The sequence below is a fragment of the Lontra canadensis genome, unplaced genomic scaffold (genome assembly GCF_010015895.1).
Source record: "Lontra canadensis isolate GAN:19392208 unplaced genomic scaffold, GSC_riverotter_1.0 scaffold99, whole genome shotgun sequence".
In the NCBI taxonomy this organism is placed as follows: Eukaryota; Metazoa; Chordata; class Mammalia; order Carnivora; family Mustelidae; genus Lontra; species Lontra canadensis.
Window position 1 is genome coordinate 7418761 of NW_022631093.1, and position 144179 is coordinate 7562939.

The following is a 144179-nucleotide window of genomic DNA, read 5'->3' on the forward strand; positions in this document are numbered from 1 at the left end:
CCAGGTCTGGGAGAACAAAGAAGCTTACTTAGCTTCTGCTGTTCAAATCTGGACCATCCCAAGGTAACCAGATGTAGAAAAAGGAGTAACTTTGGAATTAGGCCTGGGGTAAAATCTGGCTTCACCACTGCAGGCCTGTTTCATCAGTTGTAGAATGGGCACACCATCTACCTCCATGAAATCTCAAGTTACATGGGATAACATACTTGAAAGAGCTTTTTAAAGAAGAGGCAGGTTTTCCTTTGGTGCACTTATGAATCAGGGAAGCTACAAACTAGATTTGCCCCAGCACCTCCTTCTGATGTTAACTTTGGGATCATGACCCCAGGCATCTTTTGTATATACCTTTCCATAGGCAAACGTAACAGAGAAAACTAAAATCTAAGGCTTGAAAAGTTATTAACTATTACTACGCCTTGGAGAGCTCACTTATATCTCTGTGGCTCAGACCTCGCCAGGGAACAATCCTAAAGAATCTCAGGCACACAAAGTGTATTCTTAAATATGGTTTAATACTCTTCTCCATTTCTGTACATCACAACACCAAGATTTCGCTGCTTAGGATCTCTCTGTAGAGGCTATAGAGAATGCAAAGGCTACGGTTTTCACCCCCTCTTATTTACGTGTTTGTATGTGTAAGTGTAATACATATCAGTATATATTGATACACACATCAATATATAATGCAATATATATCACCAAAGAGAACACATTGATTAAAGAAATACAAAAATTTGGCATCATTTCCAAACTTAAATAGTAAAAATAAAAACTACAAAAGGAGCTGCATACCCTAAATGTATCATGTGAAACAACAAGCATATTCAAAAATGTAAATTTACATCCAATTTCTCTGGCCTTGTCATATCACATTAGACCCATTTACAATGGCAAAACCCTACGGTACTGCTGTGAAGAGAGCATGTTTGCTCGCTCTTGGGTGTTCTGCAAACAAACAGCAGAGCCCAAAGCAAAAGCCTGTTCCGGTGAAGCCTCCCACGTTGGTGAATACCAAAGAATTGACTCTTCTCATTGGGGGTTGAGACATCAGGTTATACATTGAAAGACAGTCATTTGGACCTCAGAGTACAGTGTGAGAACCAGAAGCTTTACAGTTAAGACATACTCCCTTCATTCAAGTGAAACAGGATTATTGGAACGATAGGCAGGTCTGCAACCTGGGAACAAGGAGCTGGTTCAGACCAATAAAGCTACGAGTGACTGAGTCAAGTCAGTGAAGAACAGCAGTCAGGCACTAAAGTGTTAAAAGTACCCAATTTGAAAACCAAATGCACCCCACTACCCTATCAGTGTGGGAATGATACCAATTGACTTTTAAAACCTTTGGTCCTTCAAAGTCCATTTGGTATGCTTTTTTTCATTGCTACCACTGGGCACGTCCTATACACTTTATTCACTGTCACCACCTCGGGCACGCCATGACCTTGCATATCAGCTGAGGTCAAGTCCCACTTAGAGCCCAGCTGTGAAGCGTAAGCTTCAGGTTTTCAGGCCCACTTTTAGATCCACCATAGTTAAGTCCTTGGTGCCAGAAGTTGTGTCCCATCCCGTCCCACCCCTGCCCTCCCCACACCCTCCCATAATTTCTCTTATGAGAGGTGCCTGTTAAGTCCCATATTTGAAACAGATGCTCCAACCCCACCAGGAGGTCAGGGGTTTATAATTACATGCACAGTCATACATGTCTTGTCAGTCGTTCCTGTGAAAAACCTTACAGTTCATTTGTAAAAAATCAAAACATTCACATAATCTCATGCCATCCAACACAAGGAAAACACAACCACCTCCCTTTTACCAAGGACAGACCCAAGCAAAATAAAATATTCTTTAAATTTCTTTGCGTCCACTTAAATTGCATGTTTTATTTCTCCCAATCCCAGCAATAGCACAGAAGCCCCATAATACCCATCCGAAATTGGTTTCTAGTAGGCTATTATGGGAACCCTTGTCAATGCAACTGATGCTAAGGGTTCCCAAACCCCAGGCACAAATGCGCCTGCAACACAGGTGGAAGGAAACAGTGCACTTGGCCCAAATGCTTCATATGTCAGTTTGACTTTGCAATGCAGTTTGCATCCTTGAAACTGACAGTCTGGAGGGGGGGGGAAGAGTAGTGTGAGGGAGTGAAGTTCAAATTGCCTCCTATTAGCTCACCCTTTCAACATTAAACAGAGACCAAGAGAGTATGGTTCCAACATTTCACCGCGTGTATTTCTTCTTATGCAGTCTAAGCTGAGAATGCCATGTAAATGGGTCACTGCGAAATGCAGCAATTTAATTTTTCTCCAATCAAAATAAGAAACAAACCAGTATGATCTCATTTCTATTAACTTTTGAAGGTTTACAGCAGTTAAAGTATTTTGATTCTATGTATGAAGGTTAAAAAAATCATTTTTTTTCCCATAAAATACAAGAGCAACCAATTTCACCATCGAGTAAAAGTAAAAACTGGGATTCTTTTTTAAATTAGTCCAAAGTGGCATTTTAGGAACTTAGTTGTAGGCTGCTGCGCTGACACCATGACAAATCAAAGTGTAGGGTTGGGTCTGGTTTTGTTTCGGTTTTCAATATCCAATGCTCATGGATTAAGTTCTGGAAATGTTCCAATTGTAAGGCAGGGATCTGTTTGGATTCCACCACGGGTATGCTCCTTGGGTTGGATGCTGGAGGGTGAGGCACGTTTTGCCGGACCCATGTCGACTACCTAGTAGTCATCAAGGTCAAAAAATTCATCATCTCCTCCTTGGTATTCCATTCCCTGGAAATCTACTCGGTACCGCAAGATACCTGGGGAAGCAAATCAAAGAGTAAATCACCTATGTTTACAGGATGGTGAAGGTTCACTTCAATAAGCAATTTGTAGGGGCACCTAGGTGGCTCAGTTGGTTAAGTGACAGCCTTTGGCTCTGGTCATGATCCTGGAGTCCCAGGAGTCTGCTTCTCCCTCTGACTTTACCCCCTCTTGTGCTCTTTCTCTCCCTCTCAAATAAATAAAATCGTAAAAAAAAAAAAAAAAAAAAAAAAAAAAAAAGAATTTGTAGAATTACAGGAAACAGATGATGATAAAAAATGGTCCTAACCATGGGGTGCCTGGGTGGTGGCACTGTTGGCTGGGTGTTTTGATTCTTGGTTTAGGCTCTGTGATGTCCAGGTGGTGGATCAAGCCCTATGTCAGGCGCGCGCTCAGCACAGAGTCTGCTTGGGTTTGTGTTTCCATTTCCCCGTCCCTCCTCACCATGCACATATACTCTCCTCTCTCTCAAATCTTTAAAAAAGGGTCCCAACCAAGGAACATGCAACCATGTGTTGCCTCAATCTCCTGCCATGGTCAATGATAAGCCACTCTGCCTGAAGTAACTTGACTTTTCGATAGCCAGGAAAGCTTTTGCTTGAGACCCTGGCCTTAAGTTTATTTTCCTTACTTGCTACTCACCTCCAATTCCACCAAATCCTTTCACAAACTGGGATCCTTCTTGTGACTTATCTGTGACAATTTCCAACGTAGCTCCAAATTTTTTATAGTTGTTAGCAAACCATTCCAGCAGGGGCATGCTCTCAATCAGCTCATGTTCTTGTCCTGTCTATAAGGGTGACCATGAGATACCAAAAAAATGGATCAGGCTATACCAAGACTTAGCGGCCCTATCCTCCCCATCCATCATTATTATCATTCTTCCTCTCATTAAGTGGGTATACAACTCTCTCTGAACTGTGGTTTCTACTGACATAATTCTAATAGCACAGAAGTTCTATTTTAAATAACATTCTATTTTAAATAACATTCCTCCTCAGGCTCTGTTTCACTGATGAAATGTCAACACACACTTCTGGTGGTTCCTGTTGTTACTTCTAAAGTCAGGCTGTCGTAAAGTGTCTCCAGGCAGCATTCATTTAACAACCAAGAAGAGATGCAACAGAACTGGTTTAGGAGTAGCCTTGTCAAAAAACAAAGTCCTTTAACTCCCAATTTGAGGAAGCTACTATCCTTAAGGGATCTGAGCCAGGCAGGGGACACTTTACTACAGTGATGCATTTAGACTAAACCTGCAGAAGGTATTTCAGTGTAAGAGCTGAGCAAGTAAGTGAAGAAAGCAATACAGATTCACAGTGCAGAAAAGGCACTAGTTGGTCAAATCTTCTCTACTCTTTCAAGAATGAGAATGCTTAACTATTCTAAAAATAATGAACCACCATAACCATGCCATGGCCTCCTTCCTTGGGAGTCAGAGTGGTGTGGAACAGATAAGAGGTGATCACCTCCTGCTGCCCCCAAACCCCAAGTGCCAACAGCATGGAATTTGGTTTCCCAAGGTGGATACTCTTATGTTGCCAGTGCGCTAACATGGATTTATGTTTCCTTGCATGTACCAGCAAACTAGGAAAACAACCACATACCTCTTTGTCTGTGAAATGAGATTTATCCTTCTCTTGTTCTGGAGTTAGATAGAGAATTTTCTCCTCTGCAGTATTAGGAAAAAATGTGTTAACCTGGTTTTCATATACTAACAGATGTAAGTCTCATGAGATAAGTGAAGCTAGATAAAAGGGTTTCTGAACTCCTATCAACCTTCTTTTCATAAACATACTAGTCTGCATGCACTGTGTGTCTACCAAGTACAATACTCTTACCATACATAAACACCAAAGACTTCAAGATGCAGTTCTTTTCCTCAGGAAATTTAACAGTCTTAAGCAGACATTTATCAGTTAAAGCAAAACAATTTATGAAGACTAAAGCCACCTTCCCCAAATCTCCACCTCAAGTTCCAGAACAAAGAGCTCACTAACAAAAAGCAATCTTACTTTATTTTCTAATTCTCATACCTTCTGTGCCTTGGCAATGAAGAACGTATCTCATGATATCCAGATTTTCATAGACTATTAGAATCTCTACAGCTCCCATTTCTAAAGCCTTTAGTGTATCTTCAACTCCAAAACAGTACTTGCCCGTGTCCTGGCTGATTTCATCAAAGTATCGTCCTGTGATTAGGAATAGGTCAGTAAGTACATATATTAAAATTTCCTTTGTAGATAGACTTTCTTGCTCAAAATCCGAGAGAAAAAAAAAATCAACTAAAAAATGAGTTACGTGCCAGAAGTCAGTGAAAAATGATTACCACTCTAGTTGAGGCTCCAGAATTCCACTCAAGAGGTTAAGGGCTGGGCCGAATACACAGCCATTTGGAAAAGTATGTGTGCTCCGTTAAATCAGAAACAAAGCCAAATAATGGCTAGATTAATCTCTATTTGGGCTCTCTATTCATCACTCTATTACAAAGGAAAATACGCAAAATAAGACTGAAGTTTGGCTCCTATTGCCAAAGGGTAAATAAAAGACTATAAGCACATTTGTTAGAATTCACAACTAAAGGAAGATTAATGATTACACGAGGAAGTTTTTTAATACAACTGCTAAATCTTCCTCTTTTACCTTCTCAGCATCTTGTTACATACATATATCATGTACATACAAACAGACCCACAAAAACATTTCAGAAAGTAAGTAAATAAATTGCATTTCACTGATACCTATTAATTTCTTCTCTTGAATGAATTTCACGTTGGAGAGGACTTCAGTAGATAACTCAATAGCTTGGTTGAATCCATTTTCGCCACCATAGGAAATATCAACTAATTTTAAAACTTTTGATTGCAACCTCTGACATACACACACACATTTAAAAAAAATCGTTAGTACTTGAAAACACCTTTACTGAGACCACTACTTCTTAATGGCATGCAAAGCTCAGCATTATGAACACTGAAGTCTAAGGGGAAGAACACAGGGAAAGAACCCAATTTATTCACAAGCAGGTCTCAGTGAGCAACACTGTCAAGGTTAACTTCCCCAACTAATTATATCACCATTCAATTAGACCTTAAGAGGCCAACTCATTAATCACCAGTAAGAAGGAAACGGGGGACTATTAGTCCCTGCCATACTAAATTTGTAGAGTACAATACCACTTCTTTGGTTGAGACTTCTACCGTAATGCTACTCCCTCTCCAGTAGAGCACCTTGGGAATAGTGTTATGTCAGAGCCAAGTTATAAACCAAAAGATCTTTCTGGATTAAATGCTTCAGGCTAATCAGCTCTGTCACACTGCTGAGTTTCACTGCTTTATTTACCTCCAGGCATAAATCAGAAAAAGAGCAGAAAAACTTTTATCCCTCAGTTTCTTTGACATCACACTCCATTTGGAAGCCAATTATGGCAATCCACTAAACTAGGAGCTGGCATAGGACCAGAATGATTCTAAAATGATTGGTTTGGGGCACATCTCCATTGGTTAAGAGTCTGCCTTCAGCTCAGGGCATGATCCTGGGGTCCCAGAACTGAGCCTTGTATGAGGCTCCCTGCTCGGTGGGGAGTCTGCTTCTCCCTCTGAACCTTACCCTGCTCTTGTGCTTGCTCTCAAATAAATAAAATCCTTTAAAAAAAAGAAATAAAAATGGTCGGTTTTGAAAGATAGAAAAGACCCAGGAAAGTATGGGGGAATCTTTCTTTCTTTAAAAAAAAAAAAAAAAAAAAAAAAAAGAACTCTAGGATCATGAACTGAGTTGAAGGCAGACACTTAACCCACTAAGCCACCCAGGTACCCCTGGGGGAATGTTTTTTAAACCACCTGGAATTCTGCCTGTTCTGAGGTAGGTTATTTTCTGTTTGTTTTTTAGAGCTAGGTTTGTTTTTTTTTTAAAGACTTTATTTATTTGGCAGAGAGAGAGAGAGATCACAAGTAGGCAGAGAGGCAGGCAGAGAGGGGGGAAGCAGACTCCCCACCAAGCAGAGAGGCCAATGCAGGGCTCAATCCCAGGAGCCACCCAGGCACCCCTTTAGAGCTAGGTTTTTAAACATGAAATACATCACTTGAAAATCAAAACAGATGTACAAATCCCAGTACTCAGTGGACACACTTATTCCGACCCAACAACATAACTGACAGAGCATTAACTTCTCACTTACCTGATCAAACATATCAGATTGACTTAGTTCAGTTTTAAAGTCAGCTGATCCAGCTAAAACAAGACCAGCCACATTCACTTTGTCCCCAGAAATAAACAGCTGTACAGCAGTCTCAGCTACTTTCCGAACATAGTTATGTCGCTTTTCCATTCTTAAACGAGCAAAACGCAAGGCTGATTGACCTCCTCTACCTTTGACATAAAAGGGGGGGGGAGGGGCCATCATTAAAAAAGTACAAAATAATTTGCTAATTAAAAACTAAATAATCATGTCATTACCCAACAAATGAACAAACAAAAATCACTACTTCCTTAACTAAATGTTTGGCATAAACTGACATTTTTAGAGAGTAACTACTAATTATTTTATCAAAAGAGAAGCCACAGGCACCAAGGAGTCATGAGTCATTTCATGATGCTTCTCCCATCCTCTGGATTTATTCCCCTCCATTATACAGTCGACCCCTCTTTAAAAGAAAAAGGTTTTATTTTTTAAAGCAATCTCTACTCCCAAAGGTGGGCCTTGAACTTATAACCCAGAGATCAAGAGTTGCATGCTCCGCCAAATGAGCCAGTCACCAGCCCCCACAGTTGACCCTTAAATAATAAAGGTTTGAATTGTATGGGTCCACTTATACATGATTTTTTTTGGATAAATACCAAATAGTTCTGTATTATGTATTTTCTCTTCCAAATGATTTTAGTTAACATTTTCTTTTCTCTAACTTTAAGAATACAGTACAAAATACAACATAACATACTAACATGTTAATCAACTGTTAACGTTAATGCTAAGGCTTCCCAGGAACAGGTTATTAGTAGCTAAGTTTTGGGGGAGTCAAAAGTTAAATATGCATATATTCAATAAAAGTTATGTGCAGCTGGGTTGGTGCCGTTAACCCCAACACTTTTAAAGGGTCAACTGTAGTATTCATTTCCTTATTGCTAGACACAAGGAAAGTGGGCTCATGTTCTCTTCCTGTGTTACCATGTTTCTTTGGGAGATCCACAGTGAATTTGTGCAGGACTTCTCTTGTGTTTCCTTGGAGTGTGCCAAAAAGTGCACCACTACCATCTATTACAATGAAGCCAAACTTGCTGTCATCTGAAAGTAGTGCTGTAAGAGCCTGGAAAGCAAACATAAGTACCATACAATAAATCCCAAAGCTTTTCTAGGGTCAAGACAAAGTCTAAAAGGACATATGCAAGCACTTTCACCCCATCCAAGATGGTATGAATACTTAGAAAAGCCATTTTATGGAATAAGTTAGGCTTCAGTTATAACTAACCCATATGTACAATTTTTAACCAGATGCAGGAAAAAAAGCAACAGAGATCTAGGGTTCAGATTTATTTTAGTCCTTGATTTGATTTAGAGTGATGGCAATCCATGGAACATCACGTTCAAATTTAAAGTCTAACCTCAAAAAACCAAACCAACAACAACAACAAAAACCAACCTCCAAAAGCTACTTTCTGTACAACCCCAGCATCAACAGGCAGTATTCATTATAGCAAAGAGTATCCTATAAATCAACTCTACAGAGTAGGGCTCCAGGAGTAAAAAAATACCAGGAAAAAAGTCTATAAAAAGATCCAGTTTTGAGATGTTTCACTTAACTCCTATGTCTTGAGCATCCTTAATGATATCAGGATATAAAAATCTTATTTTAAAGGTATTTCTATAGCTAAATGATTTGGTCTTTGTGGGGGAAACCCCTCCTTCTGGGTTAGCATGTAATTACATCCCTGTAGTTCTGCCTCTTGAAAGAGCAAATATTTAAACAGTCCTGGGAACCCATATGGATGGGCAAGTTTTCATGATGAGAGTCTGTGCACCTGCTAAATGACTAACTGCTAGGGGCCAGGCTTTTTTGGAGCTAAGAAATACCCATTCCATTTTAACTAGGGAAGAAAATTTCTTTTAAGAATTGACCAGAAAGCAGATTAATCATTAAGAATCAATCTTTAACCATACCATGTCTGATAATTAGCATTAAGACATGAATGTTATGCACATTACATCACAATCTGTTAAGTAGCTTGATTGAGTTTAGGTTTTCAGTAATTCTGCTCATCAGGGAATACTTATCCTTTGTAAGAACGTGTAATTATCCTGATTAAACAGGACATAAATTGTGTGGTGCAATATATCACATTCATATCTAGTTATCAACATATCAATTAAAAGCCAAAATAAACAAAGCTAGCAAGATTAAACAGTACCTTGGAAGAGTTAAGCTTTAGAAATACCAACGAAGCTAGCTTAATAAGTAAGTTTAAAGCTGGATAACACGAGTAGCAGGTGCTATTTAAATTAATAAGACTCAGAATCTAGAGAGTTTACTAGATACAGGTAAGTAGGACCGGGTAAGACCTTCCCAATGAAGCTTCTGCCAGAGGAGGTTGGCAAGACAGCCAAGAGAAAGTCTCAACCATCAATGCAACAAACCAAGATCCAACTGGAATTGGACTTCCTGTCAAGTTAGCAAAAATCATCCACTATAAACTGTGTTGACAAATGTCAGTTCTAATTCCACTGTAGAGGTTTTTCCCTAGGTCGATGAAAAGCAAAAGACTGAACTAGGAGCCAGCTGTGAATTCCTGATTGTTCTACTGTTGACTGATTTAGGTCACTCTAATGAGGCTTCCTTTCCACCCTTTAATTTTATCTTATGGCAGCTCTGTCACTCAAAAGTTTCATGGGGGTGAAAAAAGCTCTTATAGGCCTCAAGATTTGTAATTTGTGAGCTGAAAACTAAGGGTGCTAGAATACCCAGATATCATGGGTATATAGGAAGAGACAGAGATCAGGTTAGGCAATTACATCTTCACCTCTAACTAGTTCTCTAAACTCAGTTTAGCACTTTCCTCAAACATGCTGAATGATTATGTCACTGTGTCATGATAAATGTAAAGTCTTTTTATTTTTTTGAAACAGCTGGCCTTGTGATACAATGACCTAGCAAACAGTCTGGCAATTCTTCAAAAGGTTAAACAGTTACCAAATTATCCAGAAATTCCATTCCTAAGCATATAGCCGCCTCTCCCCCATGAAAACATTTTGTCATCCAAAAATCCATACATGTATGTTCAGAGCAGCATTATTCCTAATAGCCAAACATAAATGCCCATCAACTGATGAACAGAAAAATAAAATGGGGCCAAGTATCATTTGGTGATCAATAGGGATGAAGTACTGATGTACTTAAAGAAACCAGTTGCAAAAAGCTACCCACTATACGAAATGCCCAACATAAGCAAATCTAGAGAGACAGTAAAGATCAGTCATGGCCCAGAGCAGAGAGATCTTGGGGGGGTGGGAATGAGGCAAGGATCAGTAATAACTGCTAATGGGTATGCGGTTTCTTTCTGGAATGATGACAGTATTCTGTGCTTGAACTTCTTACCTCTGTATGGAATTTGTTGTCACACAAATACAATGACGTATTAATTGGTTTGAAAGGTTCAAAGTCAATGTTGACTTTCTTTTCCTTTCCTTCTTCTGTTACAATTGTACCACAGTAAACAACCAGGCCATTTGGAGGTACTGCAAAAAACACAATTTCTCTACTTAAATCCACAGCTAATTTTCCTCAAGTAATAGAAAATATTCCAACAGTCTACTGTCCCTGCTCCCTTATTCTGAATTCTTTTTTAAAGATTTTATTTTTCAGTAATCCCTATACACAGCATGGGGCTCAAACTTACAACCTGGAAATCAACAGTGACGTGCTCTACCAGCTGAGCCAGCCAGGTGCCTCATGTCCCTGGTTCCTTTAAATCTTAATTTAAATAAAGCAGAAATGTTTGTAAATCTCTCCTGGAGAGTTCTCTCCATAATTTCAAAAATTATTAAGATGTTTTAAAAGGGAGGATTTAGGTCTTTAAGTAACTGCTACTTTAAAGAATGTTACTTAAAAAAAAAAAAAAAAAAAAAAGGGTGTAAATTCCAACCAAAGGCACACTGCTGATAGATATCTGAAAAAAATCCATTAGTGACCCAAGAGCATCAGGGGATCAAAATGGACAATATAACCAAGACAAAGTAGAGGAGGAAAATGATCAAGCTCTAGATTACCTTTGTTATAAAGTTTGAGTCTTTGTTGTACAGATGTAATGGCTCCCAGGACCGAAAGGCGGTTTACTCGTGACTTAATATTAGATGCAGTTCCAAACTCATCTGCTAACATTTTTGCCACTCGTGAAATCTGGTCTTTGGGAGGAATGATCAATGATATCATGCTTGTGCCATTGCTGTGGGAGAAAGAAAAACATCAGAGGTTCAAGTACCACGTAAGTGAAGAGTGAGGAGTTTAAATTCATGCTTATCATTAGTAAGGTGAGCTAATGATAGTCCCTTAAAATAGAAACCAGTCACTCCCTAGTGACCAGGAAGGCAGAACTACAGTGTGATCAAAGTATGCTAGGTTAGGAAGAGTGTTCTGAGTATGGTAGGTACTCAATTATTTTTTATTTTTTATTTCTTATTTTTGTGTTTTTTTTTTAAGATTTTATTTGACAGAGAAAGAGACTGCAAATAGGCAGGCAGAGGGGGTAGGGGAGCAGGCTCCCTGGTGAGCAGAGAGCTCATGTGGGGCTGGATCCCAGGACCCTGAGATCATGACCTGAGCCGAAGGCAGAGGCTTAACCCACTGAGCCACTCAGGTGCCCCAATTATTTGTTTTTAATTTAAAGGTTTTATTTATTTATTTGAGAGAGAGAGCACAAGCAGGGGGAGAAAGATAAACAGATGCCCCAGTGAGTGGGGAACCTGATGCTGGATTCAATCCCAGGACCCTGAGATAATGACTTGAGCCGACCTCAGACACTTAACCAACTGAGCCACCCAGGCGCTCCAGTACTCAATTATATGAATAAATCTTAGGTATGTAAAGAAAAGGCAGCACTTTAAAGGGATGCTCAGGAACTCCTCATTCTTCAAGGGCAAAGAGAGAAGTTTTCGTAAGGAGGTTGACAACAGGCTGGAATTTGACAGAGTCCATGGCAAAGGCCTGGAATCTGATGGTTCTTTCAGTGGGAGATTCCGTCACAGGATGATGCAACAAGTCTTTACAAAGTCTACATGAAATAACAACTGAATATCATCCTGTCTGCCCCTTCCCCCTTTAAATTCCAGGCTCACCATGAAAATTTATAATCATTAATTTAGCACCCTAAGTAATGTGATAATGGGAAAGGAGAGTCTTGGAATTCACACAAATATCCCAGTTAGGAAATCACACACTCCCTCTAGGTGTATCCCTAAATGTACTTTACATATTCATCACTGTTGATTTTGAGAGGATTTATACACCACACACAGCATACACTGAGGACCTGGTTAATTCTGGGTGCTCAAACAAATTCCAGCTTCCAGAACTAAAAAACGAGGACCAAATTCTGGACTATGGAGGGCACTACTACCAAGGCCTTGCCAATATGGGAAAGCTCTTTTGAGCAGCCACCAACCTCTATCTATGATGCCAACATCATCTTTTTAACTACATTATCTGAACATACTTATTAACAACATCTCATTTCAGTATTTCTAGTTCTACCTGAAGCACACACAAAACTACATTACCAAAACATATCAACTCATCACTAATCATTAGGAAAATGCAAATCAAAACACAAAACCACTTCACAGCCACTAAAATAGTTACTATCAAGAAACAAAACATGTTGGCAAAGATGTGGAGATATGAGAACCCAATGCCTTGCTGGTAGTAATGTTAAATCATATAGCCATTATGGGTAACAGCATGGCAGTTGTTCACATAATTAAACATAGAATCACCATATGATCTAGCAATTCCACTTACGGGTCTATCTTCCAAAGAGTGAAAGCTGGGAACCAAAGATATACTTGTGCACTAATGCTTATAGCAGCAACATTCACAACAACCAAAAGACAGAACTCATGTCCACCTATCCATCTTTTGCACGAAGAGTAACACAAAAAGTGCCACAGAGATAGAGTGGAATATTATTGTCTTTTTTTTTTTTTTAAAGATTTTATTTATTTATTTGACATAGATCACAAGTAGGCAGAGAGGCAGGCAGAGCAGGGGCTCCCCACGGAGCAGAGAGCCCCATGCGAGCCTTGATCCCAGGACCCCGAGATCATGACCTGAGCCGAAGGCAGAGGCTTAACCCACTGAGCCATCCAAGCACCCAGAATATCATTCAGTCGTAAAGGAAATTCTGATACATGCTACAATATGTATTAGCCTTGAACAATTTATGCTAAGGGAAATAAGCCAGATACAAAACCATACAATATAATTCCACTTATATGAGGTATCCAGAATAGTCAAATTCACAAAGACGGAACAGTGGTTGCTGGGGGAAGGGGAAATAGGGTGTCTGTTGTTTAGTGTGGTTTCAGTTTTACAAGATAAAGAGTTCTGGAGACTGGCTGCATAACAGTGTGAATGTATTTTTGACACTACTAAACTGTATGCTTAAAATGGCCAAGATGGTTAAATTTTATACTGTGTACTCTGCCACAATACAAAAGTTGAAAAAAAAGTTCATTTATGATAAAAAAAATTTAAAGCACACATTTGTCTCCTTGACATAGCAGTTCTCAACCTGGCTACGTATTAAAATCAAGGGAGGGAGAGTTCACTCTAGGTAGCCCCTTCTCAAAAACGGTTCCTGGAAGTTCCTTAAGATGCTACTCTCATCTCTCAAGTTTAGGAAATGCCAGTATAATCAACTCTCAATACCCAAACAGGATGGAAAAGTTACTATTTAAAATATTAGATTATCGGGATGCCTGGGTGACTGAGTTAACTGTCTGCCTTCGGCTCAGGCTGTGATCCTGGGGACCTGCAATGGAGTCCCACATCAGGCTCCTTGCTTGGCCTTGCTTTGGGTGTGTGTGTGTGTGTGTGTGTGTGTGTGTTGGGGCCTGCTTCTTCCTCTGCCTGCTGCTCCCCCTGCTTGTGTACGCTCTATAACATTAAATAAAATCTTTAAAATAATAGATTATCTAGATCACATGGAGTTCATCAAAATTAAAAACTTTTGTGCTTCAAAGGACACCATCAAGAAAATAAAAAGGCAACTTACAGAAAGGGCAAAAGTATTTGCTATTCATCTAAGGTTCAACAGTTAACACATGATCTGGCCAATCCATCCATAGCATACCATTCTAGGTAATGCTCAAGAGAAATGAAAAGATATGTACACACAAAACTCATGTTTACGAGGCATTAGTAACAGTAGTCAAGAAGAAAAAAAAAATCCTATGTCCAACTACTGAACGTGTAACAAAACATGGTATATTCATATAATGGAATATTATTCAGCAATAAAAAGGAACGGAGTATGGATATTTTACCCTATACCAAGTAAATGCAGTCACAAACCCCACACATTTTATAGTTTCATTTATATGAAATGTGCAGAACAGGCAACCTGGAGGCAGAAATAGCAGAGTGACTGCCAAGGTAGAATGGGGAGTGACTAGTAATGCGTATGGGGGAGGGAAGGGGGAAGCGTCTTTCTGGTTTAATAAAAATGTTCTAAAATTATAGTGGTGATTGTTGAACTCTCAAAAAACCAGTATTCTGTGTCCTTTAAAAAGGGGGCAATTAAGAGGGTAACTGGCTGGCTCAGGAGAGCATGCAACTCTTAATATTGGGGTTGTGGGTTCAAGCCCCATGTTGGGTATAGAAATTACTTAAATATAATTCTTCAAAACAGCAGCAGCAGCAAAACCCAAACCTGCCCCCAAGTGAGAGGGGGCATAATTGGGGGTGCCTGGCTAGGCTCAGTTGGTGGAGCATATGATTCTTGATCTCAAGAGTTCTGAGTCTGGGCTCCATGTTGGGCATAGAGCTTACTTGAAAAATAGATAAAGAGGGGCTCCTGGGTGGCTAAGTTGGTTAAGTCTCTGCCTTCATAGCTCAGGTCAGTCATGATCCTGGAGTCTGGGGATCAAGGCCCACATTGGGCTCCTTGCTCAGCAGGGAGTCTGCTTCTCCCTCTAACCTTACCCCCTCTAAATAAATAAAATCTTAAAAATAAATAAAAATGGGTTGGTGGGGTTATGGACATTGGGGAGGGTATGTGCTATGGTGAGTGCTGTAAAGTATATAAACCTGGCGATTCACAGACCTGTACCCCTGGGGCTAATAATACATTATATGTTTATAAAAAATAAATTATTAAAAAAATAAAAATGAATAATTTTACAGTATATAAAACTGTGTATCTATAAAGCTATTACTAAAAAAAAAGTCTATGGAAAAGACTCATGATACTCCTTTTAGTATATGTGCTGCCGAAGCAAGCACCATGATACTCCTTTTAAAATCTCTTCATCTTTTAACCTGATAGCTTACTAGAAAAGCCAAACGTTTTTTCTGAGAAATGTTCTAACAATTGTTAATTTTATGCTAAAAAAAAAAAAAACAAACAACCTTATAAGGAGAACGAGTGGCAATATGAACAGACTCAAATCTATAAACACACATATATAGGAAATTAATAGTCTCAAATCTAATAGCTTCTGTATAAACGGAACCAATATATCATATCATATATTTATAATTTATAGTAATATTAATTTCACAAATTTGTTTTTCTGCAGTATTAGTGGTAGAAAGGGACCTCATTTACACAAGACCCTGCCCTTTCAAAGTTTTCTCCTAGTGGTAAATCCCACAGGTTCTCTCGTCAGACACGTTTTCTCTATAAGCAGACAAGCTGCCTATATTCATTCAGCCCTTCCAACTATCAAAATGCTTACTCTCAGGTTATTGGCTTATTTTCTATCTCTGAAACTGGCATTGTTTCTGTTGGGGTTTCTATTAAAAACACAGAAGGCCAGTTCATAACTTTTGTGATACTCTACTCAATAAAGGTTGATCAATGACAGACAGTACATGGTAAAGGATGGATACTATGTGCTCTGCTGCCACCCCAAGTAGGGGAACAAGTATTCTAGCCAAACCAGAGAATCAAGCCAACTTAAGAAGAGCAGCTTCACTTGGCATTACAAGCACAATCAAAATGACCACAAAGCAAAGCTGCTTCAAAACGATCCCTTGCTCATGCACACACACACACACACACATTAAGTCAGGCATACCACTCTCTAAAATGCTTTTCATTTTAATGTTCAGTGTAACTACAAAAAGAACTTTTCTAAATTAGGACAAGGTGTCTAGAAATCCAAAATTCTACATACTATTCTACCTGTGGCCATGTTCCAGTTTCTGAACTAGATGGAAAAAGAATTCCCAAATGAAACAAACTGGTATCTTCTATTACAAAAAAAGAAAAATGCTCTTTACAGTCAGTGAGTTCATTGGATCCTATTTTTATGCAACCAATTGTAACAAACTGCTATTCTTTCAATAATTTATCTTGCTAGGCTCCTAAAAAGGAATTTCCAAAGAACTATTCTGATAATTTTATATGCAGTTATGTCAAACTCCACAGGTCAAGGAGGAGAAGAGGAGTTTGCTGTGGGAGGGACTGGAAACATTAGGCAAGTCATTTTAACTTTAAACATGGACTCTATTGTAGCTGCCACCTACCTGTCTCTACACAGGGGCTGTCAATTTATGCACATGCACAATATGAAAATACAGAAGATGGGGGAAAAAAGACAACATATATTTTAATACCCACTTTACTATCTTGTGCTTATTTTCAGATTAACAGTTCTCAAGAGCACACATTTCTCTACCCTATGGGATCCTGGAATCTTTGGGGACCAAAGGAATTATTTCTCAAAAGGGTTCAGTTTTTAAAAGCTGACATGCCCTGATTTACAGAGTAGTTTCCTAGGAGATGGAACTAGCAAAGAGGCAATCACTAGGGAATGGAATGAGAAGGGGCTCCAAGGATAGCAGGGGTGAAGCACACTTAGCTCAGGAAGCAGACACCAAACCCCAAAGGATGGAAGTTTGAGGATAACAAGGATGTTGGGACAAATTCACTCAGTAAACCCAAAATGCCTGAAGGAAAGCCTTAAAGCAAGATAATCATGCAGAGGACAAAGCAATGACCTTAAGATAAGTAGCTACTTATTTCCACTGCAGATAGGTTAAGCTGATAAGTATTCATTAAGCAACTTTGCTGTATAGCACCAAAGGGGGACAATCAACCCTACACTTTCATCCATGTAACACTCTAGACAGTGCCTAGTAAAGACACCTGAGAATAATATCTTGCCACAGGTTTCTACTTAAGCAATTCAGAAATGTAGACCTGCCCCCCCAAAAGTGATAGATAAACTGCTAATATAAACACTACTGAAAAGCTAGTTTTAGCCTCTTACTCCTTCTGAATTTTGATTAATACTTAAAAAAGTACCTTTCACTAGTTTGCCTTTATGCCTCTTTTTATTCCATGTGGGATGGTGGTGGTGGAAACAACCTTAAGTTTTTAAATTCATCGTTATTAAGTGGATGGCCTCCACCTTAAAAATTTAAAGGCTATTTTATAATACCTGATTTTTAAAGATTTTTTAAAAATTTTTTAAAAATCTTTAAAATTTATTGACAGAGATCACAGTAGGGAGAGGGGCAGGCAGAGAGAGAGGAAGGGAAGCAGGCTCCCTGCCAAGCAGAGAGCCCAGATGCGGGGCTCGACCTGAGCTGAAGGCAGAGGCTTTAACCACACTGAGCTACCTAGGCTCCCGGGTTTTTTTTGTTGTTTTTTTTGTTTTTTTTTTGGTATGTTGGGTTTAATAGTAGCAGATTAAAGTTTTTCCAGGAAAGTTTCCAAACAAAATAAATGCTCATTTATCCCCAAGATAAGCCAATCAAGGTTGTTAAACCAGTTTTTGTAAACACCAAAATAAAATCAAGGAAGCTGAGTATTTCATTTGAAAGTAAACAAAACAACCCACAGGAAGAAGTGAAGTAAAGCTTTCACCAAGGAGTTGCTCGACACATATGCAAACTACATTCTTTTTAAAATTTAACATTTTTCATCTACTGTTCTGCTTTGTCCCTATGTCTTTTTTCTAAATCGAAAGATTCTCAAAGTTAGTGAATTGTGAGGTACAGCAATGATTCATACGCAGGTTGTAAAAACTGGGCAAAGCCAGACAAAGCATACAACAATGTGGCACAAAAGGCTTCCCAGGGCCTCCGCTCTCGGATTCCTTCTTGTTATCACCATATCTGGGGTACTTTCCCTTATCAAACAAGGTTCATCAATGCTTCTGATGAAACTTCTGATGAAACTAACTTCTGGGCAACAAAACAGTGGGAGACAGAAGGAAGTAGTTGTAAATAGATTAAATGCGGAAAGTAAGTAAAACTAGACAAAATTCAGGAAGGAAGGGAATTTTAAATAAAGAGCTAACAGCTTTTCCTTCCTTCAGTCTCAAATAAACTTTGAAGAAAAGTTTCTCTACCTAACATGGGAGGTTATGACTGCACCACCAGTTATTCATCCAAGGTTTCATGTACCCTGAGCATTATGGACAGGGAAACATGTATAAGGTCACCTGAAGTGTCAGGACTGAAATGCCTTAAGATAGAAAATGCACGGTATTCAGAGCAAAGCCTGGACTATGGGGTGTGTGTAACTTTAGGTCTCACATAGTTGCAGCCTTTAGATTCAAAGTGCCTTCTGACCAATAACAAGCAAAGAAAATCTAGGCACTCTTTGACTTGTAAAGATTTTATCAAGGTTCATCATCAGTAATGCTCAAGAACAGTTTAGAAAGGTAGCTGGAAAAAACCAACATGGTCCACACAAGGTTGTCCACTAATAACCACTATATGCGTGAGAACCCTGAATCCTTGAGGGACTTTCTAAAAGAGCAAAACAAAAAATAAATGCTCATATACAAAAAGATCTCCCCTTCCTCTATTCTGATTCAGTTGCTCTTGAATAGGGACAGTGAAGGTAGTGGTGATTAGAAGAGGGAGCCTCAATTTTCAGAAAGATTGATTCAAATACAAGTCTATCAATTCTGATGTGTAACTAGGGCTGAGAATCACTGGGTCTGGCTTGCTTTCTGTGACTTTAAGCAGGATCTCTTGGCCAGCTGAAGCCAGAGATTCCATGAATTCATCCCAACTTACAGAAAACAAACCGAGCCCACCTGCTGTAGGTAAGCTGCTGTCATTTACCCTAGCAGCAATACAACCACAATGAATTGTCCGACTTTTCCAGGACAGAACAGCCACTGCACACCAAATGCTTGCCACAGATTTCATCACCCCTACTTAACAGAATTACTTTCAGTTTAGGACCAGGAGGAAGTAGACTGCCGACTACACTCTTTGTTGGGATTTAGAGGGTATGCTCCCCAAGCTTTCATCCCAATGTTTGACAACTGGGGTTGTGCCTAGGATATGGGTGGCCAAGGATTCCCACCATCCCCTTTCCAAGCTCAAAAATTTCAACTTAAGGGGCGCCTGGGTGGCTCAGTGGGTTAAGCCTCTGCCTTCAGCTCAGGTCATGGTCTCAGGGTCCTGGGATCGAGCCCCACATCGGGCTCTCTGCTCAGCAGGGAGCCTGCTTCCCTTCCTGTCTCTCTGCCTACTTGTGATCTCTCTCTGTCAAATAAATAAATAAAATCTTAAAAAAATTTTTTTTTTTCAACTTAAATCTCAGTCAAATCATTTCTGGGAATTGTTAAGCTAGCCACATTATATGGATCACCAGCTGTAAATTAATGAGTTCCTCACCAATTTCTACTGCCTTTGTCCATGTACATTTTTAATGATTTTAATTTACATGAAAGAGGGAGAGGGAAAGAGTGCGAGTGCAAGCACATGAGCGGGAGGGAGGTGCAGAGGGAGAGAAGAGGAATCCGTAGACTCCCCAATGAGCATAGAGCCGTGAGATCATGACCCATGCAGAAGTCATGCTTTTTTATTCACAGTGGGGTTTCTATTTTTCTTTTACCAAACATGCAAAACTAAGTTTAAAGTTTGAGACTATAGCAATCTTTCTGATATGGGTTTAATATGGGAACAGTGTAGGAGGTTGGTTAGGAGCACAGAATTTTATTTTTTAAAATAAGATTTTTAAAATTTAATTTTAATTTTTAAAAAGATTTTATTTACTTATTTGACAGACAGAGATCACAAGTAGGCAGAGAGGCAGGCAGAGAGAGAGGAGAGAAGCAGGCTCCCTGCCGAGCAGAGAGCCCTATGTGGGGCTCAATCCCAGGACCCTAAGATCATGACCTGAGCTGAGGGCAGAGAGGCTCAACCCACTGAGCCACCCAGGCACCCCAAGATTTTTTATTTTTAAGTAATCTCTATGCCCAACGTGGGGCTTGAACCCATGATCCTGACATCAAGAGTAACATGCTCTTTTGACTGAGCCATCTAGGCACCCCAGGAGCACAGATTTATTTAAGAGATTTGGGTTTATGTCATGTCTTATCTGTATAGCCTACAGCAACTTACATAAATGAATCTCTTTGGGCCTCAGTTTCTGCTTTACAAGGTCATGAGAATTCTGTAATATATGTCACGTGCCTAGCATGGATAGCAAATATTAAGGGCTCACTAAAAGGTAACAAGATGGAACTCTACCTCGTTGTACCCTACCCCTCTGCTCTTTAATAGTACCTTCAGAAACATCACAGCACAGCTAGAAGGGAGAAGGGAAGCAATTTAGAAGGTGGTAAGTCTTATTAGAATCCGAGTAAGTCCAGGGGCGCCTGAGTGGCTCAGCGGGTTAAGTCTCTGCCTTTGGCTTAGGTCATGATCTCAGGGTCCTGGGATCAAGCCCTGCATTGGGCTCTCTGCTCAGTGGGGTGCCTCCTTCCCCTTCTCTCTCTCTGCCTGCCTCTCTGTCCACTTGTGATCTCTGTCTGTCAAAGAAATAAAATCTTTATTAATCCATTACCCTCTGAAACTTTAAAAAATTTTATTATATAAAAGCTTGAATAGCTTCATCCTACAGCTATGGTATGGGTTCACATTATTTTGATATAACCCATAGTCAGTCACTACTTCTGTCTGGTTATCAGTCACTTCAAAGATCTGACCCCATTTTCTCTTCCACCAAGTATCGAAAACTGAAATAACATGCTGCTTACACTGTCTATATAAGCTTAAGGGCACAAATCATTACAGTACATGAATTTGATAAATAAACAAATGGTTAATTCCCAATGTGAGAAATAAGATCTTCCCTATATAGTCTCTTCTATACCAACACCAGAGATTTATTCTAAACTACCATACAAAATACCAATGAAAGATTTGCTAGTTTTGGAGAGGAGCTAACACTTGCATAGAAATGACTGACTACCCAGCTTTAGCTTTGCCAAAACCCCAAAACCACAGTCTTTAATAAAATAAAACCAATACTTCCAAAGAGTCTTCTTTTGCTACCCTTAATTTTGTTCATCCTCAACTTGACGCCCTGCTGCTCCCCCCTCCCCAGCCCCCATCATCTCTGATACTGGTTAGAGGCAGATGGGGCTGCCTTTTATAAAGAGCTTGCAGAATATCAGAGGAGGAGGGAGGATTCTGTTACTGTTCAGAAGGCTAGACAGAGTTACTTGAAATTGGTTTATCCAACTGACCTCAGGGTCAGATGCCATTACCAGAGGGGACAAAGCCCAAGATCTGAACATACCAAGACACTAAAGCAGCTTCTATCATAGAGAATAGAATAACTCACCTTTCCAGCAGAAAGTTTACGAAGGTTCATTTTAGTATTTTAAGCTTAACAGCACTACTATTACTTAGTCATCCAAAACAAAAATGCATGTATCTGGTGTATTTTTCTACAGTTACAGGCATTTATTTTGTCTTGAAAAGAAAAATTATAGTGGCGCCTGGGTGGCTCAGTTGGTACAGCGTCCAACTCTTGTTTTCAGCTCAATTCATAACCTCAGGATTGTGAGATCAAGCCCTGCATTGGACTCCATCGTGGGTGTGGAGCCTGCCCAAGATTCTCTCTCTCCCTCTGACCCCTGCTCTAAAAAAAAAAAAAAAAAAAAAAGTATTTTTTAAAAATTTAACAACTTCACAAAAGCTAACCTAGTAGAATGTTCGACCAAGGACCAGCAGAAGCTGGAAACTTTCTCTAGTATTCATACATCAAGGCAAAGCCTTGATTATCAATCACAACCAGCTTTAGGGGCCAGTGTTCTACCCGGGATCCTATAAATGAGACAGTTCACCTAATGTTTCTTTACCACAATACAAGTATTTTTCAAATAAAACAAAAGCCACTGCCCTCCTGTTACTGTTCTAATACACAAAATGAACTTCTGGGGAAGGATTTAAAAGCAAGTTATTTCCCTCACCAGCGATGCTCATTAAGAGTAAGTTATGTTTGGTTCCCAAGTTCTTCCTTGGGCAGATATGCAAAAAAGCATGCCTGTTTTCCTTTTATCTTTGCTCCTACATCCAGCACACCTGCTCCCTCCAGTAAAAGGCAAACCTCCTTGGACAAGAGTCCTTTCAAAAGGGAATGGAAGATGTTTCTACTTAGCAAAAGAAATTTCAAAGAGCAAGGCAGGGGGCGCCTGGGTGGCTCAGTGGGTTAAAGCCTCTGCCTTCGGCTCAGGTCATGATCCTAGGGTCCTGGGATCGAGCCCCGCATCGGGCTCTCTGCTCGGCGGGGAGCCTGCTTTTCTCCTCTCTCTCTCTGCCTGCCTCTCTGCCTACTTGTGATCTGTCTGTCAAATAAACAAATAAAATCTTAAAAAAAAAAAAAAAAAAGAGCAAGGCAGTGTGGTATAATAGGATCACAGGCTCTGAAACCAGAAAAGTGGGAACAGAAAATCTAGTACTGCCCCTTACTAGGTTGTGGTAAGACGCAAGCTACCTAACCTTTCTGTGTTTCAATTTCTTCATCCATTAAACGGTTGTAGTAGTTTCCTCACAGAGCTGTTGTGAGGAGTCAAAACGTATGCTATTCAATTCATCTTCAGAAAACTAGTTTTATTACTTTACTAAAACATACGTCAGTCATGAACCTCTAACCCTGTCCTTCCTGAGGCTCCTCCTTGCTTAAGTGGAAGGCCAGAAGATGCCAGAAAATGCGAGTAGCCAAGAAAGGAAGAAAACTGTTTTTTAGTAAAAAGCTAAAAATATCCAGAAGTATTAAGGAATTCATGTTTGGGGATCAGCACATTTTCACTACTTGCAAACTAAGGTTTATTTAGGTTGAAAGGCAAACTGTTGGGACTGTCTTCAGCTCTGTCATGCCAACTTTACGAACAAGGCACACATGCACAAATGCTCTGTGCTATTTCAATACCCTGACAGCTCACCAACCATCAACCAACACAAAGCTCTTGGATCTAATTTTAGACTAACTGGCTTTCAATCAGGAATGAATGTCAATTACAGTTTCAAAGCTGCAGATCAGTTACAGCTCCACTCTACTACTGTATCAAAGATACTGTATCAGCCAAATAATACTACTGCCCTAGGTAACATTCTATGACAATTGCCTCCCCTAGGAAATTTGCTGGAGCAGTTACACAGTCTCTCTTTTGGTTTCTGACAATGTCCAACACCTCATTCAAGACCCTAATCACCTGTTTACACTATGCCCGCTTCAACATGTACTGTGTTATTCTCTAGTCCTGGAAATGGTTCATATCATCAGTCCACGGTTGTGTGTCAGACCATGCTCCCATTGTATTACACATTTCTTCCAAATGTCCAGTGTCTAACTTACAGCAGATATTTGATGAAGCTTGTAAGTTGACTGGTTAGTAGTAAAAATGCATTTGTGGGCTTCATTTTTCATATACCTAGAAGTGAGTTTGGGGGAAAATCTCATCTGAAGGCCCCAAACATGGTAGGGAAAAGACAATCTTTTGTTTTGACTAGGATCACTCTTCTAAAGGAGACCTTAGAGGATCAAATGAAAATATGAAAACAGAAGAGCATGGACCCAATATCCCCAAGTTATCTGCACGACAAGAGGCAGTTGTTAGGTATCTGAAAATGTCAAGTCCTCTGAAATGGACAGGAAGGATGGTGACAAGAGACAAAGCATAGGCTGGATGAAAACTCTGGATCTGAAAATTGCTGTTAAAGATACAGAACTTGGGAGGCTTAAAAAAAAAAAAAAAAGGCAAACACATGAATACTTATATGCACCCATGAATACAAATTAAGTAGATGAAAGAGAAAGGGCTGTATTAAATCACAGTAAATGTGATCAATGTATAATGTTTAAGAGTCAAATATGTTTTCATCTTTGTATCATGAATGATAATGAAATTATGGCTCTTAAACTCAATGATGTTTAGGGGGAGGTGAGAAAAAAGCAAAAAATAAAATTACTTAATTTTCATTCACTTATATTCAAAGGAAAAAAAGGTTTAAAAGTAAGAAAAAAAGGGAAGTTTCCATCTTTAAAACTTAAAAAAAATTTTTATTTATTTATTTGACAGAGAGAGACAGCAAGAGTGGGAGAGGGAGAAGCAGGCTTCCTGCTGAGCAGGGAGCCCGATGTGGGGCTCAATCCCAGGACCCTGGGATCATGACCCAAGCCAAAGGCAGACACGACTGAGCCACCCAGGCACCCAGGAAGTTTCCAACTTAACAGACAGCAGAAAAGGGTTTAAACTGTGTCCATCCGGTGGCTTGAGATAAATTTGTTACCAAAGGGAGCCTTCATGTTCTTTGAGGAAAGTGCCCACAAGAAACCTAATTTCCAATATGTTGGAAAGAAGAACCCTGAACCCCTCTAATCCCTTCTTGCTCTCATTAAGGTAAGAGACTGCTGAAGAATTAAGAAATACCTATAGAATGTATCCTATGAAAGGGTTCTGTTCTGAGATCCCTAGAAAATTCACGGGACTCTGAAGAAATTTCTGCTCTCCATGTTCTCAGTTGGGACAGTTCCAGCTGTGGGTCTACGAAAAAGATAACGAATTTTTCCTTCTGAATCTTCAAGTAGGATCTAAGACCATTCAACCCTGACACCAAACCTATTTTAAGTTTTCTCACAACAGAACATCCAGCACAAGGGGCCATAATGGGCACACTCTTAACCCTAGGTCTAAGAAAAAGGGCCCTCTACTAATGCTAAAAGGGTCCAACTGGTCAGCGGAGGAGGGGTAAGACAGACACACCTATAACCCAAAGGGCATTTGGCCTTAAATGTTACTCTAATTAGGTACTGTGCTTACCTAGGAGTATGTCCACTGTAAGCCTTCCTTTCCTGGAAGGGTATCTGCTATTACAATGAGAAGTCTGTCAAGAGTTGAAATTCAAAGACAGTAATTGTTCATTAGGTTCACAGTGCATAGAACACTATTCCTGAATACAACAACTGTTAGAACTAGTTCTGGGTTGAGGAAAGCAACCTATGACACTCGGGAGTTGCCTCAAGGATACTACCATACCCTATAAAATATACTCTCTCCTTCTTTCCCCTATCTTTTTCTTCTCATGGCTCAGAGCTGTTAGTGGCATCTGTATCATGACCTCTTCATGAGAGGCCACGAAGACCTCTGTCTATAGTTGTACTCTGGTCTACATTCATCTCTTCCCAAGAAATTAAAAACATTCTAATTCTTGACTTTTCTTGGGGGTGGTAGGTTTTGCGCAGAAGAGAATGGGAGGATTAAAAAAAAAAAACAAAAAAAACCCACCTCTCTAAAAGCCTGAATATTCTGGTATCACTTTAGTTATAAGCAGCCCTTTAAGGTATGGAGAACTTAAGTAAAAATTAAAGTACCTAAAACTCATGGCTTTGAGAACATTCCATGTATCATTTAGGTAAATGTTCTATTAAGCAACAATTTTTACTTGAGGAAGGTATTCAAACACATTTGATATACTTTAATCGATCCAAATCATATCAATAGTCCATCCATATTATTTGTCTATAAGGTTAAAAAAAAGCCTAGTCTACAATCTCACAAAATTATTTTTCTTTTTAAGAAGGCTCCATACTGGGGCATGGAGCCCTACACAGGGTTTCTTTTTTTTTTTTTTTAAAGATTTTATTAATTTATTTGACAGACAAATCACAAGTAGGCAGAGAGAAAGGAGGAAGCAGGCTCCCCGCTGAGCAGAGAGCCGGATGTGGGGCTTGATCCCAGGACCCTGGGATCGTGACCCGAACCATAGGCAGAGGCTTAACCCACTGAGCCACCCAGGTGCCCCCCTACACAGGGTTTCAGTTCATAACCCTGAGATCGAGAGTCAGACACTTAACCAACTGAGCCACCCAGGCAACCCTCACAAAACTACTTTTAATTCAACATGTGAGGAATTTAGTGGAGATGTTAAAAAATGGTTATGTGGTGTAAGAAATATATTTGGTCATTGTCCATGGCTTTTGACAGAGCTTCTAAAGCCCTTAGAATTTCCTGGGTGATGGGTTTTGTTATTCCTAAGGAATTTCTGTGGAGTACACCTCAGTTTATAATAAAGTGACTTAGGGTAGGGCCACTGGGGTCACCTGAAAGATGAGTAACTAAGGTTTGGAATTTTCAGCTCCATCCACAGCCCTCTGGGAAAGGTTTGTGGTGTGAAAGGAGTCTGCAGTTTAAGTTCTATGAGGCCTTGAACAAGATTTAATGAACCTCTGGGTTGGTAAGCCCAGGAAATACCCCCCAGTTCCACAGTAATAGAAGCTCCTGTACTCAGATGCTTCTGGACCTCACCCTATGTACTCTTCATTTATATATATACTTATAAAAAAGGACAGTGGACATAAATGAAGTGCTTCCCTAAGTTCTGTGGGCCACTCTAGCAAATTATTAAATCCCCAATTTAAAGGCTATAGGTCAGAAACAGGAGAGGCCCAGACTTAACACAAATGGGGACAGTATTGTAGGACTGAGCACTTTACTTATGGGATCAGATACTAACTTTATGTAGTGCCAGAATCAGATTAAATTGTAGGACACCCTCAGCTGCTGTCCGCTAAGAACTACAGAACTGCTTGGTGTGGGGGACCACCCCTGCCATCAGGTATCAGAACTCCTTAGAGTAGAGGAGAAAAGAAGCTGAATATTTCAGAGAGGGAAAGGCAATCATGTTAACTAGGATATTTCTATTTTCTTCAAAGTCAAAATATCTACAAGTTCTTTTAAACTAAACAGTAAGATTTAAAAATGCCCCAAAATGCCCCTAAGACTCAAAGTTTACAAACTGTGCAGATCTTCAGATGGGTTATCTGACTAAGCCTTCATTATTTTTGAAATATACAAGGTTCCCTGGTCAAGGTAAGTCGAAAAATATTCTAATACCCACAGATGCAACTTAACCCAAATTATCCTGGTCTGTTTGTCACATTTACCACCGTCCTTGGCCAGAACAGGCTCTGGCAATGATTTTAATCCCTGAAAACTATAAATCTTCCAGCCTTGTATCTGGAGCTACTTCTTGCTGGGTCAGAAAACATTAGTAGGAAAAACCAAAATTTCCCACTCACCTTTCTTGTAAAACATATTTACCTGCTTTAGTTCCTTATCCTAACTATCCACAACCACAGTTCCATTCACATGGCCCTAGTTCCAGTTCTGGCTTATGTACACATTTGTCCTCATTAAGCCAATGGTGGAGAATGTACCAGGAGCAATCATAAACCAGGAAGAACTTCCACTAACTTCAAGTGGGACTTAGTATATCAAAAGAAGTGGCAGGTTATTTTATTAACACACAAAGAAACTAACATTCAACCAGACTTTTATGAAACGAAATAAGTATATTCCATAAACTTAAATTTAAGATCTATGTGTAACACTTCTTTCAACTCAGAAAATTAAGTACGATGTGGACTACAAAAAGACACCAAGTTCCCTCTTTTAGCCATTTTGGCTCTTACAAATGCTCTTCCACAGAAATGACAACATTAAGATAGCCTGTTATAGGGGCACCTGTGTGGCTCAGTTGGTTGAGCATGTGACTCTTGGTTTCAGCTCAGGTCATGATCTCAGGGTTGTGAGATTTAGCCGAGCCTCATATTGGGCTCTGTGCACAGTGGTGAGTTTGCTTCTCTCTCTCAATAAATAAGTTAAAAAAAAATTTTTTTTTAAAGATTTTATTTATTCATTTGACAGACAGAGATGACAAGTAGGCAGAGAGAGGCAGGCAGAGAGAGAGAGAGGAGAAAGCAGGCTCCCCGCGGAGCAGAGAGCCGGATGTGGGGCTCAATCCCAGGACACTGGGATCATGACCTGAGCCGAAGGCAGAGGCTTTAACCCACTGAGCCACCCAGGCGCCCCAATAAGTAAAATTTTTAAAATAAAATAGTTTGTTGTAGCTTAGATTACAATCTGAGTCATTCTGGTCTTGTATTTTCAGAAAACATAATATACATTCATTGCATAGGATAACATATTGACTCAAGGCCTGGGCTCTGCTACACTTCAGATATCAAGTTATTTAACCTCTCACCTCAGGTGCCTTAGCTATCAAAAGGTGGCAGTACTTCTTTTGAGGATTAAATCAAATAGTGTATTACTTAACACAGTGTCTATAATATACTAAGCACCCAATAATTATTGTGCTTAGAAACCTCACTTTGTTCAGATGTACTTAATTACTGAGTCCATTTTCCAATGGTTCCCTTTTTAAGCTACATTTAAGTGATATTATCAAGAGATAATCATAAACTGACTCTCAATTTCAAAATTACTCTTTTGGTTAACTATAAGCGTACCTTAGAGTTACTATTAAAAACAAACTAATATGATTTTCGTGCCCAGAATTCTACAATGCTAAGAGGGTTAAAAAACAAACCAAACAAGAAAAACCCCAAACAAAAAAATCAAAACAACCCAAACAAAAAAACATTCCAAAAACTATTCTATTAAGCCACCACTAAGTTTCACTTAGTGCTAATAACCATGCTTGAACACATCAGTTTTCTCCTTAAAACCAAAGACTACCCCCAAACACCAGCACACAAAGATTCATTCTGTCATCCAGTCTGTCTTTAAAGATCATTACATTTCTCCTTAAAATATTTTAGCATTAGACAGAATATTTCTTACCGTATACTATAATAATCTGAGCCTGACTTTAATACAATTCAGCCAAGAACAGGAATCCTCCTATTCCCTAAAAGAAGTTGGTATGCACAGGGAAACTTCTGAGCCAAACTGAATACAGTTGTGGCTCCTTACCAATACCCAGAGATGGCAAAAGATTTAAAATTTTCATGGGATCAACAAGCAACCAAATCCTAAATAAAAGCAAAGTAGGACATGATTATCAACCATATTATTTGTTTAAATGAAGACCACTTCCAGCTATTTTAGACAGCTTAATCCTTGTCTAAAATGTCCAAGCTAACCCCATCACTTAGAAGTAAAGTTGTGCATGAGAACCTCATTTTTGATGTGCTTTAAACTTAACTGAACTTTGCTAATAAAAGAGATAAAGCCTCTAAAAGCTTTAAAGGGTAGCTGAAGAGTTTCAAGTAGCTAGGTAACATGGCTCTGATCAAATCAGAGAATAAGCTTCCTTCATCATGCACTAGAAGGGAATGCTGTTACTACACAGAACGTTATTTTTAATGTTACTACACTCAGACAACAGTCAAATTACAGTCATAAATTCACATTTTAGAGTTTTTCAGAGAATGTAATGTATGCAGATTCTAATGTGTGACACTGTCCCCAACGTAAAGACATACGAGAACAAATCTACAGGTCACATCAAACTTTAAACACTGCAACAAAAATCCATAAAAGCCATACTCAATTAAAAGTAATGCAACAGAAGATCCTAGTGAAACTAATCTAATTCCTGATAGTACATCATACATAAGGGATCATGACCTGTACTATCCCTCCTGTATAATATGTTCACACTCGGGAGAATAATTATTCATTCTACCATGAGGCAAAAAAAAAATCTGTGTTCAAGTTCCTGTAAGATTATTAAAAAGATCTATTTTATTACATTCAAAGAAACAAACTTAAAAAAATTAAAAATAAGCTGCCACCTTCAATTTGTACTAAGTAAAGAGTTAGCAAAAGCCCAAGTAACTGAATGGATAGCCAAACTTTCAGAAGCTTCATTTCAAGCAGAACTGTCACTAATTTAATAAGAAAACACAGCAGCAAAACCAATCTAACAACTCCAGGCCCTCCATGTAACTAAGCGCACTTTATTTCATGTAGTAACAATTAAAAGCTTGATTAATTCTATCACTGCAAATCAAGCAATCGATGACAAACCTGGGCTGGAAACCAGAATGTCCAATTCCTGTGTTCAAAACAAATTTTCAACATGGCCTGGGGCAAGGCACTCTGCTATTCTAAGAATGCTCAGACATACAAATATGTAATGTTCCAAACGCTTTTTTTTGAGCCACTTCCTGTAAGCAAAAAGTTCCTATAACTGGGAAAAGAACAAAATAAACAAACTAAGAAAATGGGAATACTTGACACACCTTCTCCAAACGAGTAATTTTAACTTAAAAAAAAGAAAAAAAAAAGGCATATACAGCCAGTTTCTATCTAACCTTCCCATAGTACACACCCACAAAATTTACAAAAGGAGACCCAAAGCCCACCTAATTCAGTTCTAAACTTCAGCAAGCATTAGTACATTAGGCACTTCTATCCCTGAAAGTTCTATAGCGAGGCCAAAAAGGACCCCGTAGTTAACAGTTCACATTAACGGCCCCATTACCCTGTTTCTCATGTATATACAGATGCGGATTCGTACACTAAAATCTCCTCTCTACTCCAGCCCCCACACGTTGGTATTTTCATTTCATAGGTGGGTACTTCAACAGCTAACACCAGGAACCTCCGGGGTAATTGAAGGACTTGGGGGAAGTCATCTTGGAAGAGGTGGAAAACCCAGAGATATCAAGGAAAGTCAGAAAGAGGTTGTCCCTGGCCACCTCTCCTCCTTCCCGTCCCAACCAAACTTCACCGACCCGGTTCAGAAGACCAGGAGGGGGAGGCCATTTTAATGAGACCTGGCTGAGAAACATGAAGAGAGGAAATCAGGGAACGACGTTCAGAAAGGAAGGCCGGGCTCTTTCCCCCAACAGCACCCAAGTAGGGTGGCAGCAACTGGAGCTCGAACACGGAGGTGCTTGATTCAAGGGCCAGAGAGAGATTCAAAAGTAGCAATGGCCTTCCACGAGGGGGTCAAGGGGTCCGAACCCCGGGAGCGGGGCCCCTTACCCCGAAGCAGGAGAAGGACCCCTTCCCCGGCCAACCGCGAAGACCCTTGCCCCTGAGTCGGGGGCTACTACCCAGAGATCCAGAAGGCGGGAGTTGACTAGTGCCTGGTTCTCCTCATCCGGCCATGCGGCGCGGGGGCGGCCATCCTGAGGGGTCCGGGAACCAAGAGAGCACGGGGGGGCCGGACGCGGCGCTCACCCGCGGGCCGCCTCCAAGCTCTTGATGAGCTTCTTGATCTTCCAGATCTCCACGTTCCTGTCGGCAGCACTGGGGTCGTCCGCCATCTTCTCGCCTCCTCCTCCCTAGAGCGGCCCGGCGGGGCCCGGAGACACCAAGACCACAGAGTTAGCGCCGCCGCTGGGGCAGAGCGGCCCCCTTCCTAGCCACCCCCAAGAGGCCCTCTTCTTCCCGCCTCGCGCGGCCAGCCGCGGCGGTCGCTGGCCTCTCCCTCCCTCGGCTTACCTAAGGGCCCAGTCCTGGGCGGCAGCGGCTGCTCCTCCCCGGCGGCGGCTCCGCGGCGGCGGCTCTGACGTAGGACACCGGCTCCCTCTCTCCAGGCAGCTGCATGTGTTGCAATCCGCTCACATGGGGCCTGTGACATCACTTCCTCCGCCAGAGGCGGAGTGGAAGTCGGCGGGCGGAAGGGAGGGGGCCGGTGCGGAAGAGAGGAAGCTCTGCGCGCGCCGCGACTTGCCATTGGCTGTCCGCGCCGCGGCCTACAATGAGGTTGCTGATTGGTCGCAGATGGGGCCGCGCGGCCTTGTGAGGTAGGGCCGGGGGCGGGGAAGTACAGCCTTCCTTCCGGTCCGGCTAGCCCGGTGCAGGAAGCGGGCGGAAGTCGGGGGCTCTCGCGAGGATTTATTTAGCGACCCGCCAGCCTCCAATGGGGGTGTTTTCTAAAGGTCGAGACGGAGAACGTCTTTTCCGTCCCTCTTTGATGGATGGAATGGGCATCTGAAAATCTACGACGCGCGGCTAGACGATCGGGCCGGGACTCGCGATTTGAATTGCGCCTGAGGAGTCTTAAAGAAACGCCTCAAGCTTCGTGGCTTCGTACCTGGCAAAGTGCTCTTCGGCCGACGTGCGTCACTGTTGCGCGGACGAGTTAGTGTTTAGGCTCCCAGCCCGGGTGTCTGGATTAGAAAATTTTCCCCGGGTGGTCCGGGACGCGCCACCCGCAAAGGCAAAAGAAGCGCGTTGCGTCTCGCTTACTGCTCACACGGGTTCATTTTGAACCTGGAACTTTGTGGGGACGGGAGGGGAAAGCAGGGGCTATGGGAGATTGGAAACCGTGAGGTATCTGAGGCCACGAATCGTTTGGTGTGAGGTTTTGAGAGTGGAGGTGGGGAGAGTTTGAAGCAAAATGGGCAGCTATGTAAGTTAGAAGTTTATCTTTTTGAGTTATAATTTTTAGTTGACTGTGTCTCTCTTCACCTCAGTTGGATTTGTTCAAATATTTGGGCCCAAACTGTGCTAGAGTCAGTTTTCCTGAGGATGCTGAGGTGTACTGGATATAACCGTGCTTACCTTAGTGGAGCTTTCAGTTTCGTTGGGTTTATAACCATTTGTGATTGTATACTTTTGTATCATAAAATAATTGCATAAATACCCGGAAATGTTGTAAGAGTGTAATAAAAGGGCCTGATTTTGGAATGAGACCCAAAGAATGAGTAGGGGTTTGTCAGAAAGCATAACACATTAAAAAAAAAAAAAATGTATGTGCTTAAAAAGCCAGTATGCTGGAACAGGTTCAGGAATGGGTAAAGTAGCTTGAGGTGGAGACAGGACAGATAATGTAGGGTCTTCAAAGCCAGGTTTAGGAGTTTGGCCTCTTCTCTTAAGAACAATGGACATCTTAAAGGATTTATAGAGGTAGGGAAATGACATGTATGGACAGTTATGTTTTTAAGGAGATGGTTCTGTGGATTGGTGAGAGCAGAAGTAGAAGCTTAGAGATCGTTTTGGCTGCTGCAGTCATTCATGTGAGAGATAATTGTAGCTTAGACTTAGGGTGATGATAGTACAGATAGAAGTCAGTGATATAAAGGGGGTTAGAATGGATAGGACTGGATGATGGATTGGATCTGGAGAAAGGAAGAATGTTCCCAGAGTGTGGAAATGGTTACACTTACTGAGTTGGGAAATATGAAGAGCAGGTTTTGAGGGATGATTGAAAATTTCCTCTTGGGTGAGGTTTTGAGACATGCAAGTGGAGATGTCAGGCAGTTGCATTTATGTTTGCTTTGAGTCCTTTTTCATGTTATCTCAACTTTGCTCACACCTTTGAGATGGGGGTATTATCCCCATTTCATAGATAGGGAAACTGAGGCAAAGAAAGGCGAAAGGGACTTGCTCAGAATCACATAGCTAGTTTATGACTTCCAGACTCCATGTTCAGTGCCCAGTGCATTTTATCATGCAGCAACTCCATTACCTCTGTTGCCATAGGGTGAGGACACTTTTCCTGCAGGAAATGTTTCTCCCCCAGCAAATGAATTCCCAGGGTAGTATCTCTTCTTTAGGTACCATTTTGTAATTCATGGCATATGTTCATTCATTACATAGTATTTATTTTACTTCTGTGTGTCATTCACTGTGCTTAGTAATGCACCTTCTAAAGTAAATAATAATAAACACTGTTACTGACTGGATGTGTACCATGTCCCAAGCTTTTCCCTACTTCATTTCCCTTACCCCAATTCCTACTTTTTTCACTTGGTTCCCTTGATCTACATCTCTTTCATTTTTATGTTTACGGCATTGCTTCAGGTCAATGTTTCATGGCTTTATAGGCTTTCTAGACCACCTCACAGGCTTGCTTTTATAGGTGATTATCCTGAAATAAGATGGTGACATGTCAGAATTACTGTTTGTCAGCGTTTGAATTGTTCAAATTTCATAATTACTGAGATATGTAACTTGTTTCTTAGAATGTTCTAATTCCAGATAGTTTATATGTAGCTCCGAAAGCTTACTTGCTTCATTGCTGTAAATTCACCATCTCTGCATTTGGAATTGAAAACCAGTGTCTTAGTGGCAAATACTGGCATTGATTTCTAGCAGAAGAGATTTGAAAGGAATAGAACAGGGATGCTATTTCCTTCAGCAAGGAGGAGGCTTTATGAATGCAGCCATGACTATCAGTGTTCAGGAAGAACCTCTTGTGACATAAGACTGATACAGATTTTTTCAAAATGACATACGATGAGGGTAGAATATATAGCCTCTCTTGGCACAGGTTGTCCTTTTCTGAAAAATGAAGGATTTGTTACTTGACCTCAGAATTTCTTCTCTAGGTCTAATGTTAAATAATAAAGTTAAATACTGGGGTGTAGATAACATTCCTAGTTATGGGTGGAGATGAGGAAGGGAAGGAGGATTGTTTTGATGATGTTGAAAGTACCAGTAGCAACTTGAGAACACAGTGTTGTTAGGTACAGAATGAAATTACTGGTTGCTAATGTGCAGGCCAGTTTTAAGAGCCAAGGTGAAGAAAGCAGGGGAGAAATGGTTGTGGGAAGATTTCCTAAGGGCTGTAACCTATGACTCTTAGGGAAGTCAGTGGGATTGTTAAAGGAAAGATCTCTGGAGCTAGGCAGCCTTAGGGTTGAACCCTGACTTTGCTCCTTATGTTGCAGAATTTGTGTTTATCTATAAAATGGGGATACTGCCTTTTTTGTGGGACTACTGGATTAAATAAGTTGTGTAAAGTGTCTAGTACCATTTACAGCACCTGTGTCAATAGTGAATGCTAGTTCTGTTTTTAGTTTCTCCTGATTTGTTCTGTCCTCTTCCATTGTTTTCAGTACCTATCTGTTGACCTGATATACTACTTCTAGCAGAAAATTGAAGTTGAGAGCCTAAAGTTAGAGCAGACCCAAATTACAATTCCTAGGGATTTTTTTTTTTCCTGGTGGAAAGAGGGAACCAGTAAAATGGTCTGTGGGATCTTTACCCTGTTTCAGTGACTGGTGTGTTAATAATTGTTAGAAATTTGGAACTTTTCACAGCTGGAGTTTAAAAGATTGGGTATTTATGTGGGGAGAGTTTTGTGGGTGCCAAGAAGCAATTGTGGTTTAGACCTAGAAATTGGGCCTTGGGCTGATCAGTATCTAATAGTCATTGATAATACCTGCCTTTACTGTCATTGTGGCCATGAGATCAGTTACAGGGGTTTTGTTGCTTTGTGGCGGGACTTTTATGTGATTTTTTTTTTTTTTTTCCAAATGGAAACTATTCCTGGGCTGCACTAAATGCTTTGAAGCTTTGGCAGTGTATTTGTATTAGCTATCACAAGGGTGTCCAACTAGATATACTCGTCCATGTTTGTTCTTTCTCCCTGTTACCATTCAACATTCTTGTCAATTTGCCCAGCTTGGAGTTGTCTCTTACATACTAAGGTCCCATGGTTATAGGTAGAAGAGCAGGAATCTCTTAATGATGTTTATGTTAATAGCTTAAGGAGAAGGTCTTTTTTGCTACTGCCTAGGTAAGCAAAGCACAGGCATCATTTCTGTGTTTGTGGGTATCCTGGTCAGGTAAGGTTGGGACTTCAGTAAGATTCCCCTTGGGATATCCTTAATGTTTATTAGCTTCTAACTGGTATTGTAAGTGTAATACTAGAATTTGGAGATCTCAGTTCTATGTTCATGGTGTCTTTTTTTTTTTTTTTAAGATTTTATTTATTTATTTGACAGAGAGACAGCGAGAGAGGGAACACAGGCAGGAGGAGTGGGAGAGGGAGAAGGAGGCTTCCCGCTGGGCAGGGAGCCGGATGCGGGGTTCAATCCCAAGACCCTGAGATCACGACCTGAGCTGAAAGCAAACGCTTAAACATTGAGGCACCCACACGCGCCCCCCCCATAAGATTTTATTTAAAACAAAACAAAAAACAAAACCAATGTGCCTAAAAATAGTTACAAATAATCTGGGGGTTAGACTATCTGTGAAGTGGGGCATCTAGGTGGCTCAGTCAGGGTTAAGCATCTGACTTTTTAAATTTCAGCTCAGGTCATGATCTCAGGGTTGTGAGATTGAGTCCCATGTTGGGCTCCACTCTTAGCGGGGAGTCTGCTCGTCCCTCTCCCTTTGCTCCTCCCTCCCCCGTTTGCCTGCACACATGTTCCCTCCCTCTCTATCCCCACCCTCCGCCAAGTAAGAAAAAAACTATGAAGTGCTTACCATTTCATGACGTAGGTGAAGATCAGTAAAGGAATGTCTGGTCTGCCCTCAAGTTCCTGGATGTACTTAAGCATAATAAATTTGAAGAATGAAGTTCCATAGATTCCATCCTTAAATACATGAAGAAATCTTACAGTCAGTAAAAGCCAATGAAGAAGACCTAAGCTATAGTGGTGTAGTGTAAAACTCAAAGATTTGTGTAAGTTGACATAAGACAAGGTTGCTTAACTGTAGTACAGTGTGTGAAAGTGACTTGAAATGGTAAAGTACCGTTTATTCCCCTGTGGACACAGGGAGTATAGTATAACCCTTTAGTGGGAGGGGGAACTATAAGGAATTACAGCAGTTTCTTCTCTAAATGATCAAACATCTGTACATGAATTTGGAATCTTGTTAAATTAAGCAGATACCATTATATGCTTTACCCTATAATGATTTCCAACTATAAGAAAAAAAAATGCACATAGAGAACACTCATTCTTTCTGTTCTAGAATTTTTTTTTCTTTTTTTAGAATCCCTGTTACAAGGAGCACTCACCAGCTGATGTACCTCTTCCCATAACATGAAAGAATAATTAGCAAGGTGAGACTGACCCATGCCCTTGGATCATTTGGGGAGGGGAGTAAGTGCTTTTTGTTTCCAGTGGTGCTTTTTTTTGACTCAGTAGACAATTTTAGAACAGTGAGACAGAGTATAATTTTTTAGTTCAATTTCATAAATACTTACTGGATACCAGTTTTCTCTCTAATACTGAGATATGTGCTGAAACACTTTAGATATGATGCAGTTGTTAAATTTGCAGTCTTTTTTAAGGGGAAAAAGAACAAAGGAATGTTAGATAGATAACCATATAAAAAGAGAAGTAGCTGTTTATAGGACTGAGGCAGATATGAACAAGACGAGCCTGGAACACCTTTTTATATAAGAAAGGAAATTAACAAAGACTATGGGGGTCTTTTTTTTTCCTTGTGTAAGTACTTACAACAGCCTAATAGACTTTTCTTTATTGAGATATAATTGACATATAACATTATATTATTTCCAGATATAACAATATAATGATTGAATATTTGTATATATTGTGAAATGATCACCATAGTAAGTCTAGTTAATATCTGTCAATGTATGTAGTTTCCAGTTTTTTTTCTTGTGATGAGCACTTTAAGATTTACTCTTAGCAACTTTCAGATATGCAATAATTATTAATTAGAGTTACCATGCTGTACATTTCATCCCTAATACTTTATAATTGGAAGCTCGTAACTTTTGACCTCCATCACCTATTTCACCCACCCCCAACCTTCCCATTCCCCCCATTTCCTCCCCTGCCTCTGGCAACCAGCAGTCTGTCCTCTGTCTGTGTAAGCTTGGGATTTTTTGTTGTTGTTGTTGTTGTTTTTTAAAAGTTTTTTTTTATTTGTCAGAGAGAGAGCACAAGCAGGGGGAGCAGCAGACAGAGGGAGAAACAGGCTTCCTGCTGAGCAAGGAGCCCAATATGGGACTTGATCCCAGAGGGGCTTTGGGATCATGACCTGAGCCACACAGGTGTCCCTGTTGGTTTTTTTTTTTTTAAAGATTCCCTGTCTAAATGAGATCGTATAGCATTTGCCTTTCTCTGACTTATTTCCCATAGCATAATGCCTTCAGGGTCTATCCATGTTATCACAGAGGGCAAGATTTCATTCTTTTCTGTGACCTTAGAGTAGTATTTTTTTAAAGAAGTTATTTATTTGAGAGAAAGAGCCAGAGAGAGAGACAGAGCACAAGCAGGGGTAGCAGCAGAGGAAGAGGGAGAAGCAGGCTCCCTAAATAGGGAACGAATTGTGGGACTAAATCTCAGGACCCTGGGATCACGACCTGTGCTGAAGGCAGACGCTTTAACGCACTGAGCCACCCAGGCGTCCCTAGAGTGTTCTATTATATACAAGTGCGCTCACACGTGCTCATGTATCACTTCTTTATCTGTTCATCCATCATTGGATGCCTAGATTGTTTCCATATCTTGGCTATTGTAGCTAATGCTGCAGTGAACATGGGGATTCACATTCCTTTTGTTTTTAAATGAGAGTGTGTGTGCAAATGCTGGGTAGGGGATGGGGCAGAGGGGGCGAGAGAATCTTAAGCAGGCTTCACACCCAGTGCAGAGCCAATTCAGGCTCATGACACTGAGATCATGACCTGAGTGAAAACAAGAGTTGGATGCCTAAGTGACTGAGCCACCCAGGCTCTCCTGCATTTATCTTTTTGAATTAGTGGTTTCATTTTCTTTGGGTAAATACGCAGAAGTGGAATTGCTGGATTGTATGATAGTTTTGTTTTTTAATTTATTGAGGAGTCCCCCATACTGTTTTCTATAGTGGCTGCACCAATTTACATTCCCATCAACAGTGCACAAATGTTTGCATTTCTCCGTATCTTTGCCAACACTTGCTATTATCTTGTCTTTTTTTTTTTTTTTTTTTTTTTTTTTAACGAGAGGGAGAAACTTAAGCAGGCTGCACACCTGTTACGGAGCCTGATGCCAGGCTCCATCTCACAACCTTGAGATCATGACCTGAGTGGAAACAGAGTCAGATGATTAACTGACTGAGCCACCGAGGCAGCCCTCCTGTTCTTTCGGTATTAGCCATTCTGACAAGTATAAGGTTAATAGCCCATTGTTTTTAGTTTGCATTTCCCTGGTGATGAGTGATACTGAACACCTTCTTATGTACCTGTTGGTCATCTCTTTGTCATTGGAAAAGTGTCTATTCAGATCCTCTGTCCATTTTTTTATTGGATTGGATCGGGTTTTTTTGCTATTGAGTTGTATGAATTAATACATTTTGAATATTAAACCCTTTTCAGATACATTATTTAGAAATATTTTATATCATTCACTATCTTGTATTTTCATTTTATTTATTTCCTTCGCTGTGCATAAGCTTTTCGGTTTAATGTAGTCCCACTTTTTTTTTTTTTTTTTCCTTTTGTTGACTTTCTTTTTGGTGTCAGATCCAAAAATCATCACCAAGACTGATGTCAAGGAAATTAAGGCCTTTATTTTCTTTGGGGAATTTTATAGTTTTAAAAGTTTTTCATCCATTTTGTGTATGGTGTAGGAGAGTGGCACAATTTCATTCTTTTGCATATGGCTGTCCAGTTTTCCCAACACCATTTATTGAAGAGACTGTTCTTGGGGTCCTATCAAAAGAACTAAAGAGCCAATAGGAAGAGTTTCCACAGGCCAAAAATACAACACTTTGAGCATCATTAAGAACTACAGTGAATTGAAGCATATAAAATGAGTTAAAATCTCTGAGCTCACAGTGACTCCTGAGAAACCTCATTAGTCTCACCTTTGAATACTACTACAAAATCAACTCATTCTTAAATCCTTTTCTGTATGAACTGTACCTCAGGGTAACTAGGTACTTAAGAGGGGAAGTTTCTCACTGCAGAGGTATTCCAACTAAAAAGTGAAGATAGGATAGTATCACTTTTTTTTTTTTTTTTTTAGATTTTATTTATTTAGGAGAGAGAGCCCCTGCATGAGAGCTGGGGGAAGGGCAGAGAGAAGGGGAGAGAATCCCAAGCACACTTCTCGCTAACCATGGAGCCCAAAGCAGGGCTTGGTCAGTCGCTTAACCAACTGGGCCACATAGGTGCTTTGGGATAGTACTACTTTTAATGAAGTCAGAGATTTAGGTAATGATCATCAGTAGCTGCTAACATCACCTAAGAGCCAACCAGAATTATGTACCCTCTGATGGAAGTACACACCACCTATTCTTGTCAAGAAACTGAAGTTCAGATCAGTTGGGGATGGAAGAACATGTTAAATGACATCACAGGAATGCAGTCCTATGAGACATAGTGAAATGTAGTATGTAGGACATAATAGGACTGGTGGACCAGTTTCTTTAACAAATTGCAGGGTGCCTGGGTGGCTCAGTTGGTTACATGTCTGACTCTTGATTTTGGCTCAGGTCATGATTTGGGGGTCATGGGATTGAGCCCCATGTTAAGACTCTGCACTCAGTGGGGAAAGCTGCCTGAGATTCTCTCTCCCTCTGCCCCTTTCCCCAACATTCTAAAATAATATCTTTATAGATAGATGGGTAGTAAAGTGCGGGGAAAAGGAAGCAGAGTCTTAGTGAACATATGAAGCAGTATAGGATGTGGACTTTATTTGGTTCCTGGCTCTTTTAACAATTGAGAAAGTTGTGAAATGGGTACCTGGTTGGTTTAGTCAGTAGAGTTTTTGAGTCTGGATCTCGGGGGTGTAAGGTCAAGCCCAACATTGGATGTAGACATTACTTAAATACTATCTTAAAGTTGTGAAATGGGTAAATTTGGACTTTTGTTTGCTATTAAGGAGTTGCTCTTGTCTTGTGTGTGTTCATGATAGTTGTATTTTATAGAATAATCCTTTTTAAAATAATTTATGTTAGAGTAAAATTAGTGAAACAGCCAGTGTAGTTAAGGTGTCATGGAGAGTGTTGACCAAGGATACTTAGGAAACACAAAGGTAAAACCGAGCTGGCACATGGCAAGGGGGCAGGGATCCGGAGGGTTTGAACTGAATGTAAGCTATACCAGTAGAGTGAGTTTTCATTTAGGAAAGCTATGGTTTCAACCCTTTCTTGGTCACAGATTCAAGAAGTTCATAAAAGCAGTGGACCATTTCTTCAGAAAAATTAATACCGTCTTACATTATGTCATTAGTGTTTTATGGACCCCCTGAAGTCAATCATGTGGACTCCTTGTTCTCCTAACTCCAAATCTCTACCTGCTAGGTCAGGGGCTGCAAGAATCTTTTTAAGAGCCTGTGATTTAGGTCAAACTTTAGGGCCCAAACTCATGACCCCCAGATTGAGAGCTGTATGTTTTACCACTGAGACAGCCTGATGTCCCTACGTAGAATGTATTACTTTCCTGTTTCCTATCTCAGACTTGAAACTCATAGTTATTAAAGGCTGATTCAGCTGCAGTGTTCTCTTTAGGGTTAAGATATCTTCTTACCGGGGCACCTGAGTGGCCTAGTCCATTAGAAGTGTAACACTGATTGTGGCTCAGGTCATGATCTCAGTGTGAGATGTAGTCCAGTGTTAGGCTCTGTGCTAGATGTGGAACCTGCTAAGATTCTCTCCCCTTCCCCATGTCCCTCCCCCAAATTTCTGCTTTGTGACCTGCTGCAGCAGAAATGGGTTTGATAGTGAGGCATTGTATTAGGTTTAAGCATTTATCAAATTGCCGATAATTGTTTTTAACCTGTGGAAATGGCTTTCAGTGGTTCTTTCTGTAATTGCTAAATTGCCTCCATGCTGTACAGATTGAGTAATGTAGGTCACCCTATAGTTCCTTTATTTAAAGCTTTCATCCATTTCATTGTTGCGATACTAGAGGAAAGGAGACAGCTCTTACAAAGCAGCCTTAGAACTGCAAAATGGAGTCACAGTGGTATCTGAAATAGTGAACAGCCTTTGCTTGAAGTAGTTTATTTTCAAGGTCTGGGTTGTCTCTCACTTTTAATCTTATGTACCTTCTGTAAGAATTTGCTTTTATCTTTACTGTTTCTTCTTGCTATAGCATTTCTAATGTAAATGTTATACTTAAAATTAAGCCACCTTGATAGATTACTTACTAAAAGTATCTTCAAAATGAAATACGGAGCAGAGCATCTTATTCTTCCTGGTAATTGATAGCTTGACAAAACACCTATGTACAGGACTCTGAACTCAAGGAAACCATCAGGTGACAAGGGCCATTCTGTAAACTAAATGGCCTGTACTCTTCAAGTCAGTATTCTATGCCTGGGTAGCTCATTTGGCTAAGTGTCTGCCTTGGCTCAGGTCATGATCCCAGGGTCACATAAGGCTCCCTGCTCAGCAGGGAGCCTGCTTCACCCTCTGCCTGCTGCTTCTCCCGCTTGTGCTTGCTTTCTCTGACAAAATCGTAAAGGAACCATTCTTACCGAAAAGGACACAAATACCCCCATGTGATTGTTTTCAAAGATTTGAAGGGGGGGGGTTATGTGCGTGCCTAAGACCAGGGAGTGGGTAGACAGAGGGAGAGATCTGAAGCCGACTCCTCACTTAGCGCAGAGCGTGCCAGATTTGGGCCTCAATCCCACAACTCTTGAGGTCATGACCTGAGCCTAAAATCAAGAGTCAGACGTTTAACTGAGCCACCCAGGCACCCTGAAATGCCACTTGTGATTTCTGGTTGCTGACTTTTATGGGAAATGACCAGAGTAGCAAGGGTGTGCTTTTAAGTGGGGGAAAACTACTTGGAAGAACGCAAGAAGTAAATTATACTCATTGGTAGGAGTGAAGAAGGTAGTTCTGGATATACGTTGACAGTGGCTAAAATTTATTGACTTTTTTTGTTTAGGCAAGTCTAAGCAGCATATTTATTCTAACTGGAAAGACTACTTAGGAAGGGAAACCATCAGTTCCTTTTGGGCCCTGTCAGGGCAGTTGTCACCACAAAAGGGAGACTATATCTCAGGAAAGAAGACCTTTGCCTTTCAAGGTTGTTTGTACCATTTAGCATTTTTACTGTTAGGTACCTGAAATGCTGCTCTGTTTGCTACACATGGTGTAGCTTGAGATAGTATCTCTGAGTGCCTTTCCAAGCAGCTCTTTTACCTGATGCCAAAGATGGACCTTTAATAAAAAACTACTAGTTCTTACCTGGGGTGCTTTAGAAGTCCTTGACGGGCTTATTATCACAAAGATTGGGAAACTCTAGAGACATTCAGTGGGCAAACACTGACCAGAGATGCTAAATAAGTATCTTCCAACATGCCACAAGATAATTTTTCACAAAGAATTACTGCACATCCCACAAGGTTCCCAAGTGTTCACATAGCTGAAAACTTGAGCCTAGAATTTATTTTTCATATGAATCTCCAGAAATGTTTACATGGGTGTTAAGGAACACTTAATTTTTCAGGAATGTAATACTTGTGTAAACAATCTCCTTCACATTAGAGCACTATATTGACTTAATTATACATCAATTTCAGATCTCACAGAATGAAAGGAGGGATTACATCTGATGGGGTCTAAGGCCATGTTCTTGACTGACAGATTCCTTTGGGCATGGTATGTGACAGTAATTCATGAAAGTGGGGGGGGGGGAGTCTATTGGAAAACTTTTGGTAAATAATTCTTCACACTTAATACAGCAAAGATAGTCACCCTTCTGCTTCTGAAGGTGTCAGCATTTAACTAGAACTGTATCAGAGAATATGGGACAAGGCAACTCATTCAGGATTAAACAGGAGAAATGTAGAAAGAGTCAAATCCTGATGGCGTGTCCTTGATAGTAATATTTCATCATACCAGCCCTTCCAAATCCTGAATTTTGGCCAGTGTTAGAAACCTGAGTGACTTGTTAGGTCAGGGAATTGGGAAGTAGGATTCATGTCCTATTCCTGAAGCTAAATCTCAAGAGCATCACTCCTCAAAAACAAGAGATCAAGATGCTTCTCGTATTTATTTAAAAAAAAAGAAACCCAGAATGGATCAAAAAAAAAAAAAAAATCAACAAGGACACAAGTGTCAGACACAAACAGAAGACAGCTAGAAAAATATGCCTAAGGGAAGTTAGGGAGCCCTATTTTAAAGCTGTATATTACAGCTATTTTTCCACTGATCTAGCTACTCCTGCCCTACCTCCCAATGTGACACAGCTGGGTTGCCTTACAAGGCCTCAGTTAAAAAATACCTTGTACATACGTAACAGGCTGGTATAGTAGTTCTCAGTTAACTAGAAGGATCCCATCCCCCATATGATCTCATTCCAGGTCTATGGCTGACTACCTTCATTATTATGTTTCGAGGTAGTTTCACCTCTTGAAGATATGGGTACTAATGCACAAAACATTGTTTCAATAATCATCCATAAATCGTCCCCCCTCCCTACCCTTTACATGCTGCTGAAAAATGACAGAGTACTATGAACTTTGTATGGTTGAAATTCTCATTAGCTAATGCTCACTAAATTTACATATTAAGGAAATTATATATAGAATACTGCAAAAACACAGTAAAAGACTGAACTTTGCCCATTTCTGCTCAGGAAATCCCTTCACTCCCAAGCGTCATATTTTGACTCCGAAGTTTATTGTTATTACTGTTTTTCCTCCTTTTGATCTTCCTTTTGTTCCCCAGTGCCAGAACTTCCAGAGCCTTCTCGCTCAGATGCCATCTGTTAAAATATTTGAGAGCAACTCATTCAGTATTAAGTCTGACAGTTTGTACTTTGATAAACTAAAAAAATGGAGGCGGCATATCTAGCCTGTTCCACTCTCCCTCCCTCCTTGTACATTATTGGTGCGTTTCTGTGCAGCCCTCCCTCTGCTATCACCCTCCCTCCCAATGCAGAGTCAAGAATGCAGTAAGAGTATTTCCAACTCCAGTACTCCCAGTTCTATATAAATGGCCATGTAGACTGCCATCAGTGACAACAGTAATCAACAGTTCTATTAAGATCAAGTTAGGGATGTGCCCTTCAGCCCTTGTACCTTTTTGTATGCCATTTCGAAGAGCTTCAGTGATGCCTGCTGAAGGGAAGATGCCGCCTGCCTTATGTTTTCTCCTGTTTCGCTGTCTTTCCGAGCCAGAAGTTCCCTCATTTTGGAAATCTCTTCTTTTAGCTTATTGCACTTAAAAACAAAACCAAACTCTTTTTCTGGGTTTCTTATGCCATTTTATGTAGCAGTAATAGAAACATTAAGAAATTCCTATCACCGGGACGCCTGGGTGGCTCAATTGGTTAAGCAGCTGCCTTCGGCTCAGGTCATGATCCCAGCGTCCTGGGATCGAGTCCCACATCGGGCTCCGTGCTTGGCGGGGAGCCTGCTTCTCCCTCTGCCTCTGCCTGCCATTCTGTCTGCCTGTGCTCACTCTCTCTCCCTCTCTCTCTGACAAATAAATAAATAAAATCTTAAAAAAAAAAAAAAAATTCCTATCACCAATAGAGGACTCATCTTTAGGGTTTTTTTAAACTCATCTTTAGAATTGTATCTCCATTTCCTTATTTATAAAATGGTCCCAAATCAAAGTTTTTGTGAAAAATGGGAATAAAAAGCCTTGAGAAACAAAAAATACCACTGAATTCCTATCAAGACTCACGGAGAAAAACTTAAAAGGGTGCTTGGTTGTTTAAGCATCTGCCTTTGGCTGTTACAGTCCCACGGTCCTCAGAATGAGCCACACATTGGGCTCCTTGCTCATCAGGGAGTCTGCTTCTTCCTTTCCCTCTGCTCTTACCCCCTGCTTGTGCTTGCTCTCTCTCAAATACACAGAATCTTAAAAAAAACCAAAAAAACCCACTTCACTGCCATTGGTGACAATGCCTAACTTCATTAACTATTTTAAAAGAGGACTCACTTCATCAGCAGGCAATTGGTCCTTGAATTCTTCCATTTTTGTTTCCGTGTCATGAATAATTCCTTCAGCCATATTAACAGCTTCAACTCGTTCCTAAGAAAAATCAGAAATTTAGTATGAAGACTTCCTAATCAAGGAGTTGGTTAAATGTCCCCACCAAGCTAGACAACATGCTTAAATGATACATATAGTTACAGAGTAAAAAAAAGAAAACCAAGTTATTGTGGTCTGAAAGAGTCTAGGATGTCTGTAAGTGAATACAGCTGGACTGGAGAACATAAGAATTCTGATACCGAAAGACTGAGCATAAGAAAGGGATTCTACACAAAAGTTATGAGCAAAGAGAGAGGAAAAATAGATTCATGTATCCATATTCCCACTTTCACTTCCCAACTGCAAGAGCAGAAAGTAGTTACCTTCTTTCGCCGGTCTTCTTCCGCATACTTTTCTGCATTTTTAACCATATTTTCAATATCATCTTTGCTTAACCCACCAGAAGACTGGATCACAACTATAGTGAGAAAAAAAGGCATCTTATTATTATTATTTAGGTACAAATATCTGCTGCTTATTTTATTAAGAAAAAGAATACACCTGTACAGAGTAACCAGTTTTGATGTGTAATAAAAAGAATACTCTTGTCCTTATAATATAAAAAGGAGGGGCACCTGGGTGGCTCAGTGGGGTAAGCCTCTGCCTTTGGCTCAGGTCATGATCTCAGGGTCCTGGGATCAAGCCCCACATCGGGCTCTCTGCTCAGCAGGGAGCCTGCTTCTCCCTCCCTGTGCCTGCCTCTGACTACTTGTGATCTGTGTCTGTCAAATAAATAAAATCTTAAAAAAAAAAAAAAAAAAAAAGGAAACCAAGGGTCTTGAAATACATAGATTAACCGACCTGCCTGCCTCCCCAAGACTTCACTGATCCAGAAGCCCAGTGCCTGCCCATTTGGGGTAATAAACGCCATACCTGTTTAACCCACTGAGCCACCCAGGCGCCCCTATGCCATACCTGTTTAATGTGAATCTGCCAACCAAGGAGAAAAGGAACAAAGAGGATTCATCCTCCACTAAGGGTGGGGGTAAAGCTATGTACAACATAGAAGATCTGTTTCTCAAACAAAGCAACTTCAAGGTCCCTCGCCTTACTCTTACAGTTGGATAAATAAAAACACTTACTCTGCTGCTCACGTCCTGTACCCTTATCTTTTGCTGAAACATGTACAATCCCATTGGCATCAATGTCAAATGTAACTTCAATCTGAGGGACTCCACGAGGGGCTGGGGGAATTCCAATCTAAAATAAATAAATATACGGAGTTAAGCTCCTCTCATGAGAGGTCCAGTGTTCTATTTCCAAATCTATATAGTCTTCTGGGTAAACAAGTAAACTTGTTCCTAGGAAGAACAAATAAAATGTCTAAAAAACACAAATTATAATAAGGGTGGTAATTTCATTGCTACCTGAAATAGCTTTGTGACAGCAAGTAGCCATCATGGCTTTATGTACCCGAGGACCAGTGAATGAGAGGAAAAATCTCCATCACTGTTCATCTCACCAAGAACCAATAACAATGCTGAATAGAGCCAATATCAAAGGTCTTTAAATAGTAATTGGAGATTTTTCCTAACTTTGTTATATTTTGCTGGCTCTTGTGTTCATCAATTTCTTAATGAAGTTCCTAAGACATCAGATAACAAGCAAGGCTTTCAGGTAAAAATCGAAGTCAAGGTAACACAGACTAGGTCCCCATGTGTTTTTAGCAGTTTTTTGTGGTATCATTAAGGATTAAAATGTAGTCTAACTGTATGGAAAAAGAATGACGAGTTCAGTATCCAGGATTCGTGATACCTACCAAAGTAAACTGTCCAAGAAGTTTGTTGTCTCCAGCCATCTCTCTCTCACCCTGACACACTTTAATCTCCACTTGAGTCTGACCATCAGCAGCTGTAGAAAACACCTAGGAAGAAAAAAACTCCCTGGGTTGGCAATCTGATTGGGTTGCTTCCCTTATATAAAGTGCAAACCAAAGAAAGAAATTCACATCTCAACACTTCAGAATCCCAATCCACACAATGTTCAGAATAAAGACTTATTTATGTTTTTGCAGGGAACTGTAGTAGGAGTAGCACAAAGAGTGTACAACAGCTATTGTTTCAGCTAAGCAAATACACTACACAAAGATGCATTAGTAAACGGCCTCAAAAGGAGCTAATTAAGTGAGATGCTGAAACATGCTCATCTGAAGAAACAGGTAACAAACATTTTATTTATGCTCAGTCACGCAAAGTCACCATAGTTCTCTTCCGTGATGTGTTGGCAATACATCACTAAACAAAGAGCAATATCCATTTAGTATTAACAGCTTTTCAGAAAAACATCAAAACTGGGAAAGGCGGGAAATAATTCTTAATCTAAGCTTGAGCGAGCACTGTCCAAGTAGCCCTGCTTGCTATCTAAGGAACCCCATCATTCACCTACAAAACAAGTACATTCTCTTAATCTTGGCCATGTCCTCCTTTTTACTGCCTTTCAGAACAGAGGAGTACAGGGAATTTAGTCCCAAATGATGAGGCTCCTTTTTGCAAAGGTACTTTAATCCCCTGAAGAAGATTGATACGCTCCCTCTAATCAGTGCTGGCGGACACGTAAAGAAAATTTTTTCAGGAACAACAACAAAAGAGAACAGAACACAAGATTCTTAGCACCCACATTCAACTAGTATGGACTCCCAAGACAAAAAGAAGTTTTCTAGGAAAAGCTCACAAAAGGGGGGTGCAGTCACATCCCTCACAGACCCTCGTATCTCTGGGACAATGGAGGAGTAGGTGATCCTTACCTGGCTTTTCTTGGTTGGGATAGTGGTGTTTCTGTTGATAAGTTTGGTAAAAACACCTCCCAGAGTCTCAATACCCAGAGACAGGGGAGTGACATCCAGGAGCAGCACATCTGTGACATCACCAGCTAATACACCTCCCTGAATGGCAGCTCCGATGGCCACAGCCTCATCAGGGTTTACAGCTTTGCTTGGGGCTCGGCCAAAGAGATCCTGTACGGTCTGCTGAACCTAAGCCGTCAAAAAAAATAAAAAAAATAAAAAATAAAAGAACCTGTCACTAACTACTAAGGGCAACTACCCAAGAAGGGAAGAGTGTGTCCCAAAATCACAGCAAATCTCAGGAAGAGCTGCTTCAGATCAAAGAGTATTTACTCAAGTTACTATTTCATATGAGTTTTTCTTAATGACCTCAATGTATCAAGTGGGTAATACTCAAATACTTTACTTGACTACCATTCCTAAGCCTTTTAAGATACGGGAAGAATCGGTGTGCCTGAGTGGCTCAGTGGGTTAAAGCCTCTGCCTTTCTGCCCAGGTCATGATCCTAGGGTCCTGGGATCCAGCCCCGCGTCACGCTCTCTGCTCAGTGGGGGGAGCCTGCTTCCTCCTCTCTCTCTCTCTGCCTACTGTGATCTCTGTCTGTCAAATAAATTAAAAGAAAAAAAATCTTGGAAAAAAGATACGAGAAAAATCTAAGTTTTGTTACTAGGTTTCCCATACAACACATTAAATTAGAAAGAGGGTAAAGGGGTGCCTGGATGGCACAGTCGGTTGAGCATCAAACTCTTGATTTCCTCAGACTCTTGGTTTTGGTTCAGGTCATGACCTTAGGGTTCTGGGATCAGCTGCATTGGGCTCCGCATTTGGTGCAGAGTCTGCTTGTCCCTCTCCCTATGTTCCTCCCAAAGCTCATGTGCTCATTCTCTCAAACAATAAAATCTTAAAAAGAAAAAAAAAAGCAACAGAGGGTGCATGGGGTGACTGGGTGGCTCAACTGGTTAAGTGTCCAACTCTTGATCTCAGCACAGGTCTTGATCTCAGGATCATGAGTTCCAGTCCAGTGTTGAGCTCCATGCTAAGCATGGAATTTACTTAAAAAACACCAACCACCAGAAAAAAGAAGAAACAGAGGGTGTAAGACACCAGGATTTAGTTATAGTCTAATTCCTCTTCTACAGATCAACTTAAAAGCAGTAGTGGTTAATTCAGTAATTCAACACTGGTGCTAATGTGAGGCATGTTCTTCCTGCTTCTTTTATTAATGCTCAGAAAAAGTGCTACTTAAATAGCATCTGGGATAATTTGTTAACCTAAAGATCTCTTCCTGATTCAAAGCTGCTTCTACTTTTTTTTTTTTTTTAAGATTTTATTTATTTATTTGACAGACAGAGATCACAAATAGGCAGAGAGGAGGCAGGCAGAGAGAGAGGAAGGGAAGCAGGCTCCCTGGCGAGCAGAGAGCCCGATGTGGGGCTCGATCCCAGGACCCTGGGATCATGACCTGAGCCGAAGGCAGAGGCTTTAACCCACTGAGCCACCTAGGCGCCCCTCAAAGCTTCTTTTTCTCCAAATTTATTCTGTTTCTCCAAATTTATTCTGTGCATATTCTCCTAAGCCCAGGAACAACAAAGGAAAATTTCTATCAAGGCCCATGAAAATTCTAATCAAGCTATACAGCCAAGAACTGCATCGTCAACAGGTTCTGTGCTCAGTCATTTGTTTTCCACACCTGTCTTATCAGAATGATGTGTTGATAAAATGCATCACTGCACAAATCCTTGTTGAAGAGATGCAGCCAGAAGCCTAAACACCATGGTGCGAAGACATTCCTGTCCAAAACTGCCCCTAGAGCTAGACAGTACCAAGGTTTTAAGCTATCTCTGATGTCAAACTTTGTTTCATTTCTAAAAATACTCCCCAAAATGAAGTTCAGGTGTTTCATTTCTAAAACTACTCCCCAAAATGAAGTTCAGGATCCTCCATGCTACCACCCCAAAGACATCCCATCCTTCCCAATCCTTTTCCTGATACCTTTAATTAAAAAAGAGGCTGGGGTGCCTGGGTGTTAAGTGTCTGCCTTTGATTCAGGTCATGATCCTAGGGTCCTGGGACTGAACCCCACATAGGGCTCCCTGCTCAGCAGGAAGCCTTCTTCTCCCTTTCCCTGCTTGTGTTCCCTCTCTCTCTGTCCAAAAGAGTCTAAAAAAGAACTCTAGTGAGAGAACAAACTCACTGTTGCCCTTTCAGGTCACTGTGGCAGGAATGCCACATATTCATGTCCGTACACAAACGATTTGTCCAGAGAAGACATTATGTGCTTGCCCTGTCTGCTTTTCCAGGCCAAAGATTCCATGGATCCATACCTTGGGCATCCTAGTCATGCCACCAACAAGAATCACTTCTCCGATGTCACTCTTGCTGACCTCTGCATCTTGCATGGCTTTTTGGCATGGGGCAATGGTTCTCCTGATTAGATCAGTGACAATCCCTTCGAACTGAGCACGAGTCAGCTTCATATTCAAATGCTTGGGTCCAGAAGCATCCATCGTAAGATATGGCAAATTAATGTCAGTCTGCAAAGAAAGCAAGGAGAGCAATAGTGGTGATGTTTCTTTATATATTTCAATTAAAATAAGACCATACTCCCACTTATGAAGACTTCCAAAGTTACAGGGAGAGTGAGACCCAGTTTAAATGAATGGCTACCAAAGACAATGACTCCTTAAGATTCAAGCTCTTCTCTTCCAGAGGCAAAAAATGTAGAATCTATAATGAACAAAGAAGAATGTAGGGATGCCTGGGTGGCTCAATTAGTGAAGTGTCTGCCTTCAGCTCAGGTCAGGATCCCAGAATTTTGGGATCTTGCTCAGCAGGGAGCACGCTTCTTCTCTGCCTGCCGCTCCCCCTGCTTATACTCTCGCGCTCTCTGTTGCAAATAAATAAAATCTTAAACAAAAAAAACCAAAAAAACAGTGAAGAACGTAAGAGCAGGGAAAATCCCCACGTAGAAAATGAAGAAATGTCCTCCCACTAAACATACATTAGGAGTCACACTACTGTTTTCAGTCACCAAGTTTTCTAAAACTCAATGTATGCATACACAAAAAATTCAAAGGCATGCTTTGAACCAAATAACCTGCCCCAAGCCAGGGGTTTCTAAGTTTCAGGAAGATGGTACAAAAGCTACACAAAAATGCTAAAGGTAACTCTGAAGACTGACTTGACTGCCATCACCTTCATGGTAAGCAGCAAACACTGCTACAACCATAGCAGGTAATAGCTATTATTTAATAAACCCCAAATCCTAAGAAGGCCTGCATTCAGAATATTTAGACTAACAAAACTTACTAATCATGCTGAAACACATGTCCTACGGTAGACCCTCAGGAACAAAATTACTTTCCACCCCCTTCCAATTTCACATCAAAGAAACGCCAACAGGAAAAAGACTAAGAGAGAACAAATCCTTAACTATCATCATCAGGTAAACTACCCTAGGCATTTAAATGCTTAATAGCCAGACTTAAAACATACATCCCTTCTATAGAAGAGTGATACTGAGTACAGCTAAAGAACACCATGGACAATTTCCTTCTTTGCAAAATTTTGATAAACCAAATCAGAAAATAGAAATTAATGATCTAAACAAATCCAACAGAACTTTCTGCGGCAATACTCTGTATTTGTGCTGTTTAATTCAGCAGCCACTAGTCACACATGGCTCAGCACTTGAAATACAGGCAGTACAACTGACAAATGGAATTCTAAAATTTAATTTAAAAAATCCTCACATGGACATTATTAATGTAGTTCTCTCTCTGCTATATGTTGACAATTTGAACTCCAGGACTCTCAACCCTCTAAAACCAGTCTGTGACCAAGTTTTGTCCCTTGTCTCTCAAAAATTCAAGTTTCTCACACTCTAGTCCAGGTCCACATTAGCTTCCCAAGGTTCTCCCACTCAAGCTGCCTCTGCCACAGGATGTCTCCTAACCCAGAACAATTCTCCACTCCACTTCTGCCAGTGCACTTGTCATAAGCCACATCTGACATTACTGCTCCTAGATTTTCACAGGGGTGCCTGACTGGCTCAGGGGGCAGTGTGTGTGATTCTTGATCTCATGAGTTTAAGCCCCATGTTGGATGTAGCGATCACTCAAAAAAAGTTTTCACTGGTTTATACTCACTCTTGTCAGGACAGACCCAAATCCCAAACCTATAAAAAAGCCTCTATTCTCACATTCTACTTTCTCAGCATGCCTGCTCTCAAACTACTAGCCCTTTCTCAGGTCTTTACCCCAGAGCCTCGTTATTTACTTGACCCTTTGTCCTGCTCTTACGAACATCTTTCAGAAACTCCCCTTGTTAGGTCAAACACCTTTTTCAGGTTTCTCTTACAATTATAAATCTAACTTTGCTTTTTTACCACATTAACTTTTTTATTTAAAAATTTCGAGACAGAGAGAAAGTGCACGTGTACACACAAGCAGGGGGAGAGGGAGAAGCAAGCTCCCTACTAAGCAGGGAGCCCAATGTGGGGCTTGATCCCAGAAGCCTGGTCTCATGATCTGAGCCGAAGGCAGACGCTTAACTGACTGAGCCACCCATGTGCCCCAATAACTTAATTCAGACTACTACTTAAGACACGTCCTAACCATGTATCAATTTAGGAATCCTCATAACTCTAAGGGAGAAAGCACTATTGTCCTCATTTTAGAGATAAGAGAACAGAAATGTTAAATAATTTATTAAGGCCACACAGCTATTAAGTAATGAAAAAGGACTTGAATCCCACCATTCTGTCCACAGGGCCACGCTTGTTTTTTTTTTTAAGATTTAAAAAAAAATTATTTATTTGACAGAGATATCACAAGTAGGCAGAGAGGCAGGCAGAGAGAGAGAGAGAGAGAGAGAGGGAGAAGCAGGCTCCCTACCGAGCAGAGAGCCCAATGTGGGGCTCGATCCCAGGACCCTGAGATCATGACCCGAGCGGAAGGCAGAGGCTTAACCCACTGAGCCACCCAGGCACCCCTACAGGGCCACTCTTAAATCACATTAATTCTGGCTTGACTAGTTATTAATATGATGTCCTAATTTATATCTTTGGGGTGCCTGGATGGCTCAGTTGGTTGTGCATCTGACTCTTGATTTTGGCTCGTAATCTCAGTCCTGGAATGGAGCCCTGCACTGAGCTTCGTACTCAGCGGGCAATCTGCGTGGGTGGGATTTGCTCTCTCCCCCTACCCCACAACGTGCTCTCTAAATAAATCTTAAAAAAACAAAACAAAACAAAAAACCTCTATAACACACTGTAAACCTCATGAAGGTGATGCTTCTAGGAATTCGTTCTACTAATCTCTAAGTAAACATGCACAAACATTAATGTGCAAAAATGCTCAACACACTCTGCTTTACCAGCAAAATGCTAGAATCCAAATGCTTATCAGTAAGAATCACACTAAAAACCAACCTCTACCTCCAAAGAAGTGTCATGTATTCCAACTCTAATCCTAACCATCACATTGCAAAATTCTGCCACTCTGTATGACAGCAGGGACAAAGCAACACCGTAATTATGGATGACTCTGTACTTTGTCACTCTTCACAGCTACTTTAAAAAACTTTTTAAAAATCCACATCTGAAAAAAAAAAAAAAAAAATCTGGGTTTCCCCCCACTGGATAACCCAATGTATATGATCAAATTAACTACTAAAGTAGTGATGGGTTAAGGCTTTCCTGCTGCCACCAGAGATCCCAGAAACAGATCTCCTGCCTTCCATCTTGTTGCCTCTCTGACCCAGAGCTAACATGCTTTATATAGTTGTTCTCAGTGGTTATGGCAAACTAAAGCTTCACCTTTTGAGAAGGACTGGATACCACATGCTGACCCCTTCTATAGGTGCTGAGCAACTCTGATGCTAAAAGAAATGTACACAAGTATCTATACCCCAGCCTTCAGCCAGGTTTCATAGCTCACTTTCTGGACTGCTGATCCAAATAATTAAACTAGACAATCAGAGACTCACCTGAAGGGCTATCTGAAATGAAGACAATAGCAGTTCTTAGAGGGTCCTATTATTTCTAGGCCAGTGACTCTAATTTTGTATGCTACTAGTCTAGATCTTAAAATCAGTGCCCTTAAGGCAAATAAAATGTATTCAATGTAATTCAGATCATCATTATGTTTTGGCTCCGGTACAGAAAACCTCTTATTTGGGTGGTTAACAAATTCTGGCTCATCCTTAAAGAAGTACTGCTCCTTTGTTCATGGAGGGCTTTTACACCAACCAGCAAAGTATAAAAAGATCAGACGGACATCATGCAAATTAGAACATAGAATTCAAATAAATTAAGGCTGAAAACAGAAAACATCAAGACTGTTGGGATTTTTCCACATCCCACCTGCACAGATGAAGAGAGTTCACACTTAGCCTTCTCAGCAGCTTCCCGAACCCTCTGAAGTGCCATGTTGTCTTTGGTTAAATCAACCCCCGTCTACAAAATGAAAACACAAAATACTAGCATTAGCAAGCTGATAAATACTATTTTAAGATACAGTGATAATGTTAACAACATAAAACAGATCCATCCCTTTATAAATAAGCACGAATCACTTACTGCCCTTAAAAATCTGTAAGGAAAAGAAACCTTATTCTGTAAAGGCTATCTGTGCCTGGAGACAGAGGGCGATCCAAATCAGTTCTTTCCAACCACTGGGTTCTGGCTTAAGACAGGAGTTCCCAGAATTCCTCTGCCAATATTATACAGAGTACCATATCCTTCTTAATCTGTTTATTCCCAAGATGAAGCTACAATAATCAGAATATTTCATTCCACCCATGAAATGCAATGCAATTGCAACTGAACTGAAATGCAATTGTTTCAGTGTTTAGCCAATGTTCTATTAAGGTCAAAAAGTCATAAAGCAAACAGCCATGTGGATAAAGAAAATTCTCAACATCCCAATGTCTACATATTAATTATAATGGGAACCAACCTCTCTTTTGAATTCCTTCACAATGTGTCGTAGCAAGGCCTGGTCAAAGTCTTCACCACCTAAGAACGTATCTCCATTGGTGGACTTCACCTCAAATACACCTTTCTGAATTTCCAGGATAGAAATATCAAAAGTTCCACCACCTAAATCATATACAGCAATGCTAGAAAAAAAAAAAAGAAGACCTTAAGGAACAACACATGCCACTAAAGTATTAATTTTAATAACTAAACCAACATAAACTTGATGATTTCCCCTTAAGCGTAATAATGAAATTGGATAACTGCCCATATGGCAGGTGTTTTACTACGTGGCCCTTATAGCTATTTATAAATAGAGATGAATTACGTTTTTAAAGGCAAAATTGACGGGACTCCATCACCTGTTTTTTTTTTTTTTTTTTTTTTTTTTTTAAAAAGCAGTCTCAGCAACCAACTTGGGCTTGAATTCATAATCCTGAGATCAAGAGTGACATGGTCTCCTGACTGGGCCAGCTAGATGTCCCCAAACACTATTTTAAATAAATACTTGACAATATGAATACCAAGAAAAAAAAAAAATGACCACAGCCCAGTACTTTCATGGTTCCACGAATGAGTTTACTACACAAACTTACATTTTGTCTTCTGATTTGTCTAGACCGTAGGCCAGAGCAGCAGCTGTGGGTTCATTAATTACTCGAAGCACATTTAGTCCAGATATCTGGCCAGCATCTTTAGTGGCCTAAAGGAAAAGAAAAAAGCATTTTCCACTGTGTGTCCTAAGTACCACTTATTTCCTGAATAAGAAAACCAACTGAACTCACCTGTCTCTGAGAGTCATTGAAATAAGCTGGAACAGTGATCACAGCATTTTTTGCTGTATGCCCCAAATAATTTTCTGGAAAATAATTAAAGAATGAAAAAAAAATCCTGAGACTCTGTCAGATGAAACAGTTAAGAGAATTACTCATGTAGGCTAACAACTTGTGTTATCCTCTTGGAGCCATAGACAACTCTTAAGTTTCTTTGCATCTGACCTAACACCAAGAGAGAGCTCGCAGAAAACATTCCAATTAAAGATAGTGGCTGAAAACCCAGTATCTCACCTTTAACATTATAGTGAAGATTCCCCAGCTATAATGACCTATTCTTAGACTTAAAACAGCCACTAGTTTCTCCAATTGGGAAGTTTTAAGTTTTACTTAGCAGAGCTCAAAGATTAATGTGTAGTCTTTTGTCTTTCAATACAGAATACCACCCGTCTATACTGAAAAAGCTAAACCACCATTAGGAAAACTTTGAAGATAAATTCATTATGTAGGAATGTGTGAGGAGGAACAGTTTTGCCATTTCTAGGTTTTCTGTCTAACAACCACCACAGACTCATCCAAGGGACACCGAGGTATGTAAGTGAGAAACCATCCAGTTCTTCAAACTTTCCCAGATAGGAACTAAATCTTCTCACCTGCAGTCTCTTTCATCTTCATCAACACGAACGCTCCAATCTGACTTGGAGAATAGAGTTTTCCATGAGCTTCAACCCAGGCGTCTCCATTGGAGGCACGGACAATTTTAAAGGGCACATTTTTACTGAAAGACACAAAAATTGCATTTGAAAAAATGTGCCTGTACAACCTACCATGACAAGGCTATCATATTTCTTGAATGCCCATCCTCCATCCCAAGAGATCCATGGCCAACAAACAAAAACTTGGCAGGAATCCATTTAATGAAAACCTTTAGAAAGTAACCAATAACATGTAAAAACATCCTGGTGAAACCCGAACATTATTTCCTGCTGAACAAAAGATCTGTGCAGCTACTCTGGCAATGGTTGGAGAGTTACCAATGACCCAGCAAGTCCATTACTAGGTATCTACCTGAGAGAAATGAAAACAGATTCTTACAAAAGCCTGTACACAAATGTTTATGGCAGTATTCTTTCTCTCAAGTTATTTTTAGTAATCTCTACAACCAACATGGAGTTTAACCCAAGACCCACAAGAGCAAGTCATATGTTGTTTTGACTGGGCACACCTATGGTAGTACTAGTAATAGCTCCAGATGTCCATTAACTGACTAATGGATAAACAAATGTTGTATACGCTTGCCCCTAAACATGGGTTCTAAATGCACTGGTCCACCTATATGCGGATATTTTTGGGTAAATATAATGCTACAAAGAGTTCCTCCTCCTTATGACTTTTTAACTTTCTTTTTACTCTAACGTACTTTATAACATACAAAGTGGGTGTTAACTGGGCTATGTTAGTTATCAGTAAGGTTTCTGATTAACAGCAGGCTATTAGTAGCTAACTTTCTGGGTAGTCAAAATTTATATATGGATGTTCAACTGCATCAAGGTTCAGCACCACAATCCCGTGCTGTTTAAGGGTCAACAGTATATCCATACAAAGGAATAATATCTGGCCATAAAAAGGAATGAAGTACTGATACATGCTGTAACCATGGACAAACCTTGGAAATCCTAGCTGATCAGCACACGATGAACCCTATGCCACTATCTACCTTGCCTCTCTCTACCATAAATACACCAATTTATGTCGTCCATAAATGACTAGCTAAATCTTCCCATCGTGTCAGTACATAGCAAAGACCTATTATGTGAAGGCAAAAGAATTTTTTTTGAAGGAAATACTCTTTTGGTAGGTGCAGGACATGCCTCCACAGACAACGTATAAAAATACCAGGAGAAGATGCTCTAAGAATCTTGCTGAAAAGATTTTTTTGTGTGGCCTCTGGGAGTTAATTATGCTTTTCCTATTACTCACATATCTTTCTGTACTTCAGGATCATCATATCGCCGGCCAATGAGACGCTTGGTGGCATAGAATGTGTTGTTTGGGTTGGTGACAGCCTGTCGCTTGGCCGGCATGCCAACAAGTCGCTCACCATCTGCTGTAAAGGCCACAACTGAAGGGGTGGTTCTGGCACCTTCAGCATTCTCTAACACCTAAAACTCCCAAAGACAGAGAGAGAATGAGGTCCAGTCACTACCACCAGTCTCTTTTACCAATCATTTTAAGACAAAACACCTGCCTTATCGTGAAACAAATGTTCAAGAACAGTACTAATGGGCATGCTTTTCTGCTCTGTGAATGCTGACATAGTAACCACTATGTCAGGTACATGTTTAAAGTATTTTTACTTTAAAAAAAAAAAATTATCATACACACACACACTCAGCTGAGTGCAGAACCGATGTGGGGCTCGATCGCACAACCCTGACACCATGACCTGAGCTGAACACTTAACCAAATGAGTCACCCAGGCGCCCCTAAAGTATTGTCAGTCCTTTACTTTGAAACAAGTGATAACTAAAAACAAAAGAATGGAAAAATAAATAGAAATCAAATCTTTCACAGTAAGATCCTGGAACAAGGTATGCTTTCTGCCAGTATAGGGAATTAAATCTACTTCTAGGGGCAACTGGATGGCTCAGTCAGTTAAGTGTCTGCCTTTGGCTCAGATCATGATCTTGGGGTTCTGGCTTTAATCCCCATGTCTGGCTCCCTCCTCAGTGGGAAGTCTGCTTCTACCTCTCCCTCTGCAGCTCCCCCTGCTTATGCTCTGTCAAATAAATAAAATCTTAAAAAATAAAAATAAAAAAATCTACTACTAAATTTTTTCATGCTGCCTCCAAGTCTCAGGCATTTAAAAAACAAAACAAAACAAAACAAAACCTGCCAAAATAACAATTCAGGAATCCCAGGTGCTCTGCATCTTGAGAAGAACCCAGTGGGACTAAAGGTTTTATGAACAAACCAATGAGGTCCTTCCCTGTATCACAGCAAGAGTTCCTAAGATGCAGCCTACCCATTATGTGGAGCTTCACTTGCTTCTGAACTCTTCCTGCACCTCCTTGGTTCAAGACTTATAGAAATGCATGACTCGGATGATAGAAATAATCCACAGAGCAAGTCATCCAAATTGGTCCTAATGGTAACCTAATAGTTCTACCTCTACAGCAGGACATAATTAAATCCTGCAAGTTAAATCCATTCATTTTACAGCACCTTGCAATTAAGAACAAAGGTTCACCTCAAAAGATTCTTAAAAACAGCTTTAAAAATGTCCCTTATCAGGATGCCTCGGTGGCTCAGTTGGTTAAGTGTCTGCTTTGGGCTCAGGTCATGATCCCAAGGTCCTGGGATCGAGACCCACACTGGGCTCCTTGCTCAGCGGGGAGCTTGAATCTCCCTCTGCCGTTGACCCTGCTTGTGCCCTCTCCCCTCTGACTAATAAATAAAATCTTAAAAAGTCCCTCATCTAAGCTGAAGGACACAGAATTCCAGACTGGGTATTAACTACTACTATATGATCCAGAGCTTCCAAACATGCTCACCTTTGCTTGTTTACCTTCCATAACCGCCACACAGGAGTTGGTAGTGCCCAAATCAATACCAACAACTGCTCCCTTGATTGCTTCTGATCTAAAAGACATTTAAAATAACGCTACAGTTAATGTTATCATAATAGTGGTCTCCAGAACGGTTGCAGGGATACACCAGAACTTGTGCGTAAATAGCTGTGCATTAAATAATCTGTAACTTATAAGAAATGTGTCACTTTTTTCTTCATGGAAGAGTTAAGCACAAGTTTAGAGACCACCATTCTAGGATTTAATATTTATTACCTCTCAAAGGAAACGAAGTTATACTTACGCATAGTCCCGCCTTGAAACAATTCTAAAAGCTTCATGACTAAGGCCATTCCAGCCATCCTAAAAAAAAAAAAAGAAGAAAGATAAAAATGAATCAACAAATATGAAAACTTGAGCCTGTTCCCATTATCCTTCTGAAGAACACAAAGTCTGAACCCTCATTCTGGTAACCGTAACCTGAAAAGATGAACTTATATATAAAAGATATTGTTATTATCTTTTATCTTCTATTAAATAGAAGAAAATTTAATTGCATATGAATTTCCAAATAAGATGGAGCCCCCCCACCCACATAAAATCGTCTTCAATTATAATGGGGTTTCTCAACTTAGCACTACTGATTTCTGAACCTTGGCACTGCTGACTTATGAACCAAATTTTTGTTGCAAGCAGCTGTTCTGTGCATTGTAGGATGTTTAACCGCATCCTTGGCCTCTACTGCTAGAAGCCAGTTGGCCCCCAAATTTTAACAAATCATGTCCAGACATTACCAGACATCACCTCAGAAGGCAAAATTGTTCCCCGTTGAGAATCACTATCTTACAAGACACTACTCGGACACTTCTCAATTTCATACTCAGCAGCAGTGTACAGGTATCTAAACCCTACTAGGTGTGCTCACAGCTGCAAATGTAAGTTGCTCAGAGACATTTCCCAACCTAGCACCTTAAGGGGACCAGGACTGGCAATCCTGGGGAGTCGTTTAGAAAAAAATTTCGGGAGTGGCCTCAAACCAGGATTAAACCTAATCACAGGCTACTCCTAAGCCTTTTTTTTTTTTTTTTTTTAAACCCCATGGTGAGTGCAGAGAGGAGACCAGGTCCTGTTCTCCGAAAACCTGTTCAGTCTTACAGAATAAGCAACTACTCCATGACCATTTCCTGGTTTTATTTTTCCTGAAATAACAAGAAAGGACAATCTTACGCCAAAAAATTTTGGGAGAACTACAGACCAATGTTCCTAAGAAAGAAAATCTGTGCTTGGCTTTCACTTTACTAAGATACTTTCCTTCTTTCTTTTCACCGTAACAACGGGGTCTTCGCGCACAAATTTTAAGAGGAGGCGAAGAATCACCCTTCGACTTGTAGATGGAAACGGAACCCACAACAAATGTTCCCTCCCAACTAAAACTGCGTCTCTCGCCCCCAAGACCAAAACCGTGTCATCAGCCACTTAAAGGACCGTCAGAAACACTATCCGCTACTTCCTAGAATAAAACTATACTCCTTTAAGAGGTGTGACTCAGCAGAACCCGAAACATGGAAGCACAATCCTGAGTTAGACCTTGCAACGGCAGCACTGATTAATGAAAGCTGTTTATCTTCTTCCCACCATCCTGATCTGTGCGGGAGAATTCTGCGCCTGAAGGGCGAGGCCTGCAGCATGAGGTCAAGGCCGTGAGCCCCTCGGAGAAGACCCAGCTATTCCCTACCTTGTGGCGCGCGGCTGTGGGGCCCCGGGAGGTTGCGGCGCCGACAAGACGAGCTGCCGCGGCTCGGCTAGCACTTATCATGGCGCTAGATGGTGAAAGTACGAAGCGGCAAACGCGTTCGGACGGCCAAGAGCTGCGCGGCGCCCCAGCGGTAGCGCTTCTGGAAACCTCCAACCACGTGGGGTCGGGGGGGCGGGGGTTAGTTGCTGCGGCCTAGAGGACCACTCTTCCGCTGAGGCGCTACTGGTGCTGCCTGACCAGAGAGTACGGGACAGCCACTCCCGGAGTTAGGACATGTAGCTATTAGGCATCGCAGCACGATGTCTGGAAAAACTGTGTCCTTTTGTTTCGGCTGCAACAGGTCTGGGCTCAGTGAGCGGCGAGGGGGCTAAGCGAGGTATAAAGGCATCACTTTGGATAGCTCCGGTCCTCAGCGGCAGGAAAGACAAGGTCACACGGATAAATTACGAACCGATTACAGTGTCCTTGCGTCAGTTGCGTGAGAGGAGGGGCCTGCCGCGCCTGCGCAACTTGTATCCCCTTGCGCACTTAAGGCGCATGTGCACAAGGAGCGGCGGAAACCGGGGGTGGAGTCTAACTACAGCACTCATTGGACGTCCCAGCGCACGTGAGTTTGGCCGGCTTGTAGCCCGGGGCGAGACCCGGCCCTTACACGGCCCCTGAGCGTTGACGTTTTTATCGCTCCAGTTTCTGGAGAAGGGAGCCATCTTGCTCTGGGCTTTTGTTCTGTAAAAATTCCTGGCTCAGAACGTTTGTTGCTCTGCTCTCTTGTTCGTCATTTGGTTGCCTGTTGTGGTAATTTGAACTGCACCTGGGTGTGCAGACCTCGGACGAATTCATGCTGTTTATCACAAGGATCTCTGGGTTCTAACTACTAAAGCAGCCTTTCCTTCATAGTTTGTTGGGTTGAGTTAGGCTAATTGTGGTGCAGACCCCCAAGAGGAAAAATATTTGCGCTGAGGCTCCTAGCCACCCCTCGCTGCCCTGTGCTGGGCCTCCCTGAAGCTCCTCAGGCCCATCTCGAACCTTGTGCCGGTTTCCAGGGGCTGAGGCTGTGTGACCGCTTTAGGTTTTTCAAATAGAGTTCGCTGATGAAACATAAATGTACTGGAGTGCCTACCACGTGTCAGACACGATTTTAAGTGGTAGGAGTACAGTGAAAGCAAAACGTGAATTCACTGATGAGAGGACAGTGAGATTGTGCTTGATTTTGAAGGTGAAGCAACTTGTCCTTAAAGTGCTGTTTTGAAAGATGCTCTGCTCTTAAGTGATCATGACTGTGTGAGGCATTCTGAAGGAAATGGGGGAAGTTTGGGATGGAAAGAAGGTAACTAGAGTTTGCATTGTGAGGGGTTGGAAGTGGGAGTAAGAAAATAAATGTCAAACATAGTGTTGGTTGTAGGTGAAATTCTAAAAAAAAAAAAAAATTAACCCCACACTCTTACCCGTCTTATCTCTTATGTTATTATTCTAACTAGTCTGCTTATGTTCTACCATTTCTTTTGTTTTTTAATTCCCTCGGACATAGACTTTTATGAGGCCATCAAAGTTATTTGTAGAGATTTATATTTTAAAACAATGTACTGATGGAAAAGGACGTAGAGGGGAACGACAAATAGTATTAAACATTGAAGCAAAATAGAAATGGATAATTGTACATTCTTGTGTTGTATATGACAGGGAGGGAGGAGTTTGAGTGGAATAACTGGCATACATATATTCTCAGTTCCTTCTTTTCTCAACTGGTTCTCTTAAGAGTCTTTTTTTTTCTTGTTGCATACACCTGAAATCCACAAAGTATTAATCAAAAGAATCCTGGAATCAAATAGTGTTAGCTACAGGATGTCTGGAACCGAGATTCTGTGGATGATAGAGGTTCCTGGTTGTTTTCTCCAGGAGCCTAGCAAATACTCGCCATGACCACAAGGGGGATGTGGTGAGCTCCAGATAATTCAAAACTGGAGCCTGAGAATGGGGCTGGTGCTGTACTTGCCAGTGTGAAAGACGGGTTTCTGAACTGCTTTGCAAGTTAACATGGCCTACAGCCTGAAGGCTTGAAGAAATGAGCTTGAGTCTAAAAAGAAATAGGGTGCAATAAGAATGGACAGTTAGATCCACAGCCAGGTGGTATAATTCTTCACCATACGGCACAGTACTGTATTTCATTTCTCTGTTGTCATCTCAGTGTCACACTGTAAAGTGAAAGGAACCAGTACATAATTTGCATGTGGGTAAATGTTTATCAGACAGAATAGGCAGCTGTCCAATATCTGTGCATACTATATTTTAAATTATATTCTAATTGGTATGTTAGCATATTTGAAGGCTGGAAACTAGTTTTCTATGTTTATTTATTTATTTAATTTTTAAACGCTTAACTCCCAGCAATTAATAGGAATTGTCATTAGATGGTAATCACTAATTCTTGTTAAATGTTTACTTAAATGCCACATACTATCTTAAATGCTTTATATACATTGTGTAATGAACCCTTACCACAGTGGTTTCAAGTAAAATACTATCAGTATTCCCATTTTGCAGATAGGGAAACTGAGGTTTAGAGTGATTGATGTGTTATATGGTTCACATAACAATTGAATGGTAAAGCCAGAATTTGGAGCTTTGCTGTGAACCACTAGGTCCAGCTGCCAATTGGTTTCTTCTTTTACTTCCACATATATCGAGAAGTTGAGTTTTATAATATTGGCCTTATTCATTATTAACAGCAGTTATTTTAGGAAGTGGAATAGAAGAATTAGAAATAGTTAAAAAATTTTTATGTTTTAGGTTGCAGTTTAACGTGCAGAACAACTCTAAATTTCAGTCTGTAATATCAGAGAATCAAGTTTATATTTTTAAAGCAAAGTGTCTTTAAACTGGTGACTCAGATGACATTTTATTCACTTTTCCCAAAGATGACTATCCTGCTGTGACACCTTCCATCTTCATGAAATAAAAATGTGGCATACTTTTGTCACTCTTTTTTTTTTTTTTTTTTTTTTTTATATTTTATTTATTTATTTGATAGAGAGAGACACAGCGATAGAGGGAATACAAGCAGGGGGAGTGGGAGATGGAGAAGCAGGCTTCATGCCGAGCAGGGAGCCCGATATGGGGCTTGATCCCAGGACCCTGGAATCATGACCTGAGCCAAAGGCAGAGGCTTAACCCTCTGAGCCACCCAGGTGCCCCTACTTTTGTCACTCTTGTTCGCCTTGTCACTTTGTCACTTTTACTCTCCTTGGAATTTTTTGTTCACTTTTGTTCTCCTTGGAATTTTTCAAGTACCAGCAGCTTTCAGGCACCAGTTCCCACTTCTCCATGTTGGCATTAGCTACACTATATTGGAGTGTATTACATGGTGTCACTGCACTTGAGTTTGATTCAACAGAGCTTGCCCCAGTGAGGCGTAGGAAGTATTATGTCAGGTAATGTCTGTGTCCCCACGGGTGGTGACAATTTGTAGGTTTCACTTTATTTTGACTGCCTGGGTAACCCACCAACCTGCCTTCCTTCCAAAAAGAGGAAAAAGAAATAGAGTATGACCCTGAAAGAAAAGTATGGCCGCACTAAATCAAAATCAGATGTCACTTTGATTAGATAGGACATTTACATTCCATTGATACTGAAGTCTCATTCCACAGGGTAAAAAATCAGTCAGCCTCACTCTGGATTTTCATTCAGGTTTGGAAAACAGTTGGCTTTTTGGATAGATGAAGGACCAACCAATGTTCGAAGTCCCTATTTGGGGTGGGGGAGAAGAGCTGACGAGAGCAGAAATTGGGTCTTCATGAAGATCAATTTAATAGTTAGTTTTTACGGATATAGGAGCTTTTTCTGAATTTTCTAGTTTAAGGGGCCAGAATTTTAATTTATTCTTAATTATCATGGTATAGTGGGAGGAACCCTGAGCTAGAAGTTAAATCTGAGCTTGGATTCTAGAAACACAAAAAGGAGTTTAAGATAACTTTTTAAAGTCTAACCTTTCATTTAATAAACGAAGAACAGAAAGAATAAGTGAGTTGCCTGAGGTCACAGGGACAATGTTAGCTTCAGCTCTATAGCCTTCCTTTTTACTTGGTATGTTTTTTTAGAAATCACCCACATGAGGGACACCTGGGTGGCTCAGTTGGTTAAACATCCAGCTTTTGATTTTAGCTCCAGTCATGATCTCGGGGTTGTAAGATCCGGCTCTGTGCTGGGCGTGGAGCCTGCTTAAGATTCTATCCCTCTGCCCCTCTCCCCACCATCACCCACATGATTTCAAATTATATGTTCAATCAGTGCAGTCCCTTTTTCATATGCTCACAGACAACACTGGCTCGTACATTCTTATATCTCATCCTCATTCCTTGAGATACATAATTAAATTATGTCCACTACTTTTTCCTTTTGCCTGGATTACAGGTGCTTTATGTGAGAGATTGTTTTTCCCTAGCCCTGCTCCCCAGCCATCAGGAGATGAAGTGCTCAGGTTTCCTTAGGTGATGAAGGTTTCACTGAAGGGTAGTTGGGGGAAGTATAGGCATCATTTCCATATACATTGGCCAGAATTCTGGAAGAACAAGGAGGGTGACTGCTCTCCCTTGGTCAGGCCCCAACAGGACCTGATCTCTAGTAACCGTTTATTGGTCTTCCCTTCAGAAATGGGCTTCTGATATTCCCAGTCTGCACTGATTCTGCCCTTTTCATAGCCCTGGTTCTCTAATTTTTCTATTGTGCTAGTTCCCAAACTTCAGAAGGCATCAGACTGGGAAGCTCTAAGCATTCCACTCCTAGAGAATTGAGGTCCTGTGGGTCTGAGATGGCTCCAGGAATCTGCATGTTTAGTCCACAGGGAATTCTGATGGGGGATAGGGTAGGGTTTAATGACCACACCCCAGGCACCATGGTGTCCTCTGGTCTCCAAACTTTTGTGTCACAAATTACTATCAGAAAAATTTTTGAGGGGTGCCTGGGTGGCTCAGTCCACTAAGCATCTGCCTTTGGCTCAGGTCGTGATCCCAGGGTCCTGTGATCAAGTCCCACATCAGGCTCTCTGCTCAGCAGAGAACCTACTTCTCCGTCTCCCTCTGCCTGCCACTCCCCCTGCTTATGCTCTCTATTTCTCTGTCAAATAAATAAATAAAATCTTTTAAAAAAATATTTGAGGGTGCCTGGGTGGCTCAGTGGTTTAAAGCCTCTGCCTTCGGCTCAGGTCATGATCTCAGGATCCTGGGATCGAGTCCTGCATCGGGCTCTCTGCTCAGCGGGGAGCCTGCTTCCTCCTCTCTCTGCCTGCCTCTCTGCCTGCTTGTGATCTGTCTCTGTCAAAGAAATAAAATTAAAAAAAAAAAATTGAGCACACACCTCCATTGTGTGTATATTTACGTCTTTGTAAACATACATGTATATTGTGCTATTATTAAACATATGTCAAATAGAAAATAAAAGTGAAAAAGAAAAAAAATGCAAGTACATGTGACCATTTTCTTTCTGTATTCCAGGGTATCCCTGGGGCTGCCTGCACCACCCTGGCTACCTAGCCACGTGGCTTGAACTACACCATTCGTAGGGAGTACCTTTATTGTGCAAAGGCACAGAAAAGAGCCAGATTGTCTCAAGGGTCACTGGGTCAATTCATAGACCTTTGGTGTAGGTGCCAGTTCCTTGTTTTATTTAACCAGCAGTTGAGGTGGGGTGGGGGTGATGACTGTGTATGTGACATGATGTGAAACAAGCTGGTTTACCTGGGAGGAGCCCTGTGACCCTTTCTTTAGGGGGAAGGGGGAATCTGTGGGCATGGTAGCTGCTGTGGGTTGCATGAGCACCTGTCTTCCACCAGAGTCATGAACTGTTTCTGAGCCTGGCAAAGTGCATGCCTGGCAAAGATGCTGTAGACGAGGCCGCGTGTGCTCTCTGCAGCTTTGCGTGGCTTCCTGGAAGGGTGTTGGCTTTTTTCTGGGCTGGTGTGTATGTATGTTTGTGTTTGTGTTTGTGTTTGTGTGTATGGCACTTGCCCACTTCTCTCTCATTCCATTTATAGCATGACTCCCTGGCTTGAGCTGGGGAGGTGGCTTTCAGGATTATAGGCACTCAGCAGAACGCCAGTGCCCTGAGCCCTGGAGAATAGCATCTCTGTCTGAGCGGTCAGGTGTCTGCAGGTAGCAGGTAGAGAGGTGTTAACCGAGTCTCTGAGCTCGAATGCAGTTCTTCGATGTGCATCTCCTCTGCTCTTGGATACACTCCCAGTGGCCAAAGAGGCTTTACTTTAACTGATGCATTTGTGGTTCTTTGGTGCTGGTCTCTTACCTTAGGGCACCATTTTGTGTGAAGGACATCATTTCCATGAGTTAGAGCAACTGCTTTGGGATGAGCAGACAGAAGGTGTTATTAGAACTGGACACATCTAAAGTTAGAACTGGGAAAATCCCAGACACATTTCAAAAATGAAGTGGCTTAATAACTATTAAAGTTGGAAGTGGGGTGCCTGGGTGGCTCAGTTAGTTGGGCGTCTGCCTTCAGCTTAGGTCATGATCTCAGGGTCCCTGGATCGATTCTGGCCTGGGGCTCCCTGTGCTTCTCCTTCTCCCTTTGCCATTCCTCCTGTTTGTGCTCTCTGTCAAATAAAATCTTAAAAAAAAAAAAAAAAGCTGTAAGTGGGTTCCCCACATTCTTTTTCTCCAAGTAATTTTTTTACCCCTACCTGGAGACTTCACATTTTCAGCTTTCTTCTGTTGCCTCGGGGATTTGAGTCCTGGTGTTCTTTGACCTCAGAGGCCAGGAAGTGTGGAACACTGTTGAGAGAGGTCTGCAGAGGACAGAGGGATGGGGTACTTCTTGCCTTCGGGGCACTTAGCAGCCATGTACATGTCTCTATTTCCTGATTGATGGGGATATTTGAAAATACATTGTTTAGAATTGTTTTTAACTTCTTTTTATACTATGGAATATCTTTAAGCTGGACACACCATTTTCCCCATCACTTTGCCTTTTTCCTGTCAACATGCATGCTTACCATTTTCATATTCTGCTTTCTATGCTTATCTTGTCTAAAGATACCTGCTTGTCAACCTGGTCCCATATACTTGTCATTTTTAATGGCTGTCTGTATAACCTTATTCTTTCTTGAGATGCGTAAGTTTATTCCACTGAATTCTTTGTGCTCCTACTTTTTTTCAGGGTATGGGGGGAGATTTGCTACATTTCTAAAATACCTCTGAAAACAAGCTACATTTCAGAACCTGCACCAACCCTTGATGTTCTTCACTTTGAGGGTGAAGGCAGGCAGCCCTGGGCACACCAAGATGTTGAATTCTCTTCTCTGAAGTCCATGTCTGTGGATCTGGCTGGGCTATTGAGACTTCTCACCAAATCTAAGCAAGAGATCTCAGACACCAAACTGGGGGGAAATTAGGCTGACAGACTGCTTGGTATTTCCAAAGAGTCATTTAGGTTCTGTCCACTACTGCAGTGTTCAAAATGTAGACATAGTTCAGTGCTGTGATTAAAGTGACTTTCACCATTAGCCTCTTTGTTCCTGTAAGATACAGTGGTGAGCTATGGCCAGTTCATCATTTGGGGGTGTGATGGTTAGCTAAAGCTATTTTTCTCCAAAGGGCTGGTTATTTTTTTTTTTTAACTTTTTCTTCAAAACTTCAGCTTTAGTAGGAAGGAGCCATAAATTCCATGACATAGCTGCCTCCTTATCTGTCTTGGGAGTTATAGACTACATGCATAAGACAATTCATGTACCTCTGCATAATGAGGTAAGTTTTATAAATCATAAATCTTCACTTAACATGCAGGTGGTGTTGGGTGCCAGGTTTAGAAAAACTGATGTAGTTGCCAAGTTCATGAATGTCATAAATCATTCATACCAAGGTAGCCCAGAATCATGCTGTCCTCTGAGGGAGACCAATTTCATGGTGGTTGTTAAACACAAAAATCTGAGGCTCGATGATTGTTTTTCAAAATCAAATGCACTTTTTTATTGGAAGGGTAAAACTAGATTACCTTTCTTTTTTTTTTTTTTTTTGTTGAAGTCAGTTCTCTAAGATCCTCCCTTCACTCTCAAAAAAATCTGCCGATAATAATATTTTTTCTTCCCTGATTCCTGAATTCTATCAGAAAAAAACATTGCAAAATATATTACTGGTTCATTTGCAATCCAGATCTTTAATGTACTGAAAATGAGATTCAGTTGTTCCAGTAAATCTTCAGACACATTATTAGGAACAAACTCTGAAGTTCCGGGGTAGGGGGTTGTTTTCTTCTTGCGCCGTGTTTCACATAAAGTTACCGCGGATGGTAGACAGGAATAGCCCTCTTTGGCACTGGCTTTGTCTTCAAGGCCAAAGATGGGGAAGAAGTAGGGCCTAAAGTGAACTGACCCCCAAGACACAAAGCTTGAAGCTGTGTCGTAGGGTGTGCCCCTCTTATCCAGACTCTTGGAATCCAGATATTAAACTTAAGTGTTTTCTCTACAAGTTGCTCATGTGGTAGATGAAGAAGGTTATGAGGTTCGGTATTAATGAGGAGGGAAAACATGCTAGCAGTTTTGGTGAAAAGTCTTCAGAGAGAGGGGTCCCTGGGTATCTCAGTCAGTTAAGCATCTGCTTTTTTGTTGTTGTTGTTGTTGTTGTTGTTAAAGATTTTATTTATTTATTTGACAGACAGAGATCACAAGCAGGCAGAGAGGCAGGTAGAGAGAGAGGAGGAAGCAGGCTCCTTGCTGAGCAGAGAGCCCGATGCGGGGCTTGATCCCAGGACCCTGAGATCATGACCTGAGCCAAAGGCAGCGGCTTAACCCACTGAGCCACCCAGGCGCCCCTAAGCATCTGCTTTTGCTCAGGTCATGATCCAGGGCTCCTTGCTCAGCAGGGAGTTTGCTTCTCCCTCTCCCTCTCTGCTGCTTCCCCTGCTTGTGCTCTTTCGCTCTGTCAAATAAGTAAGTGGAAATTAAAAAAAAAAAAATGTCTTCAGAGAAAACAATGAAGTTTGGTCTCAGGTTATTAGGTTCTCTACAGGTTGTTAAGTGTCCGTATCCCTTTATGTCGTTTCCAGTGCAGGGCCACACACCAGGTGACAGGTGACTCTCTTTGGTGTAGCTCACAAGTCCTTTGAGGATGAATATGTTAATAATAGCTGCCCCTCCTGTGTCCATCATGTGGGTAGCTGGCCCTTGGTTAAAGATTGTAGGGTCTACTAGGCAGAACATCGTTTTCACTTAATGCAGTTGAATTTTCTTCTTTGGATATGATAATCCCACTTACCCTGTGAGTCTCTGCTTTGAGGCTTAGAAATAGGTCCTAATCTACCAGTGAATTTGCAAAATCACTTATGTGATCTTTGTAGTTGAATTAATCTTATGAAAATGCTGGGGGACTTATTCTTCTGAGTTCTTTTTCATCCCTTGTCATCTGTTCCCCTACTACAAGCTCCCTATTTCTTTATGCCTCCATGCCTTGTGTATACCTTTCTGCTCCCTGTAGTGCTCTTTTTTTCCTTATCAAAATGTTGAGCTCCTACTCAACCCGTAAAACCCACTGAAATCTCACCTTCTCTGTAAAGCCTTCTCTGGCTTGCTGAAGCAGAGCTTGTCACTTGATCCTTCTAGACCATTTATCCAGTTCTGCTATGACATGCGCAGTGGACAGCATGTCCATCCCTTCCGCTAGAGTGTGAGCATCTCCGAGACAAGAACAGAGTATTAGTCTAGGTGTTGCTGGTGCCTTCCATATCTGACACCAAGTAGAAACTCTGTAACTAAATCTCATATTTTTTTTTATTACTCAAGCACAAATACACAACCCTGGGAGAGCACAAAGCTTTTTAAAGTTGCATTTCATCATAATTTATGGATGCTGAGACTAACTCATAAAGCATTTACTTGAGTCCCCTATAGGAATGCCTAAGGGTAGAGAGTGACAGAGGCAAGGAGAAACTTCCTGCATTCTCAATGTGCCCTGGGATTTTCTGTAGATTCTGGGCAGATCAAGTCCTATTCTTTTTTCCTGTATAATATGTCAGGACTTTCATGTCTTTGTCTTTTCATTGCAATCATTCTAATCTAGGTGTCATCCCTTCACACTTGAACTGCAACGCTTATAGCAGGTATGACTCTCAGTTTATAAATTCATGTGTGGGGGAAGTATCACATTTATTTATAATCTTAAATAAGGATACACTCCAATTATCTGCTCCTGTCCCATCTGACTGGTGGGAAATTTAACCTCACCTATTTCTCATCCTCACGTTTGTACTGTGGTTCCAGGATCTTGTATTTTGCCATAAGATTAGAGAGGACTTTGAGTTGCTGCTTATCGATGGACACCCACTGCCCCATCATTTGGACTGTCCCTTCAGGTCCAGGGACTGAGCCTCTGATGTTCATGCTTGAGTCAGGATTCTTTTTTTTTTTTTTTTTTTTAAAGATTTTATTTATTTCTTTGACAGAGAGAGATCACAAGTAGGCAGAGAGGCAGGCAGAGAGAGAGGAAGGGAAGCAGGCTCCCTACTGAGCAGAGAGCCCGATGCGGGACTCGATCCCAGGACCCTGAGATCATGACCTGAGCTGAAGGCAGCGGCTTAACCCACTGAGCCACCCAGGCGCCCCTTGAGTCAGGATTCTTGTGAGGCCCCGAATCCTGCAGCCTTGAGTCCTGTCTCCTACTTGCATCCTGTGGCCAGTCTTCTCTAGGGTCGTGTTCCCTCCTCAGATGCTTCCAGGAGCAAGGCTTAGGGCCCCTATTCCAGGTCCTACAAACCCAACTTCAGGTGCAACCCAGGGTGATCTCTGGTCTGCCCGGAGTGCTTGCTGCATCCTGCTTTTCCCCAGCCAATCTCCTCAAGCTCTTGGTTCTATCTTTCTGATTTACGGTAACCTTACTGGTCTTATAAATCCCAAACCCCTATCACTGCAACCAAAACTCATATCTCTTTTTCTTTAAATTTTGATGGGAGGTTAAGGGAAATGTCTGTAATCCAGTTCTTTTAGGAAAAAAAAATGGAGAGAAGAAAAACTAAAAGTTATCAAATCCTGCCATATGCTGATCTGAAGCTGGCTTCCTTGCCTTTTTTTCCTCTTCTCCATTCAAATTATTTTGCACATTCCAATCACAAGAGTTACTCTAAAACTCTTGCCCAAAAACTCTCAGTGGCTTCTCACTATCTGCAGAATAAAATAAAAGCTTCAAGCTCTTTATTCTACCATTAGGGCTTTTCATGATTTTCTTCACCTTTCAAATCTGACTTCCCATCACTCCTTTATCCAAAGTCTCTGGCCTAATCCTGTCCTTCTACCCCCATGCCTCCCACCCTTCTCTCCACACACACCTGTTCTCCTACCTCCTCACCACACCTGACTTTGATGTGACACCCAGATCGAGTGCCAGCTCCTTCAGAGAGCTTGGGGGTTAACTAGTGACATAGTTCCACAATGAATCTGCTCTGCAGTGATCTAGTTTTCCATAATGCCCAGGTTGTTTTTCTGTCTATCCATTTGGTACCTGAGATTATGGTTTATCTTCTGGTGCATGTTTATACCTTCCTCACCTAGATTTATGAGGATCTCAAGTACAGAAACCCCCACTTTCCTGTATCCTGAGCCACCACGGGGCTCTTTGTAGTGTGGAGAGTTTACCAAATGCTGATTAGTGATGATGATGGCAAGGCACGGGACCCTTCTTGAGCACACCCAGCTCTGCCATGTAGTGAGAAGAAGGAAGATGAAGGGGAGAGGGGGAGCAGGTTTCACTTCTGCCATAGAAACATGAAGGTTTCATTGCTTTGTACCACACAGGAGTAGCCTCCATGTACTGCATCTGGCACAAGAAATATCATTCACCCTAATAGCAATGAACAAATTCCAGTATTAGAGTGAATGGGCCAGAGCTTCTCCGGGTGGTGGACACTCTGACTTTGCTGTTTTTGGCTTCTCTCCAGGCTGCCTTGCCTGGACCTCCACAATAGGTTATTCTGTCTTCAATGCAAACTAGCCAAACTCTCTTGAACAAACCAACCTCCCTGACACCTGCTCAAAGTAATTCTCTACCCACCAAGCTGTGGTTAATAAACATGAATGGTTACCATCCGCTTCACTTTGGCTGATGCTGTGAGGGTGTCTTCACACAAATAGGCAGGCTAATGAACTTGGCAGCTCCACTTCATTCTCTGGGGATGGAGAAATGGAGCCAAGAACCCTCCTGCCTCAACCCTTGGGGCTCCGTGGGTATATCACTCACTCTCTTAAACCAGTTTCCAGCAGCCCCACACCAAGCCCTTTCTGGCCTCCATTCATATTGATCCGGGTAGGGAATGGGCAAATAAAATTCTAGCATCATCTGGTTGGTTGGACTAGATAACCTTTAAAGTTCCTTCCAGTCCTCCAAATCTTTGATCCTGTAATTCTCACTTGCTTTGTTCTGAATCAACATCTAAAATTCCCAGCTTCCTACTGATCCCTTCAACCTCCTAACCTTGGCCCCTTTCCTGCTGCTTCATTGATAGAGTCACTCTAGCCACACAGGCCTTCTTTCAGTTCCTTGGATGTGTTGCTTCTGCCTTCCCATTTGCCCTTTCTTCTCGCTAGGTCCTTCTTCTCCCCACCAGCCATCTCTCTAACCCTTTAGCTTTCAGGGCCTACCTAAAATGTTACTGGTGTAGGCAAGTTTCTTAAACTCCCACCAGATGAGGTTCCTAATGCCCAGACCAGTCCTGTGTATTATTATCATTAACCTACTTTTTATTAAGGACTTGTTTAGTGTTTATTTTCTCCAGCATTTTGAAAGTTCTGTGTGTGTGCAAGGAATGTGTCTTTTTTGCTGAAAATTTTATTACCAGACACTAGCCCAATGCTGACATCTAGTAGCTGTTCAGTAAACACTCATTGACTGGCTGGTTCTGCTTCCCATCTCAATCCTGTATCTCCCCTGCTGTTCATTCATCTACTTGTTTCTGTTATTTATACATTTATGTTTGTCTGTTTAATGTTAGCCGTTTTAAGTTGTACTTTCTTGGAGGGCAGATAATCCACATATATAATTTTCTTTGTATGTGGGTGTATGTATCTCAACCACCCGGGACTCTGGGGGAAAATTGAGAATATAAATGTTAGCATGGAAGAGACTGTGAAACTGTCAAGATGACTTCTGACCCTCTGTGTTATCCCTGAGGATGGGCAGGGTGTGGGCAGGACTACAACAGCACAGGAAATTTTTTAATTAATTAATTAATTAATTAATATTAACATATAATGTCTTATTTGCCCCAGGGGTACAGGTCTGTGAATCATCAGGCTTACACATTTCACAGCACTCACCATAGCACATACCCTTCCCAATGTCCATAACCCAGCCACCCTATCCCTCGCCCCTCACCCCCAGCAACCCTCAGTTTGTTTTGTGAGATTAAGAGTTTCTAATGGTTTGTCTCCCTCCCGATCCCATCTTGTTTCATTTTTTCCCTTCCCTACCCCCAACAACCCCCAACCCTGCCTCTCAAATTCCTCATATCAGGGAGATCATATGATGGTTGTCTTTCTCTGATTGACTTATTTTGGTCAGCATAATACCCTCTAGTTCCATCCACGTCGTTGCAAATGACAAGATTTCATTTCTTTTGATGGCTGCATAGTATTCCATTTTAGATATATACCACATCTTCTTTATCCATTCATCTGTTGACAGACATCCAGGTTCTTTCCATAGTTTGGCTATTGTGGACATCACTGCTATAAACATTGGGGTGCACGTGCCCCTTCGGATCACTATGTTTGTATCTTTAGGGTAAATACCCAGTAGTGCAATTGCTGGGTCATAGGGTAGCTCTATTTTCAACTTTTTGAGGAACCTTCATATTGTTTTCCAGAGTGGCCAGCACAGGAAATTTTAAGACACTGTTAAAAGTAGCTTCCCTCAGCATTGCCTGGCTGGCTCAGTTAGTAAAACAATGTGACTCTTGATCTCAGCGTTGTGAGTTCGAGATCTTGGTTAAAAACAAAAACCAAAGAAAAGTAGCTCCCCTTAAAACTGTGGTGTATACTGCAGGGTGACAGAAGGGAACAGGGGATACTTTGGGAAATTAAGAAGAAATGGAGAACTGAGAAGAACTTGAATCCATAGGTCTCATTTTCCACAAGGACATTAGAGTGCTATTAAGCCAAGGAGAACTATTAGTCCTGACAACATCTCCTCTTGTTATGACCCCCTTGGTGGTGTTTTTATTACTTTTAAAAATAGAGGTTGAAGAACAACTTTTACAGTTGTGACTGGAACAATGACAAGCAGGATTCATGAGGTGCAATCATAACAGAAAGTTTGTTTTTGGCTTCCACTGTTATTTTCATTCTTCTCAGTAGTGATGGTCCCAACTGCTCCTGAACAAATGCTTTTCTTGCAGGTTAATCAGGAAGCCCTACAGTGACTTTATGTAGTAAAACATGATCTCAGTTAGGTACTTAACATGTTCAGCCCAGGTCTTATCCATGTTTCCATATTTCTTGAAGATTAATCTATTTGTCCTTCCCAATCTGGGGCTTGCAGCAACTGAAGAAAGGAGGTGTGGTCCTTGTTTCTTTCCTGAAATTTCTGACCCACAGGATTAGAGCAAGGAAGTAAGAGCTGGCAGGAAATATTATATTTGGCTCAGGTTGTTGAAGCTGGCTTTTTAAAAAAAAAGACACAAGGGACTGATGTTTAAGTCTGGCTTTTTTTCTGGGGCACTCCTGTGGGTTCTTTAGAGATCCGAACTCCTCTCCACACACACGTACCCACACTTGACCTTGGCAAGCACACTCTTCTCTGTCAGTTGCTTTCTTCCTCTAGAGCACCTAATAATTCAATAGTCCATTTCCGGTTTCTCCATGAGAGATAGTTTCTTTGCTCACACAAGCCCTGAGACTATGGGCAGATCCCAGCACTGCCCAGCAGCTGCCAGCCTGTAAAATGGTCCCTGTATTTTTCGGGCTGGAGTCAGAAAGTAGTCCACTCTGCCCTTCTAACCGTAGAAAGCCCGTCTCACGTTCTCTGAGGGGTCCCCTTGAAGCCTTGCTCATTCAGCTTGTGGTAAAATGCAGGTACCCCCTTTCTTTGGAGGGGGATATACACAGCACACCAAGACTTTGCACCAAATAAATCCTTTTCAAAAACCTTCTCTTAGTATCTAACAACTTCTTTTTTACTCCAGATGTGAGGGATTTAGAGTTTCATAACTGTTTTTCAACTGTTTTCTGTGAACATTTTGCTGGCACCTCACTTTGCTATGACCTGGAGACTACATAGCAGAGTCCCTGTTGAAACATCGAAATACGTAACACCATGTAGGGATTTCAAAAACCAAGTAAGTAATTTCTGAGTAACGGTAGGTAACATCATTTTGTCTTAATCTCTTCTATTGAGGAAGATTAGTTGTCCTTATCTATAGAATGGACCCCCATCTTTTCCTTGCCTCACAGTAAAGATAGATAAATTAGAAGTTGCATGGACAGAGATGATTCTGGATGGACCACAGGTTCTGGGGAATAGTTCAATAATCTGCAAGAAGCAACATTTTTCGTACACAAGGCAAATAGAGATGAAGGGCTTGATGGAAAGAAGAAAAGAAAATGCCCAATTTCATCATTGTTTTTCTAAACTCTGTCCTAACCCCTTCCACCCTGGCCTTGGGTTGGAGCTGTCTACTTGTTACAGGCAGGTAGGTCCCTGTTACAGCCCCAGGGCAGTGCTTGCTCAGAGCACAGCCAGCTCCTGTTAGATCAATGATCCTTGGCTCTGTGTTTTCCAGCTGTATTTGTGTCTCTGTCTGTGGGTTTAAGTTTGGAAGGGTAGATGTCATCACTTCTGATAAAATGGCTGAATATCTTTACTCCATCATGATGAAAAGACATCTTGGTCTGCTGGTTCAGAGCCAGAGTCTGCCTTGCAGGGAATTCAAAAGCTGCAATCCAGAGCTGCTGTCAAGCCAGCAGATGGAGTTGAGGTCCTTTTCTGTGTGCTTCTGGGCCCACCTGGACTCATATGCCCAGTGAAGCTGGACCCAGCTCTGGGACCAGGTGGGACCGAAATGAATACAAGTAATGGCAACCTATTGCCATAACTGACTGTTTGCAGAGGAGTTTGGTAAAATATGATCCTGGGAAAGTGGTTTTCATGTTCCTCTCTGGAATTACTGCAGAAGCAATTGTAAGGAGTGAGTGCTTGTGTGCCTTAGACAACTGTAGGGCATGAGAAAAGGGAGGATGTAGAGATGTCAGAATGAGGCCCCTGGCAGTGGGGGAATATGGCATAGTCCTCTCATCCTGGAACAGCTTGGGGGGGGGACCCAGGAATACAACCAGTGGTTCTTGGTAGGAAAGGGCAGCCTTCAAAGGAGAGTTTAAAAAATGAAGCTGAATTACTGTCTGCCAAACTCTTCTGTCAGAACCGCAAGCAGTGATGTCCCTCTTATTAAAATCTATAGACTGCTAAAGAAATTTACTTTGGGGCCAGTAGTAGAATTTGAGCTTCCCTGAGATTAGTTTTTCCTTTTTGCTAAGAACCCACCACACAGCTGTACGTATGGCAGTTCTTAATAAATAATGGCAGCATGAATGGTGCCCTCATTGAGAACTCTTTTCTGCCCCCTAGGACTCCTTCTGGGAAATGGAGAGTTCTCCCCACCAGACTTCAGAATCGAGGCTGGGCAGTAGGTGGATTCTCACTCTCCAGGGCAGGGCCTGTGATGCTCCCTACTGACTTGCTCTATTTAAAAACTCCAAATCCATTAAAAAAAATAAATAAAATAAATAAAAACTCCAAATCCAGAAGTAGGAGTGGATTGGGGAGCTAAGCAGGCTAGCCTCCATAAACCAAGGCCTAATCACTGCAGACTGCCCAGAGGGAAAGCACCTTCCTAGCTGGTTGTTCGCTCAGTCCTGAAGTGAGGGGAGTAGGAGGTGCTTGGGTTCTTAGCAGCGGAGCAGGTGGCAGTCTGTCCTTCATTGGGAATCCAGAGGTGTCTGGCGAGTTTCTTGGCCACAGGCCTCCCTGGAGCCCAGAGCTCTTTGAAGTAAAGAAGAGGTTCTAGGAACAAGGAAGCGGCTGCTCTTGATGAGATAGTCAGAAGAGAAGAAAATGAGACTAACAAGGGCTAAAGAGAACTGTCTGTGACTGAAGAGAATGCTAATGGCTCTGCTTGGGAGCTTCAAAGTCTAAGCTAGATAGGATGGCACACAGATGCCTCTGCTGTCACCTATGGAATGTGTACCAAGGACTGAGGCTTGCAAACAATCACAAACTGACTTTCCCAGGGCAGGAAGCAGCACTTGCTGAGACCTAGAAAAGAAGCTGTTGGGAGATCCTCAGCCTGGCTCAGCCCATCAAGGTTTAATTTTTCTGTGTCAGTCCATTGATGGGCTTCTGGAAGAACTTAGGTGCAAGGGAGATGGCTCTTCTGGAACAAATCTGGCTAACAATTGTTTCTTTTCCCTGTTTATAGGGTGGTGGCTGCTATGGACTAAATTGTGTCCCCCTGAAATTTACATGATTAAAGCCCTAACCCCCCAATGGGATGGTGTTTGGAGAAGAGCCTGTGGGAAGTATTTAGGTTTAGATGAGGTAACGAGGATGGGACGGTGGGACCCTTATGGTGTAAATAGTGCCCTTATAAGAGGATACATCACAGGGCTTGCCTTGTGAGCACACAGCAAGAAGATGGCCCTCTGCAAGCCAGGAGGAAAACCCTTGTAGGAATTCAGCCACTATGGCACCCTGACCTCAGATTTCCAGCCTCCAGAGCTATGAGAAAATAAACTGTAGCCAAACAGTCTATGGTAATTTGTTATGTCAGCCAGAGCTCATTAATACAGTAGCCCTAGTGGGCTATTGGTACCTTTCCCGAATCCCCTTTACCACATTAGTGTATCCATGTCTCCAGCTGCTGTACTGGGCACAGAAAATTGCTCTTGGTGGGTGGGAGACCCCATCTGTACCCCCCTATAGTTTTCAGTCAAGGAAGTACGAAGTCCAGCCCCTTGACCTGAAGGAAGGATCAAATTTTTTGGTGCTGTTTATGCTCCTGAGCCCCCTACCGTGGGATCAGGCTGAGGCCAAAAGCAAAGCTGCAACCACATCCTTCTTTCCTGCCTTCTCCTGCTTCCTTCATTCTCTCTCTCCAGAGGGCACACCTCGGTATACCATATGACCTAAATCCTGTCTCAGGCTCTGCTTGCAACTTAAGACAGCACCTCTCCCAAGTGGCAGAGTACCGAATAACCCAGATGACTGTGAGGATAGTGATGATGATTAATGCCCCGTGATTATGAACATTGGGAACAACACCCCCTATTCCTCTGATCAAAAAGTATAGATGAGTAAAGGTCCACTGAGAGAAGATGAGGATGTGTTCTAGCAATCAGTAGACAGCTTCTTCAATAGGCATCTGGCGGACAGCCGTGCTTTCCTTGCCAGTGAGGGTTTAAATAGCCTTGTTAGCATAGAGCCATAGGCTGAGGTTCCATGGGTTTAACCAATTATGGAAGCGTCTTGACTGCATGAACCCTTGAGCCGTGAGGAGACAATGTGGTCAATTGGGCAGGTCTGTGCTCTGTTTGGGAGCCAACCAGCCTCCACACTCCCTTGGGCAGGGTCCAGGTTGTCTGAGAGGAGAAAGTCAGGACCTGCCCAGAGAAATGCCTGCTGTGATGAGGGGCTTCAGGAGTTCAGGTCCTGCTATGTTCTGGCCAGTCTGTTGGCTTCTTCATGTTGCTGTTTCTGTGTTTGGGAGATTCTTTTCACTCATTTTGTAATAGTTCTCTTTGGGTTCCCTCTTTCTTCCTTTTCTACTCTCTGCTTTCTTCTCTGAGTCCAGGCTTTATCATCAGAACCTCTAAGATGTGGAACTGACTCTATCTTGGGAGGGTGAGGGTGGATTCTTACTTTCTTCCAAGGGAGCCTTTATAAGGCTTAACTGCTTCCCATTACCTCTTAGAGCTTAACCTCCTTCACATTGACGGGGAGGATAGGAAGGTATGGAGTAGGCAAAGGAGCAGAGAACTCTCTCTGACATGTCACTGGGTCCTGGCATGCCACTGACATATCTCGGTCCACCTATTTTGATAGTAGCTGCAGGAAAATGTGAGAGCACAGTAAATCCTCCAGATAATCCCAAATGATTTAGGGACATGCCTCAAATACTTAGTTGACTCATTATTTTTATTTTATTTTTATTTTATTAAAGATTTTATTTATTTATTTGACAGAGAGAGAGCACAAGCAAGGAGCTCTCAGAGAGAGCTGAGAGCAGGGAGCAGGGAACCTGATGGGGGACTTGATCTCAGGACCCTGGAATCATGGCCTACGCCCAAGGCAGATGCTTAACTGACTGAGCCACCCAGGCACCCAAAAAAACCAAAACCAAAAACAAAAACTTTAGAATGAGAGTGGTTCCTGATTCTTTTTCTCAAGAAATCTGGGATTTCGTGTTTAGATCTGGAGTAGAAAAAGGGAATTTTGGGCAACTCTTACCCATTTCCATAACTTTTCTCCTAATATGTTTTACGGAAGGTAGTTTAAGAGCCTTTACGACCAGTGAAACGCGACTATCTGTTTTCTTCCCAAACATCTCCAGTGAAGAGTAGACTCGCTTCAGGAAGACTAAATCCATGAGTTCAAATGGTCCATCAAGGTGTAGACTACTTCCATCATTTAGCTTTGCTTGCTGCTGCATTGCTTCATTCTTAGGCAGGCTCTCTACATCTAGCAGCAAGATGGCCCACCAGTGGCCCCACACCAGTACTACCCTTAGAACTCACTATTCCAGAGGGGGAAAGCGTGTATCTTTTCCCATAGCTCCTGAAAAAACACAGAGAAGACTGTGATTGGTGTGGTCTGGGTCATATGTCCTTCTCTGAACCAGTTGCTGCCAAGTAATCTAATGGGCTAAGCCTGGGTCGTGTCCTTATCCCTGAAGTTGTAGGGGTCATCTTGTCCCTCCAGAACCACATGGTCTTAGAATAACTAGGGAATGGGAGAAACTGATTCCCTAAGGACCTGTCCATTACAGTGTGTATTGTCTATTCTCCTCTTTAACTGTGGAGTACATCTATCCCATTTAAATGAAATTTCTTACAAAACACAGATTATAGGTTCGACCGTTAATGGTAAATGGCATTTTCTAGACTCAGGTGTGAAGACAGGCAAGTTCAGCTCAAGAAAGGCTCAAATCAGCCCAGCTGCTTTGGGGAGCCTCTGGTCACAGTGTACAGGGAATCAGGTGGGGATGTCAGAGAACCACAAGGAAGAGGCAGTCTTGCCATGAATCCAAGGGCTATGCCAGGATAGGATATCAGTGCACGTGGTGGCACTGAATTAGTATTTGTGGAATGAATGCTCTGAAAATTGTAGATCAGTGAAAAAACTGGGAGAAGCAGGAAGAACCAAGAACTAAAGCAAACTCCTGTGGTGGCAGGAGTTCCACCCTTGACCAAGTTGTGTTCCCATAATTTGCCAGGTTGTACGTAGCTGATGATGTTCTAGGATTTTCCCCCCACTATGATTAAAGTTGTTTTGTTGTCTTTATTCTAAACAACTGGTGAAGTGTATGACTTTCTAATAACTCAAGATGGAGGACAAGACAGGTACCAGATGGCAATGACAGTGGGTGATGGTCTCAGGTCCAAAGTCTTCAGAAACAGGCAGTGTTTTCTTGAGAGTGGCTTTTAGACTTTTTGACATTGTAGTAAATTGTCACAACTGTAGACAAATGTCAAAGAAAGGCCCCACAATGGGGGCTTTTTAAGCAGCATTTTCTTGGATATGAGTGGACTTTGGGAGATATGTGCTAACTTACCCTTCCCTCTGTCCTCTTCTCTAAATCCCCACACACTACTTTTGTGGCTGGTAGACTACATCAGTGTGTAGTCTAGGGAAACGTGTGGGCTCTCAGACCAGGACTTGGCATTCAGTGACCTGGCTGAGGCACAGTGTGGAAATTAAAAGATAAAAACCTGAGATATATGATGAGGCTATAGTTTGGAATAAATGGGTTCAGGCCCTCTGCCCAGTCAGCCTAACATTCTGGCAGCTGCTACATTTAATAGATGACTCCATTAACACATCCTTGTATGGAGGGAGGGAGAGGGAAGGAGAGAGAGAGTGAGAGAGAGAAAGTTGAATGTGTATGTGTGTTAGGAGAAACGTAAAAAGCTTGCAGCTTTCCTCCAGGTCCCTTGGGGGAACTTTGTGTGGTTGCCTTAGTATCTGTGCCATCACAGGCTTTGACAGCTGAGGTGAAGCTGGGGAGGGTAGTAATTTGGGTAGGGTAGAATGAGGGCTCACACCGCTTCCCTTCACATCCCCCCAGCACAGGGAGGATGATGAGGAATCTTTTTTTTTTTTTTAAGATTTTATTTATTTATTAGACAGAAGTCACAAGTAGGCAGAAAGGCAGATAGAGAGAGGGGGGAAGCAGGCCCCCCACTGAGCAGAGAGCCTGATGGGGGCTCGATCCCAGCACCCTGAGATCATGACCTGAGCCGAAGGCAGAGGTTTAATTCACTGAGCCACCCAGGCGCCCCAAGAAGGAATCTATCCGGCCCCTGCCCCAGTGTAATGAAGAAGTGCTGGAATTACAAGGATAAAAACACGAGGGATTTGGGGATGCCTTCTGAGAGATTCTGTGATAAAGCTGGTAGGTGAAGAAAAGTGAGGGCCAAGATAAGGTGAGTCCCAGGATTCAGAAGCTGGTTACTGAGTAAGAAGAAGGTGGTTCCCACTGTAGGAGGAGAGGAGGGACAGATCTAAAAAGGAAAACAAAGGAAGGAGTTGGTTGGCCTCTCTGAAGGCTAGAGAAGGGTGCGATGCCTCTTACCATGGCTAACAAATGAGACTCAGAACCTATCAGATAATCGAGGTGTCTAACTTCCTGAGTCCCTGGTATACAGAATGCAGAGTAGTAACAAGAAACCACGTTTCCACGGAGGGATTTTCAGCCTTAGGATCTTCCCACTCCAGCCTTTTAGCTGCTGTCAGACCACATCAGGGCAGAAATTGAACCCAACCATATCACAGCTGCTGGAGATCTCCCCGGAGGAGAGTGTGCGATAAGAGATAGCAGAGCAGCTCTGATCCAAGACTTGGCTTCTGGCATCCCTGAATGCCATCACCAGTTCACCTGCTCTCAAAAGTCATTTCTGGAGCCAGAGCTAGGTATTTTGGGGTGCTGCCTACCCACAAACCCACAGAACTGAGTGTGACCTGCCCAGAGACGAATTCTCTGGCAGATCAAAGCCGTGCTTCTTGAGTATGTGAGCCTGACCCTGAGTCCTGGATTGGGGTGGAGGCCAGATTAGAGGGTGTAGTGGACAGACCCCTAGCTTAGAGGTCAAAAGTGCTGGGGTCAGGGCCTGATTCTATTCCATGTAGCTGTGCTTGCTTGAGCTATTATTTCACTTCTTTAAACTTTTGTGGGTTTTTTTTTTTTTTTAATCTCTAAAATGGAAGTAGTAATACCTTACTCAAAGGCAATTATCAAAATCAGGGCATGTGCATAAAAGCACTTTGTAAAATGCTGTATCAGTGGAAGGACTTATTTCCCCATTCCTTCATTCTGCCTTCCAAATCCTTTAAAGGCCTCTTCTTGGAATGTGTGAAAGCTTTTGGGTTCAAGGTGAGCCCTGGGAAGGTATGTGTGTGGTGAGGGCAAGGAGAGGTAAAAGGAGAGTAAAAGAGGCAATGAGGTGATGTCCCCTGAGTCATGAAGGATGTGACATGAGCTTTTTACCTGAATAGTAAGAGTCTATAAACACCTATTGAGTTGTTATCTGGGGCATATTAAGAAATACATATTTCATCGTTGTCCCCATTTTCTGGCAAAAGCTCCTAAAGCCCTTGTAATTTCCTAACTGATGGGGTTTATAGCAGCGTCTTTTGTTTCTGACGTGGAGCTCCTAAACCCATTTGAATTTTCAGAATGACAGGAGCCTCTTGTTCTAATAAGGCAACTCTTTGGTGGGGCTTTAGATAGCTTCGGAATGGCGCTGGTCACCAGAAAGACTAAGCCTTAATTAGAGGCCTAGAACTTTGTTTTTTTAAGATTTTATTTTACTTATTTGAGAGAGAGTGCAAGAGAGAGTGAGCGTGCGTGAACATGGGGAACGGTGGAAGGAGAGAAAGAAGCAGACTCCCCACCGAGCGGGGAGCCTGATGCACGGCTCCATCCCAGGACGCTGGGATCATGACCTGAGCCGAAGGCAGACGCTTAATGACTGAGCTACCCAGGCTCCCAGGGCCTAGAACTTTCATCCCACTCCACCCACCCTCTGAAGAGGGGTGAGGGACTGGAGATTAGGTAATTAATTGATCATGCCTGAGTGGTGAGAGCTCTGTAAAAGCTCCTAAATGACAATGTTCAGAGACCATCCACTTTGGTGAATTCATCCACGTCCAGGAAGGTGAGGTACCCCAAATCCATGGAGGCAGAAGCTCCTGTGCTCAGGACCCTTCTGGACCTCACTCTGTGTACCTCTTCATCTGGCTGTTCACTGTAGCCTTCATAATGCCCTTTATAAATAAATCAGTAAATGTAAGCAAAATGTTTTCCTTCGTCCTGTGAGCTGTTCTAGCAAATTCTTGCATTTGGAGGGGGAAATTGTAAGGAACCCCCCCCCCAATTTTATAACTGGTTGGTCAGAGGTAGAGGTGGCTAGGATTTGTAAAGTAGGGGTGGTCTTAGGAGGTGGAGCCCTTAACCTGTGAGATCTGAGATTAACTGCAGATAGTGTCAGGATTGAATGAAGTTGTAGGACACCCGGCTGGTGTCCAGAGAATTGGAGATTTGGTTGTTGGTGTAAGGAAATATCCTGCTTATTTGATTTTGGAAATGTTCCATGAGTAGACACAGACTTTAGCAATAGTACTCCAGCCAGGAAGCCACTGGCTTGAAATACCTGAGGGCCTGGTGCTTCTCTGAGAAAGGTAGGGTACAAACAGGGCCCTGGGAAGATGAATATCTTGGCATGGAGAGGGAGGGGCAGATGGTGGAAGGAGTCACTTGCTGTGATCTTCAGGCCCAGCTACCTATCCTGGTTCTTCTCAAATCTTGTCAGCTTTCACTCCCCTGTTAATCACATAGCCCCGTGTTCTATTACTGTGTTCCCAGAGAAAATTTGACCCCCTCACTTCCGTGTACCAGGCCTTGCTGGGTTGTCTCACTTCAGAGCTGCGGCTGGAGGGCTTGGGCTGCGTAAGATTAAAAAAAAAAAAAAAAAAAAAAAAAAAGCAGTGCACGTGGAGGGATTACTCTGCACCAACCACAGTGCAATGTGCTCTTCAGGGCTTATCTCCCTAATATAATCCTCCCAACAACCCCGCTGAAGTTGGTTCTATTTTCCCCATTGTGGAGATAAGGAAATTGAAGCACAGAGAGGCTGGATAACTGTTAAGTGGTAGAGCTACTATTTGAATCCAGGCAGACTGGCTTCTGAGCCACCACTTGTAAGCAGCTTCCTGCTTCCAAGGGGGCAGGCAGTAGGTGAAGTTAGTCCTCTCAGCAAGGGTGGTGGGCACTTGGGCAGCGTGCTCCGCCTGTGTAATCCACAAGTGTCTTGCCAGAGGCAAGGCAAAGAGATTTGGTTCCAGAGTCTTCCAGCCGTTTTGTGAGTGCTCTGTTAGGAGTTGCATATGGGTGTGGCATGAAAAGGTCTCTATTGCCATTTAAACTGATAAACACAGGGTTGAGGGAGGAGGCGTGGGGCTCTCCTAAGACACCACAGTAAAGTAACAGCTTTGCCCTCGGTTGAATCTGGAGTCTCCCGACATTGTCTGAGCAGAGAACTCCATTGTTTTCTTCGCAAGATGCCTACGCTATATACTGGACCACTGTTCCAGGGCTACTGGGTTAGAAACTCTCTCCGGGACTTTGCTTCTCCCCCCACTCCCACTGAGCCCCCTTGAAGTAAGCACTTAGGATGGCAGCTGAGATTTCGGCGGAGAGCAGAGTGCTCCGTGGCCAGTCTATCTGGATGGCAGCCACATGATGCTAATTAACCAAGGTCAGGCAGCTGCTGGCATTCCCAGGCAGCGAGAAGAAGCCGTGCAACAGGGCTGGGTGGCTGATTTCTTGCTTTTATTTCCCCTGTTACTGCTCCTGTCTAGACCCTTTACATGTGAAGTCTGGACTGTCAAAAGAGCCTCCTGTCCAGTCTCCTTGACAGCTGGCTCTCCCCTGAAGTCCATCCAGCACACCTGGCCAGATGTGTCTTCCTAAAATGCTACTTTGAGTTTGCCCTCTCCTTTCCCCCATTTTTTTTTTTTTAAAGATTTCATTTATTTATTTGAAAGAGAGCGAGAGAGAGGAAAGGAGGGGTAGTGGGAGAGGGAGAAGCAGCTTCCTGCTAAGCAGGGAGCCCAGTGCAGGGCTTGATCTTGGGACGCTGGGATCATAACCTGAGGTGAAGGCAGATGCTTAACGGATTGAGCCACCCAGGTGCCCCATCCTTTCCCAGATGTTTAATTCAGCTTTTGAGACTGTCCTATGTGGCCCTGGCTTACCTTCCTTGTTCTCTTCTCATGCCCTACCTCCTAGAGGAAGTGGAATCATTCCAGAAGCCCCTCTGTGCTCTTTATGTGCTGATTCCTCCAGCCAGTGCTGGAAAAGCACCTGCCCACCTCCCCTGTTTGCTTCTGTCCAAATTTTGTGTTCTCATTCATCCATTTTTCCATCCAAAAAGCATGTATTTTGTGTCTGCTCCATGGCAGGCCCTATGCTAGAATAGGACACAGTCCTTGATCTCCAGGAGCTAATCATAACAACGGATAAGTACAGGTGGGGTGATGGGTGCTAGGGTAGAGTGACCCTCTGGCTTTCATAGGCAGGGCCACCTGTCCCTGCCTGGGGCAAAGGAGGCAAGTCAAGGTAGGCTTCCTGGAGAAAGGGCGAAAAGCGTGAAATGGTGAAAAGTGTTAGGCATTTGAGGGCATGTGGTGTGGCAGGAACCGGCCAAGAAAGTGTTGGGTGCCTGGATCTCGGCTGCAGGGCGAACGACGCAGGACGCATGTTCAACTAAACCTCCCTGTCCTCAGGGAGAATCACAGGCTGATCCTGTTGGCCTGGGGAAGACAGGTGACAGGACAGCACTTGTACTTACCATGGCCTTGGGATCTGGGACTGGGAGGAGGAAGAGAGGACGATGTCTGGTATATTCTCTGCATCCTATGGGTTAGTGACCTCCTCCAGCTTCCAAGTCTTCTTTAAGAAATGAACGCCACTGGAGCAGCTTGGTTGCCGGGGCAACCCCAAGGCAGCCTCATTCCAAAGGCAGTTGCTGAAGCCCCTTGCCCCAGGCCTTGTAGCCTGACTCTGATAGACAACAGGGAGGGAGCTCATCTCAGCCAGTGCCCTCTGGGAAGTGGTAGGTGTAGGCTAAGGAGCTCAGGGGGTGCCGAGCAAAGGTGTGGAAGATAGCCCTTCCAGCCACTCAGCAGGATCCTGAGAAAAGACTCACAAAACAGTATGTGATATTTTAATCCACACAAACACTTAATATGAGTAACATAACCTGTTTTTCTGAGACATGGCCTAATTTACTCCAGGCCTCCGGCTTAGTAACTTGCTGTTGAGAACCTGCAGGTCTGATACATGGGTGTAGGTCTGCATTGCTAACGAGATTGTAGAAGTGATGAACTTCTGCTTAGTGCTCCTACTCTGCTGAGGTTGTCCACCAATAAGTCCTCCTTTTCCTGAGCTGGGACTTGTGATCTGGGAATTGGGGAGAAGGCAGAGCCTGTAGACTCCTGTGAAGAGAGAGAGTGCACGGACGCGCGCCTGGTGCAACTGACATGTAATTCAGTTTAGTTAGGCTCCCTGCTTCTTTCTCTGGTTTCCACTCTTCCTCCTGCTTAAATTTCCCGCTGCTGTCTCCACAATAAAGCCTGGGCAATTAATGATAATAAATGATAATAAACTGTTTTCAGTTTCTGTTCTATGACTTGGACAATGTATTTAATCATCCCGAGCTTCAGTTTCTTCAGCTGTAAAATGGACCTGCCCTACCCAGTCACGGGGTTATTGTAAATATTAAAGGAAGTGATTCATTAGAAAGTGTTTTTTTTTTTTAAAGATTTTATTTATTTGACAGATCACAAGTAGGCAGAGAGGCAGGCAGAGAGAGAGAGGGGAGGAAGCAGGCTCCCTGCTGAGCAGGGAGCCAGATGCGGGGCTGGATCCCAGGACCCTGAGATCATGACCTGAACTGAAGGCAGAGGCTTTAACCCACTGAGCCACCCAGGCACCCCTAGAAAGTGTTTTGTAAACTATAAGTAGCAATAAGAAGAAGAGAGGAAAAGGAAGAAACAACTGCTTCTAGTTTTTGAGCGTTACTCTACCAGGTGCTGGCTCTTGATTCACATTATCCTCTTTTATTTATTTTTAAAAATATTTTATTTATTTATTTGACAGAGAGAGAGAGAACGTAGGCACAGAGGTAGGCAGAGGGGGGGGGAAGCAGGCTCCCTACTGAGCAGAGAGCCTGATGCGGGGCTCAATCCCAGAACCCTGAGATCATGACCTGAGCTGAAGGCAGAGGCTCAACCCACCGAACCACCCAGGTGCCCCCACATTGTCTTCTTTTAATCAAGATATAATTACTTTTATTCATATCTTCTCTGTCCTGCCCTTCTTTTAATTTTTATTGAAGTAATCTCTATACCCAATGCGGGGCTTGAACTCAAGAACCCAAGATCAGTCGCAGTCCCCTACCACCTGAACCAGCCAAGTACCCCATATCCTCTCTGTACTTTAAGATCAGCTCTCAATTCATCTTCCCATGAGATCTTTGGCAGCTCTTACTCACATTGGTTTCTAACTTCTCTGAACTAGTAAGCACCGTCTAGGTTAGCCTACCATTATTTCTCAAGTTTCAGTTCTTTTTTCCCAGCTGGATTATAAACTCCTTTGGCACAGGGAATAGCTACCCTACCTCACTTGCTTTTCCTCAGACATGACAGGTGCTCTAGAAAACCCGAGACTGAAACTTTATGGCCATGTAACTATCAGATAAGTTGAGAATTTTATACATGTTGCAAAGCAAAGCTTTGGGTGGAAAGTTATTACTCTCTGTCTTTGCCGCCTGGAAGGGGCCCATCTGCTCAATTCAGATTGATAATCATCATCTTTACAAAGCCTTACCAAGGTCCTACACTGAGAATTCTGATTGCAAGACCTGCTTCTAGGGACACTAATCATGTTAGCCCCCACACCCCCTTCCATATTCTTGTACTACTCCACACCTTTCTCCGTGCTCATGTGAATGTATGCAGCAGATACACATGAATTCTATTCTTAAAAGACAGAGTGTCAGGGCGCCTGGGTGGCTCAGTGGGCTAAAGCCTCTGCCTTCGGCTCAGGTCATGATCCCAGGGTCCTCGGATCGAGCCCCGAATCAAGCTCTCTGCTCGGCAGGGAGCCTGCTTCCCTTCCTCTCTCTCTGCCTGCCTTTCTGCCTACTTGTGATCTCTGTCAAATAAGTAAATAAAATCTTAAAAAAATAATAAAAAAAAAAAAGATAGAGTGTCCCCCTTTTAAGACTTAAGAGAATGCAGGGCACCTGGATGGCTTAGTTGGTTAAGTGACTGCCTTCGACTCAGGTCATGATCCTGGAGTTCAGGGATCAAGTCTCGCATTGGGCTCCCTGCTTGGCAGGGAGTCTCCTTCTCCCTCTGACTCTCCCCCTTCTCATGCATGCTCTCTCTCTCTCTCATTCTCTCTCTGTCTCTCAAATAAATAAATAAAATCTTAAAAAATAATTTTTAAAGACTCCAGAGGGTGCAAAGAAGGCTCAAGTTAGATGTCAGGAGTGATTTCCCTCTCCCCACAATGTGGAAACTCAGGGGCAGGGGTATAAGGACACTAAAGAGTCCTTAGAAGGAGAATCTTCCAGCTTGTGAATTTCTCTCCAGCTTTTCTCCAATCACTGCTCTCTGGCCCGGTGTGCCCCAAACACATCAGCCTGCTTTCTCACCATCTACGTTCTAGCATCAGAGCCTTTGTATTAGCTGTTCCAGATCCTGGAAGCTGCTGCTCTGAGATCTTTGCCTGGCTGCCGCCTTCGTATCATTTGAATCTTAGCCTAAGTTATAAGCCTTTCCTGATCTCCCAATTTAAAATAGCTTCCTCGGGGTGAAGATATAGACTCTACACATATATTTGCTTTTTATATGAAAAATTTCTCTGGAAGGATGCACAAGAGATTCACATTTGTTGTTTATAGGGAGGGAAACTGGAGAGCTAGGAAACAGAGCTGGTAGGCTTCTTTGCATATCCTTTTTTATTTTTTCGTTTAAATTTAGACTCATTGAATATATTATCTATTCAAAAATTAATTTAAAAATACAAAGAAAAAGAGAGAAAATAAAGTAGGCCCCTGCTGAGTGTTCTTTATTTACTTTATGAATTTTATTTACAAAATTGGAAGTAGGCCATACTTGGCTGATCCAGTCCCTGCTCTATAATATCCTCTTATTTGATATTCATCCTAGCACTGATTATTGGTTTACTTGTTTCTTATCTGCCTTCTCCCACTAGAATGCAAGCACAATGAAAACACAGTACTTTTCTTTTACCAGCATATTCCTGCACTGGGAGCAGTTTCTGGCTCATAGTAGGTGCTCAAAAAATGCTTGTTGAATAATCGAGTAGTTGAATGAATCATGTTTGCCTGGACTGAAGGGAAGAACGTCCCTATTTGGAAGGAGATGAAATGACTTAAGCTTGGGATGACTGGGTGTCTCAGTTGGTTAAGTGTCCCACTCTTGATTTGGCTCAGGTCATGATCTCAGGGTCATGAGATCAAGTCCTGCATTGGGTTCTGTGCTAGGTGTGGAGTCTGCTTAAGATTCTCTCTCTCTCTCTCTCTCTCTCTCTCTTTCTCTTTCTCTGCCCGTTCCCCCTATCTAAAAAAAAGAGAGAGAGAATGAGAGATAAACTTTTTTGGTGCCTGGCTGGCTTGGTCAGTGGAACATGTAGGTCCCTGAATGGGTGTTACTTGCTCAGCGTTACTGATTGCCCGCTGAGTTCTAGTCCTGTGAGGGGTAGGGTGGGTTTGGGGGGCGGGGGGTCCTGACAGCTTGGTGTGTATGCAACTGCTCTGGGTATGTATGATGTTCAGCACTGGGGGGGGGCTTCTAGGATTTGTCTGGAGCTGAATCCCCCCTCCCTTATTCCTGGAGGGGGAGCTATAACTCAGCCCACAGGCTACCTACAGCATTCCCCTTCCCCCAACCCACCAGCCTCTCATTCTGTCACAACAAGGAGGTTTGGCAGAAAGGGAGGCAGCGTGGGTGCTGCAGAGAGAAAAACATCCCAAAGTTTCAGTAAAATGGCAAGAGAGATGCCAGCACACAGGGGGAAGGAGCCTTCTGTTTCCCACAGCCTGCACTGCTGAGCTGGGGTACACAGTCCATGATTTCCTTTCCTTCCTTCCTCCTGCTTTCTCTTCCTTCCCTGCATGATATTCAGGAAATGGGGACCTGCAGAGAGGGGGAAAAAAAGGAACAAAGATGCTTTTCCCAGGAATTGACATCCTCTGTAAGCACCGAATAGACAGTTTTGGGCTCTGCTTGTTTGGGGCCAAGTGGATTTGCGTGTGTGTGTGTGTGTGTGTGTGTGTGAGAGAGAGAGAGAGAGAGAGAGAATGTGAGTATGTGTGTGTGAGAGAGTGTATTAGTAAATGAGTGTGTCTGAATGAGTCACTGTGTGTGTGAGTGAAAGAATTTGTGTGTGTGTGTGTGTGTGTGTTGTGTTTGGAGGACAGTAAAGCTAAAGGGCAGATAAAACAGAAGCAAACATAGGGTTGGTTAGATATCTGCCTTGGATAACCCATACATAAATGAAAATTGCATTTGTGGGGGCACCTGGGTGGCTCAGTGGGTTAAAGCCTCTGCCTTCAGCTCAGGTCATGATCCCAGTGTCCTGGGATCGAGCCCCACATCGGGCTCTCTGCTCCGCGGGGAGCCTGCTTCCTCCTCTCTCTCTCTGCCTGCCTCTCTCTGCCTACTTGTGATCTCTGTCTGTCAAATGAATAAATAAAATCTTTAAAAAAAAAAAAAAGAAAATTGCATTTGTGGAGTAGTTGGACCATTACCCAGTATTTTGCAAGATTACAATAGAGATGTATAAAAAGGAAAACCCTCAAGTTTGACATTTTTCCTTGTGCTTTTGAAATTAGGGCATTTCCTGTGAGCAATGGCTCCTTGTTGATAGGGTAAAACCCTCATTTAGTCAAAAGTTTAGGAATATAATTTTGTGATCATTTCACATAAATAAGAGCTGGAGTTCATCGTAATGCTATTTGCTTACAAAATATTTAGTTTATAAACAAGATCCCAAGGGGAATGTTTGTCCCACTCCAGAAAACAAGTTACTTTTCACTTCTTTGAGGTCTCTATTTGCATTCCAACAATATGGTACTTATAAATCACTCCTTTCAAGCAATCCATTAAAGCAACTCCTGGAGGCAATGCTTAAAAAAAAAAAGGGAAGCTGTGTTTTTTTACTTAACAGCCTGTGATGGTTTGAACAGTTTATCTGACTTATGTCCATTCATATGTGGTCATGATAATTTCTAACAGTTATCTGGTGATCATCGTGTACCAGGTCCTGCATTAGATGCTCTACCCACATGTTCTCATTTGGTCCTTGCAACCAGGGAGGTATTAACACTTTAAGGGGCTTGATCAAGTTCATGCAGGTAACAAATGTTAGGGCAGTAACATGTAACAACAATAGGTTGTAACACTTAACATGTATAATGGGTTGCATGTAACAAGGTAACATGTAACATGTAATGCAATGTGACATGTAATGTGATATAACATGTAATGTAATATAACATGTAACATGTACAGTGTAACATGTATAATAGGTTTTAACATGTAATACATAACAAAAATAAGTAACAAATGTTAGTTTGAGTTTTGACTCCAAAGCCCCATGCCTTACCCCACATACCGAATTGCATCTCTTTATATTTACTGCCCAAGGATGTCAAGCATTCTGGCAAGAAGAAGGATTCCACAGGTGCCTATGTAAGGTCTGTCCTCCCAGAATTCTTGGTTTCTGATCCAGACCCAGTGTGTTGGGTTGGTGCCTTGGACTTTGGGGTTAGCCCAGCTCAGAAAGAACAATTCCTGTTGTTGGAATGGGGCAGGATAAACTTGGCTGGGTTGTGGCCCACGAATCTCCCTGGGATTTTTCAGTTCTCCCCGGGACAGCAGGTTTTGTAGGGTCAATAGATACATAGCATGAGACATTGGCATGAGGAAATCAGTAAATATGAAACATATCATAAAGAATGTATTTAGGGGCGCCTGGGTGGCTCAGTTAAGCCTCTGCCTTTGCTTGGGTTATGATCTCGGGGTCCTGGGATCGAGCCCCTCATTGGGCTCCAAGCTCAGCAGGAGAGTCTGCTTTTCCCTTCCTCTCTGTTCCTCCCCCCATCCTGCTAGTGTGCTTTCCCTCCCTCCCTCTCTCTCTTTCTCTCCAGTAAATAAATAAAAGTCTTTAAAAGGGATGCCCTGGGTGGCTCAGTTGGTTAAGGGTCTGCTCAGACGTGATCCTAGAGTCCTGGGAACAAGTCCCACATCGGACTCCTTGCTCAGCAGGGAGCCTGCTTCTCCCTCTGCCTGCTGCTCCCTCTGCTTGTGCTCTCTCTACCTCTGACAAATAAATAAAGAAGATGAAATCTTTTTTTAAATTAACATATAATGTATCATTAGCCCCAGGGGTACAGGTCTGTGAATCACTAGGTTTACACACTTCACAGCACTCACCATAGCACATACCCTCCCCAATGTCCATAACCCAACCACCCTCTCCCTCCTCCCCTACCCCCCACAACCTTCAGTTTGTTTTGTGAGATTAAGAATCCCTTATGGTTTGTCTCCCTCCCGATCCCATCTTGTTTCATTTAATAAGATGAAATCTTAAAAAATAAATAAAATCTTTAAGAAAAATCTTAAAAAATGTATTTAGTCTTGTGATCACCAACCTAGCTGAGAATGCTGTCAGAAGGTTCTAGGAAGAGTGTAGAACTTTGAGGGAATGCCAATGACCCTGAATTCCCTCTGGAAGGGGTGAGAGAAAGGAGGCAGAGAGACAAGAGGAGGGTGATCGAGCGATAGAAGAGAGGGCATGAGGGCGTATGTGACAGGGAGGAAGCGTGCAACCCGAAAAATAATGGAGAATAGCTTTATTACTTTGACTACTTGTAATAAGAACTGGCCTATGAAGATGGGGTGGGAGCAGCCTGGGAATAAATGAAATGAGAAAGGAAACTGAAGCCATCATTTCTGGCTTGCTGATGGGCAGATGTCAGGATGCCTGTAGTCTCTTGCTGTTTTCAGTGCTCTACCCGAGAGAAATGGCAGAGCTCGAAGAGGTTACAGTGGGGCCTAACCTGAAAGCTCAGAGGCTTGAGGATATTTTAGTTAGGAGAAAAGAGGGCTGGAAGTTGGGGACTAGTCATCCAGACTCTGAAGGATTTTTTTTTTTTTTAACATATGTTATTTCTCTATTAGCACTGGATTTATGTATAAAACTGAAGGGAGATCAAGTATGAATTTATTAAAAAGGAGGTTATAAGATACTGAGGTCTCTACCAAGATGATGCTAAGGGTAGATTGGTGGGGAGATCTAGAAAGGAAAGAATTGGAAACTTCACCAAGCCGTGGAGAAGCCTAGCGGAACAGAGAATATCTGGAGCAGTCCTGCCTTCAGGTCTTCTCTTAGAAGAAACTAGGCAGAGAGGAGGGGAGAGACAATTAAGCCAATAGCTACCTGAAGGGGATAGTGAGGCTGACTCAAGGACCAAGCCTAGGAAGGTAGCTGTTGTGCTGAAATTAATGAGTTCTGAGGAAGACTCTTTCCCTGCAAGGGGAGATGGGCAGAGTGTGCCCTGAAGACCAGGCATCCGCATTAAAAATTCTTCATGTGAATCTCTTCTGCATCCAGCCAAAGGGAATTATTTATTTTCAGGTGGGAGAAGTGGGCGAAAATCACAACTTGATGGGTTAACCATGGTCTGTGGGCCTCCTTTGGGATGGATGGGCCCGGCATAGGGAGCTGACCTTGCTGACTCAGAATCTACCACAGCCTGACATTGTGCTTCTAACAGATGAGATCAAGAGCCTAAAATGGAAAGAGAAATTAGAGGGTGTAATGAATGCCCAAACCTCAGTCCCAGCATTATGCCCGACCAGATACTTGGATTCTCTTATTGAGCCGTTTGTCCATAAACAGTGCTGGAGTCAATAAGCACTTATTGAACACTTGGAGTGGGTTATATGGGGGATGAGACTGCCCTTCTTCTGGAGGAAATGAGCATGTGGTCAGAGGGGATGGGCCCTTTCTCCTTCAGACCTTCCCCCCTTCGTAGCTTTCACCTGCGTGATCCTTCTACCTCTATACTCTCCCTCTTCTTTTTCTTGTCATTTTTGTTTTCTGGCCCTTTCCTGCCCTCTTTTGTCATTTTCCTCTCTGAATATCTTTGTTCTTGCTTTCCCACTTGATCCTTCCTAACCCCCTAACCTAATCTCCCGGTCTTCCGCACTCCCTCCCTTCCCTGGGGTGTTGCTAAGCAGATGGTTCTGTTGGCTTCACATCGCTCTTGGGCTCCAGAAGTTTAAAATTCTGTCATCATGTAAAATGTATCTGCACCTGGACAGGCAGAGGTATCACCGATTTCTCAGAATTTAGAAATTGTGCGAATGAGCTAATCTGTTAGAGGCAGGTGGAACCTGGGTCAGGAGTCTTAGCTGTGCCCAGGTTTATATTAAACATGTGAGTCGAGAAGCACATCCTGACCCCACTTTTTGAGTATAATGGCTAAAAGATGTGGAGCAAGTTACTGTGAAATTGATGAGAGCATGAATCATGAAAATTATAATAATTAAGAATAAGCAAGAAAGACCAGAGGAAAGGATAGTTTAGTGGGTGATATGTTTTCTCACATTTTATATTTGGCAAGTGTTTTTGAGAGTAATAACATGCCAAGACTTGATTCACTCTTTAGCTATAACTTCTGTTTTAACAAAACCTGAATCTGAAGCCCTCAACCCAGACTCTCTATTACTTTAGGGAGCACCAAATTCCCTGATGGTTGCTTTTGGCACTAGTAACTTCAAGGAAGAGTTGAATGGGTTTGTGTAAGTGACTTTGTGGGGAAATGATGAATTTTCCTTGCTTCACCTCAGCAGTGCCTCAACCCCTACAGGTAATGAAGGAAGCCGTGGGGTTTTGGTCAGAGAGTAGGAATGTCTTAGATGGCTTTTCATACTCTACGGGAGAAGGAACCTGAATTTATTTCCCTAATCCACAGTTGGCTCTAACTTTGGACTGCCCAGCAAGAACGGGAGGTTAGCTGGTTAATTCATTGTTTTTTCCCCATTCATTCATCCGTCATTCATTTATTCCAAAGAGTGCCAGACACTGGAGATGAAAAATCATGGTCCCTGTCCTCCAAGATGCAGTCTTGTGGGGAAGACAGGCATCAAAATAATCATAATCCAGGTTGCTAATTGCTGTTGTACAGGTAACATGGGATCTGGGAGGAGGGAGCAGTTAATGGGAAAGAGGGAGGGAAAGAGACACTTAAACTGCATCTTTTCAAAGAGTGAGCTGGGAGTTGGCCAATCTGAAAGGGGAGAGAAAGCAGATTCCAGGCAGAGGGAACAGGAATTACAAAGGCATGAAGGAGCACAGTGTACGGGGAGAACAGTGAGTTTGGTATGAGTAGAGGTAAGGGATGTCCTGGGGGGGTGTCTGGACAGAGGACTAGAAAGAGTAGTGAGAGACCACTTATGAAGTGACTAGTGTATTCTGCTAAGCTTGGACTTTCTCACACAACAGTGTAGAACTACCGAGGACATTTAAGCAAGGGAGTAGGCTGATCAGCTGTTTGCTCTATAAAGAGGTCACAGGGTAGAGTTGGGGTAGAGACAATTTTGTTTCAGGGCCCCACGGACAATAGCTCTTGAAGTCTATCTCCTGTCATGGTGTGCCAACTGGGGAATTCTTTCCTTCCTCTTCTCTTCTCTTCTTTTCTTCCACAGAAATGTGGCATGCGCTTATCAGAAGCCAGGCTCTAGGTTAGGTCATGGGAATACACAAATGAAGAAAAACCACCTCTTTCTCAGAAGAGCTCACAGTCTAGTGTAGTTTTTCCCAAACTCCATACTACAGTATTCACGGGCCCATTTCACTACCATGATGAACTGAGAAAAAACAAGGACAATGCAATGAGTCTTCAAGTAAATCTAATTATGTTTAATATGAAATCTTTCCTTTATAATGGGAGGTTATATTTGTATGTGCATATTTCCTTGAAAAGATGATGGTAAATAGTAGGGCTTTGTTTTATTTCATTTTATGTTTACTTGGCAAAATGGAACGTCAGCAATATTTTGTCATGTCTCAGAAATGGTGTGTATGAGAGAAATTTGCTGGTTAAAAGTTAATTTCCTCATTACAATGGTGGGACTAAGAGAAGGCCTTTTTCATCCAAAGGGGTAGACCTATGTAGAGAACATCAATTTCCCAGAGTGACCAAGACAAAAGGAGACTCTTATGCCATTTCCTACCCTCTCAAGAATCAGAAATGGGAGAAGAGGAGAGTCCTTGGTTTTGAGAGAGTCAGGATTCTAGAGAGGAATTTCCTTTCTAGAGAGTGGTTGGCTCTTCCTGATAGCATGGGGGGATGTCTGATGTTCCAGGAGCCTACAGGCCCAGGAGCTCTGCATTCCTCTCATTGGGAAAGGACAGCACTTCTACAGAGAGATCCAGCAAGTGTAACAGGAAAAGCTGTCAAAATAGAAGTAGGATGCTGCAGAGTGAGCAGCCTCTGGCCTTTCTTGCGGTGTAATGCAATGGGGTCACCAATTTTATCCCAATGAGCCAGGCATTTGGGATTTTCATGGCTCAGGCATAAATAACCCACACATCAATCCCTACAATCGTATCACCAAGCCAGTCACACACCTGCTAGCAATGTAGCATTAGCACCTAAGCTCACCTCACCATGCTGTAGCAAGGCTGCATCCTCCTGTTTATAACTTAACACTTGTAGGTCCAAATGAATTTAGGAAGCAGTGGAGAAAGTCTTATTAGGAGGTAGCATTTGGTTTAGTGCATAGGATGCAATGCATACTTGAAATCCAGCAGTTGGGAAGCCACTGCTCTCTTGGGAGAGTCAGACATATACGCAGTTATTTCAATACAGCGTAATAAATACAAGTCCAAGGGCACAAAGAATCATGGTGTAGGCAGAGAATGATGAGTTTGGCATGAGCAGAAGTAAGATGTGTCTGGTCAGAGTGTCTGAAAAGGGGCCTAGAAGGGATGGTTGGAGCCTGATTTAAGATGGACCAGACCAGGAGAAGATTCTTACAAAGCAGAGCAGAGGAGATTGCTGCTGATCCAGGGACTAGGGAGGATGGGGGAGACTTTCCCAAGGAGCTAGCTCTTGGGATGGGTCTCTTGCTGAGCCCTCTGCTTTAAGGCTGTCTTCTCTCCTTCCTTTCCCTCTGCCCCACATTTCCTGTGTGTGTCAGGCCCAGAACATCCTCTCAGTCTGCTGCTCTAATTACTTCATTCCATTTTAATTCTGCTGAGTTAGGATCCTGTGAACTCAAGAGGAAATTCACGCAAAATACCCAACAAATTGAATGTGCTGGCATTTCAGAAACGCATCTGACCCTATCTGCCCCTTTATGTTCTCTTACTCTAGCACTGCGTCTCCCAAGTTCAGATTGAAAAATCAAGGGTGAGATATGCTGATGGGAAGAGATGGTGGCACTTACAGGGAAAGATGTTGGATTTCATTGACCACTTGAGCTATTACTTTCTGGGGGAAGAAAGAGGGACAGGGTGGGGGCTTCCTGATGGGGGGGGTTTCCTGGGCCCTTTTAAAAACTGATGGGGCCCATCTCTGCAGCTCTACAACATTGTGCCTGTATGTGAGTTGTAGTGTTTCCTCTTCCCTAAAGATATTTATGAATTAGGAGAGCTACCTTATTTCAAGTTGTTTGTTCAGGGAGTTGTGTAGAATGACCTCTTAAAATGAGAGGATTACAATTTCTAAGTTAGCACTTCCGAATTTTTTTGGTCTTATTGTTGCTTTATACTCTTAAAAATTACCGAGGTCTCCCAAAGCTTTTATGTGGGTTATATCTATTGATATTTACTGTATTAAAAATAAAACCCAGGGGCGCCCGGGTGGCTCAGTGGGTTAAAGCATCTGCCTTCGGCTCGGGTCCTGATCCCAGGGTCCTGGGATTGAGTCCCACATTGGACTCTCTGCTCAGCAGGGAGCCTGCTTCCCTCTCTCTCTCTGTCTGCCTCTCTGCCTACTTGTGATCTCTGTCTGTCAAATAAATAAATAAATAAAATCTTGAAAAAACAAAACAAAACCAGGAGGTGCCTGGGTGGCTCAGTCAGTTAAGCATCTGCCTTCGGCTTGGTTCATGATCCCAGGGTTCTGGGATTGAGACCCACATCAGGCGCCCTGTTTGTTGGAAAGCCTGCTTCTCCCTCTCCATCTCCCACTGCTTGTATTCCGTCTCTCAGTGTATCTCTCTCTGTCAAATAAATAAAATCTTAAAAGAAAAAAACAAAAAATCCAGAAATTAAAAGAATATTTATTAATCCCTTTAAAAACAATACCCCATTATATGTTAACATAAATAACACATTTTTTTGAAAAGGGAACTATATATTTTTTTTTCAAGAACTATGTTTTTTATTTTTATTATTTTTTTAAGATTTTGTTTATTTATTTGAGAGAGCACAAGCAGGGGGAGAAGTAGAGGAGGAGGGAGAGGGAGAGAATCTCAAGCAGATCCCCAACTGAGCGGGTAGCCCCATGCAGATCTCAGTCTCACAACCCTGAGATCATGATCTGAGCTGAAATTGGGTCAGCTGCTGAACTGACTGAGCCACCCACGCGCCCTGAAAAATATATTTTTTAAAACAAAAAACGTTAGTGATAGGATTGGCATGTTTTGCATTTCTGCAAATCTCTTTAATATCTGGCTTAGTAGAAGACACCTAGATTCTTATTTCTGCTTCTGCGTTTGTTCAGTTTCAATCTGTTGTTTTGATTGAAGCATATGAAGAGTTGAAAACTCATAAAGTTGAAAAGGGGGATATTTTAGCTTGCAAATAATTGTAGATCTTCTTCTTTGATACTACACCAAAACTCCATACACAGTAATTTCTTTTTTTTTTTTTTTTAATTTTATTTATTTATTTGACAGAGAGAGATCACAAGTAGACAGAGAGGCAGGCAGAGAGAGAGAGAGAGAGAGGGAAGCAGGCTCCCCGCTGAGCAGAGAGCCCGATGCGGGACTCGATCCCAGGACCCTGAGATCATGACCTGAGCCGAAGGCAGCGGCTTAACCCACTGAGCCACCCAGGCGCCCCAATACACAGTAATTTCTTAAAGGTTAGTTGCAGTGTGGAATCTGGGACCATATCAAATAATTCTTACTCTATTACATTACATCTATTGGCTTATCTTGCACTTTGAGTATGTTTTTTAACATCACACATTGGTCATTTGGAAAATTTAGATCCTTGGAGTTACATAGATCTTCCAAATGATACATTTCATTATATATTATTTTAAAAATCATATTCATTCTACCACCATCAATCTCATCAGAGAAATCTTTAAGCATTGGGAAGCTGTCAAGCTCATTGTGGCAGATACAAGTGTTCCAAAATTCTAATTTTTGCTTGAAAGCTTAAATTTTATCATTGGCAACAAATAGTGTCAGTTGTTTTCCTTGGAGTGACAGGCTTACTTTGTTCATTTTGGGGAAACTGTCTGCCAAACACCAAGTCTGAATAATCTTAGTTTGTCTTTCAATCATTCTTTCAAGTACAAATAATGTTCCACGGAAAAAGAGGCTAGTTTGGCTTGAAACTCAAACAGTTGCAGAAGTGCTTTCCCTGGGGACAACCATTGTATTTGGGATATAGCAGAAGTGCTTTAAATGTACTTTTTATTTCCCCAGACAGAATATTAAAAAGATGTACTCAAGAGTTAAGATTTAGGGGCAACTGGCTGACTTGGTGTGTAGAGCATATGATTCTTGATCTCAGGGTTGTGGGTTCAAGCCCCACATTATGCATGAAGCCTACTTAAAAAAAAAAAGAGAGAGAGAAGCTGAGATTTAGTAAAAACTAATAATATTTACTGTTTTATCAAAGACATTCCTAAGTGAAAGTGATTTTTATTTTTATTTTTATTTATTTATTTTTTTTACTGCATGTGTGTGGTGAACAGTACAAGGACTACTAGTACATTTTTGTGCCATGCTTTGATTTCTGCTCAGGTGCAAACTATTTTACTCTCAGTTGCTTGTGTACCATCAGTGCAAGTGTTAACACAGTGAGAAAGATGAATAAGTGTCTTAATAGTGTTATGAAAATAGTTTTGACCTTGTGGATCTTTAGGGTCTGGAGAGCCTCCCAAGGGTCCTTGAATCACACTTTGAGAACCACTGCCCTAAAGGACATATCTGACTTCCTAAGGGTTTGACCCAGTCCTCTTTTCTTCTCTCTTTTCACTCTCTCCTTAGGTGAACTCCTCTACTGTCTTTGAGCCAGTGACCCACACATTTGTTTTTCTAGGTTTGACCTTTCCTTGAAGTTCCAGACATGCATCCAGCTGTCAATTCAACATTGATATTGGACTTGTCAAAGGTTCCCCAAGGGCAACCTCTTGAAGACTTGTCTCCTGCATCGTCTTCCTTGCAGCTATACAAGCTAGAATCCTTGTCCTGACCACATTCCCTCTCCCCCATCTCCAGTCAATCATCAAGTTCTGTTAATTTTGCCTCCTAAATATCTTTTTAGTCCATAATTTCTCTCTTTCTCTACCATTAACACCATTACCAAAGTCAAAGACATTATTATCTTTTGCTGGAATTACCACAGCTGTCCCCTTTATTATAGTGAAGTGATCTTTTTATTTTTTGTTTTATTTTAAAGATTTTATTTATTTGACAGAGAGAGACACAACGAGAGAGGGAACACAAGCAGGGGGAGTGGGAGAGGGAGAAGTAGGCTTCCTGTGGAGCAGAGAGCCCAATGGAGGGCTCGAACCCAGGACCCCAGGATCATGACCTGAGCTGAAAGGAGTTGCTTAATGACTGAGCCATCCAGGTGCCCCTATGCAAAACCCTGCTTGAATCCTTCGTGACCTCCCACTGCTCTCAAGAGGAAGATCAGCATCTTTAACATGTCTGACTCCCCAGCCTATTTCAGGTTCTTTGGTATAAGCTCTCCTAGAAAATGTTCCTTCCCTTCATAATGCTCACCATGGTTTGGTTTGTCCTTATATATTCATACGGGATTGTTTGATTACTGTCTTTCTCTGAGGAGATTGAAAGTTCCATGAGAGCAGACATTTTATAAATATCTGCTGAGTCAATGACTGCATGAGGCCTAGGACAATTTCTTTGAACACAGATTAACCACTGAAAAATTAAGCCATTTGCCCCAGACCCCTGCGTTGGGGAAGACCTATTTCTATTTTTATTGTCTCATAGCATTTCAGAGAAAAATGCTGCCTTGTCCCAGGCTTTCCATCAAAGTGTCCTCCTAATCACAGGGGCACATTTATCTTCCTTTTGACATAGGAGCCCTTTCTGCTCTCCATCACTCATGCTGCCAATGGTTCTTAGAGAGGGTTAGCTAGCAATATGAGCCCTTCAGGAATATAAAGGAGGACACCTCATCTCTCTCTCCCACTAGATGATTGGCTGGGAAGCCCATTTCAGCAGCAGAGAATAAAAGGTGCCAAGAGGAAAACAAAAAGAGAGTGAGGCATGATGTTTGTCCTCAGGGAGAATTCAGTCTGCTGCAGGAGAGAGAACCCCCTCTCGAGTTTTTTTTCAGCTGAGGTCAATACAGCTCTGGAAGTGGTCCTTCCTGCAAGAGGGAAAGCATATGCGAGGCGCTTTGACTTTTGTCTTTGCATTTAGTCTTTACAATAACAATGTGAGGTAGGAATTATTGTTCCATTTGTATAGATGAGAGAACATTGAGGTCCAGGAAGATTAAGTAATTTACACACATAGTATATTGTATTAGAACCATTTACTACCCAGCCCACGGCCCCCTTTAAGAGACTGGCCCAAACTTGGCTGCCTGCCATATTATGTACCACAGGACCCCTCTTGCCCAACAGTTTCTTAAGCCACCACTTACCCACCACCACCCTCCTCTGCCCCAGGTGATTGGACCAGAGGACGTTCTCACCCGAGGTCAGTTTAGGAGCTGGCCACTCACCTCTAATTTGTGGCCTGGTGGAAAAAAACACAAGCTAGGCCAGTCAGATTCCATGTCTTAGAAGCCTCCACCTAAAGCATAGAGTTCCCCAGAAGTGTCCAGAGCCTGGAAGAGAAGCCGACCTGCCCAGTGTGGCCAAATCATTTTAAGTGTGGGTGGGACCTGACAAGGAAGAGCCAGGACGTCCAGCCGCTGAGGAGTCTCGCATCTAGATTCATGCTCTGCTTCAGCTTCTGCTCCTGGAGGGTCTAGAGAGGCCCCAGCATGCTGACATGAATCTTCTCTGCTGGAGCTAACTTGAGGGGGACAGAATAACAGAGACAGAATCCCAGTCCAAGCCATCCGACCCACCGTATAGCCTATGCTTCTTTCATTATCCCACAATGTGGAAGGGGAGCCCCTCAGGGTGTCAGAGGCCCAACACCCTGGGAATGAACACAGTTACTGTGAAGAGAGCTACCCATTTAAAGAAGGGTGTGGGGTCACCTGGGTGGCTTAGTTGGTCAAGCCTCTGCCTTTGGCTCAGGTCATGATCCCAGGGTCCTGGGATCGAGCCCTGTGTTGGGCTCCCTGCTCAGTGGGAAGCCTGCTTCTCTCTCTGCCCCTCCCCTCCTTGCTCCTGCTCTCTCTCTCTCTCTCTCTCTCTCTCAAATAAATTAAAATATTAAAAAAAAAATTTTAAAGAAGGGTGTGTCAGAGACCCTGGGTGCTGTGAGCTCATCACAAGACTAACTAATAGTGCCTGGCCTGGCTTTGGGAATCCTTCTCGAGATGTACAAAACACGCTGGCCAGAAGCGCTCCCACCACCAGCCATAGTTCGGCGTGCGACATCATGTGTGAGATTACTAGTCATCACTCAGTGATACCATGCCCATACTGGACAGCTTGGTGTGGGGAAGCAGAGAGAGCACAAGCTTTGGGACTGAGCAGACTGGGATTCAGATCCTCTCTCTGCGTGTCTGTCCTTAGGAAAAGCAGCATTACTTTTCCTCAGTGTCCTCACTGGTACAAATGGGGATAACTCTTATTCCACAACAAGGATTACCAGAGATAAATATGCAAGACCATGCACTGAAGGGAGTTAGTGTTTAATGGGTATGGAATTTGAGTTGGGTAAGACGGAGAAGTTCTGGACAGGGATGGTGGTGATGGTTGTACAACAGTAGGAATGCACTTATTGCTGTAGAACTATATGCTTAAAAATGGTAGATTTTATGTTATATATATTTTATACTTAAACAAGGACCTTATATTGATGTCACATGTAGCAGGGCCTTATAAATCCTGGTTTCTGTCTTTATCTGCCATAGCAGAAGCCAAGGTCCAATCAATCCCAGTGCCCTTAACCCAAGGGAACCCTCTGGCTCTCCTCTGAGACCCTGAGGCACCACAACTCCTGCCCTAGAGAGCTGGAGGCCCTTAGGGGCAATGAAGTAGAGTCTCCAGCCCTGGGAGACAGGACCGTTATGAACTGAGCACTTTGCAGGGCAAGAGGCCAGGACCTGAGGCTGCTGAGGCAGAGGAGAGCTTGGTCTGGGGATGCCAGGCCATGGGACAGTGTCCAGAGTTCTGCCTGCTGAGGCTGTCTCTCCTAGAGAGAAGAGCACCAGGAAGTCTCCTTGTCAGGCAAGAGTGGATGGTTGAGTTGTATTTCTGCTGGAAATTCCAGAGCTCTCCTGGGAGGCCTACTTTCTCCTAGCCATCAGTTTTCTGATCACACCACTAGTCATGTTCATCGTGCGCTCTGTGGAGCTGGTCTGCCTCCCCACCCCTTCCTCATAGCACCCCCTGCCACCTGCCCCATAGTTGGCACCTGCCTTAATATGATGCTGCTGTAATAATGGCCCGGAGATGACTTCAGTAACTGATTAGGCCCTCCGGAATGACATCCACGGCACTGTCCTCATTCTCCCTGGTGAGCAGGCAGCCAGGGCCCAAGGCTGGAGCACAGATGCTGGCTGGGCAATTGTATCCGGGAAAGCACTGAGGGGGAAAATTGGAAGTATCAGGATTTCCCAGGTTGCTCTTCCACAGGGGCCAAACACCATTAGCAGCAGCAGCCCTAATTATGATCCAGGAGAGTCAGGCCTGGCCACCTAGCCTTCGCTGGCAGTCCTTGACAGCGGCCTTGGGAGCCAGCAGGGCAGAGACCAAGTGCAGGGAGCTCTGGGCTCCAAAGCCTGGAAAGTCTGGGAGATGAGACGGGGCAGGGTCTGGTCTGGTTTTTCAGACATGTGGGGATGGGGAGCCCGGTCAGCTCCAGTTGCCGGGGGCCCTCGTGTCCTTTAGCATGCTGGCAGTTGTGATAGGAAGGGTGAAAGTTAGGTTGCTGGGATGACTTCTGCCTGCCAGGAATTCAGAGGTATCTTCACTTCTGCTCTTCTTCTGTCTCATCCTCAGTGCTCCTCTGAAAATTCTCTTGTCTGTGCAACCCATGACTTCCCTGTTGCCAGTTTCAGCAGTCATGGTCATCTCTTAGTCATTCTGGAGACACATTGACACGGATGGTTCCTTGTTCCTTCCTTTTTTCTTTCTTTCTTTTTTTAAGATTTTATTTATCTGATAGAGAGAGGGCACAAGCAGGGGGAGCAGCAGACAAGGAGAAGCAGGCTTCCTGCTGAACAGGGAGTGAGATGCAAGGCTCGATCCCAGGACCTTGGGGTCATAACCTGAGCGGAAGGCAGACACTTAACCAACTCAGCCAACCAAGTGCCCCGCACTTGTTCCTTCTTAAAACACCCTCTTGGGGGGCCTGGGTGGCTTAGCTGTTAAGCGTCTCATGTCATGATCCCAAGGTCCTGGTCTCTCCCTCTCCCACTCCTCTGCCTGTGTTCCTGCTCTCACTATTTCTCTCTGTCAAATAAATAAATAAAATCTTAAAAAAAAACCACACCCTCTTTATTTGGCTTCCAAGACACCCCTCTCTCCATTCTCCCATCTCCATAGTCTCCTGTGCTGGCTCTACCTCATCTTCCTCACCTCTGTGATGGCCTGGGATTGTCATCACACCCCTACACTTCTTGACACGCTCTCACTCTCTAATCACATCTATCTCAAGGCCTTAAAGCCAGCTGCATGTTGATGAATCCCAGATGGATATGGTCAACCCCTACATCTTTCCTGAACTTTAGACTCACATCCAGCTGCTACTTGACATCTCCATGTAAATGTCACTCAGGCACCGCTCCAGCTCACTGCCCCCCACCCCGTCTCCTGTCTTCTCCCTTGTGATAAATACGACTCTATTCTGCTAGTCCCCAAAACTTCAGAGTCATTCCTGGTTTTTCTCTTTCTTTAATGCCCCCTAATCCAATTCCTCAGAAATGGTATAAGCTCTGCCTTTTTTTTTTTTTTTTTTGGAAGATTTCATTCATTTATTTGAGGGAGAGAGAGAAATAGCAAGAGAGAGCATGAGTGGGGAGGAGAGGGAGAAGCAGGGAGCCTGATTCGGGGCTCGATCTCAGGACCCTGGGATCATGACCTAAGCTAAAGGCAGGCACTTAACTGGTTCAGCCACTCATGCGCCCCATAAGTTCTACCTTGAAATTATCTCCAGAATCTCTGGTTACACCACTTCTGCCCTCATCGGAGCCACCATCATTATTTGCCTAGGCCATTGTGATTTCCTCTTAGTTCGTTACAGTCTAGATTAGGCTGCGGTATCAGAGTCTCCAAAACACAGGGTTTTATACAAGATGGAAGATTGAGTCTTCATGACTGTGAACCTGTGCATAGATAGTTGCGTTGATAACAGTCATTCCACATGGTCAGAGACCCTAGTTTCTCAGGGCTTGGGGCTTGTCCTCTTCATCATTTGACTATCATCTTGTAGCCTAAGATAGCTGATCCAGCTGCCACTGTCCTGCCCATGAGCTTTTAGCCTATGGAAAGGGGAAAAGGAAGAAGTAGAGGACAGGCCTCTATACCTTTAAAAACATGACCTGAAAGTTGCATCTATTCCTCTGCTCACACCCTGTCAATCAGCATTTTGTCACATGGCCACACTAAGCCGCATGAGAGGTTGGAAAATGTAGTTCTCTTTCTGAGCAGCCTTGTGCCCAGCTAAAATGTGGAAAGAGGGGCCCCTCGGTGGCTCAGTGGGTTAAAGCCTCTGCCTTCGGCTTGGGTCATGATCTCAGGGTCCTGGGAACGAGCCCTGCATTGGGCTCTGTGCTCAGAAGGGAGATTGCTTCCTCCTCTCTGCCTGCCTCTCTGCCTACTTGTGATCTCTGTCAAATAAATAAATAAATAATCTAAAAAAAAAGATGGCGAAGGAAAACCATTTGATTAAAAAAATAAAATAAAATAAAATGTGGAAAGAGAGGATGAATTCTGGGAGGAAATGAGTAGGCTATACCATAACTTCCTGAGTGGTTTCCCTGCTTCTCTGCTCCATCCCCTGTAGGTTGTTCTCAAAACAGCAGCCAAGGGGGACCTGGGTGGCTCAGTTGGTTGAGCATCTGACTCTAGATTTCAGGTCGGGTCATGATCTCAGGGTTGTGAGATGGAGCCCTGCTTTGGGCTCCATGAGTCTGCTTAGGATTTTCTCTCTTCCTCTCCCTCTGTGCCCCCATCTCCTTTTCTTAATAAACAAACAACCAGTAGCAGACTAGTCCTATATAATGAAAATATGTCACTCTTCTGTGCACAATTTTCTGATGACTTCTTTCTCATTCAGGATGAAATCTAAAATCCTTATTATGGGGGTCTGCAAGGCCCTGTGTAACTTGAGTACAAATATCTTTCTGATCTTATCTGCCACCTCTCTCCCCATTGCTCACTCCACTCCAGCCATGCTGGACTCCTTGTAAGGTGCCCCCACCTCAGGGCTTTTGCAGTTGCTGTTCCCTCCACCTGGAGCACTCTTCCCCACCACATAGCTGCCTTTACTCCCTTCAGGTGTCTGCTCAAATGACACTTCTTCTGAGTGGCTTTTCTTGAGCCCTAATCCCACTGTCCATAGCCCCCTTACACTACTTTGTTTTTCCCAAGGCAATTAATACCACCTGAAATATTATATGTTTGCTTATTTTATATTTGTTTCTCCCCACTAGAAGGTAAGATCTAGGGTTCACATATAGCAGGTAATACCTGCTTGTTGAAGGAAAAATGAATGAAGATGGCAGTTCCTGGGCACCGAGGTACCAGGAAAGGGCTAATCATTTCAGAGAGGACCCATTTCTTGATCTCTGTTGTGTTTCTAGTTTAGAAGAAGAGACTCATTAGTGTCTTGCTTCTGGGCACTTCCTTCAGTTCAATTTCCCAAATATTCATTAGGCATCTAGTGTGTTAGTTATCTAGTATTGAAGATAGTAAAGGAGAATAAGCTATATACCAGATCTGGCCTTCAGGAAACTTACAGGTTGGTTAGGAGACTCAATTTTATCTTTTTTTTTTTTTCTTTGCAAGTATGACCAGTCAGGTGTGGTATAAAATGTCACGGAAAGAGTAGCTCCTCTTTTTCTTTATGGCATGGCCTGGATGGGAACAAAGCCGAGGGTATTGAAGAAAGGCTGCCCCTTTATAGGTTATAGCTATAGGTTATGGTGGGCTTCTTCATCTTACTCCCCCGGGGTAGAGTCTCATTACTGACATGGTTATGAAACTGAACCAGTTCTCATTCACTGGATGAGAGAAAAAGACATGAGATGACGGGGAAGCATGAGAGTCTCGAAGGGGCCCAGCTGGAGGAAAAGGTAGCTCAGAGGAGCTGAATAGGAGATACATTACCTGAAATGATTGTTCCATTATTCTTTCCTACCCTCAACAAAATGTGAAGGGTCAGGGTTAGTTATCTTTCCCAGACTCCTCCATGTAGGGCCACTTAGACACTGCTGTGACATTTACAGCGAGAACAGAGGAGGCTTGGCTTTGGAGTTCTACATTAGGCAAGTTATTATTATTGTTATTATTTTCCATTGAATGAGGCTACTTGTTGTGTCCTCTCCTAATTCTTCTTTGCCTTGACATTCCCCTTCTATCTGAGGTAGAGCCAAGAGCAGTAGTTCTCAAACTTAAACATGCGTTGGGACCATTTGGAGGGGTTGTTCAAACAAGATTATAAGTTGTCACATCCAGAGTTGACTAATTCAGTAGATCTGGGTAGAGCCTTAGAATTTACACTTATAGTAAGTTCTCAGATGATGTTGATGCTACTGGTCCCGTCCATGCTGGGAGAATCACCGGCCTAGAGCAACTACTTTGGGTCTAAAGGTGTCCCATCCCTGATATCCCATTCTAGTCATTTCTCCCTATTCTTCAACCATAGAGAAATTGGCCTTGACTGATCACAAGATTAACTCAAGGATTTCCTGACCATTGGGCTTAGAGCCAACTCAGACCCAGGAATCTCCCTCCCTGTAAATCTTTGAGAATCTCTTCTACTGCCACATGTCTGGGTGAATGAAGATCTGTCTCTGCCTGCCACAGGCCTTCCTGTCTCGGACAGGGAATCCCTAGACCTGAGCATTGCAGGAACTGTTACAGGTGGAAGCTGGAGAGCAATAGATGCAGAGTAAGCAGAGGGAACTTCCTTCCCTCCCACACTGTATTTCTTAGAAATTAAAATATTTGTTTCTTCCTGAGCTCTCTGCTCATGCCGATGTCTGGGAAACCATTTATCCTTAATGTCTCCAACCCATTAGCTGCCCGGCATGGGGTTCTGCTAAGCAGCTTCTTAATGGCAGCTCTCTAAAGAGTAAGGTTGTGGGTGTCTGCACCAGCTTCCCAGCCTCAGCTCGAGAGGAAGTGTCTAGACAAAAATCAGGGCCCAGAGAGGCTCAGAGGTGTCCTGAGAATGGTTCATGCCAGTGCAGGAAGCCCACCTAATAGTAACCTGTCCTCCCATGTCCATTTTGGTAGACATGCCATATGTAGTAAGCCCTCTGATCACCTTGGCTGAAATGGCAAGACCCTCTAGTCTTAGTCTAACCTTCTCTCTCTTCCCATTAGAGGACAAAGGACTCCTTTGGCAGGTGAGAATTCTGCCACTGAACCACCCATGCACCTGGACTCCTTTGGAAACACATTCCTATACCAGTGGCCCTCATCCAGCCTTCACTGATTACCCCAATGCATGAAAGTCTCTCTTCCCTATCACCTGCTTTCCCCTTCAAAATCCTAAAGCCCATACTTTGTTCTATCACCAAATAGATGGTGAGGGCCTTTGGCCAGGTGCCTGAGTAATCCCTGAGGATTGTTTAGTTCTGTGTTGCTGCTCCTTCTGCAGGCATTTTGAAGAGTTTGGGCTCTGTGGCTTTGAACCACAGAGGAACTATTTGGAGTACCTTCGTGTAAGGGTGACCAGATAATATTCCCTGACAGAAGGCCATGCCTTGAATCCAATCTCAAATTATTTTTCTCTTGCTCTTCTTAACATACCTTGATGCTTTTGGTCCTACTAGATAACATAAACTTTTGGCAGCCCCACAGAATGCTGGAGGCAAAGATGCCTCACATGCATTCACTTCTTCAATGAAGCACTTAAGAGGGGAGGTAGGTCTCTGTTATTAAGAGGCATGAAGGGAGCCAGCAAGGGCCAGTGACTCATTCATGCTCATCCTCCCCTCATTCCTTATAACTTCAAGGTCTAGGATAGGTCGAACACCCTTTAATGGGAACCCCCAACACTGAGTGAGCCCCAGGAGCCATCAGAATCACAGATCTGGATAATGCTGACTTAACTCCTTCCAGGTAGGGAGAGCTCATACAGGTAATCTGTATTCCAATCCACCAATAAGCTGGCTGGCTGGCCAAGAGCTTGGGGGCCTCCTCTTTCTTGCTTTTCCCATCCTGGCTCCTCAGCCTCAGGTCTGAGCCATGGGAAACTCTCTCCAATCTGCTGGAACAGAACATCACAAGCTGCTCCTGTTGTGGTCTGGGCCGCCAGCTCCCCAGCCTGCTGCTGCTGGAAGAAGACTATGATGTTCGTAATCAGTCCACAGCCTCCTACCACATGCCAGTCCCTTCACTGGGGTGGGGATGCCCATTTGGAAAGAATCACGTCGGAAGCAGGCAATTTGGGGAGCCATGGGGAGAATGGATGAAGGGAAGGTGTTCAAGTCACCAAGTGGGCAGAGTCATGTTTCCGCCAGGCCACGTGTACACATACTTTTCCTACAGCCCAGCCCTCCCACATGGCCTGTCCAGGCCCATCTGCCCAGCTCTCATCCCCTCTCCTGCTCCCGGGCCCTGGAGAAACGCCAGCATTCCTTCTGCCTTTGGGGCCCCACCTGACCCATCCCCAAGACAGGAGCCTCCCAGCTGGAGGCTGGCTTCCAGGCAGGCAGTATAAGCAAGGCAGGGGCTAAAAACATAGGTCTGAGCTGATGAGCCTGTGTTCTAGAGCCAAAGGTAGGTAGGCACACTTAGCAGCTGAAATGTCACCTGCTTCCTGGCCCCCTTTTCTACCAGGACATAATCTGCTTGCAGCAGGCCCTAGAGGTAGAAGATTTGTGTTTGACTCAGATCTGTCCCTTTTCTAGCTGCTAGCTTTGACACATTGACCCCTCTGGGTCTCCACTTCCTCATCTGTAAAATAAGGGCATTAGGTAGGGTAATTTGAGAAGGAAGGAGTCAACCCGGAACTGTGGTACAGATCTTAGTTATCCTTTTCCTGCCCTGTCCCTTTGGGTCCCCCAGGACGCTGGTCACATGGGAGATGCTCTCTTGTCTGCCTAAAGGGTCAGGATGCTCCCAGAAGGCAGCCTCATCCTGCCCAGGGGCAACCAGAGCCCTGAAACTTCCAGGAAGGGTTACTGTGAGCTCATATTTGTGTGCTTTTTCCAAGAACCCAAGGTAGAGGGTGGGTGGGAAGAATTTAGGGCAGAGGAGGCACTGTGGGGTGGGGGGGATAGGGTTGGGAGATAAAGTCTCACTTCCATTGCTTTGCCCCAGAAGGCCCAAGAGTGTGTGTGTCTACAGGGCTTTTCTCCTGCCTGGCTCTGGCTGGGTCTGAAGAAGGAATCCCCACTGAAGATTGATGTCACAGTCTTGCCTTCCCTTCCCCCAGCCTCATCCTTGGCGATTTAAAGAAATTATTTGGACATAAGAGTTAATGGAAGTAGGTTGCTAGTGTGTGGGCGAATTCATCACTGTCTCCCTGCATTCCAAGAGCAGATCTGTCTTTCAGGGCGACATAGCCTGGAGTGACTTTCCAAGGTCTGGGGAGTAAAGGCTACCTTGGGAGGACAGGGTTGGTAGCAGCCTGGTAGGGATTTGGGGAAGCTGGGGTGACTCCAAAGTGCACAGTGTCTGTAGGGATTGACTGCTAGGGCTTTCTTTCCCTTCTGTTCTGTAACTAGTGGGGGAAGGGAGGCAGAGGATATTGGCATTTCTGGGAATGCTGCTGCCTCAACCCCCACCCAGGCCCGGCTGTTTTCAGCCCTGGGAAGTAGGCAAACCCCTGCCTGCAGCTCACCCCTCAGGGTGAGGAGGGCTGGTTTTGCAGCTGTTGTTGGCAGTGATCAAAGAGGTGGAGCAGAGCACCTAGGTGGCTCAGTGGGTTAAAGACTCTGCCTTAGGCTCAGGTCATGATCCCAGGGTCCTGGGATCGAGCCCCACATTGGGCTCTCTGCTCAGCTGGGAGCATGCTCCCCCCCACCCCCCCGGCCACCGCCTGCCATTCTACCGGCTTGTAATCTCTGTCTATCAAATAAATATAATCTTAAAAAAAAAAAAAAAAGGTGGGACAGAGGAGAGGTAAAGGAGCACTAGCACTGTTTGATGGGGTGGTGCTCTACAAAGAAGAGAACTGGTTCTCCTCCCTTCTATCCCCCCCACCATTTGAACAGCTCAGCACTTTCTGGAGGTGGCATTCAGAGAGGGAGCTTTTTTGAAAGCACAAACACCTAGTGCTGTAAGGCTCGGAGGTAGGGGGGGATGCATGATGGGAAGATGATTTGGAGGTGGGGGCAGAAATCTCTGGGCCAAGAGAGGACTGCTGCCCCCCTCCAACCTGCCACACAGCCAGGCCTTCCGCACAATCCATGGGTTTGTGTGTAGGTGTGTGTGCACTCACACCTCCATTCCACGAGTGCACGGAGTTGCAACTATGAAATGTTTGAGGGAGAATGACTAGAATAATGGTGAGGCTTGTTCCCCACCTCTCCATCCTGGCAGATGGTTTCTTCCAAATATTTGCTGGGTCTTAATCATCTCTCCATTCCTTAATCTTTTTTTTTTTTTTAACATTTTTTTTAAAGATTTTTTTTATTTTTATTGATTTGACAGAGAGAGATCACAAGTAGACAGAGAGGCAGGCAGAGAGAGAGAGGGAAGCAGGCTCCCTGCTGAGCAGAGAGCCCGATGTGGGACTTGATCCCAGGACCCTGAGATCATGACCCGAGCCGAAGGCAGCAGCTCAACCCACTGAGCCACCCAGGCGCCCCTCCATTCCTTAATCTTGCTTCTGCCTCTTCCACCAATTTCTCCAAGTCCTGACTCTTTCCTTATCTTTCTATCTCTGATCTGGAAAATGGGAAGTGTTGAAAGAACCCCAGCCACCGCCCCCCACCTCAGCTGCCAATGTTTAGGATGCTAGAGAGGAGTTTATTTTTTTAAAGATTTTATTTATTTATTTGACAGAGAGAACGAGAGTGAGATAGAGCACAAACAGAGGGAGTGGGAGAAGCAGACTTCCTGCTGAGTAAGGAGCCTGACATGGGGCATGATCCTAGGACACTGCGATCGTGACCTGAGCCAAAGGCAGATGCCTAACTGACTGAGCCACCTAGGCACACCAGGAAGAGAAGTTTAATCAGATTAAAGGAAGAACTGGGAACAGAAAGTGGTATGTGGTTGGAGAGAAGACAGCCACTGGGGATGGGCTGTGGAATCCTATAGGCTTATAGAATGTTGGAGCTTAAGAGACCAGGAGAATCTTCAAATCTCTCCTGAGCTTGCAGATATGGAGCCAGAGGTCCTTTTGGAAACAGCTGTTGTTATCTGTATAATCAATGGTAAATTTGGACATGTCCCACTGGCACTTGGGGGAGTTAGTTGCTGGGGAGAAGTGGGCTCTCTCCTGTACTCCCCAAGGCTGGCAGAGACCCCCCTACCACACACTCACTAAGACAATTCACTGAGTGTGGTACAACCTTTTCTCTCTTGAGGCTCAGAGGAGACCACTGATTTTGCTATAGAACATGACTTTTCTCCTGAAGCCAGGAAAACCTGCAAACTAGGCGTGTGCCCCGAGGCCGGGCTGCAGGGTCCCCATGTGTCCTTGTCCCCGATCAACAGTTCTCTGGTAATTTCCCCCTTCAGAGACCGCTAAGGAAGTCCAGCTCTGATTCAGGCTCTGGCAGTGTATAGAGGAAGCAACATAGAGCATGGCCCCTTCTGTGGGGATAACTATGATCTACTTTAATAGTCCTTCCTTCCTCCAGCCCTCAACTAGCTTCAGCCAAATCAGACAGCAGGGGGCGCTCCTGGGTCATCCCAATGAGAGGATTCTGGGCTGCTGTCTTTTGCCTGGACTTTGAGAGCATGGGGAAATATTGTCTGTCCACTTGTCAGTCTGAGGGTGAGTAGAGGGAGGCTTTTCTAGCTTGTTCCTGAGACTCCTTGGGCTGGAAGGACTCTAACTCCTGCTTTAAGGAGATCAGCTAGTAGGGCAGGTCTCCATCCAGGAACCATGGCCAAGGCCAGGTGGGTTCCAGTTTGGGGACAGTATAACTCTTGCCTCTTACCAGTCCCCAGTAGCTGACCCTGTTTTGGCTATCTTTGGGGAGCTGAATTTTCTTCAGAATGACTTCCAGATTAATCTGTGTTGCTATTGCCCATGTCCTGCTTACTAGGCTCTTCATCATGAGGAGAAAACAAAAACAACCTTTTTCTCTTCCAGATCTGTCCTCTGTGACTGTTCCTGTATCTAGGAGGGGCTAGAGGTGGGGTGAGGCAGGAAATGCTGAGTAGGGGTATGGTAGATTCCTAACCGTGCCTGACACAGTAGGGACTTCCTGGGCAGCAGTGGCTCTCAGGGAAACCCTGGAAGGGGGCTGCTTCCCAAGGCCCAGCTACTGCTTTTTTTTCCAGTTGCGTCCCTCAGATTTCCTCCCTACCCTGTCTTCCCAAAGCCATCAACAGTCAGGAGTTTCTCCTTTCCAGTAACAGGGCTTGTGGGGGCACAAGGAGGGTGACATGTGTATCAGGTTATGCAGCCCCAGAAGAAAAACCTGGTCTTTTGCTTCTAGCACCTCCGAGTTTTCTCTGTTTGAATAATGAGGGGAGAGTCCAAGGCATGGTGGCTGGTGTGGAAGATAGGATCTTTGGGCTGGAGACAAAGGCTTTGTTGCCAGCAGAGTTGAGGACAGAGGCCTGAGTCTGTGAGTTTATCTGGGGGAGGATGTGACTGAGTCATCCTTAGACCTGGTTTCTCACATCAGAACCCAGCATCACTGGTTCTCCCTAGAGTCTGGCTCTGCAGGGGCTCCACCTCACCCCGCTAGGCCTCAGGGTTGCTGGGAACTTTAAAGTAACAGGTCTTCCAGAATACTAAGGAAGGGGGGAAGGCGAAGGGAAAGACAAAGACAATGTGGACGGCCCTGGCTGGGTCTAGCATGAGAACTGCCTCATTTTCCCCAACATCTTAGGGGTCCTGATAGCCCCAGGCCACACACACGCCCACAGAGGCATTCACTCTCAAGCTCTCCAGGTCGGCAGAGGGTCAGGATGAGGCCTTCTTTGTTTGAAAATTTGCAGAGAAGCAGATTCCATAGTTTGCATAGGGCCGTTTCGCTGTGTCTCCCAGCTCTGTCAGCCAGGACACTCCCTGAGGTTTCACCTTATGTTGTAGCCCACCGTTTAGCTTGTGACACACCCTGGAGGCCCCTGGGACACCCACCTGTGCAATTCACCCTGTGAGACCGTGTGTGGAAGTGGCCCACACGGCGAAGGCTTCATCACAAGTTGGCCTATTCATCGGTCGCAGAGGTCAGGAGTGTGTGTGACTGGCCCCAGGAAGCCTGTGGGTATTTTCAGGGAGGAAGATGGTGAGGGTTGGGGAGCAGTGTGCGGTTGGTCAGCCATAGCTGAGAACTCCTCACAGAAACGAGACCTTAGCTGGACCAAAAGAAGAAAGACAGGAACCTTGAAGAGGCATTGTAGCCCCACCCACGTGATCCTTTTATCTACCCTCTTGTGTCCCCTCCCTCAGCCAGGCATCTGACCCTCTGTGTAGGGACAAAAACATTTTTCCATTCTAAATGACCCTTTACCCCTTTTCTCCAGGATGCTAGGCATTAGCTGGACATCAGCCTGCTCAAAGAAGTTCAGGCTTCTGGGCCAGAAATGAGGGAGCACAGAAGTCAAAGTCATTTCTGGTCCAGAAGCAAATGGAGCCTTTGCTGGCATGGCCCTTAGGAATGACCATCCGCCACTCCCTGCGATTCCAGAGCTGCATTTTCACCGTCTCTACTGCTTAGGGAACTAAGAGTTTGGGCCAGATCAGTAATGGCTCCTTGATACATAATCTGAGGCCCTGGGGGAAGAAGAGAGATGCAGGAATCAAAATAACAGCTCCTATTCAATGAGCACTTTCTATGGGAAAAGTATTGGTCTAAGCATTTCACATGCTCTGCCTTGTGTAATCTTCACATGACTCATTGAATTGTGATCCCTGTTTCACAGATGAGTAAACAAGGCATGCACTTATTGGTAATAAAAATTAAAATAGTAATATTAATGGGAAAATTTTAATAGCTTTAATTTTTTATACTGATCCAGTGCCAGGCCCTGTGCAAGCATATCATATGCATGATATTTTAAAATCCTGACGATTCCCTCATATTATCCCCATTTTCAGCTAAGGAAACCAAGACTGAGAAAGAAGTGACTTGCCCAAGGTTACAGGATTTCAGAGAATGACCAAACCAAGAGCCAAACTCACTTCTGATTCCAAAGCCGCTTGAGGTCCTGAGCCCTTAGCCGCACTGTCTCCCGAGGTGGGGGGCATCATGGAGAGCGCAGGTGCTTATAGAAGAGAATACCACTGGCCTTTGAAAGCGGGGCCAGAAGCCACAAATCTGCCATCGTGGGAAGATGTGGGAGAGATCCTGCCCCTTCCCACTTGACTGTGAGGGAAGCTGTAATGCTCTCTTCTCATCCACGTGGGACTGGGCTGTGTCAGCTCACAGACTGCAGGAAAACAGTCTCTTGAGCGGGGATGCAGGGGATGTTGGCTTTGGTCTGAAGCCTCTGTCTTCCTGCTCCCTGTGAGATGTGGGGCTGGTGTCAGTCTCTGCTTTCTCTCCATTGTCACTGTGAATCCTGCCGGGCTGCGGTTGCCTTGGCAACTTGGTGGGAAGCTCTTGAGGTTTTCTGAAACCAGAGAGGGCTGCAGAGGGAGAAACCAGGCTCTGCTGGGCTGTCCATCACAAAACGGAAGAAACCATCCCAGGGTTCCCTTCCCTTCCAGCCAACCAGACAGTCCTTCCTTGGGTTTAATCTTGAACCTGTTCTGCAGCATCCATAGGAGCCCTGTAGCCTTTGGGGCTGGACCTGAAGGGAGGGAGCTGCCAGGCTTCTCTGCCCTTGGACTTGGTCCCACTGTTGCCAGAGCTGCTTGGACTTCTGCTTGCACCTGTACCCTGGTCCTGAAATCTTAGTTGATTTTATGAAGTTCACCGCCTATTTTTTATGAGACAGATAATTATGGTAAGGGGAGGTCAGGCCCTCCTCTGCTGGACTTGGCAGGGCCTCCAGAATTGCTGACTCCCCAGTCAGTACCAGGCTGACCCATAGGATCAGGGTAGGCAGGAGCAGGCCTGGGGTAGGGGCGGGGGTGGGATAGACTCACAGTGGGAGGAGGGGCGGAGTCTTCAGGCTTGTTGTCTCTGTGATGGGACCAGGGAGGAGGAGGGACACCTGCCTCTGAAGGAGACCACATACTCAAGGTGGGCACTGCTGTCCTTGGGTGGGAGGGAGGGAGGTGGGACTCTCCTTCTTAGGCTTCCTGGGGGATTCTGACACGGGGCCTGCCGCTGGCTGTGCCAAGAAATCCTTCATCTTGACAATGTTGTTACCTGTGGAGCCATTTCTTCCTCCCTCCCTCCTTCAGTCTTCTTTCTTTTCTTCTGCAGTCCTAGTCTGAAATATGGCCTCTTTCTTCCTTAGGTCAGTCTCTGTAACTGATGTCTGTTTCTCTCTTGGTTTTCCCCCCAAGTCCTGGTCCAGCATCACTATCTCTGTCTCTCTCTGTCTCTGTCTCTCCCCACCTTTTCTCTCCTGCTTCTTCTCTCTTCCCTAGGTGGGAATTGACCTTCTGCCCCCTGGAGGGTAGCTCCCTCACAGGACTCCCTGCTGGCATGGGCAGGGTCTGACACTGGGGAGCAGACAGTGCAAGAAATGCCACTGACCCTGGGATGGCTCCCCTCCAACTCTCATGGCCAGGAAGTGGGGGGCAGGCAGTTGGGGTGGGGGGGTAGGCAGAGGTTTATGCACTTCTCTCCAGGCTAGGACCTCATGTCCAGTTTTGTGACTTGCAGGTGGTCTCAGTGGTCGGCCCCATCTCTAAATGAGGCCAAACATCTGTGCACCTGTGTCCCTTAGCCCTCTGGAAGGATCTTTGGTATCCCAGTCTGGCTGTAATTACTGTGCCTGTCCTCGTGCCCTCCTCTAAAGCGGGAGAAGGCGGCTGACCGGTTCATGGCAAATCTGTAACTGTACTTTCGGACCCAGCCAGTTGCTGGATGTGGTCGGCAGTGGGACACAGTGCCCTCAGGAAGACACCAAGCTACTCGGATTACTGCCAGATTCCCTCCTTTCTTGCTTTCTGTCTCGGTGGCCAACTCCCCAGGAGTTGCTTCCTCTTTAAAATAAGTCTGACCTTCGGGACGCCTGGGTGGCTCAGTTGGTTAAGCAGCTGCCTTCAGCTCAGGTCATGATCCCAGCGTCCTGGGATCGAGTCTCACATCAGGCTCCTTGCTTGGCAGGGAGCCTGCTTCTCCCTCTGCCTCTGCCTGCCACTCTGCCTGTGCTCGCTCTCGCTCCTCTCTCTCTGACAAATAAATAAATAAAATCTTTAAAAAAATAAAATAAAATAAGTCCGACCTTAAAGGAAAAAGAGAGAGGAATGAGACTAGAGCTACCCAGGTCAGGAGGGCCTGGAGTCCCAGTGCAGAGGCCAAAGCCCTCCTCCTCCTGCTCCTCCTCCATTTAATTAGCTAATGTCTGTAAAGGGCTGGATGGCAGAAAAGCCCTATACAAATGTTGAGCACAATTTCATTTCCAAGACTCGCCAAGAATATATTTGCAGACTTGAGCGAAAGGTCACTGGGCCTGCCTGGGACAGAGGCAGAGCTCCTTGTAGGACTCAGACAGAGGACAGAGGACCCTGGGAGGCCAGGGCAGGGGAATGAGAGGCCACAGTGAAGGCCAGCGTCCCTGCCTCCTTGGTGTTCCAGCTGAGCATCTTGCCTGAGCATATGCCTGCTTTCCACTGCCCTCCACCCTCGTGACTCCCAGGGTCCTACAGGCCCAGCCTTCTCTGTAGGGATCAGCCACATAGACTTTGTCCCAGAAGATTATGTGGATATCCATAAGAGCTAATATTTATTGAACATTTACTGTGTGCCAGGCTGTGCTAAGGGGGCCCTGTCTCTCTAGCCTGGGGAGAAGTGGCTTCTCTCAGTGGCAGTGGGGTAAAGGAACTTTCCAGTGGAATGACCCCCTTTGTGTTGTAAGCCCAGGTCTGCCGGAAAGCTTTATGAAAGCTTTAGGAAGGGGGGTATCCCTTATCTTTTCTGACCAATGAGAAGAGTCCCTGCCTTTGTAATCCATGTCCCTCTAGCATAGATGCTCTGCAAGCTTCTGGACTCTCCTTCCCCAGTGACAACTCACCTGGGCCTAAATATTATTACAGAGTCCTAAGGCCAATTAGCCTCTACAGGCTCCATGGCCAAGGGACCACTTTCTAGTTTTGGTGCTCCAAGGCCTGTTTATGTGAACCTGCCCATCTCAGAATTCTGTACATCTGCTCCTGAGGAGTGGCGCTCTCCCTCCAGCTCTGGGCAGGCCTGGCTTTGGTGAGGGCCAGAGAGGCAGAGGCTGGGACAGTGGAATAGCCAGCTTCACCCTTCCCAGCCCCATTGCCAAGGTGAGTGCTTTGGGAGGGTGAGAGAGAGAGAGCAAAGCAGGGGATGGGAGCCAGTCTGGGAACATTGCCTTTCCAGCATCTCTTGGGCCTCCTTTGTCCCTCTCCCCTCCCCCTCTACAATTTGAACAGGGCTGGAATGAGCTTTCTGAGGTCCTTGAGCCCCCAAGCCCTGCCAGCCTCTGCGATGTCCCCAGTGTTCTTTTCTGGCTTCTCTCTAGAGCCCAGGGGCCTCCGTGTGTCATCAGTTTTTTTTATCATTCTGGTAAAAGTCATGAGTCCCTGAAAAAGTAAGACTCCCCAGCTGAGGCCAGCCCCCTGCCCCCACCTGAGGAGGAATACCAATATTTGGACACAGTGTTAGGAACGGAGCAGGGAGAGACACACTCATTTGCAAATACTGACTGTGCACAGACTCAGCGATGTTCATTCATTCCTTGGGCTGTGGGTAAATGGACACAAACCCTCTGGTGCACACAGCCCACACACCTTCATGCACAGGCACGGGGATGTTTTACCCACCCAGGGGTAGTCACACCAGAGAGCCCACAGGGCTGTGTCACAGTAGCCACACTCAGTGGCTTACCGTCCCTGATTCCCTCATGGTCCAGACAAGCGATGCGGCATCCAGCAGCCTGGCCCTCCTGCAGACCCGGAATCCGGGCTCCCCAGACTCCAGTGGGGGAGGGGAGCGAAATGTAGAAGCTGAGGTTAGAGATCTGCAAGTTCCATTAGCCCCGAGAAGCATGTCTGGAATCTAAAAGCATTGGGACAAGGGCGCTGCGGAGCAATTCCTGACAGCGCGTTCACATTTCCCACCCCTTCCCCCTGCTAGGAAGTGCCTCTGGGTCAATAAAGCCATTTAGGGATTAGAGCAGCTCCCTCAATAAAAGCTGCTTATTCCAAAGGTGCTTTCAGTTAATTTGCATTTACTTTATGGATATTATAATGCATGGAAGAGCTGTCTCCTCAGACTCCCTTCGCTGTCCCCATTTTGAGTCCGAAGCCCACACATTCCCTCTTCCTTCCAATGTCCCTCTCCTCTGCCCCTACCAGTGGGCACAGAGGGGGCTAAACCGTGCTTTGAAGCAATCCAGGGGCCTTGATAGGGAGTGGGAGACAGCGAATGCTGCGGGTGACCCGTGGTCCTTGAAGGGGAAGCTCCAGGGACAGCCAGAGGGGCCTGGCTGAAAGAGTTTTCCCAAGAGAGGAAAGATGCCTGAGGCCCTGGGAGAAGGAGGAGGGTTCCATCCCAGGGCCTGTGCAAGTCTGAACCAGGGAAAGAACTGATCTGATTGTTTGCTGTTTGTAAGTGAGGATGCCACCGGGTGGCAGACCCGGCTTCAGCTGCTAAGATATCCTCTGGCAGCACCTCCCACATACTCAGTTTATTCAGAGAATATTTAATTAATGCCTACTATGTGCCACGCTTTATGCTAAGCACCTGGAATACAGTGGTGAATAAGACACCTTATGGCGCCTGCCCTCACAGAAATTCCAGTCTAGTGGGGACAGCCCACAACATATGAGGGAACAAACCAATGAATATAGAATTACAAATTATATAATATATAATTAGTACTATAAAGTGAACAGATAGGGTGCTGAGACAGGAAGGTGGACCTACTTCAGATGAGATCAGCGAAGGGTTGTGACATAGGAACAGAGCTGGAAGAACAGAAGCCAGGGGAAACTTCAGATTGCAGGAACCACCAGTGCAAAGGCCCTGTGGCAGGAGTGGTGGAGAAACTGAAAGCAATGAGGGGAGAGACCGTATCCAGCGAATTGATATGGCTAGGATGGGCAAGGTCAAGTCTTGTGAGCTATGTAGGGAATTTGGTATTCTCCTAAGGGAGGAGGGAAGCTGACAAAGAGGTTTAATCAGGGAGACAAAAGGCATGATCTGAGTTCCATTCAGCAAGAGAATGTGAGATGGGTACTGGATGTAAGCAGACCATCAGGAAACTATTGCCATTATCCTAGCAGGAAAGGAATAAGGGACATATCCCAATTCTTTTTTAAGGGAGAATCAAAATCCTCAAGGTACCTGCTAGATACAAATCTAGAAGTCCTCCCTGTCCACTCTTGATTTGTCCTTTCATCATGCCTGGGGTTCTTTTATGTACCACCAAGGTACACCATGGGATTTCCCATCCCAGCTCAGGGCAAAGCCATGGCTGGTGCCTCCTCAACCCCATGTCAGCCCATGGTAAGGGCACTGTGGATTTTTGTGGTGTTGTTGTTAAAGATTTTATTTATTTGAGAGAGAGAGTGTGTGCATGGCAAATAGGGGGAACGACAGAGGGAGAGAACCTTTAAGTGGACTCTGTAATAAGTGTGGCGCCCAGGGTGGGGTTTGATCTCCTGACCCTGAGATCATGACCTGAGCTGAAATCAAGAGTTGGACGCTTAAGAGATTGAGCCACCCAGGTGCCCCTGGGCACTGTGTGTTTGAGACTCTCCGAGGAAGGGCCCCCCTGCCTCCTTCTGGCACATCCTATAGGACTGGGAGAAAATTGCCATTTTTGGGAGGAGGGGTAGGTTTCAATGCCTTCTTCCCAGTTGATCCAGAGCATGTGAAGCTCAGGCCTGGCTGAATGAAGACACAGAGCCACTCACCTCCACTCCTCAAACCAGGGCCAAGTCCAGTTCTCCCAGTTCCCCTCCTCCCATCAGTTAGGGGATGGGATGGATGTCAGAATCAGGACTGGGGGAAAGTGACTGCTCAGAACCCGAATCACCCCCCAGGGACGTAGGACTATGAGGCGAGGATCCTGTGCTTGAACATTTACAGGTAGCACTCAGGATTGAAAACTGATTTATAGTCTGAAGCAGGCAGGAGGGAGCGGGAGGAAGGTGGGGAGCTCTGTGTACAGTGCAGCCTTGCTGGGCAGCGGTAATTATATATTACATTGAACTGTCCTTGCAGCACAGTGAAGGGCAGTGGGAATGAGACTCTAAATCACGCTTCCCTGATGCTCCCCATAGCTCACCTCCCTGTGATGTGGCCCCAGAGTCCTGGGCTGACACTTCTCAACACACACACACACACACACACACACACACACACACACACGCAGCCTGGGGGGACTCAGAGAGCAGGAAGATGGGATGTTATCACTTCTGGCAGCTTCCAGGGGCTGCTCCTGCTACATGCCTCATTGTTTATTGTTCCCCATACCTCCCACATTCTTTATCCTTCTTCTTCTGTGGAGCCAAAAGGGGGCTGTGTCATTTGAAGAAGACATCCCTGCCCACCCTATGTTTGGTCCTGCAGTGGCTCTCTTCCGCACACCGGAGGTACTACCTTCATTCATTTGGGACCTCCTCACTTTGCTCCTGGACTTCTGCAACTGACTCCTAACTCACCCTTGCCCCTAATCCATCATCCTTACTTGGTTGCCATGCTGATCTCCCCACACACACTCTGCCCATAATCTTGATCCCATTTGTCAGGGAATTGCAGGAGTCGGGAGAGATGGCCAAACACTTTATGTTCTGGAGGGCCCAGAAGGGAGGAAGTTTCTCCAGGCTCTTCTGAGGTTGGTGATGGCAGGCTTACCTCCCACCCTGAGCTATCAGCCAGGAGGAACACTGGTACTCATCCTTCCTTCCCTGATTAGACCCTGGTCCCTGAACCAGTCACCTCAACTTCCCTGTCTCTCTCTAGAGGTCCCTGGCTACCAGTGGCTGACGTTTCCTTGTTCCTTAGGAAGATGGTAGTGCTTATTGGTGCCAAGAGCGGGTTCTGGGGTCAGACAGATCTAGATTTGAATTTTGGCACATGACCGTGCACAGTTATCCCAAACAGTAACGTGATCTAGACCATGAACTCTGCAGTTAGACTGCCTGAATTTGCATCTTATCTCTGCTACTCTTCAGTCTCACTAAGGCAAATTATTTAACCTTCCTGTGCAGTTTCCCCATTTCTAAAATAAGGGTGATACTAGTACCTAGCTCCAAGGGTTGTGGTGCAGATTAAATGAACATGATAATAATAGCTTGCTGGTACACTAGTGTCTAAGCTCTTATTATTTGTAGTTTACCTCTCTGAGCCTCAGTTTCCTTGTCTACCACACATCTCCATAATACGTCTCTTCCTTGCCTCAAGGTTGTTGTGAAGATGGAATGAGAGATTCTCTTTAGAAACTCTTAAGGCTCTACAAATGTGAGGTGTTATTATTTATTATTGGGTACTTGCTCCCTGAGGTTTCTCAGGGTCTGGGCAGGAGGGCCACATTCACTTTAATCATAAAGCAGCCACCTTTGTCCTCCTCCATACACCAGCCTCAAGGCGGACAGCTGGGGAGTCCTGGAACCAGGAGCAGTCTGGGAAGTCATCCAGTCCTCTTGCCCCTGGAGGAAGGGGCATACAGGGTCATAAGGACAGACTGGCATCCCTGATAGGGATGCTTTCGAAGGAGGCTGCTGCATTTTGTCTTTCCCAAAGCTTGTAAAATTTGGGGATGCCCTCCTTAAGAAAAATAAAACAAAATTATGAACATAAAATTAAGTGCTAGCTTTGGAAGAGGCCTGTGCAAATGAGGAGCTTAAGCTTCATTAGCTTGATGGAAAATCCACCTCTACCACTGTGTCATGGGGGACATTTGACAAATACTTGTCAGCTGGTTCCTTGCGGCCAAAACAAACCATTTCCATGTGTTACAAGTCCAGAGGACGGCAGTGGCCTCAGTCTCCACCCAGACCCTGAGAGTCACCCCAGTACATGGGCTGTGGATCCTCCTCTGCTTTTACTCTGGTCTGACTGTTGATTTTTTCAAGACCTGCAAGCTATTTTTGCTTTCAATGCATTTGCGTGTGATTTACATCGCATTAATATTCACATTCATACATGGAACACTTCTTCTGCCATAGCTTAGCTGGGCTCTTGGGACTTAGGTGACAAGTGAGATTCAATAATTTCTCTTCCCAGGATATGGAAGGAAAGATACATTCAATTTAGGGGTGCATGGGAGAGGGGGATGATGGTGACATTTGTCTTGGAGGCAGGTTCTAAAGTCTGTGGCTCTGCTCAGAGATCTTCCTCTACATATTCCTGTCCCCTGCCAACCTCCTCCCTTCCCAATTTCTCTGCAGTGCGATCTTGAAAATGCATATATTCAGGGACACACATGCCTATTCAAATGCTAGGCTGACTTTGGTTCCATTTTGTGGCCCCTGAAGTCAAGAGGCACATGGCATTAAGACACCTGGAGATAAAAACACTTGGGAGTTCTTCAGATCCCTGGCAGAGAGAGGCAGCCCCCTAGAGTACCTTAGCACTCTTTGGGAGCCTGGTTTACTCTCCCTACGGAGAGAAGCAGATGGCAGGTGGGAGTATGTGCGAGCGTGTGTGTGTATGTGCACACACGTGCACGTAAGCTGTACACACATGTGTGAGACGGTGAATACTCACGTGCGCACTAGTTCATCTACCAAGACAAGCAGAGGGAAGTGGAGGTGAGGATGCGGGAAGGAAGGTCTCAGCCTAAGAAAACCACATTCTAAATGCATTAAATGTGTGGTTCTAAACGTGGTAAGGGTGAAATCTGCTTCCCCAGCCCTCCCCTGTGGTAGAGAGGTGAAAAGAAGCTAGCAAGTCCAGAGAAGGTCTTAGGGCAGGGGTGGGGGCAGGGGTAGGGGTGCAGCTGCCAGCATCACCACCAGCTTCAACAATGATGTCACTCTCCCAGCTTCCCTCCTCTGAGGTGGTGAGTCACCCAGAGCCTGATCAATACCGCATTCCATTCGTCTATGCCATCTTTTTGCTCTTGTGAGCCAATTCATGCTTTCCTCTTCCACACAGGCCAGCCCCTGCCCCCCTTCCCCTCACTGGCCCCCTGCCATGTGCCCAGAAGGCCCTGAGCTACCCCAGCCCTGGGGCTAATCTCTCCTTTAAGCCTCTGCCACTGAAGGCAGGAATCCCTGCTTGTGGGTGAGGCAGTGGGGGGCGGGAGAGAGGAAGCAAGAGAAACAGAGGGACTCGCAGTTTGTACAGGGGGGCTGGGAACAGAAGTTGAACACTTGCAAAGCCAGCCTGTGGTGAAGGAGGGGAGAAACAGGAAGGGACAGAGAATGGAGAGGAGCAAGCCAGAATAGAAAAAAGAAACAGGGAACTGGGATTGGGAAAGGGAGATTGTGGACTCTCCCTTCTCAGGATCTTAGGATGGTGACCCAATTTCCTGGCCTTGTGGTTGTATTTGGGGGCCCAGACCTAGCGGTAGAGGGGGAATCCCAGCACTCCAAACCGCCTCCCCCAGGAGAGGAACCCCAGTGTCTGTGATATCACCTACCTACCAGTCAAGTCTCAGCTTGGTCCTACCCTCCTTGTCAGAGATGGGGGCTGGAGGCACTAGAAACAAGGAGGGATGTGAGCAGAGAGTGAGTGGCACAAAGCGGAAGGCAGTCTCCACTGGGGCAGCTCTGGTTTCTCTCTTGGGACCTCAGTTTTTTCCGAAGGCCTTGGCACCTGCCCAACACTTGTTCCTTCTGGCCTTGCCCTCGTGCTCAGTGGCAGCCTGAGCGTCATCCCTTGCCACTGACGGGAACCAGAACAGGGGCCCCTTTATCTGATAGTTAGAAGGACTGGGTTGCCCAGTTTCTGTGACTCTAAGTTCCCCAAATGCAGCTTGTTCCTGTTGTAAAGGGAGCTGCTACAAGGAAACAGAAGCCTTGGGGTCTGCATGTGAGGCAAAAGGATGGCACCAGAGGGTAAGGCTGGGGCCTCACGAGACTTCAGAGTGCTTTTCCCGTCAACTTGCTGTGGCTGAGTGTCTCTACAAACAAGAAAGTCTGCCTCCAATCCCCATTTCTAACTCACTGTCAACTATGACAACAATAACATAGATCCCAATAATAAGATAATAGCAACCATTTCCTGAGGAGTATGCCAAAGGCCTTGATCAGTGTCTTATGCACATTATTTTATTAAATCCTAGGACACCACTGTGAGGTAGTCTGCACTGTGGAAAGCAAAGGAGGACACCTAGGATTCCAGAAGTTGTTTAAATTTTCATAGCTTGAGGTAAAGGTAAAATCTGACCCAAGACCTGTCTGATTTTTCCTGCCTCAACAGTATGGCCTCCTTTTCTGTTTTGAGTTACAATCCCAAACCTTTATCTCCAGAAAGTACTCATTCCCTCCTCCTCTCTCCCTCCCTCCCTCAGTGTTCCTTCCTTCCTGCACCAGCTTTGGGAAGCCCCTGGTTGCCCAGGCTGTCCCTCCTGCTGGGTCAGGTTAGGTCTGGAGTTCCCTCTGTGGCCTTCGGTTGAAGTGGTGACAAGAGATCAGTCCTGCCCTTTGCTTGCACTCACCAGGGAGGAGGAGAAGGAGGTGAGAGTGGCTGTCATTTCAAACCAGGAACAAAATCATAAGTTGTTAGAGAGTTTTAGGGTCACGTGGTGACTTGGGCTCCTGGTTCTCTGGGGTCCCACAAAAAAAGAATAGAAGAACGTGGAAAACTACCAGGTCCTTGAGGGAGCTGGGGACTGGAGCAAAGGTGACATGAGAAACTCTTTTTCCTGCCAGAGCACATGCCCCCAGAAGGCTGGTGCCACTCTTTGCCGACGGGGTAGTGACCACTTCTAGTGCTATGTGAGAGGTAGCCTGCCGGCATCCCCGGACCCGGTGTCACCTGGCGGAGAGAACCTGTTCTAGACCTCGGAAGGCCCAGGTTCCTCCCCATATGCTCAGTGAAAACTATGCTGCTAGGGTTTTGAGGTGGTCTCGGAGCCATCTCTTACCACACCACCTTGTCCAGGCCCCTCTCAGAAGGGATGCTCTTGAGAGCTGCTGGAAGAGCCCACATGCATCAAATGCTCCTCTGAGAGTCTCTGAGTAAATCAAGGAGAGGAGAGGAGAGAAAAGAAGAACGGGGCAAAGATAGCTGGGTGTTCTCACACACGATGGAGTTTCAGTTTACTCATCCCCGACCCCGGGAGGACAGAGAGCCAAAAACACAGAAGTAGAGCAAACTAACAGAACACTGTCTTCCTCCCCCCCTGGGGTCTGGGCACCTGCAGTGCAAGGTGACTCTAAGCATGATTTAGGTCAACCCCGGTTTGAAGTATAAGGAAATTGAAGCTCGGACACAGTTCAGGAGCTGCCCTAGATCATGCCACTCCTGAGTGGGTCTCTCAGTCAGTGTTCCAGGGGTAATGAGGAAAGGCAGCCGTGTCCCAGCTGTCTTTTCAGAACCAAGGAGACCTGCTAGGGAAGGGACACAACTTTGACCACCCTCACCCTGTGTGCCCCCAATGACTGCAGGGGCTTTGTCTCCTCTGTAAAATGCACTGGGCCCTCAGTTAACTCATTAATAAAAACAAGGACAAAGGGCGCCTGGGTGGCTCAGTGGGTTAAAGCCTCTGCCTTCGGCTCAGGTCATGATCTCAGGGTTCTGGGATGGAGCCCTGCATCGGGCTCTCTGCTCTTCAGGGAGCCTGCTTCCTTCTCTCTCTCTCTCTCTCTCTCTGCCTGCCTCTCTGCCTATTTGTGATCTGTCTGTCAAATAAATAAAATCTTTAAACAAACAAACAAACAAGGACAAGAACACCTGCTTTCCTTCCTTGCAGGGCTGTTGTGAGGATCAGCTAGAAATAATGCACAGCCAAGAGCTTTCCAGGCGCAGGGTGTTATTAAGTTTGTGATTAGGCCAGGTCAGTGAGGGCTACAGGAATAATGGGAGGATTAATGCCGGCGCCGTGGGAAGGAGGGAGGCTACCGTCTGCCCTCTCCTCTTCTCCCGGTCACCTGCCCTGAGAGAAAGCAGTCGGTGTTTTCAAATTGACTTAAATAAGAAATGTGCGGTGGCGGCAGCCATCCCTCACTCAGCCTTCACTTGCTCAAGGCAGAGAGATTTTAATTTTCAAGCCATAATGAGAAAAACTCAGAATTCAAGAATATTCCAGTGAAACAGTCAAAATAGCTGTCCAGACTCTGAATGGAGGGGAGAAATGTAAATTAAAATTTCCCTTTCCCTCCCTAGCACCAACTGGGCTTGAAGAAGCGGGCCTGGGCTAGGACCGAGTTGGTCGAGGTCCCCATGACCCTGCTCTGAGGCCAGATGGGCAGGCAGGCCCCACCCCCACCCCAGGGGCACTGTCAGAACATCAGGGACCAGAGACCTTCCACCTACTCCCCGGAGAGATTCACCTCCATCAAGGTTTCATCTTCTGGGCCATGGTCTGCTAAACAGGTCAGGCCCTCAATGTGGAGCTGGGGGATAGATATTGGGGATTGTGGGAAAGACTCCATGGCCCCCCCAAGGATAGTGATCTGAGGCACAGAGATGCCACGGTCTCCTTTTGTTTCCCTTTCTCCCTGATGTTGGCTCAGTTGCGTACCACAGACCTTTCTGTGTCCCCTATAACTCAGGCCAGGCATCCTGGGGATGGACATGGGCTGTCTGGGAAGGAGGGAGCACCTGAGACCCAGCTTGTATTTTTCTGAGTTTCAATCTGTTCTCAAGGGAACCTCCTTTCAAACACAGTTGGAACCTGGGATGGTAGGAAGGGCTAGAACCCCAGAAAAGGTGTGTGAACCTGAGTGTCAGAATACAGCACTCTCCTTGGCCCTCTTCCAGCCTCATCTGGCCTTGGCTTTCTGCTTTCCCCTCTCTTCTCATCCGCTTATCCGAGAGACATTCACTGGGGAGTCAGCTTGGTGCCAGGATCCGTTTGGGGTTCAGGGGCTACATAAGTGAACCAAGGCCAGTTCCCGTTGTTAGGTGGACAGGATTTTGAGCAAAACTCTGAAACAGATTGACCTTGTTCAAAAAGTGCCTCCATCTCTCACTCCTTATGGTGTGACTTCAGGCAAATTGTCCTATCCTGGTAAGCTTCAGTTTACTCATCTGTGAAATAGGGAGAACGCTTACTGTATAGGGTTTTTGTGAATAGTAAGTGAGATGATCCTGGTAAATTGCTTGGAACGGTGCCTGGCAAATTGCAAACCCTTACCAAAGGCTAGTGAGTATTATTTTAAGTATCCTAATGATAATGCTGACACTTATTACCCTTTATTGGGTGCTTACCCTGAGCCAGCCATGATGCTAGGGATATAGCAATTGATTTAACTATGGCCATTGTCCTCAAGGGGTCCACAGTCTCTTAGAGGTGACAGATGTGTAAACCGACCCCTGAGAAAGCGTGATCACTGCCATCATTACTCCATGAGCTGTCGTTTTCTGAGCCATAACCACATGTCGGACACAATACTAGGTTTTCAAGATACATTGATCGGGCACCTGGTGGCTCAGTCGGTTAAGCATCTGCCTTCAGCTCAAGTCATAATCCTGGAGTCGTAGGATTGAGCCCTAAATTGGTCTCCCTGTTTTGGGGGGAGACTACTTCTCCCTTTCCCTCTGTGTGCAAGCTCTCTCTCTCTCAAATAAATATATAAATGTTTAAAAAAAAAAAAGGATACATTTTTCTCCATTTCCTTCCTAATCTTACAAGGGTGCTATTACCCCCATTTTACAAATGTTCTGTAGTAATTAGTAACTTGCTCATGATCAGGCTGTTTGCAGAGTCAAGAACTGAGTTGAAGGAGAGTGGTTAGCTCTGCCTAAAAAAGGATTAGGGAAGGGGCACCTGGGTGGCTCAGTGGGTTATAAGCCTCTGCCTTCAGCTCAGGGATGGAGCCCCGAATACTGGCTCTCTGCTCAGCAGGGAGCCTGCTTCTGCTCCTCTCTCTCTGCCTGTATCTCTGCCTACTTGTGATCTCCATCTGTCAAATAAATAAATAAAATCTTAAAAAATAAAAATAAAAAAGGATCAGGGAAGCCTGTAGAAAGAGGTGATCTTTGATCAGGATTTTTAAGAATGAGTAGTTTTCCAGGAGCCAGGGCGGGGAAGGAGTTAAATGCCACATTCCTTCTGTGGGTCTGCTGCACGGCTGGAGCTCCAAGCAGCAGCTCCCCAGGCCCGAGCTCTTTGTGTCCCATATCAGGGACCATTGAACAGGACTGTGGTTTCCTGCACCCACCCTGACAGCCATCGATCGCCTCATGTCCCTTAAGACCATATCATAACCTACATGAAGAGTGATTTTTTAAAAAGATTTTATTATTATTTTTTAAAGTAATCTCTACACCCAATGTGGGGCTCAAACTCACAACCCCAAGATCAAGAGTCACTTGCCCCTGCAGTCCCCCCTCCCCCTTTACCCCGAACGACTGAGCCAGCCAGGTGCCCCAAAGGGTGATTATTTTAAAGAGCGTACAGTCAGCAGGCCTGTGATTTCAGGATGTTAGGCGAGGCCCATAATTGAAATAACTCTATGGCCATAGAGCCCCTCTCCCTGTGTCCACTCACCTCACCAAGGGCACAGCAACTGAGGGGTGTGGGTTGAGATTCCCAAGGAAGCTGAGAGGCACTGACTGGGCTGGGTCAGGGACACCGTCTCAGCGACCTTGAGAAGGCCCCACCAGATCTGGGGCAGATAAATTAAATCTCTTCCTCTCTCACAAGTATTTCCCTGCATGCTCTCTCCCTCTGCCTCTTCACTCCTGTCACCCCCGACAACAGCTGCAGAGGAGGCAGCCATCTTGGTGCAGTCACAGGCCTGGTGGACGGAGCCAGGATGTGGCATGAGGATCCATCTGCCTGGTTCCACATCCAGGGAAATTGGGTGTGGAATCATCATTCACATTCTGTTTACCTACACAGATCAAGGAGAAGCAGGCATCCTGTGCTAAGGGCAGTGGCAAGGGGGAGACTCCTGGAGCAAAGCAGCCTTCAGAGCTCAGACCCCAAGTCTCAGGGCCAATCCTCCTCAGCAGCGGAGTGGGGGGCTTTCAGGGCGTGGGAGGTTTGAGGCAGATGGGGGTGTGGGGGTGGGGAACTCTGATTGCGAAGTGGTGAGTCTTAGGTGCATGTGACAGATAGGATTTCAGGTGTTCTCCAAACTCCTGCTTGAATAATGTGACTTTGGAGGAAGGAGGATAGACAAGGTACAGCCCTGAGGCTGACCCACACCCAACCCTCTCCTTGAAGCAGCCCCCACCAACTTCGCAGGTCCGGTTCCTCCCTCACATCAAGAAGCAGGGCAGCCCTGCGAGGCAGTACCCCCCACAAGAAGCAAGAAGCACGTGCACATTCCAATAAAACACTCAAAGAAGCAATTATTTCTGGGCTGCCTATCCCAGCCCAGAGTACCAGCGGCCAGATTTCCAGAACTGCTGTCATTGCCTCTGGCTGTTGGCAAAATTAAACTTATGGAGAAAAAAGAATGAGCTGGCCCCCAGCTCAAGGGGGTTGGAATCATTTGCTTGCTGGAGGCTCTTAGTGTGGGGCTAGGGAGGTAGGGGTGGGGGTGGGGAGGAGATTAGGGAATAAGCAAAGTAGCGTGGTAGACCCCAACCAGGGAGCAGTCATCTGTACTATGGACACAGTGACTTGTGCAGAGCATGTCTTGGGTGTGCATGTCGCCTCCTGGGATGTGTACGCAGTAAGGACCGGGGCCTCGGTGCTCTTGACGGCTTCTGCATCCCCAGTGCCTGGCACATAGTAGATGCTCAGGAAACAGACACTGATTCCTGAATGAATGTGCACGCTTAGCTCTTGTCATGAACGCTGAGAATCTTCCCAGCCTTTCAGCCCACACGGGTCACGTGGAGGAGCTTGAGGAGGGCATCAGGGCCCTGCCTTCTTACCCTTTTCTTGGAACAATGCTGTAAGAAAATTAGTGAACTCCCAGAAAGGGGACTTGAAGGGATGGGCAGCGGCCTGGTTGGACACCTTACAGAGAGGAGGTACCTTCTGAGGCTTCAGACCCCCAGAGTTCCCTCTGCTGTCTGTGTCAGGAACATGCACCTGCCCAGACCAGCTTCCCCCAGCCTCTGGGGACATGAACAGCTCATCCCTCCTATTTTTAGCCTCCCTCTCCAGGCTCACTTGTGTCCATCTTACTCTCTGGGATACATCTTATGCCTTACTTCATATTTTTTTGGTCTCAGCTCTTACTCTGGCCACTGCTCTGACAGGCAGCCCCACGCTGGGTGGGACCAGACAGCGTCTCACCCTCAGGCCCCTGACCTTGTCCTCTGGCTCTCTGCCCCCAGGGCTTCATTGTGCCCTGGGGACTTCTCAGCTTTCTGGCCTGAAGTGGGGGGTGGGGTAGTTAATACCTTAAGGGCAACTCTTGACAAAGAGGGTTGGGAACCCCAGGAGAAAGGTTTCCCTCTTACTTGCCCAGGTCATGGTTCAAGATTCTTAGTAAATTTTTTCAGGGGATGCCTGGGTGGCTCAGTGGGTTAAGTGCCTGCCTTCGGCTCTGGTCATGATCTCAGGGTCCTGGGATCGAGCGCTGTGTAGGGCTCCTTGCTCAGCAGGGAGCCTGCTTCTTCCTCTTCCTGCCACTCCCCCTGCTTGTGCTTTCTCTCTCTCTCTCTCTCTCTCTCTGACAAATAAATAAATAAGATCTTAAAAAAAAAATCTTTATAGAATGCGCCCTTGGTACTTGAAGCCATGACTAACTCAGTAATACGTTCAGATATTCTCTATTCTCTCCTGAGCTCTCCTTGGCTCACTCCTCTGACCCTCATCCCTTCTCCTGGGATCACAGCCTTTGTCCCACAGTTGGGCTTTCAGGGGAACTCTGGCTTCATCACTTCCCTTTGCCCTTTGCCCTCTCTGCCCAGACACTCTGGTTTCCTTTAAGTTCTTCAGCTCTGTCTCACCTCTGGACTTTCAAATAAGCTTTTATCACTATCTGGAGTGCATTTTCTCTCTGCTTGGTCCCTTGGCTGAGACCTGAAGGAGGCAGCCATGAGAAAGAAGATCCAGTGAAAGAATGTTTCAGGCTGAGGGACAGCCAATGCAAGAGCCCTAAGGCAGAAATGAACTTGGCTTATTCAGGATAAAGCAAGGTTTTCGTGGCTAGAGTAAGAGGGGAGAGGGTCACAAAATGCAATTGCACAGGACAGGTTCCAGACCAGAGGTGGTTTTGTGGGCCATAATAGAGAGTTTGCATTTTAAATGCATCAGGAAGCAAGCTCCCTGATTACAGGGATTATGTTTGTCTGATTCACTGCTGGGCTCCTCCTGCATGTAGTAGGCACTCAGTAAGTATTTGTGAAATGAATGAATAAAATCCTTGCCTCTAACATCCATGTCCTAACCACTCCTTGCCCCACACCAAGTGACCGAGTTGTCCTCTTTTCTAAAATGACACCTCCTGGCAGACAGAGGGTCAGGCTGGATTTGTTTTATCCTAAGAGAATCCTCTGGAAATGACTGCCCTAGGCACTGCCTGCTTTGGGCTCTGGCTCTCCTCTTCTCTCCTCTCCTCCCCTTCCCTTCTCTCCCTTCTCCCATCCTTTCCTCTCTTCTCACAGTCAAACCTAATGCTGTTGCTCACTTAGCTGGTTAGGCTGGGTTCTGCTCCTGACACTATTCCTCACCTTCCTCGTTGTTAGCTTCCTTAATGACGAGCTGTCTTGTCTTCAGTTTGCGACAGGCCTCCCCCTGCCTGCTGCTTCTGGGGAAACTAAGATCTGGGGTGGGAGTATAAAGCTCAGAGAAGAGCCTCAGTCTTCCTCCCTGCTCCCCCACCCACCGCCATGCTCTGAAGTAGGAGAGAGGACAGAAAAAGCGATTATCTGTAGGCAAAGGAGGAGGCAAGTGGAAGACAGCTAAAGTTGAGGGGTAGATTACAAAGAAGGGACCTAGCATCCCTGCTCAAAAGAGTCCAAGGAGGAGACAGATAATAGGCTGAAATAGCAGCAGGAAGAACTGAGGCAGGACTGAAGGGGATCAGCCTCAATCTGTTGGGCAACTGAGGCCAGAGAGCCTCTGCTTAGCTGATGGTCTTTCCTGGGGTGGTCAGTCTCTGCCCTGTCACTGTTCTCCATGTGTCAAGGCAGGAAGATGACAGAATAACCTTGTACAGGTCCTGCCAAATAACAGAAAACACTTGATTGAGATTCCTTGATGGCTGTTGATTGATCTGAGGCAGGCCTGGGTAGGGGCGTTCATCAAGGGGCCAAGATGACAGGGTTTCCACACTGCTGTGCCACAGTAAGATACTGTACCTGGCAGGGGCCCTTCAGAAAAGAGATGGCAGGGTGCCTGGGTGGCTCAGTCAGTTAAGCATCAGACTCTTGCTTTCAGCTCCTGTCATGATCTCAGAGTTGTGAGATGGAGCCCCGAGTAGGGCTCCATGCTGGGCCTAGAGCATGCTTGAGATTCTCTCTCTCTTTCTCTCTCTCTCTCTGCCCCTCCCCCCCCACTTTTTTATTTTTTAAAGATTTTATTTATTTATTTGAGAGAGAGAGAGAGACATAAAGCATGACCACGAGTAGGGGAAGGGCAGAGGAGAGGGACAAGTAGACTCCCTGCTGAGGGGGCAGCCCCAGGCTTGATCCCAGGATCACAAGACCAAGACCTGAGCCCAACTGAGCCACCCAGGCACCAGCCCCCCCAATTCTTAAAAAAAAAGAATGGTACACTGAAGAGGGGCAGTGAAGGGAGTATTTCCTGGGTGGAATTACAGGAAACAACAAAGTACCTAGAAGTTCCCCAGGGCCTCCCCACAGAGCCTTTCCCAGCTCTAAGCGAAAGAGGAATGGAGAGAGGAGGGAGTGCTGTTGCTAGAACCTGGTGAGAGCTGTCTGTCGGAGAGCCATTGCCCCACAGGAGCTGTGGCCTTCTGTAAAGGGATGCAACTACTGCCTATGCCAGGACCCAGCAGGGGGCCGAGGGTGGGGAATAAACACCCTTAGGACTCTTTCCTCTGATCAGCTTGTGTCCTGTCCTGTCTCCCATTGGCCCAACCCAGCACGCTGCCGAGGCCAAGGAACCAGGGCAACACAGTCCACAGAGTTTAGATTCCTGAGGCCCTGAATGAAGCAGAAAAGAATGGAGAGTCAAGGGGCGCCTGGGTGGCTCAGTCAGTTGGGCATCTGCCTTCCACTTGGGTCATTATTTCAGGGTCCTGGGATCGAGTCCTGTGTAGGGCTCCTTGCTCAGCAGGGAGCGTGCTTCTCCCTCTGCCTGCTGTTCCCTCTCCTTGTGCTCTCTTTCTCTGACATAAATAAATACAATCTCTATTTTAAAAAAAGGAATTTTTTTTTAAAAATGGGGAGTCGATCAAAACCCTTTCATCTTCTCCTCCTGATATCATCCACCCTTAAGCCTACCTGATTGCTAAAAAGCTTATAAGTCTCTGTGCCACTTTTGCTCAAACCCATTCCACCTCTCAGGCTGAGGTGGACCAGGACCGGGACAGGCTCAGGGGAGGCACCAACCAATGTGGGCAAGGACTTCAGTTGCCATGAGTCTACCTCTTTCCCAGCTATTCAACATTGGGACTCCCAGATGACTCTCTTCTCCTCATGCCAGGCTTTAGGAACAGGCAAGCTGGGTAATCGTACTTTCCTAACAAACCCTTGCTCCCATTTGACTCTATTTCAGCTAGATGAAGCAAAAGGTTTCTCCCTGCTTATTCCTGCTCCCTATCCTCTGAAATTCCTTTTAAAAAAATGTATTTTTTAAAAATGATCTGTACACGCAGCATGGGGCTTAAACTCACAACCCTGAGATCTAGAGCACATGACTTTTCCTGGAAATGCCAAGTCCTGCTCTGCTCTCCCTTAGAACTATTATTAAATTACATGGGTTCATTTCTCATCACTGTTTTGAGTTCCCACCTTGAACCTTGATTTGTTCCCTCCTCCACACCAGCACATTTGCTGTCACTCTAAGGGAGGTCACTCTGATGACCTGGTCACTCTGAAGAACTCTAAGGGAGGAACTTGAATTGAGGTGGACTCTAAGTTCTGAAGCCTATGGGTCCAGTTGCAAATGTATGCTATATTATTCAGGGTTCTCCGGAGCAACAGAACCAATGGGAGCTACAACAATATATATATAAAATGGAAATGAGATTTATTATAGAAAATTGGCTCACGTAATTATGGAGGCTGAGAAGTCCCATGATCTGCCATCTACAAGATGGAGACCCAGGGAGTTGGTGGTATAGTCTGAAGGTCTGAGAGCCTGAGAACTAATGGTGTAGATTCCAGTCTGGATCTGAAGGTCTAAGAAGCAGGAGCTTGGAGGGCAGGAGGAGACCACTGTCCCAGCTCATGCAGTCAGGCAGAGAGAGAATTCTGCCTTCCTCTAGCTTTTTGATCTATTTGGGCCTCAACAGATTGGTTAATTTTATATGACAACTGGGATGCAGGACACCCAGATATCTGGTTGAACACTGTTACCCATTTCCACGTGGGTGGGGTTGGGGCAGGGGTGGGGAGAGTCAATCCACTCTATCCACCTATTCAAGTGCCAGTCTTCTTCATAAACACTCTCACGACACACCCAGATGTAATGTTTAACCAAATATCTGGACATTCTGTGTCCCAGTCAAGTTGACATGTAAAATTAACCATCACAAATACCTAGAAGTTCAAGTAATTGCTCCATCTTTCTTCTCTCCCCACCCTCCAAGAGCAAATAGGCCTTAGGTTTTCCCAATGCTCCCACCTTGTGGGAAATGACTGGCCTTTCTACTCTCCATTTCCCCTGGTGCCAGCCTTGGGGCTTTGGCTTGGGGTACTGCTTCAGCAGCACAATCTCCTGTGCACCATCGGGCCTACAGCACCTTCTGGGATGTTCATGAAGACTTCTTCCACTTCTTGGCCAAGGGCTTGACATGGGACCCAAGCTAGGCTGACCAGATGGTCTTTTCCCCTTGAATCTAGAATGGAATGGCATGAAAATGGAATTCACTGATCCCCAAGGTAGTACCATTCAGAAATTATCCTTAGGGGTGCCTGGGTGGTTCAGTTGTGTGTGCAGTCGCCTTTGTCTGAGGTCATGATCCCCAGACCCTGGGATGGAGCCCCATGTTGTTGCTGCTTCCAGGACTCCCTGCTCAGAGGGGAGTCTGCTTCTCCTGCTTCTTTTCTGCCCCTCCCCTGCAACTCGTGCTTGCTCTCTAGTCACACTCTCTCAAATAAATAAATAAAACCTTTTAAAAAAGAGAGGGAAAGAAATTATCCTTAACCCCAGGCACCCCTGGTATCACTGCCCTGGTTGCTCATCTTTCTGGGATAGCCTCTTCAGTATTTGATTCTGTGAGCAATCCCCATTTCTTTTGAATATAATCATCTTTTGGTTACATTAGCTAGAGTTTTTCTGTTGCTTGCAACCACACATTCTTGCCAATACAAATTGGTACTCTCTTTGAGCTACTCTCTTCAAGTAGCTGAGTATTCTGTCCCTTGAGTGGGCTCATATCTGGAATCTCTGGCTTAGATTAAAATCTCGATTAGTCCTGGCATGAGAGGAAAGAGAGCTCCTGCTACTAGCGCAAGCTTGTCACACCTCTTCTCAGGAACCCATTCTCTGTTGCCTGACTCATCAGGACCCACCCCCAGCCTGACTTCTAGGTCTCTAAGCTCAGGTCACAGCCTGAAATAGCCACGCTTATCTCCCTTGACTCCCTGTCACAAGACCTACAACCAGATCAAGCTGGTCTTCTTGTTATTTTCCACAAATAGCAAACTCATTCCTGTGCTGTGCCTTTGCTTATGACGTTCTTGGTGTGATAAGCCAGTGGCCCTCTGTTTAGTGTCTGAGCCCCTCTTAGGCCACATCTTGCCTCTTCCTTTCCTAAGTCTCCTGTGCACCATTGGGCCTACAGCAGCTTCTGGACTGAGCCCTTCAGTGGGCGCTCGCTGATGTGGGACAGAGCAAGTTATTCCTATGGTTGAGCTTTATTTATTTGGTAGGCTTAAGTCTTTGAGGCTCCAGGTGTCTTGGTACTTCTGTACGGGCCTTGGCATTGAGCCTGAGACTGAGTGCACTGTGGGTATTCATGTTGATTTCTCACCAGTCCTCTTTTGGAAATTGCCTTCGTCCTATAACCCATATTCCTCATTCATGCATGTATCCAACAGTTATCAAGTACCTACTAAGTGTGGGCTCTGTGCTAGGCTCTGGAGACAGTGAATAAAACATAGCCAAGGAACTTATAGTCCAATGGTGGAGATTTATTGAGAATTAGGTATAGCAGAATAACCTATTGAGAAAATAATCCCGTCTAGATTTCTCAGCTGTGGGCTCAACTCAGAAGAATGAAAGGCATTCTACTGCTCCTGGGGGGAAGAGCCAGACACTGTGTCCCTGAGGTTGGGACTTTCTAGGCCCCCATGAGGATCTGTGTGTTTCTGCATAGAAAGGAAAATCTGCAAGCTGTGAGCTGCCCAGAGCACAATTTCCACACAGTTTACCTAACAGGCTTTAGAGTTGGAAGCTAAATGACTCCCAGATTGAAGACTGCAGGCCCAATTCAGATGAGTTGGAGATGTCAAGGCGAAAAAGGGAAGGAAGATATAAATCCCTTCAGAGCAGAAACCTGAACACATGTGAATGTAGGTTCTTGGAGGTGGGAGATCCTAGGAGGAAGAATATTTGGATGAATAAATCCATGATAATAATCACAGCTAATATTTTTTGCACATTTACTCTATGCCAGGCACGGTGTTAAGCACTTTATATATATTCACTTATTTCTCACAAGAATTCTATGGGGTACTATTATTATTTCCATTTTATGGAAAATGATGAGGCAAAGAAAAATCAAATGAGTTGCTCAGGTTACAGGTCTGAGGATCAAACCTAGGCCATCACTGAGCACAGGGCCACCGTTAGGGTGGGTGGCGCACTGTGCCCAAACTTGCCACAGACTGGACAGAGCTGTGAACTTGACTCAGAACACCCACCTTCAGGAGTACGTCACAGCCCAGAGAGAAGGCACAGCTATGGCAACTGGCATGAACTGATGTCCTGATAATCTTGGGAAGAAGGGGTATGGATCCATTAACTATGGCCCCAGCAATGCTGTGTAACAGTTGGCAGCAGTGAGCACTTACTTACCTTATGTGCTTAGGGACAAGTTGGGGGCTTGTTGCATATAGGCTGGCTTTGGCTGGGGTGGTTTTCCTCGCCCCATGTGTCTTTCATCCTCCTTCCAGGACCGGTAGGCTAGCCAGAGAATGTTCATCTCACGGAGAGGGAAGAAGCACCAGATCACCAGCCCCCAGTACACAAGCCCATTTTAAGCCTTTACTTATGTTGAGTCTGCTAAAATACCCCTGGTCAAAATAAGTCATGGGGCCAAGTCTAGAGGCAAGGGATGGAGAAACACACTCTGCCCAAAGGAGCAGAGTTACGCAGCAAAGGCTGTAGTTGTGTATAATCCTGTTACCTTGTGGGGGAAGGAAGAGCTGCAGCAATCATCTAGTGTTCTGACAGAACTTCAGCTGGATTTAATTTTGATTTAGGGAGGTAATGAAATCTCATACTATACCGTGGTGCAGTTGATGCTTGTTACAAAGATAAATTCTATCTTCAGGGACCACAAAATTTGCTATGTGAATATTTAGTTTTTATTTGAGTGAAAATCTTAAAAATACTTCTTAACAAAAACATTCCTTTTTTTTTCTTTTTTAAAAGATTTTATTTGAGAGGGAGAGCACAGAGGGAGAGGGTGATACAGAACCCCCACTGAGCAGAGAACCTGATGCAGGGATGTGGGACTCCATCCCAGGACCCTGAGATCATGACCCAAGCTGAAGGCAGACTCTTAACTGACTGAGCCACCCAGATGCCCCCTGACCAAAACATTCTTTGAATGGCCTTACTGCCTTACAATTTTCAAAGCCCCAGTGATCACCAAGAGTGCCAGCATTTAACTTACTTTTTTTTTTTTTTTAAAGATTTTATTTATTTATTTGACAGAGAGAGATCATAAGTAGACAGAGAGGCAGGCAGAGAGAGAGAGGGAAGCAGGCTCCCTGCTGAGCAGAGAGCCCGATGCGGGACTCGATCCCAGGACCCCGAGATCATGACCTGAGCCGAAGGCAGCGGCTTAACCCACTGAGCCACCCAGGCGCCCTACTTTTTTTTTTTTTTTTTTTAAAGATATTATTCATTTATTCATGAGAGACACAGAGAGAGAGACTGAGAGAGGTAGAGGGAGACGCTGAGCAGGGAGCCAATGGGACTCGGTCCCAGGACCCTGCGATCATGACCTAAGCTGAAGGCAGATGCTTAATGAACTGAGTCACCCAGGCACCCAGCATTTAACTTTTTAATGTAGGTTTTTCAAACTGGGGTCTGTATTCTTAGGAGGCCATGAGTTTTCAAGATTGGAAAACATTGCTGAGAAGGATACATGGCAGACAATGCGTAAAAGAGGCCCAGATACAGCACTGCAGGGCCGCTATGGGGCCCAGGGCAGTATTAAGGTGCCCTATAGGGAAGCGGTGGTGACACTGAAACGAGTCTCGAAGGATGGAAGGGTGGTGTCCTAGGGATCATCTCCAGGTTCCCTTTCTGTGTGGACATAACCAGATTCCTCATATCTAGGACTGCTCTGGGAAGAAAGAGCTTTACCTTCCATCTCTGAAAATCTGAAATCTGTTTTTGCATGCTTTTGCATCAAGACTTTGTCCTTCACCTTCACAAATATGTTGCTAATTATAGCATTGGAAGAGGAGGCCGGGGAGGGTAATGGCTTTGAAGCCAGGTCAGCCAAGGTTCAAATCGTGGGTTTGACAATTGCTAGTTCTTAGGCCCTTAGGCAAGTTGCTAGAACTCCAGGAGCTACAATTTCCTCCACTGAAGAAGGGAATCCTCATTCTCTAATGGGGTGTTTAAAGAATTACCACTCACCTGTGAAAACTAGGTTTCCTTCATGGGAATATTTTTGACTTATGATTAAATTTCTTTAACAGTATAGGATTATCCAGATTTCCTGTTTCAGGTTGAATCAGTATTAGTAAGGCAACATGTCTAGCAATCTATTTCACATATATCTTCAATTTTATTGGTACAAAATTATTTGTAATATTCTCTTTCTCTCTTTTTTTTTTTTAAGATTTTATTTGTTTATTTGACAGAGAGACTGTGAGAGCAGGAACACAATCAGGGGTAGAGGGAGAGGGAAAGCAGGCTTCCCACTGAGCAGAGAGCCTGATGCGGGGATGCAGTGCTCTATACCAGCATGCAGGGATCATGACCTGAGTGGAAGGCAGATGCTTAACCAACTGAGCCACCCAAGCACCTTACTTTGTTTCTTTCTAATGCCTGAAGCCCATAACAATATCCCTCTTTTTATGTCTGACATTGTTTATTTTTTATTTCTTTCAATTTTTTCTTGGTCAGTATCATCAGAGATTTATCTACTTTCATGGAATTGGCTTTTGGCTTGGCTGATCTTCTCTGTTGCATATTTGGTTTCTGTTTCTTCAATTTCTAGTCTTTATCTTGCTGATTCCTTCTACATTCTTTGAGTTTTCTTTTGCCATATTTTTTTCTAACTTATTAAGATAGATCCTTAGCTCATTAATTTTTAATTGTTCTGCTTTTCTGAGATGTGCATTTAAGGCTCTAGATTTCCTTTTGGAAGCTCAAATGAGAAAGATATATTTCAGTCGCTGGTCCCAAATGGGCATTCACTAAGTATCTCATCATCACCATCATCATCATTATTATCCAGTGTCAGTTGTCTGAGCCTCCCTAGCACACTTTCCAGCTCTCTTGCTCTCTAATGTGACATATGTCCCCTGAGTTTTCATCAGCGGACTCTGTGAGGACTTATTCTGAGCCACAGATCTCCTCTGTTTTTGGGTTTTGGGGAGGCTTCTTCTGTAAGTGAAGGCAGGGCTTAGAGAGAGGTCTGTGCCTTTGGCCCTGTCTTTCTCAGGGAGCTCAGACCTTCTCTCCCTAGGATGGCTGGCAAAGCCCTGGGCCCATGAGAAGTGTGAATTTTAGCCTGCAGGCCTGGCGTGGATTATATTTTCCAAAACAGGTGCAGTACATGCTTTTCTAGAACTTTGTCGTTCCCGAATCTAGAGGTAGATGCCTTGCCTGGGAGCCCAGGAGGCTTGTGACTCCTTATACAGATGACAGAGAAGTAGACTGCAAGGGAAACAGTGTCAAGAAACTTCCGAGGCTTTGTCATTAACAGAGATATAGCTGCCACTTTGTTAGCTGAAAAGCTCATGTTTAGAGCCCCGAAATGTCACATCCTCTGACCCTGTAGCCGCCACATTGTGAGGAAGGCAGGACGCTTAGAGATGCCGTATGTGGACACTGTGGTCTCCAGTCCTAATATTCAAGTCAACCCAGCCTGGGCACCAGACATGGGAGCAACCAAGCCTTTGGGGATTCCAGCCTTCAG

At 44.1% G+C, this 144179-nt stretch overlaps 2 protein-coding genes and 1 non-coding gene across 3 annotated transcripts; all 3 read right to left on the bottom strand.

Moving 5' to 3' along the window:
- Nucleotides 1-491: 491 nt before the first annotated feature.
- On the bottom strand, nt 492-31675 carry ETF1 (eukaryotic translation termination factor 1). Its single transcript, XM_032837718.1, has 11 exons — nt 31539-31675; nt 31275-31378; nt 11067-11242; nt 10396-10535; nt 7974-8112; nt 6987-7177; nt 5551-5680; nt 4846-5001; nt 4417-4481; nt 3455-3602; nt 492-2808 (listed from the first exon to the last, which is right to left on the bottom strand). The coding sequence occupies exons 2-11, from the start codon at nt 31358-31360 to the stop codon at nt 2726-2728; spliced, it is 1314 nt and encodes a 437-aa protein (XP_032693609.1). The 5' UTR covers nt 31361-31378; nt 31539-31675; the 3' UTR covers nt 492-2725.
- Nucleotides 31676-44353: 12678 nt separating this feature from the next.
- On the bottom strand, nt 44354-61765 carry HSPA9 (heat shock protein family A (Hsp70) member 9). Its single transcript, XM_032837785.1, has 17 exons — nt 61573-61765; nt 60142-60200; nt 59823-59910; nt 58249-58430; nt 56922-57046; nt 56281-56354; nt 56092-56198; nt 55476-55638; nt 54881-54973; nt 50841-51050; nt 48478-48705; nt 47494-47598; nt 46817-46934; nt 46058-46152; nt 45642-45734; nt 44774-44914; nt 44354-44457 (listed from the first exon to the last, which is right to left on the bottom strand). Exons 1-17 carry the CDS (start codon nt 61651-61653, stop codon nt 44380-44382), a joined length of 2040 nt encoding a protein of 679 aa, XP_032693676.1. The 5' UTR covers nt 61654-61765; the 3' UTR covers nt 44354-44379.
- LOC116855239 lies at nt 50181-50249 on the bottom strand. The gene has a single exon (XR_004380311.1). It is a non-coding gene; the product is annotated as a small nucleolar RNA SNORD63 (small nucleolar RNA).
- Nucleotides 61766-144179: the final 82414 nt, after the last annotated feature.

Coding starts and splice junctions, on each gene's coding strand:
- ETF1 (XM_032837718.1), bottom strand. CDS start 31,360: ATGGCGGACGACCCCAGTGCTGCCGACAGGAACGTGGAGATCTGGAAG. Junction 11,243..31,274: donor AGCTTGGAGGCGGCCCGCGG/GTGAGCGCCGCG, acceptor TTTCTCCCACAG/CAATGGCACAAGCATGATAT. Junction 3,603..4,416: donor CTCATTTCACAGACAAAGAG/GTATGTGGTTGT, acceptor TCACCCTTATAG/ACAGGACAAGAACATGAGCT.
- HSPA9 (XM_032837785.1), bottom strand. CDS start 61,653: ATGATAAGTGCTAGCCGAGCCGCGGCAGCTCGTCTTGTCGGCGCCGCA. Junction 59,911..60,141: donor GTTTCAAGGCGGGACTATGC/GTAAGTATAACT, acceptor AATGTCTTTTAG/ATCAGAAGCAATCAAGGGAG. Junction 58,431..59,822: donor TGGAAGGTAAACAAGCAAAG/GTGAGCATGTTT, acceptor TGGGAGTTTTAG/GTGTTAGAGAATGCTGAAGG.